General features: G+C 43.5%; 4 protein-coding genes across 5 annotated transcripts; 1 reads left to right on the top strand and 3 right to left on the bottom strand.

Annotated features, from left to right (window-relative positions):
* Positions 1-47,725: 47,725 nt before the first annotated feature.
* On the bottom strand, positions 47,726-48,571 carry LOC306796851 (ependymin-like; the record flags this gene model as incomplete). Its single annotated transcript, XM_079295913.1, has 4 exons — positions 48,478-48,571; positions 48,250-48,284; positions 47,966-48,100; positions 47,726-47,881 (listed from the first exon to the last, which is right to left on the bottom strand). The coding sequence occupies exons 1-4, from the start codon at positions 48,542-48,544 to the stop codon at positions 47,726-47,728; spliced, it is 393 nt and encodes a 130-aa protein (XP_079152039.1). The 5' UTR covers positions 48,545-48,571.
* Positions 48,572-48,875: 304 nt separating this feature from the next.
* Positions 48,876-51,676, bottom strand: LOC306796617 (ependymin-2-like). Its single transcript, XM_079295648.1, has 6 exons — positions 51,560-51,676; positions 51,357-51,391; positions 51,113-51,247; positions 49,534-49,720; positions 49,351-49,438; positions 48,876-49,226 (listed from the first exon to the last, which is right to left on the bottom strand). The coding sequence occupies exons 1-6, from the start codon at positions 51,624-51,626 to the stop codon at positions 49,097-49,099; spliced, it is 642 nt and encodes a 213-aa protein (XP_079151774.1). The 5' UTR covers positions 51,627-51,676; the 3' UTR covers positions 48,876-49,096.
* A 298-nt stretch (positions 51,677-51,974) lies between these two features.
* On the bottom strand, positions 51,975-59,048 carry alpk1 (alpha-kinase 1; the record flags this gene model as incomplete). Its single annotated transcript, XM_079295912.1, has 13 exons — positions 51,975-52,768; positions 52,995-53,181; positions 53,860-54,022; positions 54,108-54,255; positions 54,846-56,667; positions 57,138-57,242; positions 57,331-57,426; positions 57,539-57,615; positions 57,699-57,785; positions 57,879-57,938; positions 58,158-58,356; positions 58,439-58,593; positions 58,934-59,048. 13 exons carry the CDS (start codon positions 59,046-59,048, stop codon positions 52,575-52,577), a joined length of 3,408 nt encoding a protein of 1,135 aa, XP_079152038.1. The 3' UTR covers positions 51,975-52,574.
* A 2,032-nt stretch (positions 59,049-61,080) lies between these two features.
* Positions 61,081-93,704, top strand: LOC306796659 (RAS guanyl-releasing protein 2-like). Of its 2 annotated transcripts, XM_079295713.1 has the most exons (17): positions 61,081-61,198; positions 70,728-70,868; positions 71,087-71,189; positions 71,324-71,380; positions 71,617-71,748; positions 72,186-72,336; positions 73,471-73,644; positions 77,057-77,173; positions 77,434-77,715; positions 81,069-81,143; positions 81,333-81,455; positions 82,584-82,699; positions 82,788-82,929; positions 87,056-87,092; positions 90,152-90,310; positions 91,081-91,143; positions 92,216-93,704. In XM_079295713.1, exons 2-16 carry the CDS (start codon positions 70,799-70,801, stop codon positions 91,137-91,139), a joined length of 1,797 nt encoding a protein of 598 aa, XP_079151839.1. In that variant the 5' UTR covers positions 61,081-61,198; positions 70,728-70,798; the 3' UTR covers positions 91,140-91,143; positions 92,216-93,704. The 2 variants fall into 2 exon arrangements, with proteins under 2 accessions (XP_079151839.1, XP_079151840.1); XM_079295714.1 differs by lacking the exon at positions 81,069-81,143.
* Positions 93,705-144,179: the final 50,475 nt, after the last annotated feature.

Raw genomic sequence — 144,179 nt, 5'->3', positions numbered from 1 at the left:
GTCCCCTGTTGGCTAACCGCCATTTTGGGTCGCACGCATGAGAGACGTCACCACGTCCTAACTACGTCACGCGTCGCTGAGCTGTTCCCTCGTTACCCCCCCCCCCTTTTGCTCACACACCTACACACACACACACACACACACGCACACACACACACACACACACACAACAATCGCCAGTTTCTCTGTATTCAATGCAGCAAAAAAAGGGATGGGGAGAGGTATGAATGCAACAATGGTCTGCAAGTGCAGTCAACCAAACGAACCTTTGTGAACATTTCGTTTTATATAGTGAGAAATTGCAGAACCGAAACATTGACCAGTATCCATTTATATTACAAATACATATAACAAATATTACTCCTATTGTATGTATGAACAACTGACAAATCAAACCTTTGAATCTTATTATTTACATACTTCATGGTGGCAGTACATAGTTGATACATGTCCTTTCCGGCCATTTAAACATCTTGACTCATTTTCATCTTCAAAATATTTTATATTTGAACCATATAGATAACACAGTGCATACAGGAACAACACAAACATAACAAACAATGTGTCATTTTATATTAGACTAGGCCTACTACTGCTGCTGTGACTTTCTGTTACAGGTTTAAAATATGACTTAAATATATCTTTGCTAAACATGACTTCACTAACAAGGACCACGCCAATAACAGTATGAGTTTTGAGAGGTTTATTGCATAGTGGAAAGATTGTTAGATTCAAGAAGCGGAAGGGGTCGAGGGATGAAATAGATATAGGGTAGGGGTAGAGGGATGAAGGGGAGTAGGGTAGAGGGATGATGGGATGTGGGGGTAGGGATGTGGGGTAGGAGTCGAGGTAGAGGGATGTAGGGTAGGGGTCGAGGTAGAGGGATGAAGGGATGTAGGGTAGGGGTCGAGGTAGAGGGATGAAGGGATGTAGGGTAGGGGTCGAGGTAGATGGATGAAGGGATGTAGGGTAGGGATGAGGGGTAGGAGTCGAGGTAGAGGGATGTAGGGTAGGGGTCGAGGTAGAGGGATGAAGGCATGTAGGGTAGGGGTCGAGGTAGAGGGATGAAGGGATGTAGGGTAGGGGTCGAGGTAGAGGGATGAAGGGTCAAGGGGTAGGGGTCGAGGTAGAGGGATGTAGGGTAAGGGTCGAGGTAGAGGGATGAAGGGATGTAGGGTAGGGGTCGAGGTAGAGGGATGAAGGGATGTAGGGTAGGGGTCGAGGTAGAGGGATGTAGGGTAAGGGTCGAGGTAGAGGGATGAAGGGATGTAGGGTAGGGGTCGAGGTAGAGGGATGAAGGGTCAAGGGGTAGGGGTCGAGGTAGAGGGATGAGGGGTAGGGGTCGAGGTAGAGGGATGAAGGGTCGAGGGGTAGGGGTCGAGGTAGAGCAGGGGTGTCAAACTCATTTTCACTCTGGGCCACATCAGCATCACGATCACCCTCAAAGGGCCGGTTGTAACTGTAAGACTGTATAACTAACTTCTCCCTAACATATATTGTACATGCAGTTATATCAATGAAAAATGATATTTAAACACATTTCTGTTATTATAACATAAATCATTTTAATTGAGGGTTAAGAAACCCACATGACTCTATCAAAGATCAAACTATTAAAGAAAATATCAAAGACAAATATCAAACACAAGTTATTACATTAACTTTGTTCAAAGCTGTTTGTGTCACCTCTCTGCATCACTAATGTTCCTCCCTGTCGTCGTCCTGTGCATGGCAGCTACATCCAAGAGCTGCTCACTGAGAGTCAGGTCTGATAAACATGGATAGATGCTCTGTATCCGTGTTGTCTGTGCTTTCATCAACAGTTAATTAAAAAGACAACAGACAGCAGAGTCCCCAAAGATAGCTCCATGAAGACTGATGCCGATGGCAGTTTCTGGAGTCGTTCGGGTTGGAACAAACTTATGAGAGGTAGGCGGGGGAAGAGCAACAATCACGTATCTTGAGGGTGTGGTCGGAAATTCCTTGGCTTGAAGCGATGGAGGTGGCCCCGAGTAAACTCGGGGGGTATTCTGGATCGGGCCAAGATATGGCGAAAGTGGTGCTGAGCCCGAGACCGCAACAGGGATCTTGCGGGGAGTTCGGCTGGCTGAAATTTGAGCTTAAGTAGTCGCGGATGGGTTGGTACGGACTCGAGTATGAGTCTGGTCGGAAAGGGTAGATGGTTGAGGTGGACCGTATTGGTTGGTCTTGCGGTATTTGAGGTGATAGACGACTGTGTCGGGAGGATGGATGTGATGTCTTACACGGTGGCATGTCGGGACGGATAGAGTTCAAGGCGGTGAACTCGGAGCAGCGAAAGAAGCTGGCAAGAACGTGGACTTTAATGCTTTGTCCATGAAGGGAGACGGATGACCTGAGCTGAGGGTGAGGATGCCGCAGGTGAGGAGGTCCAAAGTGAGGGGCAGCCGTTTAGGCGCTATATTCCGAGTGGATGGCAATGGTTTGAATGGACCATTCATACCCCAAAACATGGCTACTATGACAATGGAATGCGTTTCGTAGATCGCAGAGGAAGGTTTACGTGCTTCGTCAAGTGTGATGTGGTCATGGAGGTTTGTAACGATGGCGGGGACTAACGGGATGTGTGGCAAGGAGGATACTGTTTAATCTATTGATTCTATTTATTTATTTTATCTGGTGGAGGAAAGCCGAGTGTTTAGACCGTGTGCTGGGTTTGAAGAAGGCCATGGTTGAGCGTCTAGGCCTGCAACATAGTAGCTGGCTACGTAATTAAATACTCTTCCGTGCCAGTGGGTGGCAGTAGGTAGCACGATAATGACCGTGGTGATTAAGACAGTCGAATTATTAAAAAAAACAAAAAAGATTGATTATATTTCCATCGCAGGATACTTGAGGCATGTATCTGAATATGTATCAGTGAATTCCTGCAGGCTAAGATACTCTCCATCTGAGGCCACAACCGCCCTTTGAAACTGTATCAGTCATTGCTCCCATTTGCATTCGCACACTAAGGTCAGCTCGCATTTTGTTCAGAAAGGTCATCTGTGTTCTGTCGTCTGCCTCAGATTTATATCTTCTCTCACAATCACACACGTCGCTCCAGAATTCTCTGACGAGCAAAGTGTGTAACGAACTGAGGCGTCGGCGGAGAAAATGCCTGCTGACGCCGTGTTCCGGATGCATAGGTGTCAAAGATTTCCTTCTGAGTCATTACCATAAACTGTGATTGATTGCAATGGTAGCGGGGCTGCAGCGCAACATGATTGCCCAAAGCAGTGGCACATAATATTCTAACCTCTAAATTGGGGGCTCTGCCTGCTTAATGCTCACCCCAACACCTTCATGGACAGTCCTAGGAGTTTGTCACCGCTTGTCAGGTCTCCCATCAAATCCCCAGAGGGCTCAGCAGTCACAAGCTATAACTTTATTTCTTTTCCGTTTTAAACCCTATTGTAAGTCTGTGTTGATAAGAGAGCATGACAGGTCAGGACGCTTTTTTGTGAGCTGTACTTTCTTGTTGAGGAGGACGGAATAACGACCTATATTATGAGTGACACCCCTGTATGTAATCGATTGTATTACTGCAAACATTTTCTCAGAACCGTGCCAAAAAAGAAATCAATAGTTTGTAACAAGTGTATGATGACTGCAACAATATCTGCGCCATTTTGTATCTTCACTGTGACCTTTATTGTCGTGTTTATTTTCTCCTTGCCATTCCTTTTTTTGCAAGTTTGTAATGACACCATGTTGATGGGGACAGACAGGAAAACAGGAAGCAAGGGCGAACAATCCGAGTAGCCTTATCATCCGCTTTGCATTTTATCCAACGTTGAGGATAAAATGCAGCAGGCAGAAAGAAAAAAAGAAAAGATGTCTGCCTTCAGTTGAGTAAGTCTGTTTGTGTGCGGCTGCAGAAAGCCGCTTGGTTTACTAATCTCACTGATGTTGCCATCTCGTCACCATTTCACCAGTATTTTTCTGACTCTGCCTCCGCAGGCGGCAGTTAGCTGGTGTAAACAACAGATATTCCTTTGGCAAATGTGTCAAGATACATTGCAAAATGGCAAAACTCAACAGACAAGGAGATTGTTTTAAAACTGTTCTGCTGCAGAAAATGTATCCCAGAAACGTCAAGGAGTAAAACAACAACCCTCTCCCAACACACACACGCACGCACACACGCACGCACGCACGCACACACACACACACACACACACACACACACACACACACACACACACACACACACACACACACACACACACACACACATTGAGGTATAAAGCATCATGAACGCTGAACTTATAAAACATTATTTCCACCACTTTTAATTCTTTATAACCCTTAAAAGGAGTTTCATGAAGCCTTATGAATATCAAACAAAGAAACAACTCAACTTCATCAAAGTCGTGCTGCTGCTGGAACTCTTCTCTGGCTGAAGGAGGACAGCACACACACACTTGTTCACTTCTATAATCTCTATTTATTTCAAAAACATTGTGCTGAATCAAAAGCCCAACTTCTTCTTCTTCTTCTTCTTCTTCTTCTTCTTCTTCTTCTTCTTCTTCTTCTTCTTCTTCTTCTTCTTCTTTGTACTGCTGCTGCCTGCTGGGTCTAGATTATTAATGTGCTGATTCTGCAATAAGACTTTACATAAATCACCTCTGGCCAAATCAATCTCACAACTATAACACGGTACACTGTTGTCTGTTTGTTTGGTTAAATCTTTGCACTATTATTTAGTTCATTTGATATTATTCTATTTTATTGTGTATGTGCATTTTTATATTTCATATTTAAATATATTTTTTACTCTGCTATTTGTATTGCTTACCTGTATGTATAAATGCTGCTGTAGCCAAAACAATGTCTCCCTGTGGGATTAATAAAGTATCTATGAATGAACTTGTTGCCAATGTTGAAAATATGGAGGCTCTACCTGCTACATAAAGCTATTCACGTTTTTACAACCTCTCCTTGCAGCCTCTTCTCTCCTCAATGCACAGACAAATCAAACATGGCTTCCTAGAAGTGCAGAATTATATATTTGTGAACCTACTATAGCTTACCTTTATTTTTTTTTGACTATTTTATGGTTTCCTGGCTTTTTTTAGAAATACTATCCTGTGCCATTTTTATGATTTTTCCAACATGATATACTTTAGCTTTTTTCAACATACTATACTATTACTTTTCATGATCGTTTTGTTCTGTTTTTTTATTTACTATACTATATTGTGAAATGCTATACTATGACTTTAAGCAAAAATAGTATGACTTTTTTATTACTTTCTCAACATGATATACCATTACTTTTTCATGCTTTTTTTCGACATGACGTTTTTATGATATCCTAAACTATGACTTTTAAATAACTTTTTTCGACATACTATACTTTGACTTTTTCAAAATACTATATTATGACTTCTTTCGACATGGTATAGCAAAGTTAGTAATGTGCATTAATGGGACATGAATTCATACAGAAGGAGAGAGAGAGAAGAGAAGAGAGGAGGTCAGTGTATCCTAGGAAGTGCCCCGGCAGTCTAAGTCTACAGCACAAATGATAATCTAAACGTTTATTACACTCACGATATTCTAGCAGCATATAAAACAACACACGCATGCCTGCGTGAGTGGAGGGGGCGTGGCCACACACTAGTGACGTCATCGGAAAATTGCCTTTCTGAGTTGCACTTCAACCTAACAAGTTTACCTGCAGCATCTAAAATATCGAGCTCTCAGAATACCTACAGCAAACAATACCTGTTGGATCTCATGGCTTCCCGTGGACCCCCGGTGTGCAGCCCTGTGCGCATCTTCAGACCTTCAGGTACATTTTTTTATTTTTTTATTTAATTTAATAATTTTTTTTTATTTCATGCGAAATGTGTTTATTAATGTTCCTTGACTCCATAAAAGGTCATTTCAGCACAAAACGTGCGTTTAATTACGTTAAATTGTTGAATATTAAGCTAAAGAATGTTCAAAATTTAAGCTAGCAATTAGAAAAACTCAGATTTTGAGGCCACTCACAGTTTCTGGTGTTAAACAATAATTATATGTTAAGACTGGACTTTCTTCTTCGAAATAGGTGTGGAATGTGTTAACACATGTGTAGGGACATGAAAACACCGTTATTTTTGTTTGAGGGGATCAAATCGTTGATTTTTGTGTTGACAATCTCTGAAACAAAATGGCGCCTCCACCATTTTAGAACTAGAACTCTTCCTAGCACCATGGCAAGATATAGCTAAAAGAAGGACCATTTGAGAGCTAGCTTCAAGATATTCATTAAAATGCACCAACGGATCAATGTTGTTATGAGCCAAGTAGACAGAAGTACTGTATGCCAAATAACTAAATCTGTCTGAATACAACTCCACATCACTTTAGCTCTTTAGTCCTTCATTACTGCTACTGTGCTCTTTAAACAAACGATAACAAATGGATATGATTTGGATCCATTCATCACAATTTAACATGTGTTTATTGCACAGCACCCCAGTCAACATGTTCTTTAAGTGAAGAAACAGATGCTATGGTCTCACATGGAAATAGCATTTTCATAATTTGCTCCTGATAAATACTGAAATAGTTGCCTTTTGAATCAGACTAGCGGTGGCTTTGTGTTAGTTGGTGGCTTGTGGATGTGACCTTTTTTTAAATAAATGTTTTTCTTCCTACCTCAGTCCGCCCTGATGCCGCCCTTTTGCCCGACGACCCGATCGTTATTGATTCCGAGGACGAGGAGGTTGGCGTTGGTGCGGCTCTTGTGGACGGGCTTCAGGAGGCTGAGGGTGAGCTGCAATTCCCTCCATCACACTTTGTGATGGAGGGACAACAAGGCTTTGTTCGTTGCTACCTTTCTCACTACCTTGTTCACCGCCCTGATCCCATCTCTGCTCCCACCTCTGCTGTTTTATATCATGTTTACCGTCTTTATTTTGATTATGATGCTTTCGAAGCTGCTTTTGATCGTAATTTGGAGAGGTACGGGTATTTGTATTGTGTTGTTGAAGACGTCTTGGAAGATTCTTCAGAAGAGCTCACGGATGCAGCAGTTTCCTTAACTTCTGGCCTCGGCTCCTCCACAAAGCGACGCAGGGAAGAGCGCGACGACGAGCAGGACGCTGCTATGAAGAGACCGAGGCGGTCCTAAGACAGCGACTTGGTTTGAGTCGACGATGGGACGGGCTGACAATCCTTTCTTTATTCTTGAGGGCCGGCCTTTGAGTCTGGCTGAGCTAGTGACACCCCATGTAGCGTCTTGCACTGGGGCTTTTCTGGAGTATCTCTTCATTTTTTCACAGCTCAACCTTTCTTTATTCTTGAGGGCCGGCCTTTGAGTCTGGCTGAGCTAGTGACACCCCATGTAGCGTCTTGCACTGGGGCTTTTCTGGAGTATCTCTTCATTTTTTCACAGATCAACCTTTCTTTATTCTTGAGGGCCGGCCTTTGAGTCTGGCTGAGCTAGTGACACCCCATGTAGTGTCTTCACTGGGGCTTTTCTATAGTATCTACTCGTTTATGCATGCTGGATGGATCAATCCTCCCGGAAACGTCATCGGAGCAACCACTGAGTCCACATCGAAGCAGGACCAGTGGTCCTCATGGTAGCCTTTGCATCTGGCAGGGCTGATGACACCCCATGTAGCGCCTTGCACTGGGGCCGTTGGATTGACCCACTTTAACCCAGAGGGCCTCATATCTGCACACTGGATCAATCAACCTTTATTTCATCCTGAGTGCTGGCCTTTGCGTCTTCAAGGCTGGAGAAAACCCATGTAGCGACTTGCACTGGGGCTTTTCTGTAGTATCTCCATTTTGTCACAGCTCAACCTTTCTTTATTCTTGAGGGCCGGCCTTTGAGTCTGACAAGGAAACTTTAGCTTGATCGGTGTTCCAATGAGCACAATATTTCTTGTCACAGCACCTATACAGAACATCCAACATCCAGCAAACCTCATGAAAACGGGACCAGGGAAACTCCCCAAAGACAGTTTGGTTAAAGTCTGCGGGTTAAAATTGCCTTAATAATATTGCCCAAAAAGGTACAGTAACATTTAAAATATATTAAATTCTTAATTCAATAATTCAAAGATCATTTCTGTTACTAACCATGTTTGTGTTCCCTTTGGCCGGAAAAAGTAAGTAGGAGCTTCTGTTTTGTTGAGAATGTGACCTAGAATAGTCTACAATATAAAAACAAAGTAATACTATGTAACATACCTACAAAGTGTATGCTACGTCTATTTGTCCACAATTCATTTCTTATTTGGTCATTCAAAGATTATTTGTCCGTCTTACTTACGATGATTTATTGTTCCCTCTCTTACTCCATCACCGTGGACAAAAAAGGTGAGTCAGAGCTTCTGATTTAGCATCTATAATGTAAAGGCGAAGTTAGAAATAGCTCAATGTATTATGTTCATCTGTTTATGCCTTTAGTATGTTTGTTTTACAATTGAAATATTGTTTTATTAACCATTCTGTCTCATAATTAACTTTTACAATACTCAACCACCTGAGCTGCTGCTGTTCACCGTGGACAAAAAAGGTTGGTATGAGCGTCAAAATATATTTATCATTTACTATCTTTGATTCACGCTGACCCTGATTTCCCTAACGCTGACCCATATGATGGTGACGCTTTTAATGCTGCTTTTGAGTGTATTATTGACAGGTACAGGTATGGGCTACCTGAGGAGGAGGAGGACCCTGAGTTCGATGTCGTCGGACTTGAGCACTGCTCCACAAAACGACGCAGGGAAGAGAGCGACGAGGAGGAGGAGGAGGAGGCTGCTGCGAAGAGGCCGAGGTGGTCCGAAGAGAGCGACTCGGATTGACTCTACGATGGGCCTGGCTGACAGTGTGTTCCCTTTGGCGGGAAGTAAGTAGGAGCTTCTGTTTTGTTGAGAAAGTGACCTAGAATAGTCTACAATATAAAAAAAAGTAATACTATGTAACATACCTACAAAGTGTATGCTACGTCTATTTGTTCATAATTCATTTCATTCATTTTCAGTCATTCAAAGTTTATTTGTCCGTCTTACTTACTATATGAATAATTTAGTGTCTTTGATTCAATGAATACAATATTATTTGTCTTACCGTTGTTTTTATTTTCCTCTCTCTCACTCCACCTCCTGAGCCGCTACCTTTCACGCTGGACTAAAAGATGAGTATGAGCATATATACTTATATGTAGTATTATAAACTTAGTTCAGGAACAGGGCCACGCCCAGAACAGTACAACAGTACAACAAACTCTTCTCGCTCTCGCTCGCTCTTTCTTTTGCAGGAATACAGGGGACTCAGCACCGCCGGAGCTTCCGAAGAGACGGTCCCCACCCTACAGTCTCCATTCCCGCCAGCCGCCGGACATCAACGGTCCCCCATCGATCGCCTAACCTCCTTTCTACAAACCCTCCTCGTTTCTTCTTCCTTACATCTCTTCATCCCTACCCAACATCCCTCTACCCCATATCTATTCATCCCTCGACCCCTACCCCACATCTCTTCATCCCTACCCCACATCCCTCTACCCCTACCATATATATATTCATATCTCGACCCCTTCCGCTTCTTGAATCTAACAATCATTCCACGATGCAATAAACCTCTCGAAACTCATACTGTTATTGCCGTGGTCCTTGTTAGTGAGATATATATGCTGGCAGTAAAGATGTGATGATCATTAAACAAAAAACATTGAAGGATGAAAAATTGAGGGGAAAAAAACATTGCTATTCTTGGATACCACTCTGCAAAAAAATAAACCAAAAAAAGAAGTGAATTGTGCCCAAACAGCACAGATCTACATGACGCTACAATGGGGTGAAGTCATTTTATTCCGTTATGCATTGCCTCTGAGATCAGCACTATATGCGCACATGCCCAGTCTGATTCGTCTGAACGTTGTCTGAGAAGATCTACATAAATATAGATGCAGCAAGAAGATTTCTGGGAGTTGCGAGTGTCTGTAGAAGTTATGCGACAGTATTTGCGAGAAGCTTTTTAGGATCTAGCTTTAAGCTAGTTAACCATTGTTAAGAGATCATAGAAAAGTATGAAAGCTTAAAAGTACAACTATTATAACCTGTAAGCTTTTTGATTTCAAAGTATAACCATTAAACCTATAAACAGTTTTAATTCATGACATAAATGAGGAAACATAAAAACGATTTCATTTTATTTTATGATAGACGTGATTAACCATATGAACTGCATCGATGCCTCAGATAAAATAGTCACTCAAAACTTATATAATCCTTCCTCTTCTGAACAGGATCAAAGCAGTTACAACCAGTTCCATAGACCAAAAAGCAGGAGGACTCATGTGTGAGTGACGCATGGACCTGAAGGAGGTACCAGCTTTAGATGAGCATTAAAAACAGCCAGCAGAGCTGAGAGAGACGGGAGAAGGTAGGAGAAAAAAGAGATTCCCAGCAAAGAGTGGGATTTTCCACTGGTTTGGAGGCAACAGGTGCTCCCTGGCGGGACCAGCTGTCTGCAGAGGTGTCTGGTGACCACGAGTATTGTTAGCCAAGTATAACAATCGTAAAGCTGTGATACCTATCTTCTAAAAATGTTTTGTAGCACTGTTGAAACATTGTGTTAGGACTGATTCTTTCAAAATAAGCGTGTGTGTGAAGTATTTAGTGTGCAGTCTTTTATACTTCCTTATTTCTGAAAACAATTCTTAGTGACACGGCAGCCGTCGATGAGCCAGCCCTGCAAACCCAGTTGGCAGACGATGCGGTGGACAGCGGAGATGCATCCCAAACACTCTGGAGACCACCCAGATGTACCACAACACCAGGGCCTTTGTTGTGGCCCCCCATCAGGAGTTTAGTTATTTTATATGTGCACGTTAATTGTGTATACTCACACACAGTTCATAATGTTGTTTTTGATGTTCCAATATTCATTTATAGTTATTTTTTCTTAATAGTTTTTTCTAATTAATCAGTTAATGTTTTTGTTTTTTTGGATGTTAATGTCTTTTATAGCGATGCTCTGTAAGACTGTTCTATATTGGAACAGGGAAATAAATAAAACAATGTATTTAACAAAAAACTTTATTTTATTTACATTTATTTACATTATTTATCAATCATTTATGAATCGTTTTCTCCAGTAGACAGAAGAGCCTGTCCATTCTGTCCCTGCTCTCCTGCGCTCTTCTCTCCCTGACTACCTCTGAAACCTCATGTCCTCCCTCATCAGCTCCATCAGCTCATCCTCTCTCTTTCTCTTTCCTTTTCTTGCCCGGCTCGGCCCTGGCTGGATTGGCCCTGGCTGGATTGGCCCTGCCTGACTCGGCCCTGCCCGGCTCGGCCCTGGCTGGATTGGCCCTGGCTGGATTGGCCCTGCCTGGCTCGGCCCTGCAATCCTAAGGCAGAGGACAATCAAGACAGTTAACAAAAACAACAGCAGCAAAATGAATGTCGGCAAACGTGTTAATTAACTTGTAGTTGCACATACTTCATACTTTTTCCTGAGGTTGTCCCATTTTGTTTTTGCCTGCAAGGGACTCACCTTCCCCTGCAGGCACATCTTCTCCAAAATGATCCTGATCACATGACAAAATGATGACAAGTTGAAACAGTTGTCAATAATGTTAACACAAGTATGCAAACTTAGAAAATTGACTAGGGCTGCAACAACGAATCGATTAAATCGATAATAATCGATTATTAAAATAGTTTTCATTATCGATTATCGAATTTCATAATCGATTCGTTGTGTCGCGCCATTATTACGCCACTCAATAAGTCGCGGAGATGTTTGAGTATAAAAATAAAAACGAGCGGAGTGGAAGTCACAGATATCCCGGGAAACTAAACGCCGTCATGTCTGGTTCATAACATAGTCCAGAGGTTAAAGGTTGTTGTGCAGCAACATCTTAAAGATTAAAATAAATGAGTTCTGAGGAAATGTGTGTACTTGTGTGTGTGTGTGTGTGTGTGCAGCTAAATTAGCAGCAGAGCCAGGGACGTGTGTGGTGTTGCTGGCAGACAAGGAAGTTGCTGGAGTTGCCTCTGGAAGTGTTGTCCATCCTGCAGGACCACTGCCTGACTTCTGTGTCTCGAGACTTCTCCCTCCAGCTCCTCCACAGTCGCCTGAACAGAGAGGAACCAGACAAAGGTACTTTATCATGTTTATGTTATTGGTATCATGAAGTAATAGAGTAGCAATAAATACGATTCTTTCTTCAGCCGTAGAGTTCTGCTTCATATTGCAGGCCAGATATTGTGACGTAGACGTGACGGGTAAAGTTAAGTATAAGAAACAACAAAGTGTTGAACTGGTGGACCACAACGAAAGAACAGGAATGAAACCAAAAGATATGACTTATTATGAAAGAAGACGTATGAATGTTTAAAATGTGGCAAAGATCCTGTAAGAACAGGTTTCCTGATGGGAGGAATAAGACCATGCAGCCTGAGGTGTCTTATCTATTGATCAGCTATTTAAAATAAATGAGAAAATAAATACATTTCCTGTTTTCATAAAAGCAACAGTGGCATCGTGTAAACAAACTGGCATTCGAAGGGCTAACATTTTGAAAATGAATATTGAGTATATTGAGTATTTGGTGGTGATGATCAGGACTGAAGTTTGTTAAAAACATTTAACTTTTAATATAATATCAATATATAATTTTATGCCAGTTGTCCCAGTTTTGACGCAGACATTTTTGTACTCCAAGGACATGAGATCAACTTTTTTTCAGTTGTGGCACAAGGTCTAAGTCAGTGCCAATGTTTTTAATGTTTTACCTGCTTTATCCTGTAACAAAGCTAGCTATCCATAAAAGTACACAGCTGACATGTAACATAAATATAGAGCCTTAAATTAACCAAAATTGAAACGACGTGCTTAAAGGAAAAAAGCAATTAGCTGTGGTTGATTTGCAATTACTGTAGTCTCTCATTATAGCAACATTGTTCACCAATGTATTGTTAAAGGTACAGTGTGCAGTAATGGACTACAACGTCAATAACTATGTTTTCATATTTCACGATCACTTTCACCCTCCCCTCATCCTCCCTTCTCACCTCTCTCCTCGCCTGAAAGCTGGTGAGCATGGCGTCTGAATGCAGCTGGACTCACGCCGTGGTGGAGTTGCAGGTGTGGTGCCAGCTGGCTGCCTGCTGCCACCATGCCAAGGACCACAGCTTGGTGCTGCGCTGCACCGAGAGCGCTCTGCAGCTGCAAGAAGCAGCAGCAAAGAGCCTCAGCGCCATGCCCTGTGCTCTGTAGAGATGAAGCCTGCTGCGTGGTACACATGCCACTAGAGGGCTGATGTAGAAACTATGTATGTGTACTTGTGGAAAGAGATGCATCTATGGTAATTGAAATGTAAGATATTTAAAGCAAGCATGTGAAGTAGTGCATACAGTATACATTGTTTGCTTGTGTTTGTGTTTAGGTCAGAACTGTACGGGGCCTTCTATGAGATGACCAAAGCTCCAGATCAAAAGGGAAAGACGACGCAAGCTCCAGGTTAGAGGCTCGTGCTTTTTTATGCCTCTTAAGCATTATGTTTCTGGATTGTCCGTCCGTCCGTCCGTCCGTTCGGCCGTCTGGTCCATTCAAGCTTCGAGCTCTTCAGTACAGCACTACTGCATTCATGTATTTTTATGCCGCATCTAGTTTGTCCCATTGCCCCGGGGGAACATGGTCTTCATGACACATACGTTGCTATTCGTAGCATTGTTGTCAGCATTTAAATGGAGACAAGTAACAGGATAAACAGTGAGGGGGAAAAAATAAAATAAGATGAGACGGAAGAAGAAAGAGGGGGATCTAACAAAGGGACCAGGAGGTGGGGTGCTCATGGGGACCAATTACCAGACTATTACATGTCTGATTGTGTGTCAACAGTGTTGTTGCAGGTACCCTGACGTGCTCTACGGTGGCCACGGTTTCAGTCTGCCCACGGGCTCTGCTGGCACTGAGGGACCAGACTCGGGCCTTTGGCCTGGAGACGAGACATGCCCTCTTCAACATCAGGGTAAATCACTACAGAATCCTACTTTAGTTCCGTTTTGAAGTGAGGAACCTAACGTCCCTCCATCAGCTCTTCTGGTGCTGGTGTTTACTCGTTATCCAGCTTGACAAGCATGACAGGTTAGCGTTAGCTTGTTAATAACAGCAGTAAAGCAGAGCTGGTATAGTTTGCAAGACTAAAGACACGTTTTTATTCACTCGCCTTTTTTGGCCCATTCATCTTTCAATCTGTTGTCATGTATATATTCTGTGTTTTGTCCCATATCAGTTATTGTTGACAAATATTCAACCTCATCGAAACAAATCACAACTTGGCGTTAAATGGTATGCTAACAGATCCGGTTATGAACCACGAGAGGGGCTATGACAGTTTACAAACACACACATACACACACACACGGTCAGGGGCGGACTGGGGGGAAAAAGTGGCCCGGGATTTACTGTCAGACCGGCCCACTCAATACACGGCGCGCTGCCCACTCAATGCACGGTTTTTGCAGCAACTCACTCTTTTCTGCAACACAGTCTATGATTTTCTCACTGTCCAGCATCTGCAAAACATCTGTCTGAGTAGCCATCAACATAAAAGCCTCCAGGTGCTGTTGAGAGAGCGAGCTCATGAGCCTGTTTTTGATATATTTCAGCGTTGAAAAGCTTCGCTCGCATGCTACCTGTGTGACAGAGAGGGTCATCAGGAACCTGTATGCAAGGCCTATGATGTGGTATGCATCTGTCAGGAGGTTGTACTGCTTCAGAACTCGGTAGCAACAGATTGGACAGTCCTTGCAAGATGAGCACTTTTTGTAAACCATCTCTGCCTCATCTTCAGCATCCTCCGGCCTGGCTTCTGTTGTCTTGGTTGTGTACTCCTCAAATACTGATGCCTTCAGCCTATCCCACTGTCGTGCCAGACGTTTGAGCTCGCTTTGTAACTCGCATAGTCAAATCAACGTAATTAACACAATGACAGCCACAAAGTCATAAGAACCAGTCACATATATTCATATGACAACAAAGCACATCAATCCAGCAGACCTGCAGCGGATCCACGCATTCCACCACACAAGAGCACGAGCCATCAAATATTATTCATAAAAACGTTACTGCAGATGTAAAAAAACAAACGCAGTTTGTCACTTACCAAATTCTTTGTTGACAAAGAATTTAATCCCAGTACATCGTTTCAGTTCCAGTAAGAAGTCCTTCTCGATTCATGGACGGCGTGACAGTCGAGCCGCCCCTGTATTTCACCGGTCTACGGCGGCCATTCGCACCTCCGCCGGCCCCGCCCCGACCGTCGCCCGGCACGAGCGCACGGCGCAGACCGCGGTTATGGAGAAACGTTTTTAAAAGCACCGTAGTGTCCAGCCGTGCTATGGCGTCCTCGGATCGCGAGGAGTAGTATAATGTCAGTTTATACTGTTGATACAGTTTTCACTGATTATTGACTTTCGGTATTAGAGTAAATTGAACGTGTTCTGTGAAGCATATAATATAGTCGGGGCCGGCGATGTCAGAAACCGGCCCAAACCCCGTCGGCCTACCGGGGATTCCCCCGGTATCCCCGATGGCCAGTCCGCCCCTGCACACGGTTCTTCTTCTTCTTCTGCTTTGACGGTTGGCTAACAGCTTTAGAGGACATTACTGCCACCCACTGATCTGGAGTGTGGACTGATTTCTATACCCTCTCTCTAATCCCACAACAAAACAAAGGAAATGAATGGAGGATGGAGAAAAAACAATTCTCAAATTATATTCATGAGTCCCGTTGATTGTTTATAATCAAGCCACCAAGCGGCCCTGATGGTCACTGCTACAAAAACAGTTTTCCTCCATTTTGCTGCAGGCTGTTTGTGACCATCAGGGCCGCTTCATCGACACCTACGTGGGCTGGCCCGGGTCAGTCCACGACTCGAGAGTGCTGTGCCACAGCCCGCTGTACCGGCGTGCACTCTACCCTCCTCCAGGGCACTTCATCCTTGCTGACGGCGGGTACCCGTGCCTCCAACACCCACTCCCCCTCATCACGCCTTACAAGAGGCCATTGCAAGGTGTGGGAGCCCAGAGCTTCAACGGCCATCATTCCAGGGCACGCAGCATTATAGAGCGTGACCCGGAATGATGAAGAGCCGGTTCCGGGCCATCTTCCTACAAGCGCTGGAGGTGCACCACACCTTCATACCTTCATATAGTTAGGGTTACATCCAACTGAGAGTGCCTAGGGCTTAGCCGGACGAGACTTTCAGAAAGACAATAATTCCCAAATCCTAACGACTCAGCTACGGGGTGAGATAAAAGGCCGAAGGTATTGTTCCGACACCTCCAAGAGGAACCTAATCCTCGCAGGCGGGACAGCCGACCGAGTTACCGCCGTGTTAGGTGCGCAAGCCTTCTCTGCTTTCCCCGGGGCAGGAACTGTTCACGCTACACCATCATTTGGTCTGTAACCAATTTAATTATAGCATTGTGATTACTGGAATAATTCTGCACCATATTACACTTGTTGGGGTCTGACCAAATGGCTTCAACATGTGCTGTGAACAAAGAGAATCAGGCCTTCCCTTTTGCAAGCAAAGGTTTCATCCTGATTGTGGTTTGATGAGAGCAAACCTCCTCTGAATGAATTTCACATCAGGGTGTGAATTTTCCCCCCCCAAAAAACGATGGTTCCTGAAGTCACCTGAATGCACCGCTGCAATCTCATTGGCCGAGAGCCAAGACAGCACCAGGACCCCTGTGGTTCAACCATTGTTCTACAAAACTGCCTGCAGCTCACACCTCAATGCTTTTTCCCTTCGACCGTCGTCGTGCTAGGGAGCACACAAACGCTCTCTTCCCTCTGGACTTCGTCCTGGGACCAGAAGAGGCACCGGGCCCTTCTCTCCCCCCCTCCAGCATCACGCTGCCGACGCAGCCACGAGGACCGCGCGGCCTCATCAAACCCTCCGGCAGGAAGACAAGGACGAACCCCCTCTCTCCGCCGACGATTACCGGGAGGAACGAAACGACGTTACCTCAGCCGACGTTCACCCACAGGCCTCATAAATCCCTCCGGCAGGAAGGCAAGGACGAACCCCCTTTGTCAGCCGATGATTACCGGGGGGGTACGAACGACGTACCCCACCGACGTTAACCCACAGGCCTCCCCTCTGCAGCGAGGAGACCTGCATCCGCGCCCGCTCAACGCCGCGCCGATGTCCGCCGAGCCTGCGTCCACTCCAGAGCGAGCCACGCTACTGGGTGCGACCGACTCCTGAGGACCGAGCGACTCACAGTCTGCGCCCGCTCCGAGAGCCGCGCTCCCGAGTCAACACTCGAGGACTGATCGATTCCCATCACGGGAACGAGCCCCATCGAACGAAGCTTCTCACAGTAAGGTTCATTGCATCTGGGCTTAGCTTAGCATAGCTTAGCATAGCTTATTCATTTATGTGTTATTACTCCCGCATCCTGTTGTGTTAAATCACTGTCTTGTTACACCGCGCCATCGCGCAAACAACGCGGACCACGGACCCCCGCTATATTGTGTATTGCCTGCTGTAACTACCTGCATTTAGATCCGTCACTGCTAGTGAATGGGAGTTTGTGTATTATCACTGAAAGACTGAACCTATGGTGGCCAGACCTTCGTCTCGCCGACCGAGTTTCGGGGTGATAGGAAACAATGCTCTCATCTCACCGCAGTGACATGGGTCTGTTTTATTTGGGATTTATTTTCATTTGTTTTATCACACTCCGTGTGATATTCTCTCCTCATTAAATCAGCTCTGTGAGTGAAGTGTGGAATCTCGGCTATCGTACATAACTGCCGGCAGTTCTACTGACAGCGGCACTTTGTGTACGATACGGCCAGCGCTCTCCATTCTCACTACAACGCGGACCGCACACAGAGTTTGATCCATGACCCCCCTCCTCTCTCTCTCTCTCTCTCTCTCTCTCTCTCTCTCTCTCTCTCTCTCTCTCTCTCTCTCTCTCTCACTAACCTACACACACATAGTCAGCAGCCCTTGGGTAACCCCGGGCCCTCGAGTGCCTCACACACACATATAGCTTTGAGCTAATCTAGCTACGTGCTGAACAGCCACCACATGTAGACGCCGGGTCCCCTGTTGGCTAACCGCCATTTTGGGTCGCACGCATGAGAGACGTCACCACGTCCTAACTACGTCACGCGTCGCTGAGCTGTTCCCTCGTTACCCCCCCCCCCCTTTTGCTCACACACCTACACACACACACACACACACACGCACACACACACACACACACACACACAACAATCGCCAGTTTCTCTGTATTCAATGCAGCAAAAAAAGGGATGGGGAGAGGTATGAATGCAACAATGGTCTGCAAGTGCAGTCAACCAAACGAACCTTTGTGAACATTTCGTTTTATATAGTGAGAAATTGCAGAACCGAAACATTGACCAGTATCCATTTATATTACAAATACATATAACAAATATTACTCCTATTGTATGTATGAACAACTGACAAATCAAACCTTTGAATCTTATTATTTACATAATTCATGGTGGCAGTACATAGTTGATACATGTCCTTTCCGGCCATTTAAACATCTTGACTCATTTTCATCTTCAAAATATTTTATATTTGAACCATATAGATAACACAGTGCATACAGGAACAACACAAACATAACAAACAATGTGTCATTTTATATTAGACTAGGCCTACTACTGCTGCTGTGACTTTCTGTTACAGGTTTAAAATATGACTTAAATATATCTTTGCTAAACATGACTTCACTAACAAGGACCACGCCAATAACAGTATGAGTTTTGAGAGGTTTATTGCATAGTGGAAAGATTGTTAGATTCAAGAAGCGGAAGGGGTCGAGGGATGAAATAGATATAGGGTAGGGGTAGAGGGATGAAGGGGAGTAGGGTAGAGGGATGATGGGATGTGGGGGTAGGGATGTGGGGTAGGAGTCGAGGTAGAGGGATGTAGGGTAGGGGTCGAGGTAGAGGGATGAAGGGATGTAGGGTAGGGGTCGAGGGATGAAGGGATGTAGGGTAGGGGTCGAGGTAGATGGATGAAGGGATGTAGGGTAGGGATGAGGGGTAGGAGTCGAGGTAGAGGGATGTAGGGTAGGGGTCGAGGTAGAGGGATGAAGGCATGTAGGGTAGGGGTCGAGGTAGAGGGATGAAGGGATGTAGGGTAGGGGTCGAGGTAGAGGGATGAAGGGTCAAGGGGTAGGGGTCGAGGTAGAGGGATGTAGGGTAAGGGTCGAGGTAGAGGGATGAAGGGATGTAGGGTAGGGGTCGAGGTAGAGGGATGAAGGGATGTAGGGTAGGGGTCGAGGTAGAGGGATGTAGGGTAAGGGTCGAGGTAGAGGGATGAAGGGATGTAGGGTAGGGGTCGAGGTAGAGGGATGAAGGGTCAAGGGGTAGGGGTCGAGGTAGAGGGATGAGGGGTAGGGGTCGAGGTAGAGGGATGAAGGGTCGAGGGGTAGGGGTCGAGGTAGAGCAGGGGTGTCAAACTCATTTTCACTCTGGGCCACATCAGCATCACGATCACCCTCAAAGGGCCGGTTGTAACTGTAAGACTGTATAACTAACTTCTCCCTAACATATATTGTACATGCAGTTATATCAATGAAAAATGATATTTAAACACATTTCTGTTATTATAACATAAATCATTTTAATTGAGGGTTAAGAAACCCACATGACTCTATCAAAGATCAAACTATTAAAGAAAATATCAAAGACAAATATCAAACACAAGTTATTACATTAACTTTGTTCAAAGCTGTTTGTGTCACCTCTCTGCATCACTAATGTTCCTCCCTGTCGTCGTCCTGTGCATGGCAGCTACATCCAAGAGCTGCTCACTGAGAGTCAGGTCTGATAAACATGGATAGATGCTCTGTATCCGTGTTGTCTGTGCTTTCATCAACAGTTAATTAAAAAGACAACAGACAGCAGAGTCCCCAAAGATAGCTCCATGAAGACTGATGCCGATGGCAGTTTCTGGAGTCGTTCGGGTTGGAACAAACTTATGAGAGGTAGGCGGGGGAAGAGCAACAATCACGTATCTTGAGGGTGTGGTCGGAAATTCCTTGGCTTGAAGCGATGGAGGTGGCCCCGAGTAAACTCGGGGGGTATTCTGGATCGGGCCAAGATATGGCGAAAGTGGTGCTGAGCCCGAGACCGCAACAGGGATCTTGCGGGGAGTTCGGCTGGCTGAAATTTGAGCTTAAGTAGTCGCGGATGGGTTGGTACGGACTCGAGTATGAGTCTGGTCGGAAAGGGTAGATGGTTGAGGTGGACCGTATTGGTTGGTCTTGCGGTATTTGAGGTGATAGACGACTGTGTCGGGAGGATGGATGTGATGTCTTACACGGTGGCATGTCGGGACGGATAGAGTTCAAGGCGGTGAACTCGGAGCAGCGAAAGAAGCTGGCAAGAACGTGGACTTTAATGCTTTGTCCATGAAGGGAGACGGATGACCTGAGCTGAGGGTGAGGATGCCGCAGGTGAGGAGGTCCAAAGTGAGGGGCAGCCGTTTAGGCGCTATATTCCGAGTGGATGGCAATGGTTTGAATGGACCATTCATACCCCAAAACATGGCTACTATGACAATGGAATGCGTTTCGTAGATCGCAGAGGAAGGTTTACGTGCTTCGTCAAGTGTGATGTGGTCATGGAGGTTTGTAACGATGGCGGGGACTAACGGGATGTGTGGCAAGGAGGATACTGTTTAATCTATTGATTCTATTTATTTATTTTATCTGGTGGAGGAAAGCCGAGTGTTTAGACCGTGTGCTGGGTTTGAAGAAGGCCATGGTTGAGCGTCTAGGCCTGCAACATAGTAGCTGGCTACGTAATTAAATACTCTTCCGTGCCAGTGGGTGGCAGTAGGTAGCACGATAATGACCGTGGTGATTAAGACAGTCGAATTATTAAAAAAAACAAAAAAGATTGATTATATTTCCATCGCAGGATACTTGAGGCATGTATCTGAATATGTATCAGTGAATTCCTGCAGGCTAAGATACTCTCCATCTGAGGCCACAACCGCCCTTTGAAACTGTATCAGTCATTGCTCCCATTTGCATTCGCACACTAAGGTCAGCTCGCATTTTGTTCAGAAAGGTCATCTGTGTTCTGTCGTCTGCCTCAGATTTATATCTTCTCTCACAATCACACACGTCGCTCCAGAATTCTCTGACGAGCAAAGTGTGTAACGAACTGAGGCGTCGGCGGAGAAAATGCCTGCTGACGCCGTGTTCCGGATGCATAGGTGTCAAAGATTTCCTTCTGAGTCATTACCATAAACTGTGATTGATTGCAATGGTAGCGGGGCTGCAGCGCAACATGATTGCCCAAAGCAGTGGCACATAATATTCTAACCTCTAAATTGGGGGCTCTGCCTGCTTAATGCTCACCCCAACACCTTCATGGACAGTCCTAGGAGTTTGTCACCGCTTGTCAGGTCTCCCATCAAATCCCCAGAGGGCTCAGCAGTCACAAGCTATAACTTTATTTCTTTTCCGTTTTAAACCCTATTGTAAGTCTGTGTTGATAAGAGAGCATGACAGGTCAGGACGCTTTTTTGTGAGCTGTACTTTCTTGTTGAGGAGGACGGAATAACGACCTATATTATGAGTGACACCCCTGTATGTAATCGATTGTATTACTGCAAACATTTTCTCAGAACCGTGCCAAAAAAGAAATCAATAGTTTGTAACAAGTGTATGATGACTGCAACAATATCTGCGCCATTTTGTATCTTCACTGTGACCTTTATTGTCGTGTTTATTTTCTCCTTGCCATTCCTTTTTTTGCAAGTTTGTAATGACACCATGTTGATGGGGACAGACAGGAAAACAGGAAGCAAGGGCGAACAATCCGAGTAGCCTTATCATCCGCTTTGCATTTTATCCAACGTTGAGGATAAAATGCAGCAGGCAGAAAGAAAAAAAGAAAAGATGTCTGCCTTCAGTTGAGTAAGTCTGTTTGTGTGCGGCTGCAGAAAGCCGCTTGGTTTACTAATCTCACTGATGTTGCCATCTCGTCACCATTTCACCAGTATTTTTCTGACTCTGCCTCCGCAGGCGGCAGTTAGCTGGTGTAAACAACAGATATTCCTTTGGCAAATGTGTCAAGATACATTGCAAAATGGCAAAACTCAACAGACAAGGAGATTGTTTTAAAACTGTTCTGCTGCAGAAAATGTATCCCAGAAACGTCAAGGAGTAAAACAACAACCCTCTCCCAACACACACACGCACGCACACACGCACGCACGCACGCACGCACGCACGCACGCACGCACACACACACACACACAAACACAAACACACACACACACACACACACACACACATTGAGGTATAAAGCATCATGAACGCTGAACTTATAAAACATTATTTCCACCACTTTTAATTCTTTATAACCCTTAAAAGGAGTTTCATGAAGCCTTATGAATATCAAACAAAGAAACAACTCAACTTCATCAAAGTCGTGCTGCTGCTGGAACTCTTCTCTGGCTGAAGGAGGACAGCACACACACACTTGTTCACTTCTATAATCTCTATTTATTTCAAAAACATTGTGCTGAATCAAAAGCCCAACTTCTTCTTCTTCTTCTTCTTCTTCTTCTTCTTCTTCTTCTTCTTCTTCTTCTTCTTCTTTGTACTGCTGCTGCCTGCTGGGTCTAGATTATTAATGTGCTGATTCTGCAATAAGACTTTACATAAATCACCTCTGGCCAAATCAATCTCACAACTATAACACGGTACACTGTTGTCTGTTTGTTTGGTTAAATCTTTGCACTATTATTTAGTTCATTTGATATTATTCTATTTTATTGTGTATGTGCATTTTTATATTTCATATTTAAATATATTTTTTACTCTGCTATTTGTATTGCTTACCTGTATGTATAAATGCTGCTGTAGCCAAAACAATGTCTCCCTGTGGGATTAATAAAGTATCTATGAATGAACTTGTTGCCAATGTTGAAAATATGGAGGCTCTACCTGCTACATAAAGCTATTCACGTTTTTACAACCTCTCCTTGCAGCCTCTTCTCTCCTCAATGCACAGACAAATCAAACATGGCTTCCTAGAAGTGCAGAATTATATATTTGTGAACCTACTATAGCTTACCTTTATTTTTTTTTGACTATTTTATGGTTTCCTGGCTTTTTTTAGAAATACTATCCTGTGCCATTTTTATGATTTTTCCAACATGATATACTTTAGCTTTTTTCAACATACTATACTATTACTTTTCATGATCGTTTTGTTCTGTTTTTTTATTTACTATACTATATTGTGAAATGCTATACTATGACTTTAAGCAAAAATAGTATGACTTTTTTATTACTTTCTCAACATGATATACCATTACTTTTTCATGCTTTTTTTCGACATGACGTTTTTATGATATCCTAAACTATGACTTTTAAATAACTTTTTTCGACATACTATACTTTGACTTTTTCAAAATACTATATTATGACTTCTTTCGACATGGTATAGCAAAGTTAGTAATGTGCATTAATGGGACATGAATTCATACAGAAGGAGAGAGAGAGAAGAGAAGAGAGGAGGTCAGTGTATCCTAGGAAGTGCCCCGGCAGTCTAAGTCTACAGCACAAATGATAATCTAAACGTTTATTACACTCACGATATTCTAGCAGCATATAAAACAACACACGCATGCCTGCGTGAGTGGAGGGGGCGTGGCCACACACTAGTGACGTCATCGGAAAATTGCCTTTCTGAGTTGCACTTCAACCTAACAAGTTTACCTGCAGCATCTAAAATATCGAGCTCTCAGAATACCTACAGCAAACAATACCTGTTGGATCTCATGGCTTCCCGTGGACCCCCGGTGTGCAGCCCTGTGCGCATCTTCAGACCTTCAGGTACATTTTTTTTATTTTTTATTTAATTTAATAATTTTTTTTTATTTCATGCGAAATGTGTTTATTAATGTTCCTTGACTCCATAAAAGGTCATTTCAGCACAAAACGTGCGTTTAATTACGTTAAATTGTTGAATATTAAGCTAAAGAATGTTCAAAATTTAAGCTAGCAATTAGAAAAACTCAGATTTTGAGGCCACTCACAGTTTCTGGTGTTAAACAATAATTATATGTTAAGACTGGACTTTCTTCTTCGAAATAGGTGTGGAATGTGTTAACACATGTGTAGGGACATGAAAACACCGTTATTTTTGTTTGAGGGGATCAAATCGTTGATTTTTGTGTTGACAATCTCTGAAACAAAATGGCGCCTCCACCATTTTAGAACTAGAACTCTTCCTAGCACCATGGCAAGATATAGCTAAAAGAAGGACCATTTGAGAGCTAGCTTCAAGATATTCATTAAAATGCACCAACGGATCAATGTTGTTATGAGCCAAGTAGACAGAAGTACTGTATGCCAAATAACTAAATCTGTCTGAATACAACTCCACATCACTTTAGCTCTTTAGTCCTTCATTACTGCTACTGTGCTCTTTAAACAAACGATAACAAATGGATATGATTTGGATCCATTCATCACAATTTAACATGTGTTTATTGCACAGCACCCCAGTCAACATGTTCTTTAAGTGAAGAAACAGATGCTATGGTCTCACATGGAAATAGCATTTTCATAATTTGCTCCTGATAAATACTGAAATAGTTGCCTTTTGAATCAGACTAGCGGTGGCTTTGTGTTAGTTGGTGGCTTGTGGATGTGACCTTTTTTTAAATAAATGTTTTTCTTCCTACCTCAGTCCGCCCTGATGCCGCCCTTTTGCCCGACGACCCGATCGTTATTGATTCCGAGGACGAGGAGGTTGGCGTTGGTGCGGCTCTTGTGGACGGGCTTCAGGAGGCTGAGGGTGAGCTGCAATTCCCTCCATCACACTTTGTGATGGAGGGACAACAAGGCTTTGTTCGTTGCTACCTTTCTCACTACCTTGTTCACCGCCCTGATCCCATCTCTGCTCCCACCTCTGCTGTTTTATATCATGTTTACCGTCTTTATTTTGATTATGATGCTTTCGAAGCTGCTTTTGATCGTAATTTGGAGAGGTACGGGTATTTGTATTGTGTTGTTGAAGACGTCTTGGAAGATTCTTCAGAAGAGCTCACGGATGCAGCAGTTTCCTTAACTTCTGGCCTCGGCTCCTCCACAAAGCGACGCAGGGAAGAGCGCGACGACGAGCAGGACGCTGCTATGAAGAGACCGAGGCGGTCCTAAGACAGCGACTTGGTTTGAGTCGACGATGGGACGGGCTGACAATCCTTTCTTTATTCTTGAGGGCCGGCCTTTGAGTCTGGCTGAGCTAGTGACACCCCATGTAGCGTCTTGCACTGGGGCTTTTCTGGAGTATCTCTTCATTTTTTCACAGCTCAACCTTTCTTTATTCTTGAGGGCCGGCCTTTGAGTCTGGCTGAGCTAGTGACACCCCATGTAGCGTCTTGCACTGGGGCTTTTATGGAGTATCTCTTCATTTTTTCACAGATCAACCTTTCTTTATTCTTGAGGGCCGGCCTTTGAGTCTGGCTGAGCTAGTGACACCCCATGTAGTGTCTTCACTGGGGCTTTTCTATAGTATCTACTCGTTTATGCATGCTGGATGGATCAATCCTCCCGGAAACGTCATCGGAGCAACCACTGAGTCCACATCGAAGCAGGACCAGTGGTCCTCATGGTAGCCTTTGCATCTGGCAGGGCTGATGACACCCCATGTAGCGCCTTGCACTGGGGCCGTTGGATTGACCCACTTTAACCCAGAGGGCCTCATATCTGCACACTGGATCAATCAACCTTTATTTCATCCTGAGTGCTGGCCTTTGCGTCTTCAAGGCTGGAGAAAACCCATGTAGCGACTTGCACTGGGGCTTTTCTGTAGTATCTCCATTTTGTCACAGCTCAACCTTTCTTTATTCTTGAGGGCCGGCCTTTGAGTCTGACAAGGAAACTTTAGCTTGATCGGTGTTCCAATGAGCACAATATTTCTTGTCACAGCACCTATACAGAACATCCAACATCCAGCAAACCTCATGAAAACGGGACCAGGGAAACTCCCCAAAGACAGTTTGGTTAAAGTCTGCGGGTTAAAATTGCCTTAATAATATTGCCCAAAAAGGTACAGTAACATTTAAAATATATTAAATTCTTAATTCAATAATTCAAAGATCATTTCTGTTACTAACCATGTTTGTGTTCCCTTTGGCCGGAAAAAGTAAGTAGGAGCTTCTGTTTTGTTGAGAATGTGACCTAGAATAGTCTACAATATAAAAACAAAGTAATACTATGTAACATACCTACAAAGTGTATGCTACGTCTATTTGTCCACAATTCATTTCTTATTTGGTCATTCAAAGATTATTTGTCCGTCTTACTTACGATGATTTATTGTTCCCTCTCTTACTCCATCACCGTGGACAAAAAAGGTGAGTCAGAGCTTCTGATTTAGCATCTATAATGTAAAGGCGAAGTTAGAAATAGCTCAATGTATTATGTTCATCTGTTTATGCCTTTAGTATGTTTGTTTTACAATTGAAATATTGTTTTATTAACCATTCTGTCTCATAATGAACTTTTACAATACTCAACCACCTGAGCTGCTGCTGTTCACCGTGGACAAAAAAGGTTGGTATGAGCGTCAAAATATATTTATCATTTACTATCTTTGATTCACGCTGACCCTGATTTCCCTAACGCTGACCCATATGATGGTGACGCTTTTAATGCTGCTTTTGAGTGTATTATTGACAGGTACAGGTATGGGCTACCTGAGGAGGAGGAGGACCCTGAGTTCGATGTCGTCGGACTTGAGCACTGCTCCACAAAACGACTCAGGGAAGAGAGCGACGAGGAGGAGGAGGAGGAGGCTGCTGCGAAGAGGCCGAGGTGGTCCGAAGAGAGCGACTCGGATTGACTCTACGATGGGACTGGCTGACAGTGTGTTCCCTTTGGCGGGAAGTAAGTAGGAGCTTCTGTTTTGTTGAGAAAGTGACCTAGAATAGTCTACAATATAAAAAAAAGTAATACTATGTAACATACCTACAAAGTGTATGCTACGTCTATTTGTTCATAATTCATTTCATTCATTTTCAGTCATTCAAAGTTTATTTGTCCGTCTTACTTACTATATGAATAATTTAGTGTCTTTGATTCAATGAATACAATATTATTTGTCTTACCGTTGTTTTTATTTTCCTCTCTCTCACTCCACCTCCTGAGCCGCTACCTTTCACGCTGGACTAAAAGATGAGTATGAGCATATATACTTATATGTAGTATTATAAACTTAGTTCAGGAACAGGGCCACGCCCAGAACAGTACAACAGTACAACAAACTCTTCTCGCTCTCGCTCGCTCTTTCTTTTGCAGGAATACAGGGGACTCAGCACCGCCGGAGCTTCCGAAGAGACGGTCCCCACCCTACAGTCTCCATTCCCGCCAGCCGCCGGACATCAACGGTCCCCCATCGATCGCCTAACCTCCTTTCTACAAACCCTCCTCGTTTCTTCTTCCTTACATCTCTTCATCCCTACCCAACATCCCTCTACCCCATATCTATTCATCCCTCGACCCCTACCCCACATCTCTTCATCCCTACCCCACATCCCTCTACCCCTACCATATATATATTCATATCTCGACCCCTTCCGCTTCTTGAATCTAACAATCATTCCACGATGCAATAAACCTCTCGAAACTCATACTGTTATTGCCGTGGTCCTTGTTAGTGAGATATATATGCTGGCAGTAAAGATGTGATGATCATTAAACAAAAAACATTGAAGGATGAAAAATTGAGGGGAAAAAAACATTGCTATTCTTGGATACCACTCTGCAAAAAAATAAACCAAAAAAAGAAGTGAATTGTGCCCAAACAGCACAGATCTACATGACGCTACAATGGGGTGAAGTCATTTTATTCCGTTATGCATTGCCTCTGAGATCAGCACTATATGCGCACATGCCCAGTCTGATTCGTCTGAACGTTGTCTGAGAAGATCTACATAAATATAGATGCAGCAAGAAGATTTCTGGGAGTTGCGAGTGTCTGTAGAAGTTATGCGACAGTATTTGCGAGAAGCTTTTTAGGATCTAGCTTTAAGCTAGTTAACCATTGTTAAGAGATCATAGAAAAGTATGAAAGCTTAAAAGTACAACTATTATAACCTGTAAGCTTTTTGATTTCAAAGTATAACCATTAAACCTATAAACAGTTTTAATTCATGACATAAATGAGGAAACATAAAAACGATTTCATTTTATTTTATGATAGACGTGATTAACCATATGAACTGCATCGATGCCTCAGATAAAATAGTCACTCAAAACTTATATAATCCTTCCTCTTCTGAACAGGATCAAAGCAGTTACAACCAGTTCCATAGACCAAAAAGCAGGAGGACTCATGTGTGAGTGACGCATGGACCTGAAGGAGGTACCAGCTTTAGATGAGCATTAAAAACAGCCAGCAGAGCTGAGAGAGACGGGAGAAGGTAGGAGAAAAAAGAGATTCCCAGGAAAGAGTGGGATTTTCCACTGGTTTGGAGGCAACAGGTGCTCCCTGGCGGGACCAGCTGTCTGCAGAGGTGTCTGGTGACCACGAGTATTGTTAGCCAAGTATAACAATCGTAAAGCTGTGATACCTATCTTCTAAAAATGTTTTGTAGCACTGTTGAAACATTGTGTTAGGACTGATTCTTTCAAAATAAGCGTGTGTGTGAAGTATTTAGTGTGCAGTCTTTTATACTTCCTTATTTCTGAAAACAATTCTTAGTGACACGGCAGCCGTCGATGAGCCAGCCCTGCAAACCCAGTTGGCAGACGATGCGGTGGACAGCGGAGATGCATCCCAAACACTCTGGAGACCACCCAGATGTACCACAACACCAGGGCCTTTGTTGTGGCCCCCCATCAGGAGTTTAGTTATTTTATATGTGCACGTTAATTGTGTATACTCACACACAGTTCATAATGTTGTTTTTGATGTTCCAATATTCATTTATAGTTATTTTTTCTTAATAGTTTTTTCTAATTAATCAGTTAATGTTTTTGTTTTTTTGGATGTTAATGTCTTTTATAGCGATGCTCTGTAAGACTGTTCTATATTGGAACAGGGAAATAAATAAAACAATGTATTTAACAAAAAACTTTATTTTATTTACATTTATTTACATTATTTATCAATCATTTATGAATCGTTTTCTCCAGTAGACAGAAGAGCCTGTCCATTCTGTCCCTGCTCTCCTGCGCTCTTCTCTCCCTGACTACCTCTGAAACCTCATGTCCTCCCTCATCAGCTCCATCAGCTCATCCTCTCTCTTTCTCTTTCCTTTTCCTGCCCGGCTCGGCCCTGGCTGGATTGGCCCTGGCTGGATTGGCCCTGCCTGACTCGGCCCTGCCCGGCTCGGCCCTGGCTGGATTGGCCCTGGCTGGATTGGCCCTGCCTGGCTCGGCCCTGCAATCCTAAGGCAGAGGACAATCAAGACAGTTAACAAAAACAACAGCAGCAAAATGAATGTCGGCAAACGTGTTAATTAACTTGTAGTTGCACATACTTCATACTTTTTCCTGAGGTTGTCCCATTTTGTTTTTGCCTGCAAGGGACTCACCTTCCCCTGCAGGCACATCTTCTCCAAAATGATCCTGATCACATGACAAAATGATGACAAGTTGAAACAGTTGTCAATAATGTTAACACAAGTATGCAAACTTAGAAAATTGACTAGGGCTGCAACAACGAATCGATTAAATCGATAATAATCGATTATTAAAATAGTTTTCATTATCGATTATCGAATTTCATAATCGATTCGTTGTGTCGCGCCATTATTACGCCACTCAATAAGTCGCGGAGATGTTTGAGTATAAAAATAAAAACGAGCGGAGTGGAAGTCACAGATATCCCGGGAAACTAAACGCCGTCATGTCTGGTTCATAACATAGTCCAGAGGTTAAAGGTTGTTGTGCAGCAACATCTTAAAGATTAAAATAAATGAGTTCTGAGGAAATGTGTGTACTTGTGTGTGTGTGTGTGTGTGTGCAGCTAAATTAGCAGCAGAGCCAGGGACGTGTGTGGTGTTGCTGGCAGACAAGGAAGTTGCTGGAGTTGCCTCTGGAAGTGTTGTCCATCCTGCAGGACCACTGCCTGACTTCTGTGTCTCGAGACTTCTCCCTCCAGCTCCTCCACAGTCGCCTGAACAGAGAGGAACCAGACAAAGGTACTTTATCATGTTTATGTTATTGGTATCATGAAGTAATAGAGTAGCAATAAATACGATTCTTTCTTCAGCCGTAGAGTTCTGCTTCATATTGCAGGCCAGATATTGTGACGTAGACGTGACGGGTAAAGTTAAGTATAAGAAACAACAAAGTGTTGAACTGGTGGACCACAACGAAAGAACAGGAATGAAACCAAAAGATATGACTTATTATGAAAGAAGACGTATGAATGTTTAAAATGTGGCAAAGATCCTGTAAGAACAGGTTTCCTGATGGGAGGAATAAGACCATGCAGCCTGAGGTGTCTTATCTATTGATCAGCTATTTAAAATAAATGAGAAAATAAATACATTTCCTGTTTTCATAAAAGCAACAGTGGCATCGTGTAAACAAACTGGCATTCGAAGGGCTAACATTTTGAAAATGAATATTGAGTATATTGAGTATTTGGTGGTGATGATCAGGACTGAAGTTTGTTAAAAACATTTAACTTTTAATATAATATCAATATATAATTTTATGCCAGTTGTCCCAGTTTTGACGCAGACATTTTTGTACTCCAAGGACATGAGATCAACTTTTTTTCAGTTGTGGCACAAGGTCTAAGTCAGTGCCAATGTTTTTAATGTTTTACCTGCTTTATCCTGTAACAAAGCTAGCTATCCATAAAAGTACACAGCTGACATGTAACATAAATATAGAGCCTTAAATTAACCAAAATTGAAACGACGTGCTTAAAGGAAAAAAGCAATTAGCTGTGGTTGATTTGCAATTACTGTAGTCTCTCATTATAGCAACATTGTTCACCAATGTATTGTTAAAGGTACAGTGTGCAGTAATGGACTACAACGTCAATAACTATGTTTTCATATTTCACGATCACTTTCACCCTCCCCTCATCCTCCCTTCTCACCTCTCTCCTCGCCTGAAAGCTGGTGAGCATGGCGTCTGAATGCAGCTGGACTCACGCCGTGGTGGAGTTGCAGGTGTGGTGCCAGCTGGCTGCCTGCTGCCACCATGCCAAGGACCACAGCTTGGTGCTGCGCTGCACCGAGAGCGCTCTGCAGCTGCAAGAAGCAGCAGCAAAGAGCCTCAGCGCCATGCCCTGTGCTCTGTAGAGATGAAGCCTGCTGCGTGGTACACATGCCACTAGAGGGCTGATGTAGAAACTATGTATGTGTACTTGTGGAAAGAGATGCATCTATGGTAATTGAAATGTAAGATATTTAAAGCAAGCATGTGAAGTAGTGCATACAGTATACATTGTTTGCTTGTGTTTGTGTTTAGGTCAGAACTGTACGGGGCCTTCTATGAGATGACCAAAGCTCCAGATCAAAAGGGAAAGACGACGCAAGCTCCAGGTTAGAGGCTCGTGCTTTTTTATGCCTCTTAAGCATTATGTTTCTGGATTGTCCGTCCGTCCGTCCGTCCGTTCGGCCGTCTGGTCCATTCAAGCTTCGAGCTCTTCAGTACAGCACTACTGCATTCATGTATTTTTATGCCGCATCTAGTTTGTCCCATTGCCCCGGGGGAACATGGTCTTCATGACACATACGTTGCTATTCGTAGCATTGTTGTCAGCATTTAAATGGAGACAAGTAACAGGATAAACAGTGAGGGGGAAAAAATAAAATAAGATGAGACGGAAGAAGAAAGAGGGGGATCTAACAAAGGGACCAGGAGGTGGGGTGCTCATGGGGACCAATTACCAGACTATTACATGTCTGATTGTGTGTCAACAGTGTTGTTGCAGGTACCCTGACGTGCTCTACGGTGGCCACGGTTTCAGTCTGCCCACGGGCTCTGCTGGCACTGAGGGACCAGACTCGGGCCTTTGGCCTGGAGACGAGACATGCCCTCTTCAACATCAGGGTAAATCACTACAGAATCCTACTTTAGTTCCGTTTTGAAGTGAGGAACCTAACGTCCCTCCATCAGCTCTTCTGGTGCTGGTGTTTACTCGTTATCCAGCTTGACAAGCATGACAGGTTAGCGTTAGCTTGTTAATAACAGCAGTAAAGCAGAGCTGGTATAGTTTGCAAGACTAAAGACACGTTTTTATTCACTCGCCTTTTTTGGCCCATTCATCTTTCAATCTGTTGTCATGTATATATTCTGTGTTTTGTCCCATATCAGTTATTGTTGACAAATATTCAACCTCATCGAAACAAATCACAACTTGGCGTTAAATGGTATGCTAACAGATCCGGTTATGAACCACGAGAGGGGCTATGACAGTTTACAAACACACACATACACACACACACGGTCAGGGGCGGACTGGGGGGAAAAAGTGGCCCGGGATTTACTGTCAGACCGGCCCACTCAATACACGGCGCGCTGCCCACTCAATGCACGGTTTTTGCAGCAACTCACTCTTTTCTGCAACACAGTCTATGATTTTCTCACTGTCCAGCATCTGCAAAACATCTGTCTGAGTAGCCATCAACATAAAAGCCTCCAGGTGCTGTTGAGAGAGCGAGCTCATGAGCCTGTTTTTGATATATTTCAGCGTTGAAAAGCTTCGCTCGCATGCTACCTGTGTGACAGAGAGGGTCATCAGGAACCTGTATGCAAGGCCTATGATGTGGTATGCATCTGTCAGGAGGTTGTACTGCTTCAGAACTCGGTAGCAACAGATTGGACAGTCCTTGCAAGATGAGCACTTTTTGTAAACCATCTCTGCCTCATCTTCAGCATCCTCCGGCCTGGCTTCTGTTGTCTTGGTTGTGTACTCCTCAAATACTGATGCCTTCAGCCTATCCCACTGTCGTGCCAGACGTTTGAGCTCGCTTTGTAACTCGCATAGTCAAATCAACGTAATTAACACAATGACAGCCACAAAGTCATAAGAACCAGTCACATATATTCATATGACAACAAAGCACATCAATCCAGCAGACCTGCAGCGGATCCACGCATTCCACCACACAAGAGCACGAGCCATCAAATATTATTCATAAAAACGTTACTGCAGATGTAAAAAAACAAACGCAGTTTGTCACTTACCAAATTCTTTGTTGACAAAGAATTTAATCCCAGTACATCGTTTCAGTTCCAGTAAGAAGTCCTTCTCGATTCATGGACGGCGTGACAGTCGAGCCGCCCCTGTATTTCACCGGTCTACGGCGGCCATTCGCACCTCCGCCGGCCCCGCCCCGACCGTCGCCCGGCACGAGCGCACGGCGCAGACCGCGGTTATGGAGAAACGTTTTTAAAAGCACCGTAGTGTCCAGCCGTGCTATGGCGTCCTCGGATCGCGAGGAGTAGTATAATGTCAGTTTATACTGTTGATACAGTTTTCACTGATTATTGACTTTCGGTATTAGAGTAAATTGAACGTGTTCTGTGAAGCATATAATATAGTCGGGGCCGGCGATGTCAGAAACCGGCCCAAACCCCGTCGGCCTACCGGGGATTCCCCCGGTATCCCCGATGGCCAGTCCGCCCCTGCACACGGTTCTTCTTCTTCTTCTGCTTTGACGGTTGGCTAACAGCTTTAGAGGACATTACTGCCACCCACTGATCTGGAGTGTGGACTGATTTCTATACCCTCTCTCTAATCCCACAACAAAACAAAGGAAATGAATGGAGGATGGAGAAAAAACAATTCTCAAATTATATTCATGAGTCCCGTTGATTGTTTATAATCAAGCCACCAAGCGGCCCTGATGGTCACTGCTACAAAAACAGTTTTCCTCCATTTTGCTGCAGGCTGTTTGTGACCATCAGGGCCGCTTCATCGACACCTACGTGGGCTGGCCCGGGTCAGTCCACGACTCGAGAGTGCTGTGCCACAGCCCGCTGTACCGGCGTGCACTCTACCCTCCTCCAGGGCACTTCATCCTTGCTGACGGCGGGTACCCGTGCCTCCAACACCCACTCCCCCTCATCACTCCTTACAAGAGGCCATTGCAAGGTGTGGGAGCCCAGAGCTTCAACGGCCATCATTCCAGGGCACGCTGCATTATAGAGCGTGACCCGGAATGATGAAGAGCCGGTTCCGGGCCATCTTCCTACAAGCGCTGGAGGTGCACCACACCTTCATACCTTCATATAGTTAGGGTTACATCCAACTGAGAGTGCCTAGGGCTTAGCCGGACGAGACTTTCAGAAAGACAATAATTCCCAAATCCTAACGACTCAGCTACGGGGTGAGATAAAAGGCCGAAGGTATTGTTCCGACACCTCCAAGAGGAACCTAATCCTCGCAGGCGGGACAGCCGACCGAGTTACCGCCGTGTTAGGTGCGCAAGCCTTCTCTGCTTTCCCCGGGGCAGGAACTGTTCACGCTACACCATCATTTGGTCTGTAACCAATTTAATTATAGCATTGTGATTACTGGAATAATTCTGCACCATATTACACTTGTTGGGGTCTGACCAAATGGCTTCAACATGTGCTGTGAACAAAGAGAATCAGGCCTTCCCTTTTGCAAGCAAAGGTTTCATCCTGATTGTGGTTTGATGAGAGCAAACCTCCTCTGAATGAATTTCACATCAGGGTGTGAATTTTCCCCCCCCAAAAAACGATGGTTCCTGAAGTCACCTGAATGCACCGCTGCAATCTCATTGGCCGAGAGCCAAGACAGCACCAGGACCCCTGTGGTTCAACCATTGTTCTACAAAACTGCCTGCAGCTCACACCTCAATGCTTTTTCCCTTCGACCGTCGTCGTGCTAGGGAGCACACAAACGCTCTCTTCCCTCTGGACTTCGTCCTGGGACCAGAAGAGGCACCGGGCCCTTCTCTCCCCCCCTCCAGCATCACGCTGCCGACGCAGCCACGAGGACCGCGCGGCCTCATCAAACCCTCCGGCAGGAAGACAAGGACGAACCCCCTCTCTCCGCCGACGATTACCGGGAGGAACGAAACGACGTTACCTCAGCCGACGTTCACCCACAGGCCTCATAAATCCCTCCGGCAGGAAGGCAAGGACGAACCCCCTTTGTCAGCCGATGATTACCGGGGGGGTACGAACGACGTACCCCACCGACGTTAACCCACAGGCCTCCCCTCTGCAGCGAGGAGACCTGCATCCGCGCCCGCTCAACGCCGCGCCGATGTCCGCCGAGCCTGCGTCCACTCCAGAGCGAGCCACGCTACTGGGTGCGACCGACTCCTGAGGACCGAGCGACTCACAGTCTGCGCCCGCTCCGAGAGCCGCGCTCCCGAGTCAACACTCGAGGACTGATCGATTCCCATCACGGGAACGAGCCCCATCGAACGAAGCTTCTCACAGTAAGGTTCATTGCATCTGGGCTTAGCTTAGCATAGCTTAGCATAGCTTATTCATTTATGTGTTATTACTCCCGCATCCTGTTGTGTTAAATCACTGTCTTGTTACACCGCGCCATCGCGCAAACAACGCGGACCACGGACCCCCGCTATATTGTGTATTGCCTGCTGTAACTACCTGCATTTAGATCCGTCACTGCTAGTGAATGGGAGTTTGTGTATTATCACTGAAAGACTGAACCTATGGTGGCCAGACCTTCGTCTCGCCGACCGAGTTTCGGGGTGATAGGAAACAATGCTCTCATCTCACCGCAGTGACATGGGTCTGTTTTATTTGGGATTTATTTTCATTTGTTTTATCACACTCCGTGTGATATTCTCTCCTCATTAAATCAGCTCTGTGAGTGAAGTGTGGAATCTCGGCTATCGTACATAACTGCCGGCAGTTCTACTGACAGCGGCACTTTGTGTACGATACGGCCAGCGCTCTCCATTCTCACTACAACGCGGACCGCACACAGAGTTTGATCCATGACCCCCCTCCTCTCTCTCTCTCTCTCTCTCTCTCTCTCTCTCTCTCTCTCTCTCTCTCTCTCTCTCTCTCTCACTAACCTACACACACATAGTCAGCAGCCCTTGGGTAACCCCGGGCCCTCGAGTGCCTCACACACACATATAGCTTTGAGCTAATCTAGCTACGTGCTGAACAGCCACCACATGTAGACGCCGGGTCCCCTGTTGGCTAACCGCCATTTTGGGTCGCACGCATGAGAGACGTCACCACGTCCTAACTACGTCACGCGTCGCTGAGCTGTTCCCTCGTTACCCCCCCCCCCCTTTTGCTCACACACCTACACACACACACACACACACACGCACACACACACACACACACACACACAACAATCGCCAGTTTCTCTGTATTCAATGCAGCAAAAAAAGGGATGGGGAGAGGTATGAATGCAACAATGGTCTGCAAGTGCAGTCAACCAAACGAACCTTTGTGAACATTTCGTTTTATATAGTGAGAAATTGCAGAACCGAAACATTGACCAGTATCCATTTATATTACAAATACATATAACAAATATTACTCCTATTGTATGTATGAACAACTGACAAATCAAACCTTTGAATCTTATTATTTACATAATTCATGGTGGCAGTACATAGTTGATACATGTCCTTTCCGGCCATTTAAACATCTTGACTCATTTTCATCTTCAAAATATTTTATATTTGAACCATATAGATAACACAGTGCATACAGGAACAACACAAACATAACAAACAATGTGTCATTTTATATTAGACTAGGCCTACTACTGCTGCTGTGACTTTCTGTTACAGGTTTAAAATATGACTTAAATATATCTTTGCTAAACATGACTTCACTAACAAGGACCACGCCAATAACAGTATGAGTTTTGAGAGGTTTATTGCATAGTGGAAAGATTGTTAGATTCAAGAAGCGGAAGGGGTCGAGGGATGAAATAGATATAGGGTAGGGGTAGAGGGATGAAGGGGAGTAGGGTAGAGGGATGATGGGATGTGGGGGTAGGGATGTGGGGTAGGAGTCGAGGTAGAGGGATGTAGGGTAGGGGTCGAGGTAGAGGGATGAAGGGATGTAGGGTAGGGGTCGAGGGATGAAGGGATGTAGGGTAGGGGTCGAGGTAGATGGATGAAGGGATGTAGGGTAGGGATGAGGGGTAGGAGTCGAGGTAGAGGGATGTAGGGTAGGGGTCGAGGTAGAGGGATGAAGGCATGTAGGGTAGGGGTCGAGGTAGAGGGATGAAGGGATGTAGGGTAGGGGTCGAGGTAGAGGGATGAAGGGTCAAGGGGTAGGGGTCGAGGTAGAGGGATGTAGGGTAAGGGTCGAGGTAGAGGGATGAAGGGATGTAGGGTAGGGGTCGAGGTAGAGGGATGAAGGGATGTAGGGTAGGGGTCGAGGTAGAGGGATGTAGGGTAAGGGTCGAGGTAGAGGGATGAAGGGATGTAGGGTAGGGGTCGAGGTAGAGGGATGAAGGGTCAAGGGGTAGGGGTCGAGGTAGAGGGATGAGGGGTAGGGGTCGAGGTAGAGGGATGAAGGGTCGAGGGGTAGGGGTCGAGGTAGAGCAGGGGTGTCAAACTCATTTTCACTCTGGGCCACATCAGCATCACGATCACCCTCAAAGGGCCGGTTGTAACTGTAAGACTGTATAACTAACTTCTCCCTAACATATATTGTACATGCAGTTATATCAATGAAAAATGATATTTAAACACATTTCTGTTATTATAACATAAATCATTTTAATTGAGGGTTAAGAAACCCACATGACTCTATCAAAGATCAAACTATTAAAGAAAATATCAAAGACAAATATCAAACACAAGTTATTACATTAACTTTGTTCAAAGCTGTTTGTGTCACCTCTCTGCATCACTAATGTTCCTCCCTGTCGTCGTCCTGTGCATGGCAGCTACATCCAAGAGCTGCTCACTGAGAGTCAGGTCTGATAAACATGGATAGATGCTCTGTATCCGTGTTGTCTGTGCTTTCATCAACAGTTAATTAAAAAGACAACAGACAGCAGAGTCCCCAAAGATAGCTCCATGAAGACTGATGCCGATGGCAGTTTCTGGAGTCGTTCGGGTTGGAACAAACTTATGAGAGGTAGGCGGGGGAAGAGCAACAATCACGTATCTTGAGGGTGTGGTCGGAAATTCCTTGGCTTGAAGCGATGGAGGTGGCCCCGAGTAAACTCGGGGGGTATTCTGGATCGGGCCAAGATATGGCGAAAGTGGTGCTGAGCCCGAGACCGCAACAGGGATCTTGCGGGGAGTTCGGCTGGCTGAAATTTGAGCTTAAGTAGTCGCGGATGGGTTGGTACGGACTCGAGTATGAGTCTGGTCGGAAAGGGTAGATGGTTGAGGTGGACCGTATTGGTTGGTCTTGCGGTATTTGAGGTGATAGACGACTGTGTCGGGAGGATGGATGTGATGTCTTACACGGTGGCATGTCGGGACGGATAGAGTTCAAGGCGGTGAACTCGGAGCAGCGAAAGAAGCTGGCAAGAACGTGGACTTTAATGCTTTGTCCATGAAGGGAGACGGATGACCTGAGCTGAGGGTGAGGATGCCGCAGGTGAGGAGGTCCAAAGTGAGGGGCAGCCGTTTAGGCGCTATATTCCGAGTGGATGGCAATGGTTTGAATGGACCATTCATACCCCAAAACATGGCTACTATGACAATGGAATGCGTTTCGTAGATCGCAGAGGAAGGTTTACGTGCTTCGTCAAGTGTGATGTGGTCATGGAGGTTTGTAACGATGGCGGGGACTAACGGGATGTGTGGCAAGGAGGATACTGTTTAATCTATTGATTCTATTTATTTATTTTATCTGGTGGAGGAAAGCCGAGTGTTTAGACCGTGTGCTGGGTTTGAAGAAGGCCATGGTTGAGCGTCTAGGCCTGCAACATAGTAGCTGGCTACGTAATTAAATACTCTTCCGTGCCAGTGGGTGGCAGTAGGTAGCACGATAATGACCGTGGTGATTAAGACAGTCGAATTATTAAAAAAAACAAAAAAGATTGATTATATTTCCATCGCAGGATACTTGAGGCATGTATCTGAATATGTATCAGTGAATTCCTGCAGGCTAAGATACTCTCCATCTGAGGCCACAACCGCCCTTTGAAACTGTATCAGTCATTGCTCCCATTTGCATTCGCACACTAAGGTCAGCTCGCATTTTGTTCAGAAAGGTCATCTGTGTTCTGTCGTCTGCCTCAGATTTATATCTTCTCTCACAATCACACACGTCGCTCCAGAATTCTCTGACGAGCAAAGTGTGTAACGAACTGAGGCGTCGGCGGAGAAAATGCCTGCTGACGCCGTGTTCCGGATGCATAGGTGTCAAAGATTTCCTTCTGAGTCATTACCATAAACTGTGATTGATTGCAATGGTAGCGGGGCTGCAGCGCAACATGATTGCCCAAAGCAGTGGCACATAATATTCTAACCTCTAAATTGGGGGCTCTGCCTGCTTAATGCTCACCCCAACACCTTCATGGACAGTCCTAGGAGTTTGTCACCGCTTGTCAGGTCTCCCATCAAATCCCCAGAGGGCTCAGCAGTCACAAGCTATAACTTTATTTCTTTTCCGTTTTAAACCCTATTGTAAGTCTGTGTTGATAAGAGAGCATGACAGGTCAGGACGCTTTTTTGTGAGCTGTACTTTCTTGTTGAGGAGGACGGAATAACGACCTATATTATGAGTGACACCCCTGTATGTAATCGATTGTATTACTGCAAACATTTTCTCAGAACCGTGCCAAAAAAGAAATCAATAGTTTGTAACAAGTGTATGATGACTGCAACAATATCTGCGCCATTTTGTATCTTCACTGTGACCTTTATTGTCGTGTTTATTTTCTCCTTGCCATTCCTTTTTTTGCAAGTTTGTAATGACACCATGTTGATGGGGACAGACAGGAAAACAGGAAGCAAGGGCGAACAATCCGAGTAGCCTTATCATCCGCTTTGCATTTTATCCAACGTTGAGGATAAAATGCAGCAGGCAGAAAGAAAAAAAGAAAAGATGTCTGCCTTCAGTTGAGTAAGTCTGTTTGTGTGCGGCTGCAGAAAGCCGCTTGGTTTACTAATCTCACTGATGTTGCCATCTCGTCACCATTTCACCAGTATTTTTCTGACTCTGCCTCCGCAGGCGGCAGTTAGCTGGTGTAAACAACAGATATTCCTTTGGCAAATGTGTCAAGATACATTGCAAAATGGCAAAACTCAACAGACAAGGAGATTGTTTTAAAACTGTTCTGCTGCAGAAAATGTATCCCAGAAACGTCAAGGAGTAAAACAACAACCCTCTCCCAACACACACACGCACGCACACACGCACGCACGCACGCACGCACGCACGCACGCACGCACACACACACACACACAAACACAAACACACACACACACACACACACACACACACACATTGAGGTATAAAGCATCATGAACGCTGAACTTATAAAACATTATTTCCACCACTTTTAATTCTTTATAACCCTTAAAAGGAGTTTCATGAAGCCTTATGAATATCAAACAAAGAAACAACTCAACTTCATCAAAGTCGTGCTGCTGCTGGAACTCTTCTCTGGCTGAAGGAGGACAGCACACACACACTTGTTCACTTCTATAATCTCTATTTATTTCAAAAACATTGTGCTGAATCAAAAGCCCAACTTCTTCTTCTTCTTCTTCTTCTTCTTCTTCTTCTTCTTCTTCTTCTTCTTCTTCTTCTTCTTCTTCTTCTTCTTCTTTGTACTGCTGCTGCCTGCTGGGTCTAGATTATTAATGTGCTGATTCTGCAATAAGACTTTACATAAATCACCTCTGGCCAAATCAATCTCACAACTATAACACGGTACACTGTTGTCTGTTTGTTTGGTTAAATCTTTGCACTATTATTTAGTTCATTTGATATTATTCTATTTTATTGTGTATGTGCATTTTTATATTTCATATTTAAATATATTTTTTACTCTGCTATTTGTATTGCTTACCTGTATGTATAAATGCTGCTGTAGCCAAAACAATGTCTCCCTGTGGGATTAATAAAGTATCTATGAATGAACTTGTTGCCAATGTTGAAAATATGGAGGCTCTACCTGCTACATAAAGCTATTCACGTTTTTACAACCTCTCCTTGCAGCCTCTTCTCTCCTCAATGCACAGACAAATCAAACATGGCTTCCTAGAAGTGCAGAATTATATATTTGTGAACCTACTATAGCTTACCTTTATTTTTTTTTGACTATTTTATGGTTTCCTGGCTTTTTTTAGAAATACTATCCTGTGCCATTTTTATGATTTTTCCAACATGATATACTTTAGCTTTTTTCAACATACTATACTATTACTTTTCATGATCGTTTTGTTCTGTTTTTTTATTTACTATACTATATTGTGAAATGCTATACTATGACTTTAAGCAAAAATAGTATGACTTTTTTATTACTTTCTCAACATGATATACCATTACTTTTTCATGCTTTTTTTCGACATGACGTTTTTATGATATCCTAAACTATGACTTTTAAATAACTTTTTTCGACATACTATACTTTGACTTTTTCAAAATACTATATTATGACTTCTTTCGACATGGTATAGCAAAGTTAGTAATGTGCATTAATGGGACATGAATTCATACAGAAGGAGAGAGAGAGAAGAGAAGAGAGGAGGTCAGTGTATCCTAGGAAGTGCCCCGGCAGTCTAAGTCTACAGCACAAATGATAATCTAAACGTTTATTACACTCACGATATTCTAGCAGCATATAAAACAACACACGCATGCCTGCGTGAGTGGAGGGGGCGTGGCCACACACTAGTGACGTCATCGGAAAATTGCCTTTCTGAGTTGCACTTCAACCTAACAAGTTTACCTGCAGCATCTAAAATATCGAGCTCTCAGAATACCTACAGCAAACAATACCTGTTGGATCTCATGGCTTCCCGTGGACCCCCGGTGTGCAGCCCTGTGCGCATCTTCAGACCTTCAGGTACATTTTTTTTTTTTTTTATTTAATTTAATAATTTTTTTTTATTTCATGCGAAATGTGTTTATTAATGTTCCTTGACTCCATAAAAGGTCATTTCAGCACAAAACGTGCGTTTAATTACGTTAAATTGTTGAATATTAAGCTAAAGAATGTTCAAAATTTAAGCTAGCAATTAGAAAAACTCAGATTTTGAGGCCACTCACAGTTTCTGGTGTTAAACAATAATTATATGTTAAGACTGGACTTTCTTCTTCGAAATAGGTGTGGAATGTGTTAACACATGTGTAGGGACATGAAAACACCGTTATTTTTGTTTGAGGGGATCAAATCGTTGATTTTTGTGTTGACAATCTCTGAAACAAAATGGCGCCTCCACCATTTTAGAACTAGAACTCTTCCTAGCACCATGGCAAGATATAGCTAAAAGAAGGACCATTTGAGAGCTAGCTTCAAGATATTCATTAAAATGCACCAACGGATCAATGTTGTTATGAGCCAAGTAGACAGAAGTACTGTATGCCAAATAACTAAATCTGTCTGAATACAACTCCACATCACTTTAGCTCTTTAGTCCTTCATTACTGCTACTGTGCTCTTTAAACAAACGATAACAAATGGATATGATTTGGATCCATTCATCACAATTTAACATGTGTTTATTGCACAGCACCCCAGTCAACATGTTCTTTAAGTGAAGAAACAGATGCTATGGTCTCACATGGAAATAGCATTTTCATAATTTGCTCCTGATAAATACTGAAATAGTTGCCTTTTGAATCAGACTAGCGGTGGCTTTGTGTTAGTTGGTGGCTTGTGGATGTGACCTTTTTTTAAATAAATGTTTTTCTTCCTACCTCAGTCCGCCCTGATGCCGCCCTTTTGCCCGACGACCCGATCGTTATTGATTCCGAGGACGAGGAGGTTGGCGTTGGTGCGGCTCTTGTGGACGGGCTTCAGGAGGCTGAGGGTGAGCTGCAATTCCCTCCATCACACTTTGTGATGGAGGGACAACAAGGCTTTGTTCGTTGCTACCTTTCTCACTACCTTGTTCACCGCCCTGATCCCATCTCTGCTCCCACCTCTGCTGTTTTATATCATGTTTACCGTCTTTATTTTGATTATGATGCTTTCGAAGCTGCTTTTGATCGTAATTTGGAGAGGTACGGGTATTTGTATTGTGTTGTTGAAGACGTCTTGGAAGATTCTTCAGAAGAGCTCACGGATGCAGCAGTTTCCTTAACTTCTGGCCTCGGCTCCTCCACAAAGCGACGCAGGGAAGAGCGCGACGACGAGCAGGAGGCTGCTATGAAGAGACCGAGGCGGTCCTAAGACAGCGACTTGGTTTGAGTCGACGATGGGACGGGCTGACAATCCTTTCTTTATTCTTGAGGGCCGGCCTTTGAGTCTGGCTGAGCTAGTGACACCCCATGTAGCGTCTTGCACTGGGGCTTTTCTGGAGTATCTCTTCATTTTTTCACAGCTCAACCTTTCTTTATTCTTGAGGGCCGGCCTTTGAGTCTGGCTGAGCTAGTGACACCCCATGTAGCGTCTTGCACTGGGGCTTTTCTGGAGTATCTCTTCATTTTTTCACAGCTCAACCTTTCTTTATTCTTGAGGGCCGGCCTTTGAGTCTGGCTGAGCTAGTGACACCCCATGTAGCGTCTTGCACTGGGGCTTTTCTGGAGTATCTCTTCATTTTTTCACAGATCAACCTTTCTTTATTCTTGAGGGCCGGCCTTTGAGTCTGGCTGAGCTAGTGACACCCCATGTAGTGTCTTCACTGGGGCTTTTCTATAGTATCTACTCGTTTATGCATGCTGGATGGATCAATCCTCCCGGAAACGTCATCGGAGCAACCACTGAGTCCACATCGAAGCAGGACCAGTGGTCCTCATGGTAGCCTTTGCATCTGGCAGGGCTGATGACACCCCATGTAGCGCCTTGCACTGGGGCCGTTGGATTGACCCACTTTAACCCAGAGGGCCTCATATCTGCACACTGGATCAATCAACCTTTATTTCATCCTGAGTGCTGGCCTTTGCGTCTTCAAGGCTGGAGAAAACCCATGTAGCGACTTGCACTGGGGCTTTTCTGTAGTATCTCCATTTTGTCACAGCTCAACCTTTCTTTATTCTTGAGGGCCGGCCTTTGAGTCTGACAAGGAAACTTTAGCTTGATCGGTGTTCCAATGAGCACAATATTTCTTGTCACAGCACCTATACAGAACATCCAGCAAACCTCATGAAAACGGGACCAGGGAAACTCCCCAAAGACAGTTTGGTTAAAGTCTGCGGGTTAAAATTGCCTTAATAATATTGCCCAAAAAGGTACAGTAACATTTAAAATATATTAAATTCTTAATTCAATAATTCAAAGATCATTTCTGTTACTAACCATGTTTGTGTTCCCTTTGGCCGGAAAAAGTAAGTAGGAGCTTCTGTTTTGTTGAGAATGTGACCTAGAATAGTCTACAATATAAAAACAAAGTAATACTATGTAACATACCTACAAAGTGTATGCTACGTCTATTTGTCCACAATTCATTTCTTATTTGGTCATTCAAAGATTATTTGTCCGTCTTACTTACGATGATTTATTGTTCCCTCTCTTACTCCATCACCGTGGACAAAAAAGGTGAGTCAGAGCTTCTGATTTAGCATCTATAATGTAAAGGCAAAGTTAGAAATAGCTCAATGTATTATGTTCATCTGTTTATGCCTTTAGTATGTTTGTTTTACAATTGAAATATTGTTTTATTAACCATTCTGTCTCATAATTAACTTTTACAATACTCAACCACCTGAGCTGCTGCTGTTCACCGTGGACAAAAAAGGTTGGTATGAGCATCAAAATATATTTATCATTTACTATCTTTGATTCACGCTGACCCTGATTTCCCTAACGCTGACCCATATGATGGTGACGCTTTTAATGCTGCTTTTGAGTGTATTATTGACAGGTACAGGTATGGGCTACCTGAGGAGGAGGAGGACCCTGAGTTCGATGTCGTCGGACTTGAGGACTGCTCCACAAAACGACGCAGGGAAGAGAGCGACGAGGAGGAGGAGGAGGAGGCTGCTGCGAAGAGGCCGAGGTGGTCCGAAGAGAGCGACTCGGATTGACTCTACGATGGGACTGGCTGACAGTGTGTTCCCTTTGGCGGGAAGTAAGTAGGAGCTTCTGTTTTGTTGAGAAAGTGACCTAGAATAGTCTACAATATAAAAAAAAGTAATACTATGTAACATACCTACAAAGTGTATGCTACGTCTATTTGTTCATAATTCATTTCATTCATTTTCAGTCATTCAAAGTTTATTTGTCCGTCTTACTTACCATATGAATAATTTAGTGTCTTTGATTCAATGAATACAATATTATTTGTCTTACCGTTGTTTTTATTTTCCTCTCTCTCACTCCACCTCCTGAGCCGCTACCTTTCACGCTGGACTAAAAGATGAGTATGAGCATATATACTTATATGTAGTATTATAAACTTAGTTCAGGAACAGGGCCACGCCCAGAACAGTACAACAGTACAACAAACTCTTCTCGCTCTCGCTCGCTCTTTCTTTTGCAGGAATACAGGGGACTCAGCACCGCCGGAGCTTCCGAAGAGACGGTCCCCACCCTACAGTCTCCATTCCCGCCAGCCGCCGGACATCAACGGTCCCCCATCGATCGCCTAACCTCCTTTCTACAAACCCTCCTCGTTTCTTCTTCCTTACATCTCTTCATCCCTACCCCACATCCCTCTACCCCACATCTCTTCATCCCTCGACCCCTACCCCACATCTCTTCATCCCTACCCCACATCCCTCTACCCCTACCATATATATATTCATATCTCGACCCCTTCCGCTTCTTGAATCTAACAATCATTCCACGATGCAATAAACCTCTCGAAACTCATACTGTTATTGCCGTGGTCCTTGTTAGTGAAATATATATGCTGGCAGTAAAGATGTGATGATCATTAAACAAAAAACATTGAAGGATGAAAAATTGAGGGGAAAAAAACATTGCTATTCTTGGATACCACTCTGCAAAAAAATAAACCAAAAAAAGAAGTGAATTGTGCCCAAACAGCACAGATCTACATGACGCTACAATGGGGTGAAGTCATTTTATTCCGTTATGCATTGCCTCTGAGATCAGCACTATATGCGCACATGCCCAGTCTGATTCGTCTGAACGTTGTCTGAGAAGATCTACATAAATATAGATGCAGCAAGAAGATTTCTGGGAGTTGCGAGTGTCTGTAGAAGTTATGCGACAGTATTTGCGAGAAGCTTTTTAGGATCTAGCTTTAAGCTAGTTAACCATTGTTAAGAGATCATAGAGTCTTCCACAAGGAGGGGGAAAAAAAGAAAACTGAGCTCTGAAATATAGAAGTTCAACTTAACTTCTGTTTATCTGATGAATGGTGATTCTCTATCTAACAATAGGCTACATGTAAGATCTTGAAGTTAACCGTGAACACATCCTGTAAACTGCCATAAAAGACGTATGGCCATTAATACTGTGTGAAATATTTCAATAAAATTACATTTTCTTCTGAATGACACATACATTTTTAACCACTGACCAGTTTCTATATTAATGGAGAAAGTTGACAAAAACAGACATAATATCCATAATTATCTCCAGTTAACAATGGAGCTTGTACAAGGTATTTCACTGGCAAGACGACATGGAAAAGAATAAAAATGCAGTGATGCTGAGGAAACTTTCACCAATTTCAGTCAGAATTTGTATAACCATGTACACGGTCATCACTGTGTTATTGTATCGTTGGAATGATGAATAACTGTATGAACATATACTATTTTAAATTGCAGGTAAACTCATGAAGTACCTGTTAGGGAATTTAAGCTCAATACTTCCCTCTTGTGTTTGCATGGGTGTATTGCTTTTAAAAACCTCGTCGAGGAATTGTGGGAAACAAGAGAGTCACACGAGTAACACAAAGTACGGATAAGTTCTCTTTCAATGTATTTTAAGTGACAACAGCACCGGCACAACATCTCGCTCATTTGACAGTTTCAATCCCATATGTGCACGATTAAAGTGTTTAATAATGATTTACAATCTATTGTGCAGTTATAAAAAAATGAATGCATATCATAAAATAATTCATAATTGTCTCATTCAAATTGCCAAAACATCAAAAATTGTAGTTGGATTAACGTTCATTGAAATATTTATTTTTCCTTATGCTGACATACTCTCAAGAGCATGTAATGTTCTGGATCAGAAAATATGAAAGTCAACCCTATCGGGTTTCAAATATTTTCATTTCGGTTTTTGAACAGGTCATGTAATATTCCTCAAATCAATCCAGAGGGTTCTTCACTATTTTCTAGTTTAAAGCTAAACCTTCAATGGATTAATTGAAGTCAATCCCAGATGAATCAACAATGACAATAATCATAAATTACAGTCACAAAACAGTAAAACATATTGATTGAATTAAAGTTAAGTCTATAAACTTTGATTTGTGGTTGAGTCTTCGACTCACTTATCTTACTTATATGTCAGTGAACAAAATCAGGCATTTTGCAGCAAGGTCCAGACTGCCAACTCCCAAAAGAGTTTCAAACCCGCAACAAATGTATAAATTCTAATTGATTACACCAATGACTGCCATAAAAAAGAGACAATACAGTGCAAAGAGTCATATGTGCACTCAATTTCTGAAGATATTATATTCTAAAACAAACTGAAGAAGGTCTCTGTTTCCTCATCAAGCCTTTCTTCCAGCTGAGCGCCCTCACAGAAACGTGGCGGGAGGAGCTGCTGAGGGTCTGCACTCAGTGGCTTCTTGCAACATGTTTGGTTCTTGTAGTTGATCTTATACATGATACGCTGCAGGACAGAATGGCATTATACAGCAGTTGGTGTTGCACACGACATCTCCTAGCGTAGATATCAATGCCATGTTGTCATTACCTCTCTGAAGAGTAAAAGCACATCAAAGTGGAAGGTCTTATTGTTGTAAGATCCAAACTCTCTGAGGCGGATGCGCTTTCCCAGTGCATCATAGCTGTACTTGGCATAAGCCATCAACTTCTCACTTTGGGAGGCCTTGGAAAATCACATGCAAAATCAAATTGAAAGTTTTGCAGTGAGCAATGCTTTGGATATGACCACCTCACTCCAACAAGACTTATTTTGTATAGTAATCCAGTATGGTGAATATACAATCTGAGTTGTGTAAGGAGGTGCAAACTTACCACACTGAGGCTTCCAGTCAGCAGCGGTGGGGATGCTGTTAAAATGAATGCAGTGTTTTATTATAAACGAGGCATTCACATCACAGCTGTGGTAAGCTTGCTACATAGCCATGATATTTCCTCATAAATGAGGAAGCAAAAACAGAACAGCCCGATCAGTATTTAGCATCATCTTTCAGAGGACAAACTAGATTTACAAATGAACTCAGCATGTGTTGATGTACTCACTGCATGGCTTTGGTCTCTGAGCTAGGCAGCCCACTGACAGGCACACAAACAGGACGAGGGCTCTCATGCTGTCTGATGGTAGAGACACCTTTCCTCTGCACACAGATGTAAATATGCTGCTGCGTGACAGCGCTCGCGTCCTTATAAAGAAACCTGGGGAGGCTCCCAAAAAACCCTGAAAACGTTATCTGTATACCTTTGACCATTGACTTCGAGGGAAATGTCAAATCAACTTCAACGTGCTTTTTAAATATGCGGGGATGTTGATTTATCAATTGTTATAGTCATGTTAATTAATTGGCAATTTATTGCATGAAGTCGTCATGCCTCACTTTTGCCGCACTATTACAATGCTGAATGATGCATGTTAGCATTACACACAGACACAGAGGTGACATATATGCATTTTATTTTTATTTTCATAAGCTTATTATTCATAAAAATTACATGTGGTCACACATCAGCATCTTTTGTTAGCTTTTTAATCCATTGGCAATATGAAAAAAGATTGATGTCATGTCTGAGATGCAGATGCTTGGAATTACATGTTCTTGCAGAGTAAAGGTGATGTATACCACATAACAAAGATATGATTCAAATCATGAGTTAAAGGAGGCCCTCAGCGCTTGTTAAGGAACAGGCTGAGAAAGTCTGTCTGCTCTTCATCAGCCCTCATCTCTTCATCCAGGCAGAAGTCTGGAGGGTTGAGCTGACCGGGGTCTGATATCCCAACGACGTTGTTGAACAAGCTAGTAAACAGAAAGACGGAGACATAATGACCGCTTGGCCCGATGCAAACACTTCTGATTTTCAAAAGTCACAATGTCCTTCCTGCCCGTTAGAGTGATTTTTACAGTGTTGATGTTAACTCACCTTGTCACCACCCAGCCATACTGGCTAGTGTGGTACACAGTGTTTATAGGAAAACAACCAAATTCAGTGACTGTGGTGACGAACTTTCCTGTAAGGTCAGAGATAAAAAAACAAATGTATTATTAGACTGGGACGGATGGATAGACAGTTCAGGCATTTTCATAGCATTACATGCGCTCTAACCTGCTTTGCCGGGCAGATCTCCCATCCAAGTGTTGACCAGGAGTCCTTCTCCAGGTCCAGACGAGCTGCCCAGAACATATTGGCCCAGCAGAGACGCATCTTTTGGGATTTCCATAGGGTGGAAGTCTGCCGTCAGAGGCTTTTTCTTGCACGTGCGGTCATGTTCGTTAATCTCATACATGGTTTTCTGGTGGATGAAAGTTGTGGGATTCGGGTGAGAATTGCTTATTTGAATTCAGATTGAAAACCATTTAAATCCATGATGAGTGAGAGGGAGGGACTAGCATGTGGTGAACTGCAGCACATGACGTTCTGTGATCGAATCATATGTTATGCTCACAAACCTTCTTGTCTGGTTGTGCTGCCTCAGCTAACTAATGATTCTGCACGTGAATTTATGAACAAAAAGTGAGGAGTTCTAATGCTATTTTGAAGCATAGTACCATTACCGTTTACACTACAAGTTGATATTAAATATTATAATTTCTCTAAATGATGCTCTTGTCATGTTACATTACTATTCAAGCACTTCAATCTGTATATTCACATGTTACATATTTTGACCCAGACAGAAAAATATGGTTCCTGTGAACTCTGACATGTTGACATTTAAGATTGAGTGGATGACCGAAGGACCACTCCATATGTAAATCATTTGCAAGGTCCACATACAATTTGTACTCCCATAATAAAGTCGCACTGCACTTCTGCACAGCAACAATTGGCAAATGACAACTCCTATCATTGCTCCATTGTATGGAAGCAATTTCAAACTTTTATTGAAATAGTAATGGCAACTTAAAAGATGAAAATGTAAATTCCCACAACAGCATTATAGTTGTCCTTATTACACGCTAAGAGCAGCTGCTGTAGTGTAAGTCTGCAATAGTCCACACAGGGCCGGTAGCGATGGTTGATGGGTCAAACAAACACGGGACCCAGTAGACTGCCGTTCATGTCCCGTGCACAACTAAAATGAACGTTGACATTTTGTCCCGTCAATCATAAATCACATCAGTAGTCAAGTGACTCGTCACTTAGTCACATGAGTTGTTAATTCGTCAAGTTTACGCCAACCAGGCCCTGTTTCCTGACCCGAACTAAGCGGGTTTGTTGTCTAAACCGAAACGTCCTTTGAAGACGGAAGTTGGTTTGGGAAAGACACGATGCATGTAACGAGTGTACATCGACACGCCGTCGCTGACACGCTCTACCCCGACGCTCGAGGGTGCGTAGTGCGTCACAGTTCCAAGCTTCATTTAAAGCACTGACCAAGCTGCGTATTTGGGGAATTGGGGTCACAATGTGTGACCATTGATAAAGAAATATAGTTACTGCGCTTACAACATGCAACAAATGAAATGAAATAAAAACAATAACATATTCAATCAGAATTTGGTTTTATATGCCTCAGTTTCTTCAAATTTTAGAAATTGAGTCTAGATTGTGAGTACACTAGCTGTAGATCTTGCTGCTTCGAATTCAATAAAATGATTTTTCTTGTACTTTTCACTTCCAATCAGGAGCGACTTCACTCCAACACAAATATTTAGGAGACTGATGTCAGCGCTCTGGTCACCTCTCTGTACAGCAGGAGCGCGTCATAGGTGAATGACTTATTCTCGTAAGTGCCCATCTCCATGATCCGGAGCCGTTGTCCCAGTGCATCGTACAGGAATCTTCCGTAAACCCACAGCTTTTCATTCTGCGTGGACTGGAGAAAGACCACGTGAGTGACACTGTAAATGTGCTGAGTCATGCTCAGGTCAGGTACTGGTTTTTGAAGCTTACACAATACAACTCAGAAAGAATTGAACACTCACCACAGAGAGGTCTCCGCTCAGAAGAGGAGGACTTGCTGTGTTATGGGAGAAGATGCGTGCAATTATTGAACAAAAGCACACATTTGACACAGTAACATTACAAGTCTGATCACTGCCGAATTCAGCATTGGATAACATTGAGTATTGAGAAAGCATAACATGTCTTAAGAAATAAGAGCTGATACATCTGTTACTGTACTTACAGCACGGGTGAGGCTCCTGAGCCAGGCAGCCTGCCAGCAAACATGTTAAAACGACTAAGAGCATCATACTTCAGGGTTCCACGCTCCAGGCAGCCACAAACACTCTGGCACTTGACAGGAAAGTCACTTCCTTATAAATACGACCAGAGGCTCCAGGAGGAAGTCCTGCTTCCAGGGTTTATTTCTAACCCTGTAACTCTCAAGGGCTGAAAAGCTGCTGTCATCGCGCTCATATTTAGATAAAAGGCCATAAATCTCTCCCTGTAAATGCCGTCTACTTTATGTTAACTATAAACTGGTTAACGAGACAATTGTAGGCCTGCAAATGATTGTGTGCATGTTGAGACATATTATGTCTGTAAATATTTTATTTTATATTCTGCATGATACAGTACATTTAGCTGAGCACAGAAAGCAAAAATACACAACATCTCAATATAATATTTTCATTTCATGAAGATCATGTGACTGCGAAGTCATGCAGCGCACAGTGTGGGTCAGGGGTAAAGAATGTTGTTTGTGTTCAGATGGAGGCTCTTAAACCCAGAACTGGACTTTCAGCTGACTGGAGAGGGATGCTCAAGGGTGCTCACAGCTCCAAGAATGACATCACGGTCATATGATGTGGAGGTGTGTGACTGTTGCAATTAGAGCACCTGCTTGTCCTACAATCCGTCTACATACTACATAACGAGACCATTTCTTCATATTTACACATGCATTTGAGTTCCACAGTAAGGCTAAGGTCATACACTAAAGGCAATCTGCAGTCGTCATGCGGTTTTGCTGTATCTATCACAAGGTCATAATACATTTGATCATACATTAACACTGGCTACATGAACCTGGTTGTGTTCCTATTCTCAGGCACCAGTGTGATAGGTTTGAAGGTGAAAAGAGCAGAATCTCAAAATATAGTTACATCATCGGAAACTTTGATACTTTGAGTACCTTGATTGATCATTTAATTCTGAATACAAACACTCCCATGAAAACACTCAACATCGGCAACACCTCAACGTTTCTGAGGCAGCACTGGAGGTAGTTGGAGCAGCTGGCAAATGTGATTGCACTCTGGCCCATGTTGCTCTTCCAGGAAGTACCTGAGGCCTCTGGCAGCGAAGTTGGAGGGGCCTTTGGGGGTCTTGGTGGAGTGAATCTGGGGGTCAGTGAGGTAAGTCAGCCCTTTGCCATTGGCTGTCACCCACCCTGTAAAAAAAATGCATTGATGATGCGTTCACAATTAAGAACAAACATATATATGTATACCTTTAAATGACAATATTAAGAATACACCAGGAGTCTGTGATTTTAGTGACACACACACACACACACACACACACACACACACACGCCTACACACACACACACACACACACACACACACACACACACACACACACACACACACACACACACACACACACACACACACCTTGCAGGTCTACAACAACTTCCTGGTAGTCAGAGAGCAGGTAGGTAAAGTGTCCGAAGGCGAGGCCATATTCCGTAGCCTGGAAACGCTTGTCCTTCTGTCCAGTGTTGTTGGTCAGTTTGACAAAGTCTCCAAGCATGTAGGGCTCAACCGTTACACAGCCCGCAATCTGATCTCCATTCAGAATCTATTCACGATTACAGAAAACAAGAGGGAAACATTGAAAGCCCGTCTTTGTTTGCAACCTGTATAATATAATCTTCTCCTGTAATCCAACGGCTTTACTATGTCTCCAAATGTACAGTACACGTGGTGTTCAGTGTTCTGTCACTCCTCAGAGTACTCACCAGGGCAAGTGTTGTAGTCTTAACATTGTGGATCATTTCAAAAGGAGGTATTCAGGCCAGAATTGTAAATTGAATCCATAATACAATTTCTTCTTTTTGGGCTAGTTCATTCAAGGGAGTGCAGAGACAATACTTGCCACTAAGCTATTATTTGTATCATTATTTCCCATTTCCCCCCTTCAACAGCTCACAGTGCATTACAGACGAATAACTAATAAGTATTGTCTCCACTACAGTGAGTAGAGAGTATATATGTCTGGCTATAAACTGACAACTGGAGGCTGTACTGGGATTACATTTGAATTTCAACCAACACAGATCCAAGGCTGCTGCAGGCTATTCTGCACTCTGCTGTCTCTAAATGATGTATTTCTGTACGGGGTCCTATTAAAGTGGCAATTATGAATGATGTCATTTTTAATACTAATGCAACATCTGATACATTTACCTTCCCCAAATGAAGTGGAACTTAACACTTGTATTTTATGTTTGCCGTGTTCTTCATGATCTGGCCTCACCAACAGTGCTTCCGAGGGAATGAAGAAGATCTGAGCCATCACTTCCTTGTCGTACAGACTCTTGTTGAACGCAGTCACATAGTGCTGGGCTGTCATCTGTCTCTCCACATCTTTCAGGTGAAACTGGATCTCCTTCGGCTTCAAGTAGTCTTTCCCCACATAACTAAGGACATAGATACACAGACAAAGGGAAACTCGAAGTCATTATGTTCAGGTTCAGGTTGTCCCTAGAATGTGCGGCTGCATACCTGCTTAACCTTTCCTCCTGGTGTAAAAACTGCACCCATATTGCCGCTCTCTGCGTTCCCTCCTTCCCCATCGGCTTCCCAATGTAAGCACAGGTCTCCCTGGCTGTCCACAGTCCTGTGGCTTTGGAGAACTTTAAATGAAGAGCACCTAATAGACATGACAGTCAGAGATTAGCAGGCAGTTGCAATCAATGTTTTATTCACAAGGTCCAGAGTGCACGATTTAGGAGGCTTTATTAGCAGAAATGGAATATAATATTCACAACTATGTTTTCATTATTGTATAATGTGAAAATAAGAATCGTGTTTTTGTCAGCTTAGCCCTTCATATCTACATAGGAAGCCTGTCTCTCCACCATGGTGCAGGTCTCCAACACGCTTTGGCCAGCGCCAGCTGTTGGGCTGATGGTGGCTGGTTGGAAAATAATAACTCAACATATAATACAACTCGACATATCTCCATATAAAACGCTCAGAGCTAACTGACCTCATTTGTGCTGGTTTTGATGCGAAGGACTATTTGCTCAGTTCAGAAAATATTGAGACAGAAGCACACGGTCACCAAAGTCATTCAAATACATCCATGACAATTCAAAGCAACCCTTTCAATCGTTGAGATATTTCAGTCTGGACCAAAGTGGTGGACCGACAGACCGACATCGCCATCCGGCTAGTGCGGCTAAAAAGATGTACTGATGATGAAGACAAATTTCAACAACTCTGGGAATTCAAACTTACTGTGGGCAGTTCTGTGTGTCTTAAGTTTGAATTGTGTTTTGTCACTATGAAGTCTCTTCAACAGACATTCATGGCAAACTCCAGCCAGTAGGGCTTGGTAATCCTGCTGTGATAACAAATAGGGAGTCTCTGGGACCACTTCAGCTACAGTGCTGTGCTTCAGGCAGCTGTAGCACAAGGGGTTCTTCATTTGAGGGGCAATTTTGTTTTCTGATGAAGTGACTTCACTGTGTTGGTCTCCACTTTGATGCTCCTCCAGCATCTCAAATGAGCTCCCTGTGGAGGTTTCAGTGGAAGCACACTGTCCTGGTGCAAACTGGGGAACTGTGGTTGCTGAAGAGTTCTTGGTAGCGGGTTTTACAGATACTGAGTCAACTTCAGTGTGCATATTTGGGTTAACATTAAGGCTCTCCAGAGGTCGTGGCTTGAACAAGTCTCCGGATTCCCCTCCAGATGTCTGGTTTTTGTGTGTGGGATCATGAGCTGAATCATTGGTTTCTGAATCAAGGGTTTCCAAGAGGAAGAAGCTCCTAGACTCTGGTGACTTGCTGCTTTGGCTGGTTCCTGCTTTTGATAGGCTGCTTGGCTGAGGTTTTCTGATTGTGGGAGAGTTCAGGTCAGTTGTAATTTTCTCCCATGACGACTGGGAACCAAAACTGTCATTGAGCGAGCTGGAGGTTGTTCCGAAAACTAGCTGGGATGAAGATTGTGCTGCTCCCTCAGATGCTGGTGGTTTCGGCGCCACGCCGCCAGTCATCCAACCCGCCTCAGTGCCCAGTGTCTCTATTCCAGCTTGTATCACTTCAAACTTCTCTGAATCACCACTAGCATTGGAAGAGGAAGTGGCAGGTATTACATATCTCTTGACAGTTTGGGAACTGACTGCAGACTCGTTTTCATCAGCAAAATGAAGAATGCTGTCTGACCGACCATCAAACTCAGTGGTCAGACAGCTCTGATTACGTGCATTTGCTTCACGCTCAACAGCCCTACTTCCTGTGAAGCTGCTGCTGCTGCTGCTGCTGCTGCTGCTGCTGCTGGGCCTAGGAGACCCTGAACTGCTCCGCGAGAAGTTCTGCCATGAAGAACCAAGGTTATCTGTGCTTCCTAGAGTGGTACACAGGTCAGACTTCTGAGGTGGGTGCACAGCAGTTGATTTTGAACTGTATTTCTGTTGTGGCTCCTCCCCTTTGGGTGACGCTTTGCAGGCCTCAGTGCTACATTCTGTGTTGAGTGTACCAATGGTTGTCCCCATTGCAGTTATACACAACCTCGCCCCATCTATCACGTCCTTGGTCCTCTTACAGTTTGTGTTGGCTGTCTCACACAGTGATGCATGATACTTTTGGAATCTCTGCATCATCTTGGCGAAGCCTTTCAGAGTGAAACTGACCAATGTGTCTTTGATGTTTCTGGAGCTGTCAGGGATAAAAGAGCCCTTGTCTGAATTAAGGAAAGGCTCCACTCCTAACAGTAGCTTGACTTGGGCGACCAGATGCATGATGTCAGCACAGAGGCCGTCTCTGTCTTGAGTATCTGCATTGCAGTAATCATAGAAATTTTCTAAAGCTTTTTGGCAAGCTTGAGTTGCCTCTACCACAACCTCCGGAGGAGTGCCGAGCCATTTGTGGGCGACAGTGAGGGAATAGGCAGCCTTCAGGAAGGTGTGAAGCTCCTGCCTGCTGGTGACCAGCTCGCCCTCTGCTTTGGTGAGCAGGCCGATTGAAAATGCTTCTTTAGCCTGCAGTAGGAAAGACTGTCGTTGAGAGGCAGGGCACTCCACTGAGAAAGTGTACGATAACAAGCAGGTCCCTTCAGTTGCCTGAAGAGAAAAATAAAATGAATAAAAATTAAAATTGTATTAATTGTTAGTAGGCAGCACGGCAAGACAGGTTGGCTAAATAGCGGAGCTAACAGTCAACATGAACAGAGGTTGCATCGAGTGAAATAACGATGCGTTCTAAGTCTATTCAGTAAAAATGAGTATTGGGCAAAGGTAAATTATAACATTATGGTGATGTGTTCAAATGTAATCTTGTAACATTTAGTTTTTGGAGAGAATCTTGAGGTGGATTATCAGTGATTAATAATGAATTTGAAAAAAAACCTCAGGTATCGAATTGGGTATCGAGATTCATGGAATTTCACTGCTATTGTTTTTGACTACTGAATTTCTAGTATCGGGACATCACCACTGTAGAAAACTTTTGGAAGTGATTTCATCATTTTATTATTATGATTTATGTCAGTGACAGTGAGCCGTGGCAACGACCCGTCAGTAGAAAGGCTTACCACATTGGTCAACACATAGAGGGAAGTGTACTGGCTGTACACCACCGCCATCTTTGCTGCGTGGGCTGCTGAGAGGAGACGATGACTCCTGTCACCAAGTAAAGACTGCTCCAAACAATCAGGCAGACATAGACAAGAAATTACACAAAGCGTGCAATATTGAAATGAATAAAAACACATTATTATTACTTACCAAATCAATATCCGGATTAGTCCTAAAAGTGTGGAAGTCCCCGTCATTCATGGACACCAATATGTTGGCCAGTATGCCAAGAGAGGTTCCGATGCCCTATAAAAGGTACAGACATGCAGAGCAAAGATGTTTGTGTGGATGTTGAGCATGTTTACAAGCTCATAATATGGCAACTGTGATGGCAATAATGAGGTTGCATCTGGGCTACCTTTTTATCAGGTTGAGGAAGTGCGTAGTAGCCAACCAGAGAGGCCCAGATTAGCTCTGCAGCCTCAAGCCACAGGCCTGACACGGAGCAGAAAACAGCCACGGTATCAGTGTATCAGCGGAGTAAACCCTCTTCTTTCATTCAGGAAATAAAGACTTACCCAGCTTTTGCAAAATCATCCCACGTACTTGAACACTAACGGCCTGCACAAGGGCCCTGTCACTGTCGGAGTGGTACACCCAACAACCTGTATAAGAAAGCAAAGATTTGCTTTTTATTTAGCTTGAAAGAAACATGATAACAGATCATTAAAAGGCAATATGAATGTCAGAGCACCCACCGGTGGCTCCGCTGTTGTTAATCAGACTGCTCAGAATGTACTCTGCCTTCTGTAGTTTGCCTGTAGGGAAGATGATTGTAATGTTTATCCAGCTCTTTCATGGTGATTGTGTAATGCTGATTTTCACTTTCATTTTATGAGTTTGCATATTATTTCCCAAAACAAGGATCAGGATGGTTTATGAAGTGTGAACGCATCCATTCACATTTATTTAGAGCCAGTGGCTCCCCATAAAACTAAGAATCGTATTGAAGTGCGCTCCCCTCCACCACACTGCACCAGAGTTAAAGTAGACCCTGGCCTGCCGGATGACCAGCTGGGGGGCCACAGGGGTGTCAGGGTGGCGTCTGTGGAGCAGCTTGGTGATCTTCAGCAGCCGGCTGGACTCGTCTGTCCAGTAGAGGAAGCGGTCGACTAAGAAGACCGCCGCCAGTGCCGTGCGTGCCTCCTGAGCCACGATGGAAGCCTTCAGAACGGCCTGGCAACACAGCAAACATAAACATAGGTCATTTCCGTTAAGTAACCACGAGGAAACCATCACTTAGCCGTGTCATTATTACCAGCAGCTGGGATAGGTGCTTGCTGATGAGGTCACTGAGGTTGGTCTTGTCGTCGGCACTGACTGACTCCTTGTACTGCCACTTCTCTGGCACAAAAGGCCATTTCATATCCATTGCCTCCTGCAGGAGAGAGGCCAGCTCCGCACACAGCGAGTCTACAGGAAATAGGTGGAATTTCATAAATCCAACTAAAGTGTGTGGCAATGCAAAGATGAACTGGCCTAAGAACTTTGAAACCAAACGTGTTAATAAAACTGACAATACTTGATCAACTTTTGCAAACTTTGCAGGAGAGAATAATATCACTTAAAGCTACACTAGAAACTTTTTACCCCAAACTCCATGTTGGATCCATTGAGTAAAGAATGCTGTTGTCCCTCACTCTCAACACAAACCATGTCTTAAAACATAAATGTTCTCTTTACACAAATCCCAATCAGACTTCCTCCCGTGCCCAAATGAAGATTTAACAAATGGCACCATCTTCTGTCTGACCTCTGCAGCTGCAGTAGTGAAGCCTCTCTGCCTCGGTGGGCTGGGTCGACTGTTGAGCTGCTGCCACTGCTCCGAGGCACTCCCGCAGTAGATCCCCCACCTCCTGGCTGTCCATTCTGGTAAACAGATGCTGTAGCCGTAGACTGGGATGAACGGATTACCCCCGTTCTTGGCCTCTTGACCTCTATTCCTGTATTAAAGTGATTCAAAGAGGGGGAATCCCACGGAAAGACCAGGCTGCTGTTGAAGGATGGCACCATCAGGTCTGCTTGTAAATTTCAAAACATGAACGCTTCAATCAATAATGAATAAAACACAACAAATAAACACAGAACACTGAAACTGCTCAGAAGATTATTTCAATTGTATTGTTGATGCAGGAATTATTGAAATGTATTCATCCCTTCATTGACACCTATTTATGCACTTACTCATTTGTTCCGCTTTTTTTTTATTACTGCTGCCACAAATATCATTAATGCCTCAATACTTTTATGCCCAAATGGACCCCACACAGCAGCTTCCCTACAACAGTTATTCACCACACACCTTGTTATCCATGCACATATACAGTTAATCTCTGTTTCAGCATTCCATATGTTCTTAACCGGTTTGTCATGTATGTGTCTTTGTTGTTGCAAAAAATAAACCATAGTATAATGATATTTAAAAAAAATCAATACATGAATACAAATCTCAATAAATCATAAAAAATATATGACAAAAAGAAAACCAATCTGTTTTTTTAACGGTGCTTTCAGAGTTTCAATCTGTCCATTTGACAACCAGTGAACCATCAGTCAATGAACTGTTAATATGTTGATATTTATCATAAAGATGTTATGTACAAACATTTGTAAAAGTTATTGTCGGTATATGAACTGAAGTGACCATAGAGAAAACACAATATTATGGATGACGTGACCTACGATGTTTAGGACATTTCAGATGTAGGAATACCACACAGCGAGTGCAGCCTGCCCTACTGAACACTGACATCAGAAAGCTTACTTTTCAAAACTCTCTCTGTTACTATGTCTGCTTGATGAAACACGATGTTCATAACAGCACCGACCGTGTCTTCAAGTTCTCCTCTTCTTCCTGGTCGGGCAGGACTACACACTGCTGCCTTTACATGCCATCGGACATATCACAACTCGAGCTCGTTCCGCGAGTCTTTTTACTCTGATGTGTGAGATTATGTGGTTCTGAAACTAACTGCATTTTCCACATATCAGCAATGTGTTGTAAAAATATATTTTATATTATTTTGGCCATGCTTTTAGGTGTTTAGGGTTATCACCTATTTAATCCCGCATGACTTGAACGCAACATGTGACGTTATGAAGGGAGCTACTAGGCTGCCGCTGCTGTACAATATATACAATATGTAATCAATGTGTAATGAAATTGATGAACCTAATCAAACACCAATGCAACTTTCCTCTCGTCCAGCCTACTTGTCATGTAGTGTTGTGAATATGTATTTGTTTATTAATTAACACTGTTTCCTGAAATAAAAACAAGTGTTATCTTGCCGATAAAATGTCAAGATCTTGGAAAGGTGTGGGGTGTAAGCCAGCACGGTCTTGGAACTGTGGACACACAGCTGGTTATGGTAATGACGCGTAGCGGCTCGTACGCAACAAGCATGTGCAGGCCGTGGTGTTGCTGTGCTACTACCAATAGGCGGGACTGTGGCTCTTCCGCTGTGTGGTTGTGAGCCGCACAGCTGGAACATGAGCAGAGGGCTGGCGCGCCGTCCAGCTGCGACCTGATGCCTGGATGCCTGGCAGCCTCTTGGTACATCACATGCGTATAACTTGATTTCGGAGCGCGGGGAGATGACTTGTGCGCACTGTAGGGTTAATGTGCCGTGAGCAAACACCTGCAGAGCCCCTTCAGAGAGTCGCCTGCGTCAAGTCCGAAGAGGGATCCGACCGAGTGCGTCTGTTCCGATGAGTTCTTGGGCTTCATAGGCGTCTCTCTCTCTCTCTCTCTCTCTCTCTCTCTCTCTCTCTCTCTCTCTCTCTCTCTCTCTCTCTCTCTCTCTCTCTCTCTCTCTCTCTCTCTCTCTCTCTCTCTCTCTCTCTCTCTCTCTCTCTCTCTCTCTCTCTCTCTCTCTCTCTCTCTCTCTCTCTCTCTCTCTCGTTTTGAGTTCGGTGCTGCTGGTGATGTAACGCTTCTCATCTCAGTGCTCAACTCCACAAACTGTTACCACCGCCGCCTCGGCTCCCAGACCATGGGACTCTTCAAACTCTGAAGGTAAGAATGTCAGTTTACGCACGCTTTCTTTCTCGTCTGGTCCGCACTTCACCTACATTTTAGTGTGCGCCTGTTCCATTTCCCTCCTTGATCACCTGGTATGCGTCCAAATGTGTTGGATCAGCCACAGCAATGTTACAATATCATGTTGACTCATTAGGGAGTCATGGATGGGCTGTGCACTGTGTTAAAAACAAACAACCAACTAGTCACAGCTGTCAACCTACTAGTTGAAGGAATGGATTTAGGGTCACTGCAAATTATTTTCAGGAAGAGCAGCATGACTGAGTGAGCAGAGTAGAGGAGGGGGGAACGCCTGTTGCTAAAATTAGATTGAGGGAGCTGCAGGGTCTCGAACCTGCTTTGACTCTGGTGAGAATGATGGTAAACAAAAGTCAGTTGGCATGCAAAGTTATCTGACAAGTGGTGGAGAGGGAAGATATACCTTGCTGAGGTGTCCATCAAATGGCAGTAACCTTCAAGACCCCCGGCAGATCTGTGTGCTGATGAGGATTCGACACTGGAGAGGGCAGGGATTAGGAGGCATCTTTGAGTGCCAGGGGCTTGCTGATTACTTGCTCTGTGACGTGCTTGCTTATACTTCACCCCTGCTTTATCCACGCGTGTTTTGATGTGAGAGCAGTGGGATTTTACTTGTAAGCTGGCTGCCTCTCTGGAAGTCTTAACAGCTGCAGTTTTTGCAGCCCGTTGCATCCTTGCGGGAGGCAGAGAAGTCACTTTGGCATGTTGCTGATTAACAGTTCCTATTTTGAATGCTGGACAAACTTTGTGTGCACTTGTTCATCCAGATCAGCATCTGATTCAGAGAATGCAAATGTGGCAGCCGTCAACGTCAGCCGTCATATGTACGTGATGGCCAAATCTGTCAGCAAAGCACCGATCAATAAAACCATTCGTCCGAAGTCCATTTTATCACACCGTAGCTTATTTGATCAGCAGTTGCATCAAAGTAAGCCACGGTCTCTGTGATATGATGTATGTATGTGAGGTGGTGCTTGACTTGAAAGATATATCGAGCTTTAAAAAGAAAGGATTTCAAGCACACTGGTAAAATCAAGTAGAAGAATTTTAGTTTTTTTTAAAAAGCCTCTGCATCTCTATTCCTCCTCTCTCTCCTCCACTGCCGCAGTGCAATTACTTCAGGCCTCTGGAGCGGCCACCCTTGATATTTAGCATCACTTGCAGCCACCTCCTCCACCTCAACCTGCAGCGGTGTTGCACTTATCATGAAAGCCAGCTGTAATTGGATCCATTGTGCAGGGTTGCTGCTTTATGCCAAAGGACCAACAGCAACACATCTGGGAGGAGGAGGAGGAGGAGGAGAGGAAGGAATCAAACTAAGGCAAAGCAGGGGGACACCGGGGGGAAGACGGGAAACAAAACTCAATAAACACAAGAGAAACAAATCAAGGGAGAAAAAATATAATTACAGAGAGCAGACAGGAGCAGCGGCTCAGCCAGACATGTGTGCTGGATGTTCGCCATCATTGGGGTGTAATGGTCCAATGCACTTGCCGCCTCTGTCCACTGCCTTCTCCATCTCAACTTCCATCAGCTAACCCTATCTATTCCTCCACAGTCCCTACGCTCCTGATTACCTGTGCCAACTTTTTTCACTTTTACTGCTGGGCCACATTCACAGCGAGCATGTAAAACTGGGGAGTGCTTACGTACTCCTTTCCATGATGGTTCTCAGTTACCTGCACCTTAGTCCATCCATCCATCCATTTTCCTCCGCTTATCCGGGGTCGGGTCGCGGTGGCAGCAGGCCAAGCGGGCTGACCCAGACTTCCCTCTCACCGGCAACATGTTCCAGCTCATTCTGGGGGATCCCGAGGCGTTCCCAGCTGGGAGATGCAATCTCTCCAGCGTGTTCTGGGTCTACCCCGGGGTCTCTTCCCCTCTCTTCTGCACCTTAGTCACCTGCGTTTATACGTTGTCTTCTTAACTGGTGTTGGAAGTGTTTTTTCTTTCACAGATTTAAACACCAGAAAATACACTTACTTGGCAGGACAACACTGATTACTAAAATGATGTCAATAAAGGATCTAATTGTAGGCGGATGTGACTCTGCTTGATGCAAACAGGGTCACTTTGAAACTTCCTTCAATGGTTCAGTCCAGAAAAGCAGTCATCTCTTTCTGTTCCTCTGTCACCTCTTCAGCTCCCATGAAAGGGCACAGACCCTGTAAAATCTCAGCATGTCATTATGCACTCTGCGCTCCTCCTCACCTTTAAAGGCATGGCTAGAACGCCGGAGAGAGAGGCGACAGGAGGGCAGTGGGAGCCATAGGAGGGAAAGGTAGCTGTTAAAGGTAGAGTGTTGCAGCTGAAGAGCTATAAATCAAGCTGTGGCTGGAATTAAATCAGTCAGGGGGGAACCCAGTAGTGGATGAAGCCTGTGGGAGGGCTGCTGTATCTAACATAGTGTCGTGATTGCTTCAGGCAGTGAATTAGCTGCGATAGTGATTGGCCGTGATTAGTCAATGGTTCAGTTGACTGGCATCACTCCGTGCTACAGGTGTTTGGCGTGCCTCGCTTTCAGAAAGAGAATTGAAACACGTTTTTAACGCTTGTGGCATCCTGCACCTGCAATAAAAAAAGAGCATTATTTTTCTCTTTTTTTCCTCTTTATTTTTGTTTTCATCAGTCTGTGTGCAGTCTGCAATCTCTCACGCTCTTTATCCGAATGTGCATAATGCATTATGTATCATGACAGCAGGAAATTGTGGGGTTTGTGGTCTGCGCGGGGATGCAAGCTGTTTTAGGGAGGAATACATAAACAGGAACTAGTGAGGGCTAATGCTGTTATAAAAGCCTGCAGGGGTAATGAAGAGGCTGGCTGGGTGAACGTGAAACGTATACACACATGACATGAAACTGGTTCAGAATGACTGTTGCGTGAAAGCACAGCTCAGTGAGCACGTCTCTGACAGGCAGGAGGAAACAAAGCAGCTTAACACTGCAAAGAAGAAATTAGTCTCCAAATGTAGAGTATCTGCCCTGTTCTGCAAACCACACACACACACACACACACACACACATCTTATTATACCCCTGAACTGTGAAGATGGAAGGATTCAGCATCACTTGGTGCTGCTGTTCATGGGTGGAGGTTTTCCTGCAGCTGCACAGCCCTCTCCTCTGTGTTTCTGCATGGAGGGTGGGCCTTTGGTGTGTCCGGGCAATGGAGTTGAAGCTTGCTCTGAAAGAAATAGTTTAACATGTTGGGAAACATACTTATTAGCTTTTCTTGCCGAGAGTTAGATGAGAAGATCGATACCACCCTTTTATTACGCTATAAAGCCAGCAGTAACTTAATTTAGCATAAAGAATGGAAACAGGTTTGCAAGGCAACCAGTGGAGACTCCAGGAAGTTACTGGTCTGAAGTCAAAAATAGTATTCAGCACTTGGTTTCTGTTTTGCATGAACACACATGATGAACTGGTGACCTTTAGAGGTGCAGGTAGGCAGATTTTATACCTTAAACCTGCATACTTTCAACTGGCCAGCAGGAGGCTGGCCAGTTGTATATTAGTAGTCTATGAGAAAATGACCTTACATCTCACTGAATTTATTACCTCAGTAAACATTGTAAACACGAGTTTATGGTCTCAATCACGAGTTTCAAGTCTTCTTTAATACAGCATGATGTGTTTAGTAAATGATGGTTCCATTCAGATACAAGCTGTCTGTGCTTTCCTCTTAGAACTTTAACTCTTTCACGGAGTGTTTTCAGTTCAGTAAAGTTAATTGTAACATTGTGGTTGCGTGAAAATGTCTTGTTCAGCGTTCGGTTGTACTTAGCTCCACCCACTTCTGGTTCCACAAAACAAGATGGCGACAACCAAAATGACGAACTCAAGGCTTCAAATGGCAGTCCGCAAGCCAATGGGTGACGTCACGGTGACTATGTCCACTACTAATATACAGCCTGTGATGTTACCCCTTGTCTTTATGCTAAGCTAACGCAAACTGACTGCTGGCTCTAGCTACAGATTTACTGTACAAGCATACAGTGGTTTTAATCTTCTCATCTAGCAATTGGCAGGAATGCAAGTAAGCGTATTTCCCAAAATGTTCAACTAATGCTTTTATTTGTGGGAGTAGAAATCGTGCAGTAAATCATACAGTTTTCTGGACTATGTTTCCATAAATCTGATATCTGGTGAATGCATTCTTCTTGCAAACACAATTTTTGATTTCTGTCTGTCATAGCATGGAATTAGTTTCGCCCCAGATGAAACACTCAACAGGAAGTGTGTTTCCTGACATCAGCATTGCAGCGGCCAGGGTGTTCCCCCCCGAGAAACAAACTGTAATATTCTTCTGCAAAAAATGATGTATCACAAATGCTCTTTGACACAGCTTGCCATGTGGCCTCAGCGTTCACTCATCACAACATGAGAATGAAGTTGTGTGATAGCACAGAGTAAGGAAAAACCCCCAAATGTAGATTAAAAAAACACTTCATCTAAGAATAAAGAGTATTCATTGGAAAAACGCACTGCATATGTAATTGATTTGTACAATCACAAGTGTGGACTCGCACATACAGTCGCCACATTTCACACACGCATACCAACACACCCTTCCGGTATTTGTTATGAAGCAAACTTTCACGTCTGGTAAAAGGACAGAAGTTTGAGCAGGAAGCCTCATAAAGCAGTAAAAACAATGTGACACAATGATACATTGTTGCGTTTGGGGTGTGGGAGGAAGATATTATAGCAGCACATGGCAGTGCCCTTTCTGTCTCACACATTACACTTTTCATCTGGAGTCAGAAAGTTGAGATGTGAGATGTGAGAGTGTGCCAGATGTGGAACAGGATGCGTGACTTTTCTTTGTTTTGGAGGACGTAATAAAACATTACACTCAAGCAGCTGCTATGTCCCACGAGCACATTGTGAAATGTGCATATTTCTCTTCTTCTTCTCTTATTTCAACGTTATGAAATAGTGCTGCTTGCACTCTTCACATATACGGTATTAGTTTTGCGTTTGAGGCAGATTCACATTGAATCTTTTCTTCATCACTACCCCTCCCGATTTGATATCTTTCCCTCTTTATTCAACAATCTCTTTCCACTTTTGACTGGTCTGAAGCGAGGTCGAGTCCGCTCTCTTCCTGCCTCCCACTCTCTCTCTTTATCTCCCATTCCTCCCTCCGCCTGCCTACCCCCCTCCGTCCCTAAGGAGCAACTGTAGCTGCTAATCTCAGTTTGCAGCCGGTGAGCCCCCACCGGTGTGGCATTCTGCGTGTTCAGGGAAAAGGAAACGTTTCCCTTCCTGCTTTCAGTACCCTGCAGTCTGTAAATAGAGCCTGTCACCAGCCGCTCTGTAGGGCCCTATGAAGAACTATATCCGTCCCATCATGCGACACTCTTCCTTCACAACTTCCTGAAACAAACTAGTGTTGGGCAAGAGATAAGGGTGCTGTGTGTAAAACATGAAGAAGGGGTGTTTTTTTACAATCTTGTAATTCACATGGACTCATAAGGACATATGAGCTGAAGCGCTGAAGTGCAGATGATGCACTTTGGTCAAAGTTAAAGTCAATAAAATACCATATTCATTTGAGACATCAGTTATTTTATACAGTTACATGTAAACAAGTTTTTATACCTTCACGCTGTGTGCCACCGAGTTCAATTAGTTGTAATCTAGAGCGAAAGCATTTCCAGTGGAAGCATGCTGACAGGATGGAAAATTGACTCTTAGTGCCACTCACAGATAAAGTGATGGTAAAATCCACTTTTCACCATCACTTTAACAATAGAAAATGGGGCAACAACAGCGGATATTAGACAGATAAGAGGGAAAACAACCTCCTCTGTGATAAGACACAAAGAGGACCATGGGAAATGTGGTCTTCGTTTTTAGAAACATGAGCACCAGCAATACTACTGATGTGAGAAAAAGTCTCCTTTCAGAATCAATATCACAGTTTGATATAGATATAGATGAATACCATGACATGCTAAATGCATATAAATGTACGGAAATGGATGTTTAGTACAATCACCATTTTAGTGTTATTGTTATAATACAATAATATCATGTTATATTATAATATAACACAGAATGCCTTCAGTGTTGAGTCTGCATTTTCTCCCAGTGTCAGCGTGGGTTCTCTCCGGTTTCTCCAGGTTCCTCCAAAGACATGCAACTTAGGTTCATTGAAGACTCTAACTTGCCCGTAGGTGTGAATGTGGGTGTGAATGGTCTCTCTAGCCCTGCAATAGTCTGGCAACCTGTCCAGGGTGTACCCTGCCTTCGCCCAACGTCAGCTGGGATCCGCTCCATCCACCCCCGCGACCCTGATCAATATACAGGTTAACGATAAGCCAAACCAAACCATGAACAACTAATTTGTTTTTTTTTAGAAGGCATTGGCTCAATCTGATGTGATTTCGACAGGAAAAAGCCATGTATACACCAAATAATTTACTCCATTTGATAGAAAATATGTACTCAATCTAATATTTAAAGGTGCTGAATTCCAAATTCAGAGCATGTCTTTGATTGAGGGATTGCCTCCGCACATAGATTGTATATAAGAAGTGGACGTACCTTTTGGGTTGTGGACTGTGCATTTGAAGGAGTTTGGCCACCAGTGAATGGAAGTGACCATATTTGGACGGCAGATGGGTGACGCTGGTTGCGACCTGTCAATCACAAGGTAGCCACGCCTTAAAGCATACCCTGCTTCATGGTCTATTTTACTCTAAATGGGACCATCAATTACAACACACTGAGTGTGACTTCATCCTCTGCTCAGGTCTTTTTTTTGATTTCTGCTGCTGTATTAATGCTCTGAATTTGGATTTTGCACTGTATTGTAGCTGAAACAATAAATTTGAAGAGTATTCGACTTTTTGTGCACTGGTTTTCATGTTGTTTTACGGCTATAATACGGAGAGCTAAAAAGACAGCAGTGGGAATGGGTCTTTCTGTGTTCAGCCAGAAGATGTGACATTTTCAATGCCCACTAAACCAGCAGCACACTACAGATTCCGCACGGTCAGGATTGACCAGGCACCCGTTAACTTCCCTTTATCCCTGCTGTGCCCCAGCCCACCCCTAATCTGCCTGATCGATGGCCCTGGATCGTCGTCACCAGGCAACCGAGGATGACACCAAAGCTCCCACAGTGTGTGCGACCTAATCAATCTACCGCCTCCTGGAAATATAAACACATCAGTCATCATGTGGGGGAAATACTTAAATAATCGCAGGAAAGGCAGAAGGGGGACGGCTGTATGTTCCCCTGAAAGCACAGAGAGAATTGTTCTCTGGGTCGTGACAAAGTGCTCCAGTCTGTGGGATGATGAATGGATAGCAAGATGGTATCATCATCAAGACGGGCACAGCCTGTGCCGCCGTGCCAGACCAGGCTCTATTTAGAGCAGGTCTACCCTTTGTTTTGTTCAGTGTTACGGCCTGTTCGGATGGATGCAATCGGTCTTTGCTGCAGAGAAAGTAACATCCTCGGCTCTTGAGGACAGACTGAACTGAACGGTAAAAGATGTCCACTTTGTCACGGAGAAATCCATTTTAGCCCAGATCTAGATGGCTCTCGTTAATAATGGCTCTTGTTGTGTGGCAATCAAGGACTCAAGGCCACTTTCCTTCAGATTATATTCATGAGATTTGAGCAGTGGTGTCTGGATGTCACAGGTCTTTTTTTTCTTTGAGGTTTCAGACTATGGCTCCGACGTATTTCCTGCAGTGACCTTAGCATCCTCACAGGAACTTTCATGTCTATCTATAGCAACAGCACGTCATTTTGATTGCGGTCCGGCAGTATAACCCGTTATCTCTCCGTGATCTGACCACGTCCTTTTAGAAAGGCACAGATTTGAATTTCGCAATTTCACTCTTTCCTCATTACCGGAGGGACTTTCACTCACTCACTCTCACACCGCTGAAGCTTCAGGGTTTGCACTTCCTCCTCTTTCTCTCTCCCCTGCAGACATGTGTGTTTGCATGCGTGTGGCTGAGACAGCTCGTGAAGCCTGTAATTGAGTGTGTCCGCCCACCGTGTTGCAGCAGTGGAATTCTTCACTGTGTCAGGCACAATAGACACATACACGTACTCATCACCCTCTGCAACAGAGCCACAACATTGAAGAGCCATAAGCAGAAGCAGCCGGGGGGGGGGGTCACTTTGTCACAGCCTCGCCGTTACCTTCACGCTTCATCATCAGCAATGTACCAAAATGATCCAGCGGCTTTCTTTATCTCCTATGTTCCCACCAGATTGAGCCCTAACCCGTATAGCAGATAGGATTAGTGCATTTTACTTCTTCTGAGTTTGTATCGGTGTAACATGTTAGCCGTGCCTATCTCAGTGTGTGAATGTAAATGAAGACGTCAGACGTTGTGGAAGTCCAACATGAAGAATTATATCACTCAAACTCAAACTGCCAGTCAATATTTTAGACGGTATTTTTGAAGATTTGACTATTTGCGGTGAAAATAAGTCTTCAGATGCTTTACTTGAGTAAAAGTATCAGTACCACAGTGTAAAAAAACACTAAATTACAAGTAAATGTAGACCCACTCTCATCACTGATACTATGTGACCAAGCTGTGGAAACACAGTGTGTGTTTTAAGTATCTGGGACAAACTCAATGTTGTTTTTATATGTAAGAAAGCTGGCCAGAGACTGTTTTCAATTAGGAGACTCAAGGGGGTTGGTGTAGGTCCTGCAGTTGTAGAAGGAGCGTATGTTAGAGAGCACCCTGTTTTAAATACCTGTGTCTGATATGGGCAGTCACTTCACTGTCGTAAATAGAAACAAGCTGACCAGGATTGTTAAAGACAGCAAGGAAGATACGAGGCCGCCACCAAAAGCCATTACATGACCTCTTTGTTCTGCCTTATGCTCTATTCTAAGCATTGTTTGAAAAATGTACTTATCAATCAATATGTATCCGTCATGCACTGAGTTAGCATTGAGCACATATTCCTTCCTCAGATATCTCCTGATAAGTCATATCTTATCTTAAGTCTATATGTCAGAACTGTCAATTCTATTGTGTATTGCTGCCAGTGTTAACGCAAGGGACCCAGAGAGGTACTGCTTCTGTAATCCCTTCTCAGTTATCGTATTGGCTCCTGCATCAACAATACTCAGCCAAGACAATTAAACTCTTCGCTGAAAGCAGGACCAATTCTTTTTTTGCTCCTTCAAGTGCCAGTAGTTTTAGTTTAGGTTTTGCAGATTGACATTTTGAATTTGTTGGGTCAAATCAAACCATCATATCAGCAGGGGATGATGACATTGACCGGCAGACATCCCCGTTAATATACCAGCTTGAGCGTAAACAGTAATTGGTTCTCTCTCGCTCACTGCGGTGTGGAGCGGTGTGCAAAACAAATGACAACACAACTATTTCAAACATGCGTCAATGGCCGCTATGAATTTGATTTCCTCCGATGAATTTGATGACTCTCTCTTTGCTCCCCTTTGATCCTTTCATCTTCTTCTGTGTTCAGTGAGAGGAAACGAGAGTCAAACCAGCGAGAGAAAGAGAACGGAGGGGGTCAAAGAAAACGGGAAAGGAACAATGGAGTCCTTATTGTCGGAGCAGTCGGCCGCAGTGGACGAGCTGGTGGAAGCGTGCATCCAAGCCTTCGGTGGGTTATTTGAACACTCTGAAAAATGTGTTTATCCAAAGTGAGTCAATCAAACTTGTTAATTGTTAAATTATATTTTCTAAATTTTATTTGGAATCTATGTATGGGGTTGAGTAAATGTGTGGTCAGACACTGACCAACATAGATGCACACTAATAGACAGCAGCTGAGTATATCCTCCTGATAATGAGTGACGTCCTATTTTCTTCTGCTTCTAGATGAGAGGGGCACTTTGAAGGATGTTTCCTTGGTCCGCATGTTTCTCATGATGCACCCATGGTATATCCCTTCCATCGACATGGCTAAGAAGCTGGTGCTCAAGTATCCTTTGTTACACCTTTGTTTTCTGCGACCTCGGCCACGTATCTGTGAGATCTCAATGAGATCTAAGAGAGAGCTTTCGGAGTCTGAAAAGGGAAATTTGCAGCAAAGTTTCACCTTGACTTTGAGATCAGATCTCAAGAGGAGAGCTGCACTGCTGAGCGCCGAACAAGAATATGTCACCTTGTCAAGTAATAAACCGTCATCTTATTCTTTTACAGCTGCTTGTGCTATTCCTTTCTGACCTTTAGTCTGATGATTTTATACATGGGTGTGTGAGTTTATATTGACTGTACCTGCAAAAAGTCACTTTTTATCATCACGTAAAGCAGCTAAAGTGTTGAAAGGTCCTAAACTCAGTGTCACATTATTGTCCAGTACTTTTCATCATCGTTCTGTCTTTTCATCCCTTTGTTCTGCCTTCCAGGTACTGGATCTCCGAGTTTCCAGCAGAGTTCAATCTGAGCCCGGAGCTGGCGGACCAGATCAAAGACTTTAAAGACCTCCTGACCACCGAGGGCAACGAGAGCCAGAGCCAGCTCATTGACCTCACCAGCGTGTGAGTGATTTGGTTGTTGAAAGCTGTGCGTGCTGTTGACAATGTGAACGAATGTCTCGGTCTGTGGGTGTTTATGTCAGCGTGCCCTTTCATTGCCTGTTCTCAGAATTTGCTGAGCTGTGCTACGCTGGGTCAGTGACTTCTCCTATTCTCATAAAAAGCCAAACCTCAAATTTTTTCCGAAACCTAACCAAGAAGGTTCGTTGCCTAAACCCAAGGAAATGTCTGGCGGAACGCCCGGAAGGAAAACCTCTACCATGTGCATTTTTCTTGGTGACCTCTACTTCCCTTCAGTGTTGGCTTTGTGGAGCAGATTCTTGATCTATTGCAGCGGAGGGAATGTCCTTACAGAAATAAATTCTGCAATTGTAGAAAAGTTTGATCCAAAAGGCCGAAGAGTGCACTTTTCATAAAATATTCTTTATCGTCCCTCCCAGGCCGTCATATCAATGGAAGCGGCAAGTGACTCAACGTGTCCCGTCAGTCTCCAAAAAGAGGAAAATGTCCCTGCTGTTTGACCACCTTGATTCCTGTGAACTGGCTGAACACCTGACCTACCTGGAGTACAAATCCTTCTGCAAGATCCTGGTCAGTCTGTGGTGAAGCTGTGTATCGACTGCGGTGTTTACAGCTCTTAAATTCTTAATTCTTAGTAATGTCACATGCGGCAGGCGCGTTGCTTAGCAATAGTGGTTAAGATCTACTTTTACTGGCAGTAATTATATTTATTTTGAGGAAACATTTTGAGAAGCAAAGTTGATGACTGGGTATGTGCTAATTTGAATGGTAGATGCTTTTAGATAATGTATTCGAGTGTGATGGTGTTGGTAGCACGGTGGGGGCAGCGGTGGAGATTTGTCGTTGTTTCTCTTCTAAAAGAGATTCTGGCTCAATATGAAACAAAATGAGCCATAAATATAAATATAAAGCATCTAGCCCACTGGTCTAAATGTGCAGAAATAAAACTTTTCTTCATTTGGACGAACTGAAAACAAACCAGTTTTTTTTATATTTCCCTGATTAAAGATTGGCTTAATCAGTCAGAGTGTCAGTCAGTTGGCTGCTTTGTTATCCACGTTGTTCATTTAAAGGAACAGTCCAACATTTGGTAACAATTACAAAGGTCAAAATTATTTTTGATAAAAGCACATCGCTCCTTGTAAAATGAATTGTTTGATCACTTTTCTGTCTGTACAGATACAACAAACTAAATATGACGTGTTAATTAGTGAGCTTTGAGAGGGCTGGATGGTGGATTTTGTTACTTGTGGACAGCTGTCTCCCCCCTTTCCAGCTTTGATGCTACATTACGCTAAGCTAACCAGCTGCTGCGTCCAGCTGCATATTAACATACAGACATGGAAGTGGTATTAATCTTCTCATCTACACCTTGTGAGGAAAGCAAATAAGCATATTAACCAAAATGTCAAACTATGCCTATAAAGCCAGTGATTTAGTGTTGCACTTCCAAAGCTGGGGGACATACAGGAGACATATTCAAAAATAATTGTCATATTCAAAGCACCAAAACTGAAATATCCTGTCTTTTAGTTCGGCCAAAAGTACTGGATTCTACATTTCCCAAAATGCAACTCAATAGTGCCTTTTGTTAGCCCATTCTGAGGATACAGTTGTCAAGATTTATAGATATATTGGGATGTAAGCATGCAATTTGTTTTACATAAATGAAATGAAATGTGTAATGCTACTCACCTCTTTTAGTTTCAGGACTACCACAGCTTTGTGATGCACGGCTGCACAGTGGACAACCCCATCCTGGAGCGCTTCATCACCCTTTTCAACAGCGTGTCCCAGTGGATCCAGCTCATGGTGCTCAGCAAGCCCACCGCCCCGCAGAGAGCCGCCGTCATCTCCCACTTCATCAGAGTGGCACAGGTCTGTCCATTGAGGCTGTTTACTGCAGGGGTTTTAAACAGCTGGAGGGAGCAGGGTCCGTGTGGAAGCATTTCCTGTAGCCACAGAGAAAGAGGAGAGAAAGTTGTAAAAAGGTGAATTACAGTGAGTTGTGGAGAGAAGGTTAAAAGTCACGGTGAATTCTTGATGACTTGCTCACACACACAAGATGCCATCAGAACCCATTCAGTGGCGCAAATTGTGAGAAAAAGTTTAATTTTAAAAGGCTTTAGAGGTATTAGCATGTTAAGATGCCCACTGAGAGCTCTTTAAGATAATGCTGCTGTCAAGGGAAAGCATCTCCACGAATTAAGAGACTTGTTTTCGCTGGGTAATGATGCATTGTCAGCATTATCCAAAGGCTTTTATGAGCCTAATTGGTCTCTGAAGGAGAAGAATGTTCACAATCGGACAATAAAATATAATAACCCCCAGAAGAAAATGAGTCATTTGCTGCAAAGAATAGAAACAAAAATGAAGACAATTCATGATACAGTATGTACTGTATGTATTGTGTGCAGGTGGCAGTATTATTTAATAAGTAATATTTGCAGGTTCACTATTTATTATTGTGTGTTAGCGTGCTACCATTTGCTAATTAGCACTAAATGTTTTGCATGTAGTTTAGTCCCTGAAAACGTTTTTTTACCAATGTTTTTGTAATTTATAGCTGATGATGGCGCTACATCAAAAGTCAGAAGATGACCAACGTTGTTACAAGTCATCCTTAGAGCGGCATGAATGTGTGTACCAGTTGTGGCAGTCGAGACATAACACAACATACTAAAGACGTCAGTCTGCTGGAATAGTTAGTGGATCACTAAATGCAGTAGGATTCATCCTCTCGGAACTATGAATGTCTGTACAAAATGTTGCGCGAATGTGTCCAGTAGCTACACGGATATTTTATAGGATAATTGAACACTGCGAACAATGCTGTTGGCCCGAGAGGATAAATATCAGTCAACAGGATTCATCCTCTTAGGATCTTGAATATCTGCACCAACATTCTGGGAAATCCATCCAGTAGTTGTCCTTTTGTATTTCATGGAAACACCAAAGATTTCAATCTGAGAGGAAAAGTCAAGGGTTCATCTTCATGGGATCATGAATGAATGAAAATGTCATGTCTGTCCAATATTCATTGAGATATTCTACTATGGTGTTGGCCGAAATTGCTGTCCCTTCAAATTCAATAGATTACAATCCTAAATAAATGAAAGTTAAGATATCTTTCATCTGTCCATATATCCACATACGTAGCTCCTCATTTCTGTTTATCGACTGAAAGCATGAAAATAGCTCTAATCTTAATCTGGTCCCTCCTCACCAATTCCAAAAAGTTCAAAAATGGCTCCTTATATGGTCCTCTGCCCATGTGTCTTGAGAGTATGTTATCCTTTCACGACAGAAACATCCCTTTAAAAGCCGTCCTGGGCTTCACTGTAATTGACACTGTTTCAGTCTGATTTTATCATCTGGTCTGCCAGATGGACTGGCTTCTTCCTCTATGCGACAATTCACTCATCTCCGCTGAGCGAGGGAGCTTCAGTCAACCATAGAAAGTGCAGACAAATCATTTTCCTCCTAAAGGCCTGCAGCGCTTATGTGGATGCATCCTCATTGCTTATTGCTAGTCTACTCCTAGAGTGTTAACCATTTTCCATCTGTCCTTCTCAGCTGCAGAACAAACTTCTCTCTCATCATTTATTCAGCAGGGTCTCAGTCGGGTTCAACACCTCCTTCCGTCTCGTTATAGCAGCACTCCAACACGTCAGCAGAGCTCTTGTCCCTCACTCTTGTCTCACCCTGGTCGATTTTGAACACTTGGACTCTTTGCAGTGCTTTGACAGTGTATTGGTGAAGACAGTTGCTGATTGTGACCAGCTTTGATGTGTGGGATGAATGTCAGATCAGCTGCTGAAGGCCTGAGAATTACGTCTACGGGCTCCCACCTCCTGGTCAAATTCTTTTTATAACCCTTTCCATCACCGCTGTCAGCGCCCCGAATCATCTCTGTGCATTTCTGGCATCTTTCAGATTTATTGTAAGTAGTTCAATAATAATTTGCATATGTTAGCATGCAAACATGCTTAAGTATCCGAGTTAGTATGAGTGCAAACACCTGTGCTTGCATAAAGGTACACGTAAGGGTCCCGGGTTGGGGGTTTGAAGAATGTCTTAAATATGAGTCTTGTAACAAGAAGGCTTTTTTTATTAAATTATTTCTTTGTCCATACATCACATGTTCATATTTATAACTTTTCACATCCTAAAACTTTCAACAGTGGCTAGTGTGTTCACATAATGATGACCAGTGTTCCCCACTTTGCATGTAAAGCCCAGAGGTCAGTTGGTCTCTGTCGTTCACACTGAGTGGGTGAACACATGAGAGACAGACCGTCCCAGCTGGCAATCCTGTCGTTAATTCGCTGCCAATTTACAAATGGTATTCAGCAATGTAGCCCAGTGTGAGAACACGCAGGGATAAATATTATGGTCTAGCTGATTACAAGTGTATTCAAAGTGGCGTGGACATACTTGACATTTCTCAAAGCTTCCCTCAGGGTGCGCCGGTTGTGTCCTATTTCAGCTTCCTGGTGGGAGCGCATTACAAATGACTCATGTTCATTCCTTTTTCTTTCAACTGCACAGACTTGCGTTATGATTTAAAATGCAAAATCGTCCCTTTCGCGCTCATTAGAAAGCTCCGTTCCAATTTATTTCACAATATATTGTGGGTGTACGCATCTGTGCCTTCTGGCTTTGATAAACCGCCACATCAACACATCGGCTGTGTGATAACAATTAGTTGACAAGAGGATGCATCCATCTGCCAAACCTTTTCGTACACACAGCGTTTATTCCACACCCAGTGGAAAGTCCCGGCATGTTGACAATGAAACCTCTCTCAGGCCTCGCCGACGGTCACATGCACGTACAGCTTAACCGTACCCTGCGAATGGTGGGCTGCCTTCCACACTGCTTTGCCAATTGATTTCAAAGGGTGTTTGAGCTGAATCAAATGATCCCCTCTGGCAGCCCTCCCACACAGCTGTGACCCCATTGATTTTCGGTGAGATGCCACGCAGGCTGAAGGGCAGCGGGGAGCCCTGCGGAGTGCCATTCACAAAGTATCAGCTTAGTGTTGACAAAAGCAAGTTAGAGCCTTCAGTAATATGTTGGTATACACAATAACTCAGGGTATGTGTGGGTGTGCATGTGAGCTGCTGAAGACTAGAATCTAACTTCAAGCTTTTATATTTCCCTCTGACTCCTTATGCTGTAAATCAGTTTCTCTCTCCATAAGATCCTTTTTCGCAGCGGCGTACACATTCATTCACGGCCTCCTAGTTCACCCTCGCTCCTAAAGAATCCTCCCTCTCGTCCACAGAAGCTGCTGCAGTTGCAGAACTTCAACACGCTGATGGCTGTTGTGGGCGGCCTCAGCAACAGCTCCATCTCTCGTCTCAAAGACACGCAGGCCCACATCAGCGCCGAGACCAACAAGGTGCGTCCTCCCGAACATCACTGATCTCTTTCTGGCACCCACAGCCAAACACTACCAGGCAAATTCAATGTTCACTGCATGCCGATGATTCCACATCTCTGTGTGAGCTGCCAAGCTCCCTATCTGTGCCCATTCCTCCTACACAGTGGCTTTTCAGAGTTATGAATTTGAGCCATATAAGTGGAAAGTTGCTTTCTGTTTGCTGCCAACTATCATCTTATCCCACCAATTCCATCCCCATGCTGTCACTCAACCTGCAGGTTTTCAACAACCTCATTGAACTGGTGACGTCGTGTGGGAACTACATTCAATACCGCAAGCGCTTCTCCGAGTGCTCGGGCTTTCGATTCCCCATCCTCGGCGTGCACCTGAAAGACCTGATAGCCGTGCACGTGGCACTGCCGGACTGGGCCGACAAAGAGAAAAGGCGGGTCAACCTGGCGAAGACCCAACAGCTGTACGCCATCCTTCAAGAGCTGGCGCTGATCCAGATCACACCGCCTCATGTCGACGCCATCACAGACCTGCTCAACCTGCTTACGGTGAGTGCAAAGAGTGGACAGAATGTGTAAGTGCAGCATCCGGGACGTCTGGCCTGAATTGAAGATGTGCCCCCAGAGAACAGCTGGTATCAGGTGCTGCGAGTCTGTTATTCCTCATGAAGTGCAGAACTTGAAAGCATTCATTCACCACCCACACAGCAGTGAAGTAGGAGGAACAACTTTAAGAAGGACGAAACACTTTGTGTCCAGCCAGTGTCACACATCTGTTTGAGGCACAGAATTTGTTCTCCTGAGATTTGATTGGCTCGTTGTCAGACAGACGGTAGCCAGCTGGGACAAAAACCTGTGGACAGAAAAAGGCCAGAGATTATGTAACCAAAGCGTTCAAAACATGAACCTTCAAGCTCACAGCATTTAGGTGTTTTCAACGGGGCCACAGTGGTTTATGTTGTTCATCATTGACATTCAATTCAATCAATAAACACTTTCTTAAAGAGGTACTCCATAGCCTCCGTCTACCTCCTTCAAAACCCTACATCGGCAGTTTGTAATGCAGGCTTTCTGTCTGACGGTGAGGTAAAGTGGCTGTGGACGAGGCAGCATCAAACCTCATTAAATCAATATCAGTTGAAGCGTTTGCTGTATTTAAAATATTTTTGTCACTGGGCATGATGAGGACTCAAGCGCAGACAGTCAGATGCAGTGAGAAAAAGGGTTTTTAATGAAATCCGAACACGCAGGGAGTCCAAGGACGAGACAAGAGACGAGGGAGCAAATCCAGCAGGACAGGCAGACGTGGGGAACCGGGAGCAGGACAAGACAAACAATGACCTGGCAGTGAGTGACTGAGAGACAGGGGTTTATAAGGTGACTTGAACAGGTGAGGAGAGTTGTGCTGATGAGGGAGAGCTTGATTACTGATCAGGGACAGGTGGAGGGAGTTGGGCTGATGCTGAGGGAGTGACGCTAAACAAAGACACACACAACACACAAGGCAAAGCCTGATCGTGACAATTTTTACCGCTTTACCTTGTCGTCAGAGAGCCCTTTCCGACGAGGAACTGAAGCTGTTATCTTTGCTCGCTTCAGAGCCACAATGCTCCATTGACAAAAACAATGAATTGACCTCTCAGAACACAGAGTTGTTGGTCTACTGCTGCCTTCAACGGTTAGCTTGTTTGTGTTACTGTGTGACTATCGGATCTGCATTTATAATATGTACCAACGTCATCGTGAGGAAACCTACGTCAGGTCATGTGCCAAAGCGTTTTTAGAGGGGTTGGGACAATTGGTGCAAAAACACATGTCCAATTTGAAAGCTCGTATTTGAATATATGAGGGACCCTACTGTGAAGCTACAGAATGATATAAAAACCTTAAAAATAAAAAAAGAATGGACCCACCCTTGAAGTAAAAAAACAATGCATTTACTTCTACATCTTTGGTTGACTGGTGTAACTCTGTTATCTGGTTGCTTAGTCCCACTTTTTTTAGACTTTTATCCAGGACAAAGAGTGACGAACCCCCCCGAAGCATCACTTTATTGGACTTTACTTTTTTACATCTCTTCATTGAACTCTTTGTTAACCTGGACTGGAACCTGGTGTCTGTTCCTGTATCCTGATTAAAGATTACGGGGCTTTTGCTGTCAAAGCACGTTGGCTTTAAAATGACCTAAAAGAGGACTTCAGAGGAATCCCTATCTCCTTCCATGGACTTAAATTCGATTTCTTGGCTGATGAAACATCACACTCTCCCGCTCCTTATGTTACACTTTTTGTTCATATTACACCCCTATCAATCACTAAACACTAACATGAAGAAATGGAAACCTCCACCAGTAAAACAAATGGTTGTTGCCAAGTGAAATTATGTGGGAAAGGCATAACGGGACGATTCATACCACGAGCATAAAGAAAATGGTCCTTTTCATATTGTGAGTGAGTTATCCATGTGTGTGCAACTTATGTTAGATGAGAGCTTTTAAACTGGGAACCGTGAGTGAGACTGACCTCAGGTTTGTTGCTGCCTGAAACTGTGGTGGTGTTTTTGCACATCACACGACGCCCCTGAGTATGTGTGAACATGTTTTGGCAGATGCAGATAAGAGTTTCCTGAATTGGAGGAGCTGTCTGTATTTAAACAGTCCCAGGAGATTAATCACTCAGGTGTTTGTGTGAGATAGCAGCTGGCTCAACTTTTTTCCTGTGGAAATGAAAGGAAACAACTTAACAGGTTTTGGAGCTGAGAGGCACCAGGGAAGTTTGCTGGACGGAGTCGATACTCAATTATCTTATGCCAGTGCTTATTGGAGTTGATCTATCTCGAGTCCGAGGGAAGGAGAGCGGAGGGCGAGGTGACGGAAAGAAAGTCAATAAATCCTTAAACAAATAATCTCTGCACAGGCATGCCTGCAAACCACTCAGGTTTAAAATATTACTTCCCTCCTTTTTGTGTAATACTCATCAGCCTTTCAAATGGAAACGATTGTATTAAATCATCCGAGATGTTTTGCACAAGTTCCAGTTCACCTTCTCTTTTGAAATACTGTAAGCTGAATCAGAAGGCCAAACCAGAAGAAATGCATTTTTCCTTCTGCTGAATCAGAAGGCCAAGTCAATAAAACCCTGGAAACACATTTATAGCAGGTGCATAGCTCTGAGGAAAAGAAAAGAAACTGAGGTCCATAATGGGTGCGGTAGATACGGCTGCAACATGTTAGCTGGAGCAAAACATAGATGCTGCTCTCGCACCTGTTGCCATAGCGGCTGTGTTAGTGTGAAAGTAGGTAACAATTCACATAATGAGCAGGTCAGCGTGTGAGAAGGCATTTGTGTTAAATACCTAGCGGATATAGAGGTGTGGAACCTGATATATGCGGTTGGACTACGCCCCTACAATGCTGCTTTACCTGAAATCTGTGCAGAAATGTATTTATCTTGTGGTGGAGATGAATGCTGGAAGTGAGGAGAGGCTTATTGAAACGTTCAGTTCGAGACACTTTTCTGATGGGGACCATATAAACAACACTGTATGTTCGTATGTATTTGACGTTCATTCTTGATGATACATAACAAAATAGTCTGAGCGCACTTACAAGCTTTTAGAGCTTTCAAACACATTGTACGTCCTTCATTATTCTGATCAACTCTTAAGTGTGGTACTTTGGCCGAGTGATGGCGGTCATATATGGAGGAGACTCTTGTTGTAGTGATGTAGAAGTGTACTTCAGGGTGTGTCAGTATAACGTGGCATCACTGGTGGTACCGAGTACCCCCCAAGGCTTATATGGCGGTTCAACATACAGTGACAAACCCGCAAAAAGTCAAATATGGAGGGTTATTTAAAGACAGAATATGTCACACCGGCTCCCCATGTTGTGTTCCGTGCAGGTGTCTCTGGACCAGTACCACACAGAGGAGGAGATCTACCAGATGTCTCTACAGAGAGAACCTCGCAAGCCAGCGGTGAGCAGCACACCGGACGGTCACAATTTATTGCTCATTAGAATTTATTTCTCCTCCTTTGATCCACTGTTGTAACCCTTGACTACACAGCAGCTGTGTTTTCTTTGTAAGATGACAGGTTCTGCCCCTCTGCCCCCCCCCCCCGGGCTGACACTAATGTCGCCGTCTCTGGTTTCTCATCGGTTGTAGCAGAACTCCAGCACCGCCCCAGCGCCCGACCCCAAGCCCACCATGATCGACGAGTGGGCTGTGTCGGTGAAGCCCAACGCCGACCCGACGATCATCAAGAAACACATAGAGAAGATGGTGGAGGTGAGTTCCTCAGCCCCGACACATTCCCCTCTCTCAGTGCTGATTGTCGCCCCATTTGTCCACCAACACCTCAACATAACTGCAAAGTGTTCTTGGCTCTTTGGCTAAATGGTTCGTAATCTCTTCCCATGATGACGAAGACTGGGAGGCGCATTTGAAAAGCCTGTAACTCCTTCTGTGGTTGTGATGTTTATATAGTTCCTTGTGGGTTGAGGATCCTTTAAAGAAAAGCTATGGGTCAATTTCTATAATGCTTGGATGCACATTAGGATCCCTTTTTCTTTTTAATGTTGGCCAGTGAATAGTTTTGAGGCAGAATGAGCAGAGAGTGATGGAACCGTGGATGTGGATGACAGCATACAATATAAGTCACAAACATTTAGCTATCGAGGCTTGAGACTTTCAAATGTCTATTTTTGTGCATAAGACAGAAGCCTTCCATTTTTGTATGGTGGTGGTTACATTAGCTAAACTGCTAATTTGCAGGGTAACTGACATTCAGTTCATAGAGTTCTGTTACATTATGTTTCAGCAAGTCACAGATAAACATTTCAATGGTTTTGGTTAAAAATGAGGAATATAAAGTATTTGGTGGTTCAGAGTTGTGGACCAATTACACTTGTTTAAAAACAGGCTTGATTTATTCGTATTGTGTAATTAACATTGGGGAATCGTTAGGACCCTCCAGGTAGGATTTGGCGGCATCGAGCGGTAAGGTTGCAGATTGCAGCCAACTGAAACTTCTTTCTGCCAAGCTTACAGGGGAACTCTGCTGCCCGGTGTGAAAATGTGTTCATGCAAACGGCCTTCTCCAGAGCCAGTGTTCTGTTTGTCCGCAGGGGCGGACTGGCCATCGGGGATACCGGGGGAATCCCCGGTAGGCCGACGGGTGAAAAATATATATTTAACATTTACACTCCCAAAATCGCACACATAAAATGGCAACGTTCCTAAGTCAAGCTCCTCAAAGCCATTACAATTTGGAAAACCGAGCACAGAAAAGAAAAGAAGTACCTTTACTGTCCCACCCTATGATGATCTAAGCTGGGGGAGTCACACGTCAGGATCTCTGTGACGCTGAAGCAGAATTCACACTAAAACTAAACTTCACAACCCTCGTGTTCACAGTCGGTCTTCAAGAACTTCGACTCGGACGGCGACGGCCACATCTCCAGGGATGAATTTGAAGCGATCAGGAACAACTTCCCATACCTCAGCAAGTTTGGTGAACTGGACAAGAACCAGTGAGCATTTTCCAGCTTTATTCACGTTGTGAAATCCATGCAGTTTACCAACCGGCACAGTCTCACCTGGATTTGATTTCTCACACAGAGACGGGAAGATCAGCAGAGAGGAGATGATCGACTACTTTATGAAAGCCAGCTCTCTGCTAAACTGCAAGATGGGTTTCATCCACACTTTTACGGAGGCCACCTACGTCAAGCCCACGTTCTGCGAGCACTGCGCCGGCTTTGTGAGTAAACACCCACTCCTCTATTCTTATCATGTTCTGTGCTTGAGTGTTACCTCACTTATAACTGCAGTCGGGCCCAAAAGTACACAATATAAGCTCTGTGCTGTTTCAGAATCATAAACCCTTCAGGCTCCTGCCACGGTCAAATATTGAGCTTTTGTTTTCTCTAAATGCATCGATTTCTTCATTGACCCAATCAACGGCACATGTCATACTTTGTAAAAAGAGGACAACGGCCATGTGGCCGTATCTGCACTTTATTATTTGTGTCGGCAATCATGTGCGGCAGCCCCATCCCTCAGAGGTTTCTCCGGTCAGGTCGGGGCGATGCCAATTGCCTTGAGCTGCAGCCACACGCTGCTGAAGTTGCATCCTGGGAAATATGGGAGGAAGGTAATTGGGCGAGATGATAACCCTCCTCTGTGGCACTGTTACATCTGTGTGTGTGTGTGTGTGTGTGTGTGTGTGTGTCCTCTGGCCCTTAGCATTCCCCCAAAACCCCCAAGGAATTCTCTGTTATTTAGACACAGACAGTGAGTCAGCACTCGGGTGTAATGAGAACAGGAACAGGGCTCTCATATTGAGCTGCAAACACTGAGATGACATCCTATTCATTTGCGTTGAATGCATATAAAGAGACGCTAGAGAGAGAGAGCGCTCCAAAGAGAAGCACGCCATAGATTATATTTTCATTAGCACTCGAAGGAGCACACATTCAGAACCACACATTCTCCGGGGGAAGCTCTAGTATTTTAAACCATCATGAGGGGAAACTCCGAATAGAGAGCAGGGAAAGATAAGGACCCCGGCAGCGTGCTTCTTCCTTTGAATGTGTGTGTGTGTGTGTGTGTGTATGGGGCGGAGGTAGATACACCAGCCACTTCCTCTTCTGCCGGCTTTGTGCTTTCCTCATGGCTCTTGTGCAAAAACAATATTTTCCCGCAGCCCATTTTTCAACACTCGCCTCAAAAAAAAGAAAAGATAAAGCGTTGTGCTAGCCAAGCCGGCAAACACTGCAGAGTTCACCCACCTCCAGTGTCTCACATGGATCTTCATAATCTTATGCTGTTCTGCCTGCAGCCCCCTTTGCCCTTACATCTTAATTAATTGCGTTTTGCGAAATGCAAAAATCCAGAAGGCACATCACAGTGTGTGAGGGGGTTTTGCATCTCAGGAGAATACAGCAAGTTTTTAGCTGGAGGCTCAGAGCATCATTTTTGTTTTGCTGATGAAATTCTTCCTTCTTTACAACACAAAAACTGAACAAACAGACATACATTGTAAAGCCAAACAAAACAAAACCTACTGCGCAGGAGAAGCGCAAATCCGTACAATGAAATGTGGATTGAGGAGCAGAAACAGTCTGGCAGTCAGGGATTAGCTCTATGCTGTGTATGTCGCTGGACAAGTGGAGAATGTCATCTCAGAAACTCTTCAGCTTGGGGCAAGACCAATAAAGATGACCAGGGGCAGTCCCCTCCCCCGACTCACACTCATCACAGGTAGCCGAGAAAGAGGGAACGATTCTGTTGAGCTTGGTCTTCCAAAAGTGCAACTGATGGGCGACTTTAACCTGAATGAGGCAAAGTTTAGCGCTGGCAGAACATGCTTTGATCATATCTAACCCTGTCGCCGATAACTCATCCGAAATCCCCTCACCTGTACCCTTAATCCGTGCTTCTTTCATGGAGAAAAGGTGAGGGAAAAGACCAGCCAACTGTGAAATTAAGTGTTTGAATGTTTGAGACTGCCTGACAAAATTTCTAATTTGTAGATGCGGAAACAAGTGACCAGGAGGGAGTTCAAATGTCAGCTGACGTTAAACGAAAGTGGCGTAGAAATCCTGAATCGTAGACAGGCCCTTCTCTGACCAATGTGAAAAAACCACGTCCATCAATTCTTAAAGCAGAGGGTCTGAACACTTTTATATGAGAGACTGCAAAGAAGTCTCTTCGGGCTTTTGACAGTTTAGCTTCAAAGAATCAGAAAAAGGATCATTTGTCAAAATCTCTTGTTACGTCTTCTCAACCTGACTGAAAAACAGAGGATTTGAAAACGACCTCACTGGGGAAATTGGCAATCCACAATAAAAGAACAAAACCAGGCACATATACTGTTCTTAAAGGTGATCATATCACACATTCATTTCCATGGAAAGCTTTCTTTTATGTATTTGGTATATTTACTGTAGGTTCATACTGCAAACCAACAGGTGTAAGCGAAGCTTCCATGAACATGTTTCTCTGACCTCGTCCTCCTGACACTTGGAGAGGGCTGTGCCAAAAACAAATCTTTTTCCAGTGCCTGTAACTTCAACGAAACACAATTTTCTTCCTCTGATGTTCAAACCAGTCGACACAAACAATCAGACTTAATTGGCTTCACAATGTCTATCCAAATGTGAAGCTACAGCTAGGCGACAGTTAGCTTAGCATAAATACTAGTACGGTAGTTGGGAGGGGGGACAGCTAGCGGTGACAACAAGACTCAACAAGATATTATGTTTCATTTGTGAGGTTGAGAGGCGCTAGTAGGCACATTCAATTGATTGATTTAATATTAAGCGTGCAATAAAGCGTCAAAGGTTTGCTGAGCTCTGTTTCCAGCTCTTATTTGTACTGCATTGTGCTTTTCAGTCCACAGAGGGTAAAGGTCAAGGCAGAGCTGTGATGATGCTGGTGTTTAGATGTTCTGCTCTGAACTGACTTCTCTTTGTTGCAGTGCCTCTGGCTGCGCTCACGGCTTCCCCGCTGCGTGTGCGTCTTTGTTTTGTGTGTGTGTGCCTCTACGAGTGTTTGCATGCACGCATGTGTGTGTGTGTGTGTGTGTGTGTGTGAGAGGAGAGGTCAGGATATTTTGTGCCTCCTCAGATGTGCCAGGGCAGTGTGTGATCTCCAGCTCGGCTCTTTCATGTCATTGTTCCCCCACTGTCTGTGCTCTCCCTGTGTCCCGCTTGATCTCGTCCCCCCTTCGCCCCCTCTGTCCTGCCAACTTCCTCTCTCTCTCTCTCTCTCTCTCTCTCTCTCTCTCTCTCTCTCTCTCCCTCCGTCTCTCTCTCAGCCTACATCTCTCTTCATCTTCTCTTTTCTCCAGCCTTCGCCCGGTCCCTCAGCGTCAATGGGGTATATCAGCATCTGTGCTATACGGGTGTTTTAACGCGTTTCAGCCAATTAACTGCTAACGTTCTCTCATGCCAACCACTTCCTAAAGCACGCGTTTCTAGATACATTGCCTTCCCTTAGGGACGTTATTACCGTAGTTTCCATCAATTCGGTTCACTGTCCACCACCGCTGAGAGACTTGGTGGTGGATTTAAAAGTAGCTGACAAAATGAATAAAAAAGGCACATGCACAACATGTACTTTGTAAAGCGAAGGCTGATTTAAACGTTGTCATTTGGGCAGTTAACACTGGACATTTGAAGTCTTGCTGATTTTCACACTGTAGTGAAATGAACAGTCTGAGAAGTAGGAAATGAATGTAACATGTTGTGGCATGCCTCATAGCTGGCAATGACATAAAGTATGTGACATTTGTAACTAACCATATAAACTATGCAAAACCACTAATGAAGCTACTCTGTCAAAACCAGTGGGCATACTTCAGTAAAAGCACGAATACCACGATGTGAAAAGCCTTCAAGACCTTACTGAAGTGAAAGTATGTATCAGTTAAAGTACTGATTGTGCAGTAAGATGTCCCTGTCGGTGTTTTACTATTAAATATGCTGCATTAACGCGTATGTTGCGTAATACTGCTGTCGATGTCTTTATGTACTGTTGGCTATTTAATCTAGTGCATCATATTCTGTCTGGGTTACAGCGATATGTATTATTCTCTGCAGCTTTGCTTTCTTACAGTTAGGTTTCCATACCCTATCCCCACATTATACTTTCCACCAGATTCAGAATAAAAGCGTCATTGTGTTAACACCATTTTTGTTTTCAAAAGCATTTGAATTGGAAAAGAATCGTGGACTTTCAACATCTACCTTCTGTCGGCTCAAACCCCTCTGTATAGTTTCTCCATCCCCCTGCTGATCTGAACACTCCTCTTGCCGTCACGGAAATGAAAACGCCCGTTGATTAACACGACCGTCCTTTTGTTCCTTCCTGTCTCTTTGCAGATATGGGGCTTCTACAAGCAAGGCTACAAGTGTAAAGGTGAGAGAGCAATGCATTCAGATCGGACTCCGTATCTGCTGCGCAGACGTGTGTGTTCCACCCAGAAGCCTTCAAAGAATTAGCGATTCCTTTTGACACCATCGATTTCCCAGCCATCACACACACACACACACACACACACACAAGCCCTCAGTAGATAAAGATCCACGGAGCTGAAGTGCTGAGTAAATGTCATCAACACAGTAGTGATCATCTGCAGACGTTAGGTGCACTAAATAACTGGCAGCGCATATGTTCCCACCCAGATGTCAAGCAAAAAGTTTGGAAACGATGCCAAATGTAAGATGCAACTAATGTAAGTTTCCATCTGCCGGAGCCTTTCGAGAAGTGATTACTACAGCTCAGCTTTATTAATAGGAGACGTTAGAGTGGGCACACATTTTACTGGCAGCATTTCATTGCTGTGTCAATTAGTCAACAAATTAGTTTCAATGGCTGTTTATAGCACAAGGCTGTGTGTGTGTGTGTGTGTGTGTGTGTGTGTGTGTGTGTGTGTGTGTGTGTGTGGTGTGTGTGTGTGTCCCAGCTTCCTTTGTTCGTTGGTTTCTCATTTAGTGGAAGAAGTTAAAAGGTAGTAGTGTAGGGAAAGTTACTTTAGAAATGAAATAGGTTACAGATGACTGATGTAATGTAACTTGTTGCATTTGATCAGTTTCCTACCAAATGTTTTCAACAGGGAAATAAAGTTAGATGTTTCCGCAGGTTTGACATGGAGCATTTTGATGTTTTACCGCTGGTCAAGCTTTACACTGTACAGTAATATTGGAGTCTTTTCTGATTTCAGAAGGAAAAGAATGTTGAATTTCCAGCACTGAAAGATGTCAGACTCAGGCTCCTGAGAGCAACACACATTGACTTTAATGGCAAAATCTGAGCACGTACTGCCAAGTAAATGGAGCCTGTCTGGACGCATGCAGAGACAGCTCCCTGTCAGCCATCCTGCTCTTGATAGTGTTGCAGAGCAACAGAATGAACGGTATATTCTGAAGATAAAGCTCTGTACCTCAGACAATAACATGGGATGTAAACTCCAACATTTTTCAGGAACTGTAATGGATTACAATTACATTTATTTTGTAATTTAATGACATAACGCTGTTACACATAACTAGTGACTCTTCAACATGAGTATGACTGTAGCCATCGAAGAGACCCTGAGAAACAGGACCTACATGTGTAGGATGTTGTGTATTCACCACCTCCTCCTTCTTCTCTTGAAATACAAGCAATTCAATGACCAAATCTCACTTCTCCATTTTTATTCTCAACATGAACTCCTTCCCCAATTACTCAGATTCATCTCAGGTTGACTAACGCTCATTGAAAAGCTTGAAAACATTTCAGTTGCAACGAGAGCAATGAATGCTCCTTGGGGCCTTTGAGGTCTTGCAGTGTTGTGTGGGAAACAAGAGATTCTCATTTCATCATCGCCTAATTTCTGAATTCCCAAGATATGTTCTGCTTCAACCCAGTGGTGCTTTGTTTTTGGTCTTTATTTTGAGTTTTTCTGTTGCCAGGACCTCAGTTATCAGAAGAAAGACATGCTTACACGATTGCTGCAGTGGAGACACAAGTAGTGAAAAATAGCAGGGAGGTGAAAAGAGAGCAAACACAAGCACTTTGTGCATAAACACACGATGGCCCCCAAACACCACACCCTCCCACCTCCTCTCAGTGTACGTCTCAGAGTCTGACTGGGAGTATTCTGGCTTGTTCCAGTGACCAGAGGAAGTCACTGAGAGAGAGCCCTCGCCATTCATCCCCATTACCATTGTTAGCCCGTACTCAGGGAGGCAGAGAGAGCGGCAGGGACATAATTAAAATGAATCACCCTTCACAATGCAGGAGCTGAGTGTGTTGACACCTCTGAATGTGTGTGTGTGTGTGTGTGTGTGTGTGTCTGGAGTTGAATGTGTTTTGTGGAGGTAGACTTTAGATATTATACTTCGATATGAAAGGCATCTCAGTATGGATGGGTGTGTTGTCACAATGCCATTGTTCTATTATATCACAGTCTCATCCTCTTGCAAGGAATAGCTCCATATTTCCGGGGTATTCACCGTCTGACTGAGAGATAATCCATACCACTTTCATATTTGCCTGTTAAATGTGACCCTGCTGTGCAGAACCATGGCTTTATGCTAAACTAGTGTGCTTACCAGCTGCTCGTTCTACAGCTTGATATTTATTTGACGGTGGAATCGATCTTCTCGTGTAGCTCTCAGCAAGAAAACAAGTACGTGTAATTTGCAAAATGTCAAACTATTCCTGTAAGCCTACCCCGAACCCTTGTTGAGGACATGTTTAGGCTGATTCGAGCTTTGGTGGGTGTTATATGGACACTGAGCAGGTGGCTGCCAAGGTTATAATAACGTCCACCTCGCCCCGGTTCTAGTTCTACCGTGCCTCCCTTCCCTCCAGGGGTCCCTGAATCGGACATGTTGGCACCTATTACAAGCATGAATAATATGAATATAGAAATAGCCACGTTTCTCACTAATGGTTTCTTTTATAGGGTTAAACTAAGACTGTTCCAAAAACAGTTAAAAGTTCCTCGTAGTAACTCTAAATGTTGTTGAAAATCTTTCGCAGTGGTGTCAACGAGAGAGGAAATGTTGGTTATGACAGAACTACACAACGGTGTGTGTGTGTGTAGCTTCTTTCACTCTCATGCTTTCATAATGCCTTGCTCAATGACCCATGGCTGCTCTCCTCTTAGACTCCCGCTGGTTGACAGAGTTGTTGTCAGGCACGGTCGGCCTCAGCGTGTGTATGTGCCAGTGTTCGTGTGTGTGCATGCCGTGTAGAGGTACTTTCCTGTCACCACTGGCTCTTCCGTTCGCCCCGATGTTTCTGTCTGACCCTCTCCCGCTCTCCTCCCCCCGCTCCCCTCTCTCCCCTCTCTCCCCTCTCTCCCCTCGCTCCTGGCCTTGCCCTTTCTTCTTCCCATCTCGCCTCCTCTCTCGGCGACTCTCCCTCCCTGTCCTCCTCTCCTTTACCGCTGTCCTTCTCCCGCCACATGAACGCTCCGGCGCCAGCCTGCGGAGTGAACTGCCACAAGGCCTGCCGAAGCCGACTGGCCGTCGAGTGCCGGAAGAGGACAAAGAGCATCAGCCACGAGACGCCGCCGGCCCTCCAGGCCAGATCCTACAGCTTCCCTCCACCTGCCAACACCCCACCCAGCCTGCAGAACACAGGTGGTTGTCATATCAACAGAAAATGATGTTTTATGTACATATATATATATATATATATATATATATATATATATATATATATATATATATATATATATATATATATATATATATATATATATATATATATATACAGTATATTTATTTTATACAAAAGGGGATGTTGCCCATCACATGCATGTGTTTTTGGTTTCATGGTCAATTTTGCATTAAGACAGATTAATGGTACTTTTTAGACACGTGCAACATGAAATAGTTTCATGATCTCTGTCAGTTTTAGGAAAGACACAGTATACACTCTTAACACCCTAACTCCCTTAAATGTGCAAAAACACCGGTAGAAAAATCGAATGTTCTTTTCATCCTCGAGTAGAGCGATTTTTAGCACGGCAGCGCCTCCACTTTTTGAAGGCTGCTTTTTTTCTTCCTCCGGGCATATGGAGCTCTGACATTTGGAAGATATTCTCCGACAAGCGAGGATCATTTGCAAGGGAAATGTGATTGACCCACCACAGCAAGGCCAATGACTCACAGAGGCAGTGTTCTCATCAGACGTTCGCAAAAGTGGTGCCCTGCCCGGCTTTGTTTTCCATCAGTGTGAACCGGCTTGATCGATGGGCCAGACAACGCTGCAAGACTAATGAATTGGCATCGTAAACAGATGAAGGCCACACGTTTTCATTCACGTTTGGGTATTATTTAGGCATTTTCAGCTGATTTACCAATCTATTCCTCATTTTCTTATACCCTGACCTTCTCTGTTTCATTAGTTATTGCTGAAGAGGACATAGAGACACTGGAGGAAGGAGTGTTTGATGTCCACCTATAACCAGGTGAGAGAGACGTTCACTTATAGGCTGCGAAAGAAAAGTCTTCCTATTCTCACGCCTTTCACTGCATTCCAACTATGATTGTTACTGACATTGTTGGTGTGCCTTTAGTGTAAAATGTTCTTGTGTATTGTTTGTAGTTAATACTAATTATGGAGTCAGTGTAATGTTAAGATCTGGAATGCAAAGAGAATGAGCAAATAGTCGGGTAAGTAACCCTGGCATATTATCAGTGAGCTTTAGAGGTGCTGGTAATCAGATGTAGTTACCTTTGGACAGAGCTACGCCAGCTGTTACCCGTTGTTTCCATCTTTATGCTCAGCTAACCGACCGCTGGATGGAGAAGTGAAGCCAAAATATTCCAGATATGGAGATAAAAAAGTAAATAAGCGTATTTCCCTGAAATGTTGACCTATTCTTTTAAGATCTGACCCTCTGTAATCGAATCGATAAAATGATCATGAAAGTACAGCAGCACAGGAAATACCTTGATGTCATCTCGCTACCTCTTTGACGCGTGACCTTTAAGTACAGAGCAATGCATACGAATAACTCTGCATCACAGATTGCATATCATTATGAGATCAATCAAAGATTTATTTCTTTCTTTATTATATTCATTATTAAAGTCATTGCATAATTTGGCAAATGACAGACTGAAAAATAAAACAAGTCTCGGGTCCCTGAGGCATTAAAGACCAGTTAGTTTGTGGCAATTTGTTTAAACAAATGTTTTCAAGAATGTGTGTCACCTGAAATAATACAACTATATCTAACACAGGCAAATAATATAATAGTTTCTACCTTAAGGCCCATCATTATTTCAGTTGATATTAATTGGTGCATATTTCTGAACCAATTTATTGAGATCCGCACAACACACAGTGAACGCTGGGCCCCTCGTACAGGACACTGCCATTATACACTGTTATTATCACAGTGCTGCTGTATCTTCACTTCCACTCTTTCAGCATTTGATCCCGTCCTACTGGGTCGTAAAAGTCACAATTCTTGCAGGGGCCTTGAACTTCAGTCGATTTTGATGAGCAGGCAAGTGACAGTCTCTCTATTTTAGAATCCCTCCCACGGTTGGCGTGCAAGAAGCCAAATCAGCGACTGTCGGACGGGGAGCCAGACACAGAATGTGCTACAGTATGTCAGTTTTACAACCCTCAACACTGCTGAGACATTGCACTGAGCAGGAGCCAGGACACCTACATGCTGCCACACAGTGGACACACACTGCAACAGTCAACTCACAGGAACGTGACGACCGATGTGAATGGAATGTCTTTGGATCATTTCTATGTCACCATTTTGATTGTGTCTCGGCCCAAGAGCGTTACTGTAAAACCAACTGTGTATTTAAAAAAAGAAAAAATCCACAAAATTGTATTTTCTTGCTGGAACGTTAAAGTCAATCGAGTTTATAATTTGAGCGCACTTTGCTGCAAATTGGAATGTCTCTCTGTTTTTCTTCTTTTTTCTTCCTTTCTTTCGACCATAAAGGAGGTGCTGTTATGCCAAGAATGTAAACCTGCCGCCCAAACAAAGCTACTGTCCTCTTCGTCTGAGAAGCTCTGCTTTTTGTTGTTTATCATCTTGTTTTGAAATACATTTCAATGTACCAATAATAGGACCAATTTTGATGTCAGATGAAATAGTGTTGATTCGTGGTGCCCGTCTGATGCACGATGACAAAAGCAACCATTTTCCCAACAAAGGAAACGGCTGAAATGACTGCGTGGACAATCATAATTAGGATGGACTTTGAACAATGCTGTCATGTTTACCTGAATATCAGTAGCTGTCCTATAGTTATTGCTGTGGTGTTGTTGTCAGTATACACTACTGGCTTGTACCAGTGCACTGATAGATGGTCCGTCCTCTTGCAGTACAGTGAATGTAGCACTAACAGTGAAATGCTGCTGTCAGATGAAGACCTTGTTTCCCCCAATAAAGACTGCATGAAAGCAGGAGGCTGGCTAACTCGCCACCGAGTCCTCCGTCAGTTTTAGTTTGAGCATCTGAGTTCTGAGAGCGTCAGTAAGAATAAAGCGATCTGAAGAACAATACTGGCTTAATGAAACTTTTTCATTTGACAGCAGTGTATAAATCTTATATTGTCTCCCTGAGAATCTGTTTTGATGCCAGTTGTAATTTGCCGTTTCTATCCTGCATGCTTCTCCCTTCATGCCTCTGTTCTCTGGCCAGACTGGAGGATTTATTTTATATGTTCATGTAGCACGCCAAGTTATCTTTTATTTGGGAAACATGAAGTGTTGAAAATCCAGGCAGAGGAGTTGCTTTGTGCTTGTGGAGAGATGAATTCAGACTTCGCGTGTCCTATTGTTAAGTGCTGGTTTCGTCATTGAATGAGACTCCTCAGATGCTGGTATTTATTTTTCTGTATGAATAAATCGATTACGTTCCGTCTGCGTCACTGCCTGCCTGACCAAAGATGTTTGTTGTCATTCTGTGAATGAATCTTTCAGACTGATGTCATGCTACTCCTTGTTGTCCTCTGACGATCCCCCAGTATTAAATGCAGCAGGCGTCACTCATATATGTTGTCTTGTCTCTCTGAAATTGGACACTTGTGTTCTTATGGATCAAAAGTTGAATTCACATGGATTTCTCCTCACTTCCACTTTCGCAGAGGATCATTTCAGCTTTCAGAAGCTGCTTTGATCTATGAATACAGGTACTTACTTGCATTTCGGTTAATACTGGTAATCCCAGATAAAAGCCGGCAATTTTGTGGGCAATTTTTCATGTTTTAGAATTATTCTCTGGGTTGGGAAAACGTAGCAAATCTTAGGTAATTATAACCTTCATTAAAACTCAACCTGAAAAATCCCTGCATTGAAGGCACAATTCAAAAGAGTTGAATAAAACATTAATAAACACTGAGGCAGGTGTGTGAGATGATGCAGGTGGCACTTAAACTGCAATATTGCTGAACAGCAGAATGTTTTGCCACATTTAATAGAAAACAGCCCATTAGAATACGACTAATACAGTAGCACACTGTAACTTATTGATGCAACCACGTTTTCATCAATTCGTTACTCCGCCCTTGGAGAAGCAGCGTCCAGTTTTTCTGCTCCACATATCTGGAACAAAGTCCCAGAAAGCTGCAGGTCTGCTGAGACCCTCAGCTCATTTAAATCAAGATTGAAGACTTTTCTGTTTGCTGCTGCCTTTAATTGAACCACGTTCAATTAATATATTAATCAATTTCCTGCATTTCTGCATTTTACAACTGCATTTTATTTCTTACACTGTTTTTTAATTGTTTTTGAAATCTCCTTTTCTTTTGCCTTATGTTTTGATGCTTTTAATGGTTTTATGTGAAGCACTTTGAATTACCTTGTTGGTGAAATGTGCTATACAAATAAACTTGCCTTGCCTTTCCTTTCCAACGGAGCAGTTTCGCAGCAGTTGCGACACAACAAAAAATCTCTAACCACATCCCCTCCCAAAACACACTCATCCCAGATGTTGAAATCGATTCTACAACTGCCACCACACACTGCTGCCATCCTTCATGTGACCATGATCCAGTGTCCTCTGACTGTCTGTTATAGACATTAATAACCAGCCCCGAAAGAGCCATTGCAGTAGGTGCCACATCTAATTACTATCAGGGATGAAGTCAGTCTGGGCCTCTGATTGCCTGGCTCCCGCTCTGAATGTTGCGTTCAATGGGAGGACATCGATCTGGCTATATCCAGCCTTCAAGTCGGCTCATATCTCATCCAGTGCTGTGATACCGCTAAAGCTCTCATGTGTCCTCCAACAATGGTGAACTGCAGAGGTGACGTGTTCATAACTTGGCCTATCGACCTCGGTCGGACACATATATGCATTCAATGGTAACCGTGTGGTCATGCAACTGTGATTTATTCATTTCACGCAGCGGCCAAAATACTGGGTCCATTATAGACAAACAGACAAGGAAGTACCATCCACATGGGAAGGAGATGCAAAGGAAGAGGATGCAGACTCCACACAAACAGACAGGAGACATGCTAGGCAATGTCTGCAAGCAATCAAGTCAAGATTTCCAGACTTGTGTCTTTGCCTCAATAGCGGTCGATACAGGGTAGACAAAAAGAAGCGGGTCTCGTGTCGTAAACCTGACACTCTAACATATTATCCTCTTTGAAATATCAGTCTCCACATTTCTCCACTGCCACTTTCCCTCCAAAGCCTGTGCAATTGCGCCTTAAAGTGTGTGTGTGTGTGTGGTCATTGTTTCAACATCATTGAATGTCTCTTTTAGGCCCAGTGATTGATACCTCCCATTCAACTGTAGAAAAGCCCTCCTAGCAGCATGGCCATTTAGCGGGCAGCCGATGTGATATTGATCGAAAAGTCTGAAATGAGGGAAGTTGAATAGCGCGGCAGCTAATTAGTAATGAGGACAGGAGAGGAATATGTGTTGTTAGCACTCTCACACTGCGACCTTGATCGCAAGGAAAGGAAAGATTTGGGGGCCTGACAGTTGAAACACAAAGATGCCCTTTGCCTGCTCAATAGATGGTCTATAGTCCTGTGCAATTAGATTGCAATGCACATCACAATGATGGGCTATTTGTGCCAGAGATATTGGCAGGTATGCATTTTAGAAGCTATAGATACACTTAAAAGGTTATTGGTGGAGAAAAAAGGATTTTTCACATTGAGTAACTGAATGCAATATTGATTTGTTTGAGCAGCAGACCCCTCCTAGATTTCCTCATGTAAGGCTAATGAACGGATTATTGATTTGTTGTCCGCTCATCAAAAACTGGGACCTCCGCCAAGTTCTGCTATGATCTGACGTCTGCTCATCTTTTTGAACCCACCATGACACCTGCATCTGCAATGCTGTCTCCTTGTGGTGCACTGACTGCAAGCATCTGGAGCTGTTAACCTCACACCAAAGTGGGGTCATGGGCGATGTCTACCACTTGGTGGCAATGTCGAGCTGTTGATTGGAGGGCCCGTGCCGAGGCAGGATTAAGGTGGGAAGGCTGCCAGTGATGTGGCAGAACACAAAGCCCCCTGTCAGGGTTTATGGTGGATCACAATGCAGATAACAGCGCTACGTTTATATCTTACTTCTCATAAAGTCAAACCCCTGCATACGCACAAGCAGAGACGCACTGTAAATCAAATCAAATGTTGCTTCATGGTTGTTTTTCATAAGCTGACAGGTCTCTCTCTCTTTCGCCCACACACAGAGGCTCACTGAGGAAGACCACTGCAGCCGCAACAGTTCGCTTGCAGATTCTCAGATGTGGTATGGTTGTTTTTTTGACACCTCCGTTTCGAGCGAAAATTCAAACCGTCATAAACCAAGTTGGTGGCAGGTATAAACAAGTCAAATGGGCTCCAATGGAAGCACTCAAATGTTGCTAATCTGGCTTTGTCCACATTTAAGAAGCTGCTCCACCAACAGGCTCTCGCAAAGTCGAAGGAGCTCCATGAGACGGGTGCGGCCTTAATTGCATTACGCTCATTGCTGGCTCCGGTGAAGCACTCGGCACTATAGGGGGTTGGAATCCTCATTAGAGTTGAATCAGTTATGATGAATATTGCTTCAAGAAAACTTATGCCGAGGAAACCCAGTGGGATGTGGCCCGGACCTGCTGGCTCTACTGTGAAATGCTAAAAAAAAGTTTAAAAAGCACTTTAATCATCCGACTTAATACTGTGGTTTCAATACTATAAGGCTTTTTGAATCACTTCCTGAAATGAAGAGGAGACGGTAACCAACGCGTGTACTTACTTATACCAAATACCTTGACACAAAATCAATGGCAGAGCATCTGCAGGCGACACGGCTGACATTTAATATTCCTTAGGCTGCAGGTCCAGGAGGAGCAAACAGGGTGAGGAAAGGAGCATATGTGTTTGAAGTGATGGACCTGTAGATTGCATCTTGTGATCCTCACACTTATCTTTGTACAACCTGTGCGGCCAGGTCACCATTGACAAGAGTTCCCTGGAAATATTTAAAAAAGACATACAAGCATATGCCTGTGCTTACTTCACAGTCATTTTGCCTTTCATTCTCTGAGTTATTTGAGGATTTAAACCAGGGCTTTGATGCATATGACGCTCCTTCTTTGAGGTATTCATGAATGCGCAGGTATGATAGGCTATAAAAGTATGCATGCATAAATTAATGCGATACAGAGCTCTCTCTAAATGCAGGCTGTCATGTCGCTGAAAGGTGAGCTATATTTCAACACTGAACGCGTCAAATAGTCTTTTAGTCCAGAGCACCTCAACAATCCTGTGTTTTTTTAGCGTTGCGTCATTCACTCATTCGTTTTTTGATGTTGGTTTCAGGATGTATGTGTGGAGGATACACTGTCCACTGTTTATGACTGGGGGTTCTTATTCATGTCTAGTTTTTACGATGCTTGGTACCTTTTGGCCTTTTTTACCTTTTGATCATCTAAACTTTTGTTATTTGAATACAAATTTACACAAAACACCAAGAACTTTAACATGAAGATCTGAGAGGACTGCTATCATTTCCAGTGATACGAGGACTAATACATACAGAAAGAGACACTCAGAGATTTGAAAAAATAAATGATATAATAATTCATACAATATAAATGAATCATGTTGAAAGATTCTGTACTGATTCATCAATTCCAGACTTAAAGCTGGGGTAGGCAACTATGGAGAAGAGGCAAGGCAAGGCAAGGCAAGTTTATTTGTATAGCACATTTCAACAACAAGGTAATTCAAAGTGCTTCACATAAAACCATTAAAAGCATCAAAACATAAGGCAAAAGAAAAGGAGATTTCAAAACAATTAAAGAAACAGTGTAAGAAATAAAATTCAGTCGTAAGAAGTAAAGGAGATTTAAAACATACATTGAAACAATAATTGATGTCTCCCTGAGACATTACGCTGCACGCAATCAACCAAGAGAGGAGCGCGGCGCATCGTTGTCACGCTAACTGCATCCAACTACCTCATGTCTCATTCACATGAGAGAAAACTTCTTACAGTACTCACAGCTGTCAAGCTAGCGTGTTTGTATTGTGAAATGTTGCCCGTCTAGCCTCGTGGAAGACTCCGATGATGTGCAATGAGTGCACTGGCAGAGTGGCCATGGAGACATGGCCTGTCTCTCTGGCAGAGGTCACTGGGTTAGTTAAAAATCACTGCAGCGGAAATGGGATGGTGGTGGGCAGTGTTGGTTTCATGTCTTTTCCTAGGTCTCGGACAGTGCTCATGAGTGAGAGACAGCATGAGACTGTGGCACCGAGAAGTCTAAATGAGCGTGCTACACAGAGCGTCTGGAAGTTGGTTGAGGCAAATGATTGGCTGCCTCCTGAAAGCCCCCTTGTGTCAGTATGGTCAGGCACGTCCAATTGAAAGGAGACCTGGGGCAGACCCAGAGAACACAGGAGGGATTAAATATCTTGTCTGGCTTGGGCCTACTGGGCACAGGCCCAGGGGCCCAACATGTCAGGGGTACTCCTGACCTTCACCAACAAAATGTAAGTTAAAGAGACAAACCAAGCAAGAGGAGACTCAAAATGATCACAAAGAAATACAAGACCAGTACAGAGACACTCAAGAATACACTGAGACCAAAGCAATTGCAAATCAGCTGCAAAGAGACACAGAATACAATTATTACAAAATGACTACAAATAGACACAAAGTAACTACAAAGCGACTCAAAATGACTACAAAGAGAAACATAGCAACTACAAAGAGACTTAAAATGACTACAAAGAGACTCAACTACATAAACAAACAACTATAAAGTCTATGAGTCTTGCGCCTATGTAAGAGTTGTGGTGGGGCCTTCTGCATGTCTGTGCCCATTGTCTTATAGTCTGTCCAGGGGGAAGCGCTGGAGGACCTCTAAACCTGCTGCCACTGATACCTGGACCTGAATAAACACAAAATGGATGGCATGATGTGTACTCAGTTTCCCCTCCAGTTACTTGCAAATCATTGTCTTCTTCAACACCTCCTGTACTCTTCGACACTTCAGGTCTTTTTTTTTGTCCTTTGATTATCTTTTTTGTCCTGGAGACAAGGCTTCTTCTCCTTTGAGCCTCTGAGGAAAATACAGCCTTTCCGCCCAAAATAGTTGCTTTGTCTCCGCCTGTTCAGTTGCATAACCCACCTTGACGACGGGCACAGAATGGCAATGCGGTGGAACTAATATACGTATCATAATGCCTCAATTTCAAGGAGGGAGCACTCATAAGTCATTCGCAGGTCCTCTCATCCTCCCGTTTTCCCCCTCTGATCAAATTAAGCTCACGACATTAAAAGGAAGATGGCGAGTGACATGAGAGGATTGGAAAGAGAAATGAGAAGACAATGGAGGGGCAACAGGGTATACCAGGACAGAACCTCATTCAAGGGCAATTATGTGAGGGTTATGAGGCTCTTGGAAGCACAAAAAAAACCTCAAGGAAAGATCTTGATGTTGTCATTGTGGTCAGAAGAGGATGCTAAGATTTTCCAAGCTCATGTGAGAGAATGACTTGCCAAAGCCTTTCAGGTTTTTATGAGAAAATGCCTTCGAGGCATGTAAAACCTGCCTTTATTAAAGACCACTTAAGCTGCCTTTATTAAAGACCACTTAAGCTGCCTTTATTAAAGACCACTTAAACTGCCTTTATGATGCCTAACAGCACTTGCTGATGGTTATAGGCATAACATTGCTTCGTGCTGGTTTATGAGGTTTATGCTTCATGAGTAGAATGGCAAGCTTCTGACTGCTCCTGCACAAGAGTGATGCTTCAGAGCAGTCATTCCTAAAGACGGGACCACAAGAGTTTTTATTGTATTGTTCTGATAATTGACGCCTATCTAACATGAAACATGAAAGGCTATGGTACAAGCTGTTTGTTTAACTGATTAGAGGGAAAAAGAGCCTGTTAACTCTGCTTGAAAGTATCCATTTCTCATTTATAAAGTAATTAACATGTGCATATGTTTTCAAAAACATGCATGAAGTGAAGTTGGGATTCATCAAACGGATATATCTCATTGAAGTGGCTGGTGTACCTCTTCAAGCTAATATAAGGTGATGTAGAAATGGCAGTTCAAACTCAGCAACCCAAATTCCCTCTTCTCTCGATTCATGGAGAGGGACGTTCATAGCGATTGGCTGCCTTCGGCCAACGTTGGATACTTTTTGTTACGCTAATCATTCCAATTTGGAGTCTGTTGAGGGGTAGAGCATGTCCCAGTATGCAGCAGTGGGCAGGTAAACACCCTGCAGGGGTTACCAGAGTATCACAGGGCAAACATAAACATACATACACCGTACACATTCACACCTAAGGGCAGTTCAGCATCTCCACACCACCTGATTTGAATATCTTTCCAAAGTGTGGAGGGTTTTTGACAAAACGTTCGACCAGACATGAAGAGGACTTCTTCTTTGGTCCTTTCTCTGCAAAGTCTTAATATGACTCAGAGGGACAGAAAGGGAGAGGATCGCCGCTTTCACTTATTATGGTTACATAATCCCCCAGAGAGGTGCTGGCCTGTCCCAAGGCTCGCAGGGGCTTTAAACCCAGACAAGGAACCCCTGACATGGGGAGGTGATTCTGCTCAGGGCCCCTGTCCTCCCGGGCATAAAAGCTGAATGTACAGTATTTGAGCGTGCAGCTAGCCAAACCTACGGGCTTGTGGCTGTCCAGGCCTTTCTCTCTCTCTCTCTACCAACTCTCATAGCCTCAGCTTTAATTGCTTTGAAGCTGAGCGTTCACCTCAGGGAGCTCAACAGGATGTTTTACAGAGGATTGGGGAGACCGACTATTAATAAATAATTCCTCTCTCTTCACCTCGCTCTCTACACTACTGTGGGATGGTGAGGAGCACGGCAGCTTGTCCTAACCTACGATACTCTCCTGCTCAAAGTTAGGGGGGGGGGGGGGGTGGCAATTCTTTTTTTTCCTTCTTTTTCTTTTAAATCGCTTACTGTTCATCTGTTGCCAGCTGCCACCTTTGTAGTCTTTTCAGCAGCATTAGCCACGAAATACAAAATGAAAGCTGGCGTTATCAGGTGTAATATTTCAAAGGACTGCTTGTTGTATATCATGAACAGGTTTTGTGCTGTAAGGGAGAAAGTCATAATCACATCAGCTTCAATAAACCGCCATCAAAACAAGAACTCTAATTGTCATTCTAGATGAAATTGGCATCATATCGCATAACAAAAACCAAAAGAAACTTTTACTCTTACCATACAGAGCTTTGAGTTTTTGCTTTGTTGTTACGCTGCAAGGCACTCAGGTTTTATAAGTGTGTTATGTGTCTCTAAAGCTTTCATAGCTGTATTGACCTTCTAACAGAGATAAACGCCCAGGAAACAATGGTTCCCAAATGCCACAGCTAAAAGCCTGCCCGTCTATACTTCCATTCACTTTCACACAAAAGGATAAGACTTCATCTAAATCTTAAAGGAAACATCCACCTTAAAACTGTCATGATGTCTTTACCCATTTCGCTTTTCTTTTTCTACATGCCGGTGGGAGAAGATGATTTGTTGTTGTTTTTTATTTGATTTAATTTAATTTGCAAGTTAAATTGTATTGGAAACAGATGAAATCATCTTACCATACTTTACACTTGTAACCTAAAGTTAATTGAGATTAAGAACTCAATAACTCCATAATGAAAAGTATTGATTGGCGAAAAGATGATTGCAGTGCAGAAGCAGCAGATATGTTCCTTTGGGCTGACAATAACATCAACAGACAAAAATGCAACTACGAAACACGTTGTGTTGTTAGTGTTGCAGCAGATAACCGCCTCCATCACTAATATGAGGCATTGAGGGGAAGTAGGAGCACAGAATAAGTTACAATACAACACTTCAACTCTCGAAAATAACGACTGTGAAACAAGCAAGAGACTTCCCGTAACCCTCTGTCCTTCCTGCTTTGTGTGGGTATATGGGATTAGCTGATTTAATGAAGACCGATCTATACCACAGGAGCCCACCTTGACCGTACAGACCCGGTCCCCTGCTCGAGTTCCACTCCCCCGGCTGAGGGACTAATTCGATGCTGCAACGCATCCTGATGGAAGGAGGAGATATTGAAGTTGAAAAAGGAAGAGGGACTGTGAGATTGATCTGGTCCTAAATGATAGAGGAATTGATCACGCCTGCATGTGGCCGAGGCAGAGGAGCGATAGCATTCCCTAATGAGGAAAAATAGCCATTAGTGACAGAGTTAACAGATTTGTGGGCACATCTCTCACGCTGATTAAAAAGGCTTATGAGTGCCTTCACGCGTTTGTCCTCCACATTCAGCGGGAACGACGGGGGAAGGACGCTGTCGAAGCCAGAAGTCAACGCCAGAGGCTGACTTTACAACCAAAGCTGTTGGAATTGACTTGCACATATTGAGAAAAATATTAGCTTTTTGAAGATTGGGATCATTCACAATTATTTATTTATTTACCTTATTGCTCCTCCTACCAAAATGCTCACATTCAGAACAATGCAACTGTTGCTACGACCCATGGTGACACACACATGGCTGGTGTTACCTGGCGGGCCAGCGTGATCAATACCCTCAACATCTGCATTACTCCCTTGCATGCCTTAAACATGTCCTCCTCCTCTTCTTTGGGTTTTTTCCCGATGCACAGCACTGCCAGCTCTATGGCCAAAGCTTGTTTTTAGTTTTTGCCAGTTATAAAAAGTGCAGCACGGACAGATGACGCAACTTAATGACATGTCTCTGCATTTTTCATGATGCATCTGGAATTCACTGCACCACTTGACATGCCTAAGAAATACAGTTTGTACAGTTTGACCCAGATTGTGACTTCATGAGACCAATCTTGCACCGTGTCACATGTAATAAATGTATAATTTGCATGAGACTCATTTTCACGCGTCTCGGTTTTTAATGGAGACATTAAGTCACATGGCGGCCCAAGGTTCTGTCACAGCGGCATGTATACCAGCGAAATGTCTTAAAAAGATCAAGTGGAATTGCAGCCATCAGTGGATTTGCTCACTGAGGTTCAACTTCTCCACATCAACTCACGTTGTTTACCAATCACAAACTGTCGTGATAGCAGGGTAAAAGTCAAACTTTTAGTGAACCAGAGAGTCCAAAAGCGAAATATCAACCATGTTGGCACAGTCCAATTATATATAACCCTTCTCTGCTTAATGAGAAACCTGTCCAATAGAGCTTTCCTCTTCGTATCCACTTTGCCACAGCCAGCAGCCAGCTTCACTGGAAACTAGTCTTCATTATCAAGCTTTTCATTATTTAGAGTTTACGAAATTCGCCCAAAGAAGGATATTCTGAACCTAAAACTCATTATATTGTCAGGAGGTTCTGCACAGCAAAGTACACTCACACATCCTCGTGAGATAGGATGTGTGAGTGTACTTAGGATGTGTGAGTGTACTTAGGATGTGTGAGTGTACTTTGCTGTGCATCTGTCTCGTGCAACTCGCCACGAATGCCTTTTCAGAGGCTCCTGACAATAAAATGAGTTTTAGGTTAAGAATATCCTTCTTTGGGCGAATTTCATAAACTCTCTACAAAATCATGAAAAGTCCACTTTGGCAGCAACCGTACCTTCAGTACTTAACGACTGCTGTGTGGCTCTGAAGTGCATCAATATGCCTTCACGCAGCAGACAGCCATGGCCGAAGGCGTTATGATGTCGGGGTGTCAGTCTCACTCTGATCTCACAGCCGACCCATTCTTGTGAACGAGTGATACCTCAGGGACACCATCAGCAAATCTCTTCAAATTTGGCACAAATGTCCACTTTGACCATCAAAATAAAATCAGTTCATTCATAAATCAAGGGTCAAGCGCAATGTGATCAAAACAGGTTTGGGGCCATAAACGATAAATGATTAATTTGCACACAAATGTCTCATAGGAGCAGATTAATAAGTGATGGTATTTTTTGGACAGGTGCAGGCTTACAAGTGGTCATTCTAGTTTCCAAATGTTATTGGGACTCTTTTCCACAAACTACTACGATCATGTCCCCTTATCCAACTTTCCTTTGCTGGGAGCTGTATCTGGCCTGACAACCCACTAGAACCACTACTTCTCTAGGCACAATACTGTGTGAAAAGGTTTTCGGCAGGACACCCCCCCCCCCCCACACACACACACAGATACACACAGATACACACACTGATCCCTGTGCCCTTTCTCTATGTCACAACTCGCAGCATCTTGCTTTCTCCCCTTTATTTTTTTTAACAAACACCCTTCTCCACGTTGTTAGGCTTGATGTGTTTGTGCCTCCACCCCCCCTCCTCTTCTCTGTTTACTACTGTTTAGGTTTACTGCTTTAATGGGGTCAAATAATTGCAGACAGCGGACACTGCTGTTCACGACACTGCATTATTGTGTGCAGGAGGAGACAGTTTGAATTTACGTCTCTCATTGTTCCGAGCTGAGGCTTCGCCCTAAGCTCCCCATGTTAATGAGATTGATGTATCAGATACGACCACACACACAGACACAGGGAAATCAATGGGCCGTTGTTAGCATTTATATGGCTTTTGCTTGAATATCGCTAGCTAAGAGGGCGCCTGCAAGCAACGCACACAAAATAAAAAAAGAGAGAGGCTGTTAGCTGTAGCAGGTGACAGCCATGAAACAGACTTCGCAATGTTGTCCACTTAGCAAAGCCCATTAGACACCACTCCAGACTAAATGCTCAGTGTTTTAACACAGATTCATGGCATTCATAAATGTTTCGTGTCACTTTCAACCAATCACAAGCCGGGGTCATTTCAGGATTTATTTATGCTTTTTGTTTCAGAGCAAATCGTTTCTGTGACAAATATAGATGCTGATTTGGCCTGAATCCAGAGGAAGATGTTGAGTCCTGATTTACCATGTTACATATTTAATTTGCTGATGTGAATCCTGCTAATAGGCTGAGAAAAATACTCATGGATTGTGCCCGATATCAGCGTTAAAGGCCAAATTTAGATCACAGGTAGATTTCAGAGCTTGTATCAAACGTTTCTTCCCTTTCTGAAACAGAGCGATCTTAATACCCTGACAGAAATCTGGATGAAGCCAGAGAGGGAGGGACTAAGAGTAAAACAAAAGAAAGAAAGAAAGAAAGAGGGAGAGTGAGGAGACTGAGCATAAAAGTGAAAAATAATCCACAGGTATCACTGCTAATCTTTTGATTTGGGAAAATTTCCTTCTGCAGCAGAATCAAAAAGGTCTATTTGCGTTTTCTTTTAACAGATGGGGTTTTCATTTTCACAGTTCTGTGGATTACCTCAATTCAAAGCTCCCTGTCATAAATGGAAAGATTTCTATCTTCGCTCCCCTTCTCCTCTCTCCTCACCTCACCTCCTCTCCTCTCTCTTGTTGTCAGTGTGCACTTTTGGGGAAATGAACAGAGGCTGCATGGTCTCGTTTGTCTTCTGCAGGATCATCTCACACTAAATTACATTTGGACAGATCAGCCTTCTGTTCAACTGGATGTGCAAATTGAGACTGCTTTTTCTCCTGGTGGAAAAAAGAGAAAGGAGGAGGAGAGAGCAGACGAGAAGATTCCACTCCATTCTTTCCAACAGGTGCACCCGAACAGCACAGGGGTCACACATCCGATAATACGTTTCTGCATATCTTTTTTTACCTTCTGCACTGGGACACTTTTATCACAGCGTCAGTTTTGGCGTAATGATCCAACACAGCAAACATTATTCCTGGGAGGATTTCCTCTCTTATAAACAACAGCTTTGGCTTAAAGGACAGGGAGAGTCCCCTGTTGCATTGGGACGGGGGGACAGGTGGAGAGCGGGGAGGCGGCCGCAGCCTGAAAAGCAATTAACATTCACAAATAGCGGGAAGCTTTCCGCTGAGGTTACAGGCGCTGAATGTCACCTACTGCCTTGGCCCAATTCCTTCATTAAACCCTCCCATAAGGGCAGACACACTTTAATACATATTTGCATACAAATGCAGTGATTAACCCTTTAAGTGCATTAGCTCTGGCTGCATCTTGGGGCCTCAGTGTCTAATATCTCACCCTCCATTTGTCCGTGTGCTTGAAATGAGGTGGAATAATGATCCTTTATTGACTTTGTTGAATTGACTTCCATTGGTTTCCTCTGGCTGTATTGTTTATGGATTCCTGAGATTCATTATTCCGTTTCTCTGCCAATACATCACTGCTACGCCTCAGTTTGCATTTGACATTATGACAGTGTGCTCTGTTTGGTTTGAGAAATACATTTCCATGTTGTGTGGAGCAATAAAGCAGTGAAGCAAAACAAGTGGAATGATCAGTTATTACAGTGCAAACACTCATAGGACAAAGAGTGTAAGTGTATTAAAGAGCAGAATAAAGACATGGGGTTCTTCAAGTCACACTTCCAACAGTGGGATTGTATGAAAAATGAAAGAAGAGCCTCCTCAAAATAAAGAGAGAAAGTGTATCCAAAATATTTCTCAATGCTTTGGAAGTTTTGTTCTATTTACAGCAGATGAACACCGACATACAAGGGAACACTGCTGCATATGCCAAAGGGCTGAAATATTCCGATGCTGCTGCTGAGGCCAGTGTGGAGAGCCTGGGTACAAGGCAAAGAGCAACAAAAGAAGGGGGCAGAAGAAGTAACTATAGTGTTTTCACAATTCAACGGGAGATATCTAAATGTCTGTTTTTCCTTCCTCATGCCTCCATCGCACCCCAACTATCTCTTGCCTCCTCCCTTCTCCTCCCATCTCGTCATCCCTCCTCTGTTCATTGGCAGCGCACACAGCCGTGAGCAGAGCTAATTAAATGCTTCTGAGTGAGTCGCCTAGCCTTCGCCTGCCATTCCAGCCTCAGCAAAAGGTCATCCCACTCACGGGCATGAGGCAGACATTTCTCATGACTGTTTTCCTTTTGAGAAATTTAGCAGATTGTTAATTATCAGATTAGAAGTTTGCCTTTTTAAAGGCCAGCACGCCGCCCCGAGTCGCATGGCTTGGAAGAGAGGGAGAGAGACGGGGAAGAGTATGAGAGAGGAGGGGGTATATGCAATGAGGATGGCTGAGGGGGTCCAGCTTCTCCTCTTTGCTGGAGTTGAGTCAGGGCTATCATTCGTGATCAGACAGAGAGAGAATTTGAGATAAGCAGAGGAGAGAGGCTCTCTGTCTGACAGAGACCCCTGTACTCTCTGTCTGCTCCCATCAGCCCATAGCAGGCTCTCCTTCCACCTCTCTTTCTCTGCACCCATATTCAAATAGAGACTGTTAAAAGAACCAAAGCTGGGGGACAAAACACGCACCTGGCCTCTGGAGCTGCTTTGAGCATGAGAAAAGTCATCGCTCATGGAAAAGCACCAAGAACACTTGCTCACTTCTTCTTCACCTTCCAATCGTTCAGCCCGATCCCTCCCGCTGGGGTTGAAACAGACACAAGGCCAGAGTAAAGTCAGCCAGGTGACATTTTACCTCCTGTCAGTGGAGGCAGGGCTTCATGGGAAGAGAGAAACAGAGGAATTCCAGGTGCAGCGGTGCAATCGCACTCATCAAAGGGGTGGGGGTTCAACATGTCATAGGGTGCCCATGAACAACTGCTTGGAGGCTTGTCTGTGAGCTTGATGAAATACTATTTGATGCATTGCCTGACTTTGAAACATGCAAAAACCTACACTCTGGGACTCTTCCACACATAAACCACATAGAAAACATTTGTCTTTGTCGTAGAAATGCCCCCCTGATCACTACCACCTGTTTCACAATATAGATGCCGATAAGCCACAAGGCACCCGCAACCTTCATTTACGAGAAATGCTACCAAGTTGTTCATGTTTATCTTTGTTTCTTCAACCTGATCCCTGAGCGCCTCTGGGCTTTCCACTGCCATCAATCTATAAATTGATATGGTGCGTTAATGATGTAATTGAGTCGTGAACCAGCTGTGGAAATAGGCAATGATGAAAGATCTGTGCTTCATACCTCTCCGCCAAATACAGAGGTAACAATAAACACTGCATATGTGTGATTTTTATGAGAGCAGAATTGAGCCTATTAGGGGAAGCATCTTAAAACATTACCCGAGGTTTAGCATAGTTAACTTTAAGTCATCAACTGCGTACTTGCTGTGTTAAAGAACAATCCAACTGCTGAGATTTCAGAGCAATGATGATTGAATTAATACAATAAAACATACTTTTCCTTGAGTAGTTCCTCTTAATTTTAATTCATATCTCCACTCCACATTTCAAAAGGAATACTACACTTTTTAATTCTACTGTAATTATCTTATAATAGATTTTACATTCAAAGCATCTGATGATCGTATGTTATAATGCAATGCTAAACTATCCAACAGTATTCAACAATATGAAAGAATAAAGTAGACAACATTAGCTTCACCAGCTACAGCATTGAAATGGTGTTTACACAGCAGTGATGATGATCCAATGATACAGTAGTATCATACTTTACTGATGTAACCCTACTCCTTCCACAGCTGGTGTCTCCTTCAGCTCATACATGCAAAGCGTTTCGGCAGCTGACTCGATTAATGGATCACCAAGGAAGTTGAGGTTATAAGACAGCAGTGTTATTTAGTGAAGTTGAATTTTGAGAACTCTTGCCCTACTGTTAGTTACTTGTTGGCTTGCTTTTTGATGACCGTAAGTTTAAATTTCATGGAGCGAGTAGTAGGGGTGAAATGCCGATCCCCATTTCTTAAGCCCTAGCCCTATTTTTAGGCCTCTGCTCGAAAATTGCATACCCATACTCAAAAGAGTGCGTCTTTGCAAGCACAAGGTCTATTTGAATAATTGGTGTGTTGTAATAATAATAACACTTGTGAGATTTGTTCAGATGTGTAAATATCAGTGTATAAGTTACTGGTTAAGAGTAAATGAACATGGCACACAGCTCAAATTGAAAAGTTTCAGGTTCGCCAGAAAAAAAAGCCCCTTTATTGTTATTATTTCATTGAAATGATGCAGCCCCCAGCCTAAAACATCTCCCAAATCATAGCACATATATGTGAACAGTCTCTCTGCAAAGTGTTACTTTGATAAAGTGAAGCAGAACAAAATGAGAGAAGTTTTAGTACAGAAAGTTTAGGCGATATTTCCAAAATGTGCATTTGGGCACCATGTGTGCCATTTGAATTTCCTCATGTACTAAACTACATATTTCACTTATAAATTACTAATGGTGTTAAATACATCCAAATGCAGCAATTTCTGGCTTTTTTTGTAAAAAACAATATATATTTTCCCATTCAAAATAACACACAACTCAACTGAATCCAAATGAAACATTTATTTTTACTGTAAACATTTGAAACAAACTGTAAAAAGCAAAAAACCACACAAAAAAAACAAAAAACTATTTACACGATACTGAGCCGTCAATGCACTCTAGTATCCCTGAAGGTCTGGGGGGGGGGGGGTTATTGCCTAATGTGCCACAGGTAGAAGCAGTTGTTTTTGGCGTTGAGGCAGAGGGGAACATCACACCTCATGCAATAAGTAGATGTCTTCACCTTGTCTTGTATTGTAATGTCTTGTATGTAATGTCTTGTATTCCATGTTCAGTGCACCTCTTGCAATGTTTCCTCTGCCCTGTTTCGAAAAACCTGGGCAGGTGGTCGGGGGTGGTAGGCCTGATGAACTGTGGAACACATTGTGACCTCTCTCGTGTCCATCCACTTCACGAAGAGGAGTTTGCCACTCTGGATCCATCGCATGTCTCCCCTCACAGCCTTTTTGGGCAGGTTGTTGGTCTTGGTCTTAGGGAAGCCAATACGATTTCTCCTGATGGTTCCACAACAGCCGATGTTCTTTTTGGACAGATCGATGAAGAGAGCAGGGCTCGTGTAGAAGTTGTCTGTGTACAAATGGTAGCCTTTACCGAGGAGAGCAAATGGAAAAAGGTCCATCACTGCTGAGTAGCTCAGCCCGTGGCCTGTGGTGGACATACTTTTTCCCTGGTACACAAAGAAATTCCAGGTGTAGCCTATCGATGAGTCAGCCAGCACATACAGTTTGTAGCCCCACTTTATGGGCTTGTCCTTCATATATTGTTTCATGCTGATGCGGGCTTTGCTGGCAACCATCCGCTCATCAATAGACACATTCTGGTGTGGCTGGAAATGTGCTTTGCAGGCGGTCACCATGTCCGTGTACAGAGGCTTTATCTTGAACAGGCGGTCATACTCAGCAGTGTTCCTATTTTTCTCGTTCTCCTCGTCCTCTTCTGGGTTGCTGAGGTGATGGGACCACAAAATGGCGTGAAAGCGGTCCCTCGTCATGCTGTCACTGGGGAAATGAAAGTCATATGGCCAGCTCTTCCTCCAGTAGTCAGCCCTGTTGTGGACCGTCACAAGGCCAGTGACTATGATAATGGAGAGGAATACGTAAAAGTCCCTTACTGTGACCACAGCCCATTGGAACTTCATCCCAGCTAGTTTCCGTTTGGCAGCGTTGGCATTCGTGTTGTCAATGATTTTTCAGACAACAGATAAGGAAAAAAAAAGCTGGAAGAGGCCAAGGGGCGACCATGGTGTGGTGGTGTTAAATGTGGGTCCTGGTGTCCAGGCTGGCATGAACCTGAGAGGGTCTGGTTGGATGCACTGCTCCTCTCTGTTGTGCCACCTGTCGTCGTCCTCCTCACTGTCTGAATTTGGTTTTACATGCTTGGATGCTGGTGCAGAAGCTCCCAGAGAGGCGCGCAGTCTCTTCTGTTGAGCCATGGGGGGAGGTGATGCGGCTGGCTGAGGCTGTGGACGTCGTTGACCTTGCTTTTGTCCTCGAGCCGATCGTTGACCTTTCTTTTGTCCTCGAGCCGATCGTTGACCTTGCTTTTGTCCTCGAGCCGATCGTTGACCTTTCTTTTGTCCTCGAGCCGATCGTTGACCTTGCTTTTGTCCTCGAGCCGATCGTTGACCTTTCTTTTGTCCTCGAGCCGATCGTTGACCTTGCTTTTGTCCTCGAGCCGATCGTTGACCTTTCTTTTGTCCTCGAGCCGATCGTTGACCTTGCTTTTGTCCTCGAGCCGATCGTTGACCTTTCTTTTGTCCTCGAGCCGATCGTTGACCTTGCTTTTGTCCTCGAGCCGATCGTTGACCTTTCTTTTGTCCTCGAGCCGATCGTTGACCTTGCTTTTTTCCTCGAGCCAATCGTTGACCTTTCTTTTGTCCTCGAGCCGATCGTTGACCTTGCTTTTGTCCTCGAGCCGATCGTTGACCTTTCTTTTGTCCTCAAGCCGATCGTTGACCTTGCTTTTGTCCTCGAGCCGATCTTTGACCTTTCTTTTGTCCTCGAGCCAATCGTTGACCTTGCTTTTGTCCTCGAGCCGATCGTTGACCTTTCTTTTGTCCTCGAGCCGATCGTTGACCTTGCTTTTGTCCTCGAGCCGATCGTTGACCTTTCTTTTGTCCTCGAGCCGATCGTTGAGCCGTCTTTTGTCCTCGTCGTGCTGGCTGTGAGGAACTTGAAGTGCCTGGCTCGTATTCCTCATCACTGTAAACCAGAATATGGAAGAAAAATAAATATGTGCATTCAGTAGTTTGGTTCTCAAATTGTAATACATGCAAGCACTCATGCACACAAACAGAAAAAGCACAGAGTATGAAAGTATGCACCATGTGGTTATGAAATGGTAATACATGTAAGCACACACTTTGCTAGGCCTATGTACTTTTATTGTTTGTGTCTGTCTTTTTATGCATTTGTCTCTATGGAAATCTAGACAGATAGAAAATTCGACACCAATAAATCAATAAATCGACCAATAAATTGATCAATAAATATAACATTTACAAGACAATCATACCTTTCTTCTGATGACGATGACGGCTGTCCTGGAGCCGATGGTTGAGCCATCTTTTGTCCTCGTCGTGCTGGCATGGGGGGGGGGGGGGGGGGGCTGGTATTCCTCATCACTGTAAACCAGAATATGGAAGAAAAATAAATATGTGCATTCAGTAGTTTGGTTCTGAAATTGTAAGACATGTAAGCACTCACGCACACACAAAAAAGCACATGTTTGAGCACAGACACACACTCAAACAGTACACTCTCACACACACACACACACACACACACACAAAAAGCACATGTTTGAGCACAGACACACACTCAAACAGTACACTCACACACACACAAAAAAAGCACATGTTTGACCACAGACACACACTCAAACAGTACACTCTCTCACACACACACAAAAGAGCACATGTTTGAGCACAGACACACACTCAAACAGTACACTCTCTCACACACACACACACACACACACAAAAGAGCACATGTTTGAGCACAGACACACACTCAAACAGTACACTCTCACACACACACACACACACAAAAAATAGCACATGTTTGAGCACAGACACACACACTCAAACAGTACACTCACACACACCAAAAAAGCACATGCCAGTCAAAATCATCAATTCTCCGAAGAGAGTGACTTGCAGGTTCTGGGGGAGAGAGCCGGTTCCTCCTTCTCCTGTGGGGTGAAATCACCCCTCCCAAACGAAAGGTGTGTCTCTGTTGCTAGACAGGAAGTCCATTGAACCTTTTCCGGAGAAAAAATGCTACGATTGCTAAGTCCGGAAATGTCCCGAGTGTGTACACTCCTGGCGAAATATGAATATGGTGTTGTAGTGTTATGGGAAAATATGTCATCGTCTTATGCTTTAGGATTAAAGAATGTAAATCTTTAAAAGTGCAGGCACAAAACCTATTTGAGTAGATGATTCTATCAGTTTTGCATCCAGGTGTCTTGTTATTTGTTATCTGTTATCTTGTTATCTGTTTTCCTGTGCATTGTTTCTGTCTTCAAAGACGGCGACACACAGAGGTCTAGATTACGGTACTTCCTGATGAGCATCAGCTGAAGAGCATGACCCTCTGTGTGTATATGTGATGTGTGATGGTAAAACAGGCTTATTCAGACTCTGTATTTCTTGTGACTGAACTCTTTGATGAGGTCACAGTGACCCAATCAAAGGAAGCACCTGGCTGAGTATAAATGTCCATGTATCTGATTGTGTTGTCAGAGCACCTCCTGCAGATGACGTGATGCGTCTGTGAGACTGTGTTCTCTTTGCTTGCAAGCAAATAAATTGACGATTACAACTTTGATCGTTCATCCAGACTCTGTTTCATTTGACATTGATTTGATAACACTTTAACTCTTCTCCCGACTTTTCATAGAAATATTCCACAACAGTAGTTATGCTAAGGTTTGAGGACTGAGTTGTGTTTGGAGTATGTTCAAATGGCTTTGAAATGATTTTATCCCAGGTTTCTGACATTTCACATGGTATGCGACATCATTATTAATTAATATGTGTTCAATGGTCCAAAAATGACACAAAATGACAGTCTAGGGTCCCCTTAAAAGGAGACCCTCGGCACAAAGAGGTTTAAGAGCGGTTTAACAAAAATGACTTCATCTCACTGTAATTGTAACTGAGTGAATAGAATAGAACTAAACGACAAAATGTTAAACAGCATAAAAAAAAAGAATAATTATATTCTTTAAAAAAAAGAAAAAATATAAATAACATAAATATATGCAAATATAGATAGTTATTGAGTGAAATCATGCACACTTTCCAGTAAGATTGGACAATGTTCCTCCTCCTATTCCTCTTTCAGCTTCTCGTATTTCCCGTTTTCTGACCTTCATCTTGCAGTGGAGATTTGTAACTAATGTGCATCAGATGTTATTTGTGTCCCTGCCTGGGGCAACCACTGCTCTCTGTCCAAACAGCCCACTGCCTAGCCAACTAAGTAAATACATGGGACAAGACGAACAAATGAATAAGGAGATGGATGTTCCCTTCTCGGAGACACAGAGGCCTAATTTGAGCTAATAAAGGACCACATGAAGCGTGACCCCCTTGCTGAGAACATAGGGTCGATGGAGTGTCTGAGAGCGCCGTGCAATCTCCAGTCAATTGCTCACAGGCCCAAAGATCTCATCAGCTTTTTTCTCTTTACAGAAAGAAAGCGATGGGAGAGTGAATGAGAAACAGAGCGACAGAAGAGGGAGGAGAAAGGTATTGGACAGCTGATGTTTTAGAAACAGAATAGGTCTTTTTAATCTTTCGCCCTCTCAATGCTCTGTCTCATCAGCTCGGGGCCAATCTGAAAAGGAGCCACTTAAGAATGAGCTGTTGTTTGTAATACCGTCAATCGATGGATCACCACTACTGTGGTGGCGAGGGGCTGACGAGAGGAAAAACCACAGTAGATGAACAGAATTAGTCTCCAACCCTTTTCCTCTTGCCTGTCTTCCGCTCTCTCTGGATTTGGCCCCTGATCTGTGGGGTTGGGGGGTTATGGGTAATCGCCAGAGCACTCCCAGCGCCAGCTGTGATCTGATTTGTGGCAGAGGGCAGCCAATTACAACCATTGCGTCACTTTGTGCAAGACGGTTACTGCTTGCGGGGGGGGGGGGGGGATGACAGGAGTAGATGGAGAGAACGAAGATGCCGAAAGCGAGAGAGAAGCAGAAGCTGACGAAGAGTTTGCAGAGAGAGGGCAGGAATGAGGGAGAGGAATGATTACATAAGGGATAATTCTGCTTTTCCACACAACTTGGGTTTCACCAATAATAGTTATGAACATTGTGCAACCATTAGGAGACCCATGTTCAGTTGTAGCAACTCAGCAATGGGTTGACAGTGTGGTATTTCTATTTGACATGAGCCAATATCAGCATAATATGATAGGGGACTGCATATTAACTCACATCAACAACGGCACACCCAGACCAGTGGCAGCAGGAGAACACCCACAATGCAGCAGTGGCCATTATCACCCCACTAGAGGACCATGGTGATGGGGTTGGACCGACAATAAGAGGAGAGGAGAGCAATGTGATGGCATCAGAAAGCCACACATGGGAGACAAATAAATAAAAGGAAAGAGAGGTCGGCTTTTCACGAACGCATCAGACGCTGAGACGGCACAGCGTTGCGCTTCTACAAGCAAATTCACCCGCACTGACGTCCAATCCAGCCAGTCTTATCGCTTTAGCCTGAAATATGCCAGCAAACATTTTAAAAGTTATCAACAACTTAAAACTTTTGAGCCCCATCGAAAAATGAGGGAGAGCACTGCAAAATGCGTTGCCCCAGATTCCTATTTCCTCCCATTAAGTTAATTTCTTTTCCACACTTCCTTCATTAGCGGCCATGTTAAGCTCTGCAGAATTGCTAATAAGTTAATTGAGGGCTTCTTAAGACTTTGTAGGTGACATTGAGAGGGAGATTGGCTTCACAATGTGTGGGAATGAGCTTTGCATAATATTTAATGGCCATTCATGCTCCATATAGTGTAGCTGCAGCGACTGCTGGGCTCATACTGTCGCACACACACGCACAGTTTCCTGCTACGAGTATGGTGTCAGTATTAATTAAACACGTTGGCTCCCACTAGGGGAGAAGCTGTGTGTGTGTGTGTGTGTGTGTGTGTGTGTGTGTGTGTGTGTGTGTGTGATCAGTCATCTTCTGTCTCATGGGCCGAGCAGAAGGTTTAAGTATGAAATCGACTACTTCTGAGTCGCGATTGCACTTTTGCCTTTATCACACAGACACACACCCACTGCAGTGCCACGGCTGTCGTCAGTTTTCATTGTAATGTGTGCGTGTTTGCGTGTTGGAACTCCCCATTGGGGCCAAAGGTTTCCTGCCTCTCTCTATCGCTTTGCCTCTCCTTCTTCTCCCCCAGAGGCTTTGTGTCGACAGAGGAGACCTCCATCTCACACATATAGATACTCTTCCGCCATCGGAGACCAATGCTGTGCCCACCAACAGGCCGCAGATGGTTGTCTGAGTGTCAGAAGAAATACACTGTAAAGTGAAATATTGAAAGGGAAGTCTTGTATGGTAATTCTGTCTCTTGAGTTTCTGTTTTGCTCTGGTTGTGTGTGTGTGTGTGTGCTTTTGGCTATCTGCAGGACAGCTTGATTAGCTAGCTGTCCGATGTCAGAATTGCCCACAACAGATCAACCTTGAACAACCTTTCCGTCCACTTGATAAGGTCCACTTACCGCCAAAAGCTCTTATCTCTTTCACTCATTCTCTGCAGTGAAGAAATTGAGCAGAGAGATATTGCAGGATGGCAGAATGGTTTGGGTTTGAAAGGTACGAGCAGTGTTTCCCTGAGTCTGACTTCTTTTTTACTCTTCTACTCTTACTTGGTTTTATTGACTTCATGTCCCGACAGAACACCACCGTTAAATTTCAGCCTGCCTTTAGCGGCATTTTCAGCCTGACATTGTTGAAACAGAGCAGCTGATACTGATAAGTAGAGCGACAAGTTAGTGGACCGCAGAGTCCAAATGTAGACTCTCTGCCCACTCACAGTGAGTGTGAGAACACAAAAGACCAAATAAACCCCACTTTCTTATCCTTCCTTTCTATAAACCCAATTTGAAACGAAAAAAAACCCATCCTGGTTTAAATTGTTGACTCAGTGGAAGTTGAAGAAATCTGCTCCGGTTCAGTAACACACATCGAGCAAATTTACCGCAAACCTTCTGCTGAACATGGTTGCTGAGCTCAATTGCAGTGAAAGAGACACTATACTGTAAGCACAGCGGTTGCACAACAATGGAGCTCTACTCATCCTGCAGATTTGATTCATTATCTCACACTGATGGACTATAAGGTATTGTGTAGTTTCATGTAGTGTATTTATTGTAAAGTGGATGTTTTTCGTCTACGTGCCCAGAGACAACTGATGCAAACGATCTTCTAGCTAACTCTATCTTGTGATCGGCCCCTGCTAAAATAAACAATGAAATGAATGAATAAATAAATAGTTAGAATGTCAGTAACGGGACAAGTCTAAGAAAGCCGAGCTCCCACCAAGCAGTCAAGTCCAGTTTAGTTCATTACACATGACAACAATCTTTTCATATTTCAGTCAGCAAAAGTTGAGGATGGCACGTGGTGCTTATTTTAGAACCACATCAGTCGAGGTTCCCAGCGAGCTGAGCCGATACTAGAAGGTGGAGTTAAAACACTGCAGATCGCTGATTGGTCAGAGATAATTCTTATTAATGTGACACGTGACATCCTGCACAAACCTGCCACTTTAAAATTGCCACGCTAACATTATTGTTAACCTGTATGGTGATCACAATTGTTTACACTCAACCCAGATTCGGACAATGGAGTTGATCCGTACAATGCAGTGGAAACACGGCTGAAGTTACCTGGATGCAAGTCCAGTTTGTGTGCGTAACCCATTGTTACTCTACATCACAAAGTAAATCACAGAATGTAAACAGTTACTGTGGGTACTATGATTAAAGCAAGAGACGTCTTGGTCTATAGTGTGGTGGTGCTATCGGTGGGAGAAACCATCCAACCCATCGAGTGTAAACCCAGCTTTTATGAGTAGCAGCAAGTGCCTCTTGAGGAGCACAGTGGGACAGCCAGCAGCGAGAATTGGGCAGGTAGTGAGCATGAAAAATAGTTCAATGAAATATATGTACTGTGACCAGGAAGCTGTGAAAAATGGTAGCATAATTACCAGTTACACCTGGCGTCAGCTTTAAATGTATTGTATAGAGTCGAAATTGGCAGCTTTCCATCCAAACACTCCCACTGTACCACGTGCAGCTCCTGCACCAATGTGCATCATTATCTGCATCATGGCCATGGGCCTATACAGCAGCAACAAGCATTGGAAACAAGCAGGAAAACTGCATTCAGCTTATATTATAATCATTTTCTTTGCCAAGTAACAGGGAAGGTCTTTTAACAACCGGCTAAAAAACAGAACATTTGGAATTTTCCATTTTCTAGCCATGGTATGTTTGGCCTGCAAAACAGTGAGTCACATTTGTGAAACCTTACTTCAGAAACTATCAGAGGCGGAGTCTCTAAATCTCTAAATCTCTAAATAAAGCGTTCCAATTAATCTCGATGATATTTGTTTTAACTCTATCCATACTACCACCAAAGTGAACTCAACTGAGGGGAGCTGATGTATGTATGCATAATCTACTTGTACTCTTGTGTTACTGCTTTGAATCTCAGAATTATGACACACACTTTTTCCATTCTTATTGCACAGCTTTTGTGATTAAATGTTTGAAAAAAATGCTTTAGAATGTATGTATTATGAATGGGTTATAACTATAATTATACAGTGTTAAAATAATATTTATAACGTATTTTAAGTACTGTATATTTTGATGAGAGTACTTTACTTTTTGTACTAAATTAAGTTTTGAATGCAGGACTTTTCCTTCTAATGCAGTACTTTTACTTCGAGGCATTGCTTTAATGATTGTAAGTACAGGATCTGAGTACTTCCCCCAGCAATCGTATATATTCAAAACTACGCTACCACATCTATCAGGCAAGCATCTTTTGCCAAAAATACAGAGCAGTAATTTGAAGCTTTTAGACCCAATTTGTATGAATTTGTTCCAAGTTGTAAATTAAGCACATTGCCTTTGAGGTCTTGTTAAACCCCGAGTGAGAGAAGAAACATGAATTTGAAATGCTTTTGAAATACATGCTAAATGAAAATATGAGAGCCTTGCAAATCAAATCACAAGCAGTCTGGTGAAATCGCTTCAGTTCTGGGTTATAATTCTTCTCTCTAGGAAATATGACCAGAGTGTGACGGTTTATTTTATCCTAAAGTGCCATATATCTCCAACAAGCGTACTGCATGTGTACATGAGGCAAGATTCATGTCGGTGAGCTTTTGTAATGAACAAAGAGCCCACGATGCAGGATTACCAATTCCACGCACGGCTGGAAAGCCGTTTGTAAATGATACCTGCAGCACATGCAATGATTTTGCTTGGCGAATCTCTGCTTTCTCCTGCGAGACCAATCTCTGCTGGTCTGTCGTGCTGGACAAGTGGTTATTGAGCAAAAGATTGAACGCGAGAAAGAAGAGATTGGGCAAAGACGCTGGCGAAAGAGAGGGAAGGGGGAGTGAGGGCGAGAGATGTGGCAGGGGGGAAAGTGAGACGGCGAGGGCAGAGGATGAATTGGGGGAGAATGAGAGATGACGGCAAGAAGAGTGAGAGAAAGAAGCTCCAGAGATAATAGGAAGCACAGAGAGGGAGAGAGAGAGAGAGAGAGAGAGAGAGAGAGAGAGAGAGAGAGAGAGAGAGAGAGAGAGAGAGATGGAGCGGAGCCGAAGTGAGAAAATGCCCTGGGAGGCAAAAGAGGTGGTGGAAGGAGAGGACAGCTCAGCTCTGCTGCTTGCTATTCCAGGTGTCATCTTTTCCAGCCACTGCTGATTAGTGCCTGCACATATCTCCTGGGGAGAAAATTAAATATTGATCTATTTTGCTCTCTTCATTCTAACCCCATCCTCTTTTTTTTGTTTTGTTTTTTTTACTTGTAAAAGTAAAAGTGTTACTCTCTTTTTATATAGAAAAGACGACTACTGGTGGAATTTCAAATGTGACTGGTCAGGGGTAAGCTGTGTTTGGGAGTTTTCACATTTGACAAAAAAAACTCTCCCCCTGTGCCCTTCAGTCCATTCATCCAATGGTTTGTGCTCTTTACTGTCTCTGTCAGTGCAGTGAAAGCTGCTGCAGCTTGTCTGCCTGTAACAGCTTGGCCATTCTATTTCTATGGCTCAGAAGAACGAGTAATATAGGAGACTTTTCTTACAAAGGCAAATTCATATATATTTCACAGCACATAACTTAACTTCACTGTCAAACTGTGGTGTGTTTACAAAACTGCATTTCCTTTTTAAAAGGGTGGGCACTAAATCCATTTTAATACTCAGATCTCAAAAATAGCTGTATATGTGACCTTCAAACAAGATACTGACTTTAATGTTGTTGCATTCACCCATTGACCTCATCACAACTCGTCACATACACACACACACACATACACACACACACACTATCTAGCCTCAGGTAGCCCAGCACACGGTTGCAGCAAACACATGGTTAATGTTGTGAATTCAAACCAAACCACTTAGTTACTCTCACGCAACAACACCACCAGGTGTAGAACAAACATTATGGTTGGGCTGATAATAAGTACCTATAAACTAAGTAAAACTTAATACACAGGCATATTGAAATCAAGTGTGGGGAAACTTGATTTCAATATGGATGTAGGACCCAAATGTAGACAGGGCAGGTAAACAGATACAGTTCAGGGATGTATTTTAAAAACTGGATAGGCTTACCGTGTAATGAGGCAGACGAGGGTCAAAACCAGAAAGACAGTCCAAACAAGTCCAAAGGGGCAGGCAGGCAGGGAATCCCAAATCCACAAATATCAGACAGAGGTCCAAAACCACCAGATCACGGGTTTCGGGTCTCAGATAACAGATGCTCAAATGCAAAAGCATGAAGCAACAAAACAACCATGGCAACTTTGACAATCTGGCAAGGAGAAAGTGAAGAAGGGGGTGTTGGATATCTGCAGGGCTGGTGAGGAAAGTTGGAACAGGTGATGAGGAGGGCAGGGAATGGCTGGTGACTCACTGAAAGGCTTACGTAAGAGGTCAAGAGGGAGTGGCCCTGGTGGACAGGTAGAGAATGGCAATGAATGTGTTTAAGGAAGTGTGGCTGGACTGGAAGGACAGAGAGGCAAAAAGTGACACAAATGGTCAGGTAAAATTTGTATTACGGATTGTCAGTCATCAGAAAGAAGAAATATGACATAAGACATAATCAACAACTATTTGACAAATATATCTTTAAAAAGCTGTCTTTTTGACAATGCTTTTGTTTACATAATGTTGGAATTCTCACTTTCTCTAGATAGTCCGATATTGTCTTATATTTTGTCACGCTTAACATCAGTGGTTGATCCAACTCCTCTCAGGAGTTCAGTCATGCTAGCGTCTCAGTACTCAGGCACAGCCATGTTTTGAGCTAAATGCTAGCATCAGCATGCTCACAATAATAATGCCACTCCTCTGATGGTAAGCATGTGACCATGTTCACTGTCACTGCTAACATTTACTAATTAGCACTAACACAAAGTAAAGCTGAGGCTGATGGGAATGTCAGTAGTTTGACAGGTGTGTGGTCATAAAAGTTATGTTTAACGAAATTTTAACCTGATGATAAGCTAAGCTAAGCTAACCGTATGCAAATGTCGCGGTTGCCATTTCCGGTAAGTGGACAACAGCCGTGTTCGATTTGAGACAACCCTGTCACACAGTACAAGTACACGGCACAGTGCCGGCCTTGAAAGCAGTTCAAATGAATGTTGGCCACTAGAAGGGAAGCACAGCAAGCGGAAAACACAACATTGACATTATTGTCTAAGAAAGTTTAAATGGTAAATATATTGGCAAACGTATAAAACCAACAGACAAATCCAAATCACGGGTCCAAACTGGACCTGACGAATGTCCAAGTCCAATTAATGACGATCGGGAACCATGATACTCGTTAGAGCACCATCTGAATCACTGAGTGCAAACTTCTGAAAGTACACAGAGAAGGACACAAGAAGACCATATGAGTATGACCAGAAGGTGGATCACACAAGCTAAAATTATAAAAATATTAATATCATTCACACCCACTGCAACCTCCTACCTTCTCAGGTGGTATCAACAAATCCTCTAACTCCACTTGAGTCCTCTGGGTGGCATAAAGAGAACATCCACGCATGTAAATCTTCTCCTTTGTACCCCTTGTCCTCCTCCTCTCCCTGTGTCCCGTTCTTCTCTGCGGAGCACTTGGTTTCAGTGTGACGGCCTCAGCTGTGAGGGTCCAGAGCGGTTGTGACAGGCCGGGATAGCAGCCGTTCCCCGCTGTCTGGGAGCATTAGCTCTCCTTCTCCGGGGGAACTGGGAATGCCTCCTGGCCGCCACACCTGGCTTTAGGTTTTTCTCCACATCACAGGGCAGCATGGGCCAATCTCGACTTTGTTCAATATCATCAGCAAGGGACATGATGATGAATATTTATTGAGTTTGTTTATTTTAGAAATGTACGTGACTATTCCCAATTATAAATGTACAGCATTCGTATATTTTACTTGGCCAGGCATGGATGTACTTCAAACGGGGTCTTGATGGCTTGCAGTTATGGTACATCTTGCATACTGTGCTTTGGACACCAGTGATGGAGGAGGTTGATGTATTCTTGACTGTTTAGTGCTGCTTAGCTTGCCATTATTATTTATTCATGTTGCCTACTTTTTAAGACCCAGTGTCTAATAAGCGTCCTGTGGAGGATGAATTCAATTCAATTCCATGTGGTTTTCTACATAAAATGCCACATGCTAGGCGTCATTGGTTTGAGCTCAACACGTGAAGTAGAACTTGTTGCGATGCTAATGGAGTGAACGAGTGAACACACTAAAGTTCTGCTGTTGAGGTTTGTAGCAGACTCAGGTGGCCCAGTGCTGCATGTGATCAAGTGTTGCCTCATTAAAGCAAATAAGCAAATAAGCCAAATGTGTTGATTTTAATCGACCAACAAATTTAAACAGCTGCTTTCCAAGTGGAAAGAGGCCTGTGTGCTTTCCTCCCCTGTTTGCCCCTTACAGCTATTAGGACTTATTGTCCCTGACATGGTAACTGTAAGCGCGCATACAAACCAATTCCCACTTTTTCCCCAATCGACCTCTCTTTTCCACATTGGTGAGCAATCGCTATGAGAAAAAAAGCCTGACCTTTGCTTTTATAGACCATTTGCAATATGGAGAAAAATGTCATAGTGTGATTCCTCTAACTACCACGAGTATTAAAGTAAACCCAACAGCCCTCAGAATACATGGCCGTAAAGGGCCTTTGCAGTGCTTGTGTGTCGGTGTGTGTGTGTGTGTGTCTTTGGTATGGGTACCTTTATCCAGAAGTTCAATTTGAACTTTCACGCATCATAACCAGCCATCTAGCGGACATTGTGAACTTGTGAGATTGAAGAAAAGACGGCTCTTGCATTAAAAGGACGACCCCAGAACAGATGGGATGCATTGCTCTGCTGACAAAGCCCAAGGCCTAAGACCAGACCCCATCATGATGACCAGTCCACCATGGATTCCACAAGAGAAATAGCAAGTAAGTCTTGACTGGCTCCAATTATTCAGCGTCAGAGAAAGCCTCTCCTCGTTCCAGCTTGACTTTATTTGAAAAACTTCAGCAGGCCAAACAGGAAATGTGCTTCCATTTCCAGAGGCAGCCAAGAGCTAAGATTGAACGCCATTTTAATGAGCTTTCCCAATGAGGTGCCACCTGTTTTATCCAGATAATTGGATGATTGGCCACCCTTAAATGACTCCTGCTTGGCAAGCAGCCTTTCTTTCTTTCTTTCTTTCTTTCTTTCTTTCTTTCTTTCTTTCTTTCTTTCTTTCTTTCTTTCTTTCTTTCTTTCTTTCTTTCTTTCTTTCTTTCTTTCTTTCTTCTTCTCTATCAAGTATGAACTCCATACCACTCTCAAGACTAACCATAACCAATGCATGTAGAGAGAATATTGTTGTTAAAATAGGAAAGAAACTCAACGCAGACAGCTCACAGGATCTCTCTGACTGCTTTACAGAGGTTGCCTATGGTTCACCAGTGCATGTATGCTGTGGTAGCTACCGAATCTACTTCACTTGATGATGGCATACTTGGTCTCAATTAGACCACATTTAGACATGTCACGGCTCGCTAATGGATCGAACAATAACCTTACAAATTTCTGTGATGTTATGAATCCATTTGCTGGAGAGCAGACACCGGACTCCCCGCTGAGACAATTCGCATGTTTATATCCATTCCCCGATGCACTATTGAGCACCACAGACTATGATAAACTTGATAATGTCATCATTTCACTGCAACATGCTGTACAGCAGACTTAGCAGGCTGATGCTCTGCCCATGTGTGCCAATGAAGCCAACTTCAACCTCCTGGTGCCTCTCTGTGATTATTGAAGACAGACATTGGAGAGGGAGATGTCTTCAATGGCCCAGTTAGATGCAGTGAGACCAACGTCTTTGATCATCAAGTGAACTGAAAGGGTAAGATGTACATTTTAACGTAAAACAAAGTTTTAACTGACACAATAGGTTATGCTGTACATAAAGAGTATACAAAATGCATTGTAAGTCATCAAGTAAAGCTGTTTGTTCATGTGATCCATGGGGTAGGAATAATGAAAAAAAACCAAGTTCACTTACATAAATCCGTATTACGGTTGTTCAAAGACGACAACGGTATACTTATGCATGATAGAACCAGAAACTCATGCTCTTTATAACATCACAACAGAGTTGATTCATGTCGAGTTCTCCCTCCTGTTTCTTTCTCATCACCAGAAGACACCGCAGCAGGGGTGAACCCCCCCCCCCCCTCTCTCTTCTCTCCCTCTCTCTCCTAACTTACACACACATAGTCAGGGCCCCTGGGAAACCCCGTTGCCCTCGATTGCCTCATACACGCGTGCTGCATCGGCACACGTGATTACATACAGCAACCTCGCCGCCATTTTGTCTACGTCACGCGACTCCGCCATCTTGGTAGTTTTTTTGCTGTAGTTCCTTAAGGCTCCTCCCTCTTCACACACACACATACTTGCATACATACATCCTCCCCGACACACACACACACACACACACACACACACACACACACACACTTACATACATACATCCTCATCCATTTTATTCATTTGACTTTAGGTATTAGGCATATAAAATTGTATGATAGCGTTTGTTGGTTGCAATATTAATTGATTTGATCATTTATTATTTTGATTTAATAAACTCTGTTGTACTTTAAGGAGCAGTCGTCTGTGTGTGCATATGTGTGTAATGAAACTGTATGTAGTAGCCTGTGCTCGAATTTAACCCTTCACTGTCACTGAATGTATAGTCATACGCAGACTATTGACATTATGAGTGACGACTAATTATGAGACTTAGTTTTATCGTTTGGTTATTGGTCCCTGTTCGCAGGGTGGTGCCCCGTTGTTATTAATAATCATTAATAATTGTTACATACATTAAGAATTCTATTGATGTCAAGAATTTAGTTTCTTAGAAGCTAATAACCCAAACACGCTCCTTTACGTTCCCAACAATAGGAACAGGGAAATGTCTGATACACCCAAGATCAGACAAATGGACTGACTAACAGCTGGACTGATGACTTGGATAAGAAAGAGATATGAGAGCTGTTGAGAATGAAACTCGAGTGAACAGACTGAGATCGAGGCGTTTAGCTCAATTCAAGCAATAACATTTATTTGTGACAGAAGTATTATGTCCAGCAGTTAAACGTGCACGGACCCTAGCAAAAATGTGCAAAAGTGAAACCTAAGGGCGCTTATACAGAGTGCGCAGGCGTGTCATTTGGTTCTCCTTATGGAGCCATTGGTTAAATACAAAGTAGGAAGCGGATCTGTTTCTAGCATTCAAATGGCCTGATGGAGCACTGGGCAACTTCACCCACAATGGCTCACTTCCGGAACCCGCCTTCTCTGGAACGTCAGTGTGTGTGAAATGTTGATGTAACAGCATATTGTTAACACTTAAGGTGCCGAAAAAGGGTGCAGTTATAAACTATTTCGAAGTCTCTGTGTGAATAGATAAAGAGAACTCTACTCTTTGTTCTAAGATGGCAGTTTCCGCCCTAATCTGGTGGTTTAAGCAAGTGTTTCTTTCAGGGCCACTGTATCTGTTTCTATCGTGCGAATAGGCGGCGGAATGCCCTGCTCGGAGTTTTTGACCTACTTACAGTGACCTCACAACTCCGCAATATAAGCTTACAAGTATAGCGCATATTATTTAACATTGAATGAATATATTTTATTTACAGAGCGATATGTTGCGTAAGGTGTGTGCATGGATCATGTACTTCAGGGATTCCCAAAGTGGGGTGCGCGAGCTGCCTCTAGGGGGTGCGCGAGAGGAAAAGTGTAATGGCGGTCTGATGGTGTAATCATATTAAATATAAAAAAAAAATGTAATTTTAATTTTAAAACTGTCAGGTGGGACATCTGAAGCTATCAGTGGTAAAAGAGGAGAGGGACAGAGAGAGAGAGAGGAATTGGAGGCGAGGGGAACGGAGAGGTGCGTTGGGGAGAGACCGGGAGAAGAAATCGAGCCAGAGTCAGAGGAAGATGAGACGGAGGAGACCGAAAAGGAGGAAGGGATAGCACAGACAAATCGGGAGCACATCGGCCCGTCGCGGAGTCAAGGTGAAAAAAGAGGAAACGAGAGTGAGCATCAGACTGGGAAAAAAAGAGGAAATATGATGAAAAGTATCTGTGTCTGGGCTTCACTTCGATTGGCAACGCAGATTGCCCAAAGCCACAGTGCGTGGTGTGCAGTGAGGTTCTGGCTAACAGTCTGAAGCTCTTATTTACGTCGCCACCTGAACACCAAGCATGCCAGTGCAAGTCAAAAGCCCCTTACATTGTTTATATCGAAATTGGAGGAGTTACAAAACAGCCAAAAACAACTGGAGTCTCATTCATGTGTTGGGTCTATAAATGACGCACTACGGGCTTCATATCTGGTCACAGAAGAGCGAGAAAGTGGCTACCGCACACAGTCGCCGAAGACGTGAGCTCACCAGCTGCCAGAGAGATGGTGGAATGTATGATTGGGGAGAAAGAAGCAAAAAAGTTGGACATGATCCCGGTGTCCAACAACACTGTGTCGCCGCATCGATGCTTTGTCCGAAGACATCCTGGCTACATTAGTCGCTCATTAATTGTAAATTAAATGTGATAATCTGCCTCTGAGCCTGTGCGTGTGTGCTCGCATCCGTATTGCTCTTTAAAAGTGACGCCTTGTGTCACTGAAAGTTATTGAAACTTTGTTGCAGTGTTTCAGGGCGTTTTCACACCTTCAGTTCGTTTGCTTTGTTGCAGTTGCTCCTTTGTTCGGTTTGTGTTCACACTGCAACATTTAACAGCGGACTAAATCTTGTAAACAAATGCCACGCGCGAGCAAACTGTTCTCTCATTGGTCCGATTCTTATGCGGCTATGAAGGCTTAAAAGGCTCTGTTGCTTCTTTTTTTTTTTTTTTTATTAAGGGGGGGGGGGGGGGGGGGGGTGCGCGAACCCGGTCGGGATGTAGAAGGGGGTGCGCGGCCTAAAAAGTTTGGGAACCGCTGATGTACTTAGTTGCAGCAAAAGAGAAAGCCTTCTGTTTGTGTGCGTTTGTGTACTCACAAAGGTGTCTGTTCAAGCGTGTGTATGCATGTGTGTGTGTTTTGGGGGAGGGGGGGGCAGATTTAGCTGGGTAATTGAGTGCTTAATCCCATCAAAGACGGCTTCATGCCGTCCGCCTCTCCCATAATCTGCCGATAATTACACACTCCCAGCATCAGACACATACAAAGTTGTACTTCTACACATGTAGAAACACACATGCTGCTAAACTTGTATGATGTTTTGTGGACAGTCTCTCAACATTAGTCTCTTCAAACATTCATATGTTTAATATAGCCCGTTGAGAGGCTAGCCCTGCACATAGTCATACCTCATTTTGTGTGATGTCACACATTTGGGTTTATAGCTTTGGCCTCTGGATTTATATCTTCAGGAAGTTACAGTGGATCAGAAGAAAGACGTTTTTCCTCATTAATATGCAAATATGTGCATCACGGCACTCCAAAATCGTATCAGAACAGGACGTTTCTATCTTGTTGATGACAAAATGTCCACCGGTGTGTTTGCATGCCGTACGTCAAAACCTCCAGATAAATATCTTTCTTTATAATATCATCCGAGTCACTCACTTGTTATGACTTTATCACACTCACGCTGCAAAGACAAATCCATTAGTGTCTACGTTTGGTTTCAGGTTGTCCGCGGAGATACAAAACCATTCGTCTGTCACAGTATGATATATATGCTACAGAGTGTGCGAAACACACTCTTAACCTGTGGGTCAGTGCAGTGAATCCCCAGTGCTGACATATATTTGATCAAGCTACGAAATGGCTTCAACGCGGTAGTTGTCCCACATCAATCCTAAATGGTCCAGGTAAGCCAGGGAGGAGACGGAGGAGCAGGGAGAGGAGAAGCAGGTTGTTTTTTTCTGAGGCCGGCGTCGCCAAAGGGGCTAGCGCTGATGCTAGTAAATAATATGGTAAATACTGATGCTTTTATTCCTAAACACTCCCATCTGTCTGGCCCTGGGAGGGAATATAAATACTTGTGGAGCGGAAGAGGGAGGGTGATGAACCAGCAGAGCAGCAGATTAGAAATGCAGACTTGTGGCTAGTGGCACGCTGGTTTGAATCCCAAGCCATCTTGGAAAAATTTGGTAGGGGAAGGTGAGTATGTAAAACCATGACTGCACTCTAAATCACCATCAGTCTGCCCATGAGCAACACTTCTGATCCCTACATTGCTTCAGTATAGGGCTGATTGTGGCTAATAGCAGAGGACTGCAGTTGTACTCCACAGATCATGTAAATGTGTTTTTAGTATGCGACTAGATGCTAATAATGTTAGCATTTAGGTTAAAACACAAACTTGTTATTGACTTCTCCCCTGTATAAACAATGGTGTTTTAAGACACGACACCTTTGTCCACATCAGGAGAAGCAGAATCAGGTCACGCCATGATAAGGCGTACCATCACTTGTTATCACATCACACTTTTCGGTGTGCAGCCTTTTCCACTTCAGTCAAGCATTAAAGGGGACATATCATGACAAATTTCTTCGGTGTTCATACATCCGGACAACCCACAATCTGGGAAATAAGACGACTCAGTCGGTTTTTAGTAGGCGGTCTAGATCAGACATTTGATTCAACAAGCCATTCACATACCACACAAAAATCCATCTTGGCAGGCTTCAAGTAATGCGCTTGTGTCCGGTAAGCCGGAGCACCGACCAATCAGCGTCTTGGCAACTACGGACGTGGTTTAGGTGTGTGAGCTAAACCTAAAGAGGCGATTGCGCATTCGAAACAACAATGGAGGCTCCTGAAGAGGTTAGCGTAGATGCTGCAATAGCATCAAATATATTTAAACTGGAGAACAATTCTTCATTGAAAGAAAAGAAAAGAATGGCACTGAACGATTTTGGACGGAAATATGTTTTTGTTTTTCTCCCAACTGGTGCCGGCAAGAGTTTGATTGACAGATGGTTTATCCGATCACCTGTCAAGTATTTTTTGAAACCGACTGCCCTTTTCTAAATAGTTTCCAATGACGTCTTCTCTGATGGTTCTGAATAACCACCCATCTGAGTATTTCCACCCTCAGCTTGAATACTACCTTTGCAAAGGCTCACCATCATTTTCACCTAAGCCAATCAGAGCATACAGGGCTTTTCCAGTAGGGGGGCTTAAAGAGACAGCTGCTATAACAGAGCTTTTCAGACAAAGGATGAATCCATGTATTTTCAGACAGACAGTTTCAGAAAATGTGTTTTTGGAACAATAAAGCATGTTCAAACAGAAACCCAAATAAAAGTATGAATCTGAAAATTTGCTCGATGTGTCCCCTTGTAAAACATTTTCTTCAATAGTTTAGCATGTCTTTTACACTTCTGCCATTTTGTTCAATTGAACAAATTGAAAATGGGCCTTATAAGTGGAACAATACTTACTTAACGTAGATGAGAGGGACAGGAGTCGAAGAAAGGGCCAAAACTGCAAAATCAAAGGAGAATATTAAGTCAAAAGGCCTGCCAACTGTGAACACCCATCCATTGCATTAACCACACACTCACACACACAGTTACACACCCTCCATCAGAGGGTGGAGGTAGGCCAACATGCACGGTGGCGAGCTTGACCTCTTGTCTTGCTCAGGTGTCTATCTGTTAAGACAGAGAAGGAGCAAGAAGAGGGAGGAGGCGAGTGGAATGGAGGGGGGGGGGGAGGAGAGGGAGGCAACAGACTGCCAAATCACTGTGTGGCAGTGCAGCGTGGCCTCTGGCACTGGCACCACCGCCGCCACCGCCGCTTGTGTTGTTGTTGCTGTCAGATGTCGACAGGACAGAGAAAAACAAGGCAGGGTCGGGTTAAGGAGGACATTGCTGCTGATTGAAAAGACGACCAAAATATCTTATTTAAGTAGAAATGCTGTCACTTTGCACAAGTTGTTAGAAGTTGTTAGAAGTGAAAAATGTGTTCAGATATCCTTGAATTTGTTCAAGCGCCCAAAAGCATACTCCTGAATCCCCAAATGTCCTGAAGGTCATCTGAAACGTTTTATGTTTAAGAACTGGCTCAGAGGCCAGCTGCTCGGACCACAGTCGTGATCTCGGCGGCTCACGTTACAGCAGTTTCACATGCATGTCTGAGAACTACGTGGGCCTTCAGCCCTCTCCAGATCCAGTGTTTGGTTTGTTCATTCTGAGCGACTGTAGAAACATGGCGATAGGGAAACATAGGGATCCGTATTTCCAGGTGATTATACACTAATGAAAACATAGTTATGAATAGTGTATTCTTTAATATAAAGTCTTGTACTTTGGTCAGAGTAGGATATTAATTGACGAACAGTATGGAGTATACTGGTATCAGCACAGTGCCATTATTCAACAGCCGCCTCCACCAACACACACAAACTGGATTTAGTTTGGAGTATACTGTACTGTACTGTACTGCTGAGGGAGAGGCACTGGGTCTCCCTCCCTCACCCCTCACTGCCGGAGTCTCCAATTCTCAGGCTGGACTCTCTCTGTCTCTGCCTCTAGCCAAGGAAGCCAAATGTCAGTTCCAGTCTTCTTCCACTGCCTCTGGTTTATTTTGTATGGTTCCTTTTCCATTTGGAGTTTACTAACAAAATGGTTTCAGGGGTAACACACTCTCCAAGGGTTGGGAGACACACCTGGACACACACAGAAACATACAGAAGACTTTTAATAAAAAGACGGGGCTGGATGTTTGATTTGGATCGTGGTATACGATGGTCCTACATTGCCAGATTTATGTCCAAATTATGTTTGCATGGAGTCAGGGCAAAGAGAAGGGTCATGTTGATTTAATGTGGGAAACCCCTTGTGTAATATGAATTACTTCATATAAGTTAGTCATTATAATTAGAAATGAGCTTTTTAAGAGGTCATAGAGATCATGTGCAGGTGCCAGCTGTAAACAGGTTTACATGCTAAAAACAGGAGTTGGAGGAAAATATTACAGAGGAGCTTTCTATACCCGGTGCATTCCTCTCTTATGTACTGTACACTCATGTGTCGTGTATTGAGACTAAGAGAGATGTTTAAAACGGAGGTATTTAGTCAGATTTAGTTTAATAAAATATAAGATACACAAGGGAGATACTTAATGAGAGCATGCTTTCGGTGCCCTTATAAATATTAATTGAATTAGTTTGGCAGAAAATCCTGCCATTCTTAGAGATAAAGTCCTTTCATATAAGAAAGGAAAACAATAAGCCACTTGTTATGATGGCATTATTAGAGTTTATTCATGTAAAACTTCCTTTCATATTGTATTGTATTGTAGGAATTAGAACAATGTATTGCTGTGTGATGCGTACATTAGATGGTAGCTAAGTGAAATCCATTTACCTCCAAAGGGTTAGAGTAAGGATCATGGACTTTACATCATACCATATGTATTATTGTTACATATACAAATATAAGAGCAGTTCATCCGTCCAAATCATCCATGAATATGATTTTTTTTATTGGTATCAGTTTGCTGAAGTGCATTTGTATTTTAGTACATTAGTGTACTATGTGTTGTGTCATTTCAAAAACTGCTGCAGACGTTTTTCAGTCTCAACAAGTTATTATTTGCATGATGTTTGTAAAATGTTTTCATTCTAAATAAAGCAACAAAAGAACACTAACAACTTCAACCATAGTTTTCTACAGGCAGTGTAAAGTTTCCCTCCTGACATTGATTAAACCCCTAAAAACTCAACACTGTTGATCAATATCTAAAAGTTATTTTCTATGAACAAAATGACCTTCATGCCTTAAAATGGCTTGTTTATAACTGAACACCTTTTCCTATTTAGCATGCCTTCTCTATTAATATGCAAATTAGACAGAAAGGGCCTGAAACTCAACAGTTGAACCTCTTGGCTCGTACTCGCTGTGTCCCCGGGATTATTTTTGCAGTTCTGTGGCGAAAACTCAACGGTTTTTGGGTACGATTTTCAAAAAATGCTCCTGCAAACTCATCAAGGTATTTTCAAATAAGCTGCACTTATTTTTCTCTGATTTCCAGATCCTTTGGTGATACATGAAGGCTCACCATTTCTCCTTTTGCAACTTTGGAACCAGAACCAGAAACGTCTCTCCCGTCATTTTGAAAATAATAAAACTTGCAAAATACCGATGTGAGCCTGTAGATGTGATGTCAGACGACTGGGATGGGAGATGATGAGGGACAAAACGGGCCTTGCCTAAAATGCCCTTACACATTTGCCGACAAACACAACGAGAAATCTTCCATTAAGCTCTCCGCTCACGCGTATCACACCTACAAATACACTCGTCCATATGTGGTGGGGATGTTTACATTGCTGCTATTCCAATTATCCGTATTCACACATGGATAGTTAGCTGTGTACGCCTGGACAACGCTCCATCTGCTTGTGTATCACGGCTTTGTGTTTCTCATACCAGCTGTCACAGGTCATTTAGTCAGCCAGACGTGAGTCAAGCTTTCAGAAATCACACAAACAACCCTGATGTCACTGCAGTACAGTGTTGTTGAAGCTCCTTTGACAGAGGTTATGCGGTTATAAACCGGCTAAAATTGTAGCCGGTCTGAATGATGACGACATTTCATCGTGTTGTCTTCTATCTGAGTCGCTGCTGTAGAAAATATGGATGTTTTCACGGCTCGGCATGGAGGTGAGTATTTTTAGCAAGATGACATTTGATGATTTGACGAGGAGTTCCGTGTCGACAGAGTCTTTCTTTTCCTGGAAGCATGAAATGGAGCTAATCCTGCAGTGGTGCAGACAGAGAGTGAGCGAGTGTGATCCTTGGTCAGAGAGGAATGGCAAACTGTTAGCACATGTGCACAGACACACACAGAAACACACAAATAATGATTAGCACAGAAATGGAAGTCATCTGGCGTAATTAAATGCCATAATCACAATTAGACTGACGGATTCAGACGTCGCTACACACTCCTGTGCACAGATGTGCAGAGGCACACTACAGCAATACACACACCACATACACACACCGTTTCACCCAATCCATCTGCATGCGACAGACTGACAATTTATTCAGTAATATAGGCATGAAACATATTTTGGAACCTGACTGGATCGTCAGATTTAGCAGCTTTGGTGAAATTACAGTCGAAGATGTAAAGAGGTAATCCTCCAGCCAACAATAACTTTGTCTCACTCTGGGGTGTTAAACATTCATTCATGTGTGATAAGTGATACTTGTCAATCAACCAATGTCTCATCTTTGCTCGGGTTTTTGTAACTGCAAATTTATGATGATATAGGTTTTTTTCATTTCTGTTTTTTTATGTACCCTGATAGAGGAAGTGTTTTTCTTTTCAAATGTGTTGATATATCAGATGTAGGGAGCAGTTTTATTCCGTAACGTACTTAACTTACTTCATGTACGTCATGTACTCGAACCCAAACCATTACCTTTTCCTCAACCTTCAGTCACAACCTTACTAACCATGTGTTAATGTCTATTGGACTGCCCTGCATGTTGAAACATGATGCTAAAGGTTACCGGTTACAGCAAGGGGTCCTGACCAAGCATCCATACATGTCCGAACACGTGACAATGTGTTGGCCCAAACCATAGACACAGTTAGTTATTAGCTGGTGACCATATTGGAGCATTAAACCGCTGGATGTGTTAAGAACACACTCTTCGCTAACATACTCCCCATATCAACTTCAAGGCTAATATAATAAGTCAATGTTGTGTTTACAGCTTGTTGCCCCTAATTTGCCCAAAAAAAAAAAATTGGTTTCAGTCAGTATATGACACCATTTTAGGGAGTATTATTCCATGGTTGTACTGATACTTCTACAAGTCAAGTTCAGTACTTTCACCACCACCGGCTGCATGTTTGCAGGCGGCGCTCTCACAGCCCCTTATCGTAACCCCAAACACAACAGTCAGTGGTGTGTGCGTGCAGCGGACTGGAAAGGCTGCGAGCGTTGGAAGCCTGCAGCTATAATTGAAATGCTGTTGGAAACACTGGAAATGTAAAACACATCTTTTATGTGAGCCAGAATAACTTTTCCTGGGGCAACTGTAAAAAGCTTTTATGAAGTAGATTCACAGTTTGAATCACCACCATGCTCAACACTGGCAGAGTGAGAGAGTGAGAAAGTGGCCAATTATTAGAAAAACTTGTAGATTAGGCTAATGCAAAGAGATATGGCAAGCAGATGTCAGCAGCGGAGCTTCAGGCAGTGGCGTGTGTGGGTTAGAAACCTCCTTACTTAGATTGAGCAAATGTCTCTTTAATTACCACATCCATGGCTATGCCGGGGCCCATCAGCTAGCCATGTTGGTACAGCAGTCATATCAAGATGGTGAAGGTGTTGACCACTGCACTCAAGTTGTTCTCCAACCGTCTTACTGTCTGAACGTGTGCGGTGATATTGAGTCTGTTGTCTGTGCATTTTACATGAGCTTTATTCAGCCACCAGTACACATTCTGTGGGTGTTTAAGGGATATTGCAAGCGTAACTATATTTCTTTCCCCTCACCTAATGCCCACGACAGATATGTCTCATAAAGTAATGTCAGTAAGAAAAATCCCAGCCTTGCATTTAAAATGATGGATTACATTTGCCAAGGCAGCAGAATGTTTCTGTGAAATGTCCTCACAGATTTCTGAAAACACAGGGACTTCAGGAGGTCACTGCAGCAGCAATCAACAGCAGGGCTGCAGCTCACTGTCATCGACGCATTCTAGTCATCACAGGCAGTAACTGAAGTCACTTAAATAACAATTATTAAGATTCCCGATCGTAAATTAGTGCTGATCACTGTGAGTACTGTATAAATGTGAGCTTGAGCCAAAGTTGCAGTAAAAACAACAACAGAAAGCAACCCCAGACGTGGCTTCACTGGGTGCATTTGTGCTCTGGCTGCACACATGCCACACTCTGGCGTGTGTTTGCACACATGCGTGTGTTTGTCCACCTGTCTGTCCCTGTGTTCAGTGGGTTGGCAGGGCTACCTGCATTACACTGTGACTGTTCATCAAAGCCCTGCTCCCAGGCAACCTTGTCGCCTGGCAATGCGCGTGAGGTTCACCGAGGGGAGACTTCAACCAGGCGCGAAGGGAGAGAGAAACAGAAGGAAAGAGAAAGGGCGGGAGGCGTTCGCTACACCTCTAGCTTCCCACCTTTTGGTTTTCTTCTGCATGGCTCAGTGCTACACAATGCCATGCTGTACTTTCTTTAAATCTGGGAAGTCCATTTTATTAAACTAGTTTGGCAGCATACTAAAAAGAGCTTGCAACACCCTGAGCCGCATATGAGCAGCGAGCCAGGTAAGGTAAGGTGTCGTTTTGCCCGTGGCCTGCTGATCAATAGCAATTGTTGAATCTGGCTCCATTTTCTATAGAACTACATGCACAGGGTAACCCTCCATCACCCACAGCCTCAGTGCATGTGCATCCATACTGGCCGCTCAAGTGATCGAATGTGAAATGCGTCTTCATTTTAGAGCTGTTACACCGTAGAGCTGCAATTACCCACTGATGCCTGCTTACCACCAGGCAATCAACACTCCATTAGCCCTTCCACACTCAGCCCTCAGACACATAAATGCGCTGACACCCACAGACACACACATGGGCACTTTTACGCACAAATGCACACTACCCCCCCCCCCCCCTCTTCCCTTCGATCTTCCCTGTTTTTCTGTGTCTTCCAGCATTTTTTTCCTCTTCAATCCTTAAAATCGTGCCGCTTCCTTAGCTTCTGCTTTTCCTAACGAACGCTGGCTCTTTCTATATTTAACATATTCTAGCAGAGGCAACCGATCATGTAATACTTTGCCCGAGGTACAGGAGAGTAAATGTGTTATTCATGGCCATCGGCATTTCTATCATGTTAAGCGGAAAATCTGCCACAGAGAGGTAACTGAGATGCAGGTGGTGCTGAGATGAATGCACACACACACACACACACACACACACACACGGAAACATGTTTATGAATCAGTGCACAGCTGCACAGACTCACTCTGTATAAACACACAAACAGTCAAAAATAGTGAGATAAATGTGTAAATCTGCGGTTAAAATGAGTCTCTGCAGGGAGCAGCGTTGTGTTTTCTCTCTCGTCACGTTCCAATCCAGTTGAGGACGCAGGCGTCCTCCAAGTATATTTTCCACCCACAGCACATATTACTTTCCTGATCAGTCCTCCACTCTCAGCGTGTGTGTATTGTCGCCGCCTGCTCACAGAGAAATTTACCATGGAATTGTCTTCACCATGTGAAGGTAACACTCAGTCACCTTGTATAAAGTGCAGAGTGAATAACCCTGAGCCACTGCATCTTCCTTGTCTGTGTGGATCGAGAGCTTCTTTGTTGGTTATGTTTCTATTAGCAGTGACTTTGGGGGTCAGAATAATTCTTTAACATGTGACATCTTTACTCTATTTTGGATGAACACTGTATGAGCTGGAACTGACCGGAACGCCATGTTAAATGCAGGTCCAAGTGATTCAGCTGGAGAGCAAACAGACTGACTGTGGTGCTCAAGTGTTACATATGCGGTTGCAAACATTCAAGCTGGAAACTCGCCATGTGAGGGGTTATTTGCTCCGGCTGTATATGCCATGTCATATGCAGAGTAGTCCTTTTGCTCAGACAGAGCAGTCGTGTGGACTGCCAGTTAAGGGAGAAGGCACTGTGCAAGCAGAGGGCTGTAATTACAGTGAATTTCTATTGAAGAGGATGCTGGCAAATGATCTGTTCATGTGACAGAAGAGTGTGCTGCTGAATGCTATGCACGGTAACATTTAAGCCGGCAATGAAAGGACAGTGATGTGTATCGCCATTGACATCAATAGCAATAAGAACATTCTTCGATAGAGTGACTGATAGTTTAATTTAAATGCATTCAATGAAACAACAGCAAATATTGATGACGCAAAGTTCGGTTGCATGAGCAAACCCCCAAGCATGCTCCCTCCCTGGGACATAAATAACCTCTCATATCCCTTCATACTGCATGCTGGAAACATGCAACCTCCAACATCAAGCAGAACATGTGAGCCGTACATCAGCTACATTGTTCATTGCATAGAAGATGAATGGGTTCTGAAGAGTAAATACTTGGAAATAGCATATTTGTCTGAGGACCACACAGGGGAATTGATTGCAAAAGGCTTGAGGGATTCACTGGTCTCATGGGGTCTGAATGAAAACCACCAGGTGCATCACCGCTGACAGCGGGGTGCATTGTTGCGCATTGTTTTCAGCCAAAACTGAGCACAAATGAACTTGGCATCAAATGAAATGGGCATCAACAACCAACTCGCCATACAAATCACAGACGCAGGGGACAAAGACACAAGGGAAAACAACGCAGGGACAAATGTTTCAAGAGATTGCTTGGAAGTCATTTTCTTTTCTGTTACTATTTAATTTCCCTTAATTATCACTCCCTAGCTGTGTTACCTCATCAAAATGGCGTAATGTTGTTAAAAGAAGACCTGCCACCATGGCTGAGAATAGATCAATCCATCAATCACGTTGCTTGCACAAATGCTCGGAGCTACTCGACGAGCAGTCAGAAAGAGAGAGTCGTCTTCTTTCTCAGTCGCTCTCTTCCATTTATTCTCAGTGACACCAGAAATGTAAATAATTACCCATAGTACTGAGAAGGAAAAACAAAAACAGGAAGAAAAAAAATCTCCCACACAAACAGCTCATAAACCACCGCCCTGTCAAAAGTAAGCCGCGTTCCCATTTGCAATTTTCGATCCGTGTGTGTGTGTATCGCTGAAAGCAGTAATTAGGTTGTCAGGAAGAGAGCATGCGAGAGGAACATAATAAGCACCACACACACACAGACACACACACACACACACACACACAGACAGCCTGTGTGGAAGGGACAGTTGGGGGACAGAAGAGCCATTATGAGTAAGCTGATGGCAGTGACAACTGTGTGCTATATGTCTTTACTCCTCCCTGCCAGAAACATATTGACTATGTATTGACTTGCTTTTTTTAATCTCCTAAAGCAGAGATAACCGACAGGTCATTTAGATCTGAACTAGAGTTGTTACGATACCGATACCAGCAGCGGAAATGCCTGTAGCCAAAATAAATGATCATGCTTGATTGGGTATCTGCGAGTACACGAGTCCACCAATCCGATATCAGTTTAACTTTTTCATTTATCAGTTAATTTACTCGACACAGGAAGCAACCCTGTCTCCTACAAAGTGACGTTCCCGTACAACTAAGCTGCACTCCCAATTACATTTCATGGGGAAGGTATTTCATCACGGATTACTTTTGTAGTTTTGAACCGCGTGAAACCGCAGCAAAACAAAAAATAGTACAAAACTAATTTGTTCATATAAGATTTAGGCAACAAAACTAGGTTTGGTAAACAAAACACATCATGGTTTAGCATAAAAAATGACGAGACAAAAATGCTACAAAAGTATTTGGTTCGGTTCAGACAATGAAACTTCTTGGTTCACACGGGACACAATCGGCAATCTCCTGGGTGAATTGTAAACCCTGTGTTTTGTGACCCATAGACTCCCCTAACTTCCTATCTATGCCGATTTCTAGTTTCTAAAACTTATTTGTGATTCATCAAAAGCAAATGTAATCCACAACAATTACGTTTCCCTTGAAACGTAATTCACAATGCCGTTTTGTTGAATTGGAACATAACTTTTAGGGGACAGGGCTGAACGAACAACAACAACATGCATCACTCGCTACCCGACCCCTCGTACATGCTGCCCGATCGGTACTGCACATGTGCAACTGTCAACAGACGAGAAAGAAGCGAGATATCTCACTCGTTAGCGTATTCCATCATCAGCTCTGTAAAATAATTATCACTGCGTCCGATGATGGGAGTAGCGTAGGAGAGCGTAAGAGTGTAGCAATCATCTCATATCCATACAGTTGTTGAAAAATAATAATACTTTATGCATTTTTGTTTTTAACGCACTAGTATCAGACAACTGTACAGATGCCTGAGCAGAGATTAAGGTTTAGGTGTGCATCCTTTGAAATGGACCGCTGCCAAAGTCACAGAGGCAAACAGCCGTCACTGAATTTATACCACTATGATAAAAAGATGGTGCATTCAAGAGCTCAAGTAAAATCCTCGCACTTCATTTGCTGTACAGGTCTGCCCCTTGTCTCAGCTGTTTGTTTTCATTGGAACTTGTGAGAAGAGTCACAATGACAAGGCACGCTGTGGTGGAGCTCCCCCGCTGTTTGCCACACAGGAGGGGGCCGGGCAGACAGCTTTTTGGGGGTTTGGAGGTAGAGCTTGGTTACATTTGGCAGACTCTCCACAAATGAACGAGTCAGAGATTGGGACGACACTAAATGGGGAAAGGTTAACAGCATCAGGGAGCAGTGAGAGAGTGAAAGAGATGCCGAGAATAGCGACAAACAAAAAACCCTCAGAATCAAACAAATGCAGAGAGAAATGTTGTGGAATATTTCTATGAATAGTCGGGAGAAGAGTGTCAAAGTGTTATCAAATCAATGTCAAATGAAACAGAGTCTGGATGAATGATCAAAGTTGTAATAGTCAATTTATTTGCTTGCAAGCAAAGAGAACACAGTCTCACAGACACATCACGTCATCTGCAGGAGGTGCTCTGACAACACAGTCAGATACATGGACATTTATACTCAGCCAGGTGCTTCCTTTGATTGGGTCACTGTGACCTCATCAAAGAGTTCAGTCACAAGAAATACAGAGTCTGAATCAGCCTGTTTTACCATCACACATCACATATACATACAGAGGGTCATGCTCTTCAGCTGATGCTGATCAGGAAGTACCGTAATCTAGACCTCTGTGTGTCGCCGTCTTTGAAGACAGAAACAATGCACAGGAAAACAGATTAACAAGATAACAGATAACAAATAACAAGACACCTGGATGCAAAACTGATAGAATCATCTACTCAACTAGGTTTGTTGTCTGCACAGTTAAAGATTTACATTCTTTAATCCTAAAGCATAAGACCATGACATATTTTCCCATAACATTCCACTCTTTGATTACATAGTAATCACACAATATAGTAAAAATATGTTATAAGGACATTTCAATAACAACAGAAGTATTACCCAAAAGTATGATTTGACAATACATCACTTGAAATATCTGAAGAAAAACAGTTCTTGTGAGATAAAAGATCCCATAAATGTAGCGGCAATATAATTCAAGATAGAAATCAAAAACTGTCTTTAGACCTGCGCATCAAAATCATCAAAGGAGTCAGTGTCGCTGTCAAAGTCGTCCGCATAGTCAGTAATAGGAAACAGGTCAAGTTGTTGGTCGTTAGTTGCCACACGACAATACACAGTCAGCTGTTTGGCGAGGAGCTGAGAGATCATGTTTCAAGTTTTTTTTTGCTGCGGTGCGTCTGGTACAGTTATGCGTCGTTGAGTTGTCATTGTCTGAGTCAAAAGTCGTGTTGTTGCGCTGGTCGTGGCTGCTCTTCATCTTTGTGGTGCGTTCTCCTTTTCTTGTGTTTGTTGGCATAAACACGTGTCGAGAGGGGCTCTTCATCTTTGTTACTGTACATTACCAGGATCCTCTATATTGCTGAAGTCAGTGAATTGAGTCTGACTTGCTGCCAGTCAGACATGTCCTTCACACCAGTCCTGGGCTTGTACCATGTGGAAACATGTGGAAACATGTGGACTCCTCCCCCTTTACAAACTCAGATTGTGTGGGACACAGAGAAACAGACAGCAGCAGTACTTTTTTGTCCAACAAACTCTTATTATACCATTATATAATTTCCACTTCTCTAAATCATCTAAATCCTTCAATCTCATTCGAATACATATGTGGGTGTGAGTGGTGTTTGTCTAGTTTCTAATGTGTGTATTAAATGTACAAGTTTGTCATCTGAAGAATCTAAAGTTAACTCACCCTCTGTGTTGTATTTGTGTGCGGGTCGTTGGTCCAGCTCTGGTCTCACTCCGGTCCCTGCTGCACCCCCCTGATGGCTGATTGTCGAGCCCTCCCACCACTCCTTGTTCATGGAGCGTGAGCATCTGTTCCTCAATGTTCAAGCTGCCACATTTATGGCACACAAAGTCTTCAGTTGGTGTGTGTCAAAGTCTCAAAGTGTCTTTCAGCTTCCTCTCATGCCCTGATACATTATCAGTTGGGCATGCTTGCATCTGTGCTGACGAAACTTCTCTGTTGTCCGTTGTTGAACTGATCCTCATGTTCAGCATGCTGCATGTCACACAACTCTCTTGTGTGATGTTCTCCAGGCTTATGGATGGCGGAAAGCCTTCTGTAGATTTTGACGAGTCTCGTTCGTCTTCTTCATCCTCGACGTGTTGAGTGGTGGGTGTCGTTCAAGTTGTTTGTGGCTGGGGAGCATACAGCAGGAAGCGGAATCCCCAGATCAGGACCAAGGACTAAAAATGAACAAAACAAACAGAACAAAACAGCTGCCGAAAGTTCAGCAGTACATGTTAGACAACGTTGTCTCATGTAGAGATACAATTCTTAGATCTCTGTGTTTCTGTGTGTGCGTGCCTCTGTGTGTGTGTGTGTGTGTGTGTGTGTGGGTGTGCGTGTGTGTGTGTGTGTGGGTGTCTCACCCCTGCATTCCTCTCTCTCTCTGCTCATATGCCTCTCTGTCTATTTTAAACAGTTACACCTATTTTCGTTTCCTCTTGGACATCAACTTATTTGTATCTGCTTCACCTCTTTCTCTGCTCCAAGCACGTTTTGAGTTTATCAAATTTTAGTCGTAGGCTAAAACTGCCTCTTTCAGGGAATCCCAATTTTGTTCATTCTTCCAATTATTTGGCAGTCTGATTGTCCTTGTCCCACATTCATTTATTATCGGAGGTAAGACCTTGGCATCGGGCTGCTCAGACTCATTCTATGACTTTTATCATTCCCAAATGTTTCACTTTTATTTCTAAGTCTTTGACTCTGTCTTTCTTCGTACATTTAATCTGTTTCAATTTACCTTCTAAATCCCCTCTTAACATTTTGAGCTTAGCGGCGCTCAATCAGCCGTTTTCAGGAAAACCAAACTCCTTTGACCAGTACGTGAGGCATTCTAAACACCAGTTTCCATATTTCTGTTGCATCATATCAATTATTGGGCCCGAGGACTCTGCGCTTTTACTACTTTTTCCACCCATCTTTCAGGCGTGGATACGTTAACGTTACCTTTACAATACAGTCGTCACCATACAGCATATGTTTATTCTATCGAAGGAAAACTTTTTGCAAAAAACCTCGTTTGAAACTCTCGTTATGTTGAAAAATCACGAATACCTTATTTCAAACTTATTTGAAACTCACGCTATGTTGGAAAATCACGATTCTTATTTCAAATGTTATTTGAAGTTCACGTTTAATTATTTGTCACGATCTTATTCTATCAGTATAGAATTCACGTATTGGCGCACGAATCTTATTCTATCAATTGCTTTAGTAGAATTCACGTATTTAGCGCATAACAACGGTCTTACAACAAACCTATATCTGTAGTCAAGCGATCTGTGTCTACGATCACCGTATAACACAATCCTGTCTTCTACGTAAAAGCGTGCAAATAGTGAGATGCCAGAAAATGAAAAAGGGAGTTTACATGAACCACATTCGTAAAACGAAAACACGAACGTCAAAAACAATTGTTACCCAAATAATAATAAATTAAAAAAAAATGACTACTTGACCATTCATCTGTGTCTGTTAAATCATATGACCTTAGTATAATTTTACCATTACTTTTACAATTGGAATTATAACTTTCTTACCCGTTTGTAGAAATGAATTCTTTTTCGTTGGATTCGCGTGCCGTCAATCAGAAACTCCCTCAGGTCTGCCGGTTCTCTCTCTCTTGTCTAATGAGGTATAAGACAGGAAACTTCAGTTTGTGGATTCCTGGGCGAGGCCTCTCCTCCGGTCAGTCCCTCTGGAGCTCTGATAGACAGTCAGCGAATCCTGCCGACAACGCCAAATTGTTGTGGAATATTTCTATGAATAGTCGGGAGAAGAGTGTCAAAGTGTTATCAAATCAATGTCAAATGAAACAGAGTCTGGATGAACGATCAAAGTTGTAATAGTCAATTTATTTGCTTGCAAGCAAAGAGAACACAGTCTCACAGACACATCACGTCATCTGCAGGAGGTGCTCTGACGACACAGTCAGATACATGGACATTTATACTCAGCCAGGTGCTTCCTTTGATTGGGTCACTGTGACCTCATCAAAGAGTTCAGTCACAAGAAATACAGAGTCTGAATCAGCCTGTTTTACCATCACACATCACATATACACACAGAGGGTCATGCTCTTCAGCTGATGCTCATCAGGAAGTACCGTAATCTAGACCTCTGTGTGTCGCCGTCTTTGAAGACAGAAACAATGCACAGGAAAACAGATTAACAAGATAACAGATAACAAATAACAAGACACCTGGATGCAAAACTGATAGAATCATCTACTCAAATAGGTTTGTTGTCTGCACAGTTAAAGATTTACATTCTTTAATCCTAAAGCATAAGACCATGACATATTTTCCCATAACAGAAACCTGACACTGGCAGGAAGTGGCAGGCCCTAACAACTTGAGATGAAATGCAACAGTAAAGGGATTTGAAGCTCCATCTTCCCACCATCAGCCTCGATCAACCATGGCTCTTGTTAGGCCCTGAACATCAGCCCCATGCAGAGAGGCTAACTAGCATCCCACAGCTCCACTTTCAATATGACAGTGTTCTTATCAGCATGGTGGGGCGGAGAGTAACAAGAAGAAGAAATAAAGGACGCTTACACATTTCAGTGAAGTAAATGTGTGTTGTGTTCCCACACACACACACACACACAACCATATCAAAATACAAGTATTTCTACATTTTCATGTCTGCAAACACGGATACATCGCAACACATTTACACAATTTAACCACCAAGATT

This window comes from Melanostigma gelatinosum (genome assembly GCF_949748355.1).
Source record: "Melanostigma gelatinosum genome assembly, chromosome: 23".
Classification (NCBI taxonomy): domain Eukaryota; kingdom Metazoa; phylum Chordata; class Actinopteri; order Perciformes; family Zoarcidae; genus Melanostigma; species Melanostigma gelatinosum.
Note: the sequence above shows the minus strand (reverse complement) of the source record. Positions and strands in the feature narration are given on the sequence as shown.

Bases quoted from the DNA above. Each gene is read 5' to 3' on its own strand.
- LOC306796659 (XM_079295713.1), top strand. From the start codon at position 70,799: ATGGAGTCCTTATTGTCGGAGCAGTCGGCCGCAGTGGACGAGCTGGTG. The intron at 81,144-81,332 runs GTGAGCAGCACA...CATCGGTTGTAG, and splicing joins GAGAACCTCGCAAGCCAGCG to CAGAACTCCAGCACCGCCCC. The intron at 81,456-82,583 runs GTGAGTTCCTCA...TCGTGTTCACAG, and splicing joins ACATAGAGAAGATGGTGGAG to TCGGTCTTCAAGAACTTCGA.
- LOC306796617 (XM_079295648.1), bottom strand. From the start codon at position 51,626: ATGATGCTCTTAGTCGTTTTAACATGTTTGCTGGCAGGCTGCCTGGCT. The intron at 51,392-51,559 runs GTAAGTACAGTA...CCCATAACACAG, and splicing joins TCAGGAGCCTCACCCGTGCT to CAAGTCCTCCTCTTCTGAGC. The intron at 51,248-51,356 runs GTGAGTGTTCAA...GTCTTTCTCCAG, and splicing joins TGAGCGGAGACCTCTCTGTG to TCCACGCAGAATGAAAAGCT.